This window comes from Vulpes lagopus, chromosome 10 (assembly GCF_018345385.1).
Source record: "Vulpes lagopus strain Blue_001 chromosome 10, ASM1834538v1, whole genome shotgun sequence".
Taxonomy (NCBI): Eukaryota; Metazoa; Chordata; class Mammalia; order Carnivora; family Canidae; genus Vulpes; species Vulpes lagopus.
The window spans coordinates 31,375,438-31,519,616 of record NC_054833.1 but is presented as its reverse complement, the minus strand read 5'-3'; the positions used below and the strand labels follow the sequence as shown (position 1 = coordinate 31,519,616).

The window sequence follows — 144,179 nt, the reverse complement described above, 5'->3', positions numbered from 1 at the left end:
TCATCTGCAAACAAGGACAATTTTAGTTTTTCCTTTCTGATTTGGATACCTTTCATTTCTTTTTCTTGTTAATTGCTCTGGGTAGGACTTTCTAGTAGTATGTTAGATAAAGGGGCAAGAGTGGGCATCTCTGTCCTGTTCCTGACCTTCGAGGAAAAGCTTTCAGCTTTTCATCACTGAATACGATGTTACCTGTGGGCTTGTTATATTTGCCCTTTATTATGTTGAGGTGTATTTGCCACATACCTAGTTTGTTGAGAGTTTTTATTGTGAATATACATTGAATTTTGTCAATGTTTTTTCTGTGTCTATGGAGACGATCATATGATCATTTTTATCTTTTATTTTGTTAATGTGGTGTAGCACATCAATTGATTTGCAGATGTTGAACCATCCTTGCATCCCTGTAGTTAATTCCACTTGATCATGTTGTATGATCCTTTTAATGTGCTATTGAAATTGGTTTGCTAATATTTTGTTGAGGATTTTTACATCTATGCTCATCAGGGATATTGGCCTGTAATTTTTTTTTTCTTGTAGGGTCCTGATCTGGTTTTGGTATCAGGGAAAATCTGGCCTTGTAAAATAAGTTTGATAATATTCTTGCCTCTTTTATTTATTGGAAGAGTTGAGAAGGATTGGTATTAATTCTTTAAGTGTTTGCTAGAGTTCATCAGTGAGGCCATTTGGTTCTGAACTTTGATTTGTTGGGAGGTTTGTGATTACTTACTCAATTTCCTTACTAGTAACTGGTTTGTTCAGATTTCCTATTTGTTCATAATTTAGTCTTGTTAGGTTGCATGTTTCTTGAAATTTATTCATTTTTTTCTAAACTGTCTAATTTGTTGTCATAGTCTCTTACAATCCTTTGTATTTATGTGGTATAGTAGTTATGTCTCCCCTTTTGTTTCTAGTATTATTTATTTGAATCCTCTCTGTTTCTTTCTTGGTAAGTCTTGTTAAAAGTTTGTCCATTTTGTTTATTTTTTAAAAACCAGCTCTTGGGCAGCCCAGGTGGCTCAGCGGTTTAGCTCTGCCTTCAGCCCAGGGCCTGATCCTGGAGACCTGGGATCAAGTCCCATGCCGGGCTCCCTGCATGGAGCCTCCTTCTCCCTCTGCCTGTGTCTCTGCCTCTCTCTCTCTCTCTCTCTGTGTGTGTGTGTGTGTGTCTCTCATGAATAAATAAATAAAATCTTTAAAAAAAGATATTAAAGTCCCCTACATTTATTGTATTGCTGTCAATTTCTCTTTTCATGTCTGTTAATATTTGCTTTATATAAGTATGTGCTCCTATGTTGGGTGCAAAAATGTTTATAAATATTGTATCCTCTCATTTGCTTGACCCCTTTATTATTGTGCAATGACAATTGTGTCTTATTACAGTGTTTGTTTTAAATTCTATTTTATAAACATAGCTACCCCTGCTTTCCTTTGGCTTCCATTTGCATGGAGTATCTTTTTTCATCCCTTCACTTTCAGTCTGTGTGTCCTTAAAGCTGAAAGAAGACTCTGGTAGGCCAGTATATAGATGATCTTGTTCTCTTGTTGTTTTAAAGATTTCATTTATTTGAGAGAAAAAGAAAGAGACAGAGAGAAAGAGAAGCAGGAATGGGGAGGGGGGGCGGCAAGCAGAGGAAGAGCAAGGAGGAGAAGCACACCCCCTACCTAGGAGGGAGCCTGATGAGGGGCAGATTCAGGGACCTTGGAGTCAAGACCTGAGCTGAAGGCAGATGATTAACAGACTGAGTCACTCAGGTACCTTGATGGTCTTGTTTTTTTAATCCATTCACTCTCTCTGTCTTTTGATTGAAGAATTTAGTCTCTTTATATTTAAAGTAATTATTGATGGATATGGACTTACCATTGCCATTGTCTTACTTGTTTGTTGGCTGTTTGGAATTCCTTTGTTCCTTTCCTCTTCTGTTCCTCTGTTGCTTTGTGAGTTGATGATTTTCCAAAGAGGTATGCTTAGATTCCTTTCTCTTTCTCTTTTGTGTATATACCAAGGATTTTGGTTTTTGATTATTATGAGGCTTACATAAAACATCTTATAACAGTTTAAGTTAATAACAACTTTGAATGCATACTAAAGCTCTACGTTTTTACTCTCTTTGACATTATATGGTTTTGATGTCATGATTTACATCTTTTTACCATTCACTGGAGTTATACTTCTGTCTTTTAACCTTCATACTAGATTTATAAATGATATGCCTAATACATTGCACTAATAGAGTATTCTGAATCTACCTATGCTTAACTTGACTAGTGAAATTCATATTTTGAGATATTTTCCTGCTACTAATTAGTATCCTCTTCTGAGAGCTTGAAGGAGTCTAACATTTCTTATAATGCCAATACTGAGTTTCTTTGGTTTTTGCTTGTCTAGAAAAATCTTCAGGGTGCCTGGGTGGCTCAATTGATTGGGACTCCAACCTTGGTTTCAGTTCGGGTCATGATCTTGGGGTCATGTGATTAAGCCCAAGCCCTGCGTTAGGCTCTGCACTCCAGGCTCTGCTCTCAGAGAGAGTCGGCTTTTGTCCCCTCTCCCACTGCCCCTCCCCCCATGCATGCTTTCTCTTTTTCTCTCTCTAAAATAAATAAACACATTCTTTAAAAAACAAAGCAAAACTCTTCATTTCTCTTTCAATTCTGAAGGACAATCTCGCCAGGTAGAGTTCTGGTTGGAAGTTTTTCTCTTTCAGCACTTTTTCAGCATATATCATGACCCTTCAGGTCTCCGAAATTTCTGCTGAAGAATCTGCTGATTGACTCTGTGTTGGTTTCTGTACAGCAGATAATGCAGCCACATCTCTCAATCTGATGGAATGGTCCAGAGTAGGAGATAAACTTTATTATTTAGCTTGGCCTGGGGCATGGTGGGAGGTGCTCTTCATTTTCTCTTAAAGCTTTGTGATTGTCTGAACTGCCCTCTTTGTTCTTCACGGTTTCCAGTTGAGGGTGTGTCAAGACCTGTCAGCATCCCAAAGGGGAGGTTCTCAGTCAGCACTGAGATGTAGGCTGGTTGAAGCCAGACCTTTAGGCAACAGCTCCCACAAGTATGCAAATAGGCCTTTTCTAAGGAAAGTCTAAGAGAGGGCCATTTCTGCTGCTCTATCTGCGCTGGGCAGTGGGGGAGAAAGGAGTTAAGAACTGTTTCATTGCATGATAAAGTCCCATGGAATTTGCAAATACAAACCCTGCTGACCATCAGTGCCAGGGGGTCAAGAAAGGCATACCCTGGGCAGGAACCACGAAGCCAGGGTGCCAGTGCCAGATGTGTGCAGACGCTCTTCCTAGGGAGGCACCTGCATCCTGGAGTAGGACAGAGGGAGAATGTGGTGATGGCACCTACTGCCCTCGACATTCCCTGGGGAGGATCATGGTCAGCCTCTAGATGTCCCCCCCACCCCGCAACCACCAGTTTGTTCTCTGTAATTATGAGTCTGTTTCTGCCTTTTTGTTTGTTTTATTTGATTCCATGTATAAGTAAAATGATATGGCATCTGTCTTTCTTTTACTTATTTCACATATCATAATACTTTCTAGGTCCATCCATGTCACCAATGGCAAGAACTCATTCTCTTTTTATGGCTAGGTAATATTACATTGAATAGATAAACCACATTTTCTATATTCATTCATCTATCTTAACTATTGTAAATAATGCTGCAGTAAATACAGGGCTGCATCTTTTTTTTTTTTTTTTAAGATTTATTTATTTATTTATTTACTTTAGAGAGAGAGAGTGAGCAGAGAGAGGGGCAGGAGAGAGAGAGAATCCTGACAGGCTCCTTGCTGAGTGTGGAGCCCAATTTGGGGCTCAATCCTAGGACCCTGAGTTCATGACTCCAGCTGAAATCAAGAGCCAAGCTCAACAGACCGAGTGACCCAGAGGCATCTATCTTTTCAAATAGGTGTTTTTGTTTCTTTGGGTAAATACCTACTAGTGGAATTACTGGATCACATGCTATTTTTATTTTTAATTTTTTTTTAAAGATTGTATTTACTTATTCATGAGAAGCACACACAGACAGGGAGAGGCAGAGACATAGGCAGAGGGAGAAGCAGGCTCTCTATGGGGAGCCTGATGCAGGACTTGATCTCAGGACCCCGGGATCACAACCTGAGATGAAGGCAGATGCTTAGCCACTGAGCCACCCAGGCATCCCTATTTTTAATTTTTTGAGGAATCTCCATGCTATTTTCCCCAGTGGTGGCACCAGTATTCTGTGTGTTCTTGAGAGTTGATGAGACAAATATCACATATTTATGCTGTGCCCTTCCCATTGCATTCCATTAGGTGTTGGCTTGTTCTATCACTGGTGAGGTTACTTTGGTCACTTAACTAAAGTGCTATTTCTCCACTGTAAAATTATAACTTTTTCCTTTATAACTAATACTTATTTTATGGTGAGATCTTTTGAAAGTATGTAAATATCCCATTACCTATCCAACTTTATTCCAGTAGTTTAGGATATATTAGTATTTTTGCCTGAATTATTATTATGATGGTTCCTAAATAGTGATTTTCTTGTTTCATCGTTTCTTCTATATTTACTACTTAACATTTTACTGCAAGGAAGAGTTTTCTCTCTCTTGATTTGTTTATTCATTTATATTTACTTCACTGTTGACTCATGGGATCCTTTTCTTATTCAGTGGAATAGAATTGTTTACTATCATTATTTGGTTCTTAATTTGTTCCAGGTTTTTCCAGTAGAAGCCCCTTCCTGTGGGTTCTTTTGCCCTTTTGACATGTCCCTATCTTTCTTTCTTTCTTTCTTTCTTTCTTTCTTTCTTTCTTTCTTTCTTTCTTTCTTTCTTTCTTTCTTTCTTTCTTTTTAAGATTTATTTTTTATTTATTTCAGAGAGAAACAGCTCGGGGGAGGAGCAGAGGGAGAAGGAGAGAGAAACTCAAGCAGACTCCATGCTGAGTGCAGAGCCTGATGCAGGGCTTGATTTCATGACCCATGAGATCACAACCTGAGCAGACACCAGGAGTTGAGGGTCTTTACCCAATTGCACCACCGAGGCACTCCCCCTCATCATTCTTTTAACCCTTACTTTTGGTCACAATAAGATGTTCCAGGCTCATTTTTTTTTTCCTGCCCCAGCTCTAAAATTAGCCATTTCTCCTTTCAGTGGAGAATGGTCTTCAGAAACCAAGGTCTGAGTGTATAATGTATGCTTATTGCTCATTGCTATCTGGGCATTGCTGCTACAAAGTAGATTTAGTGGACATAGCTAGGAATTATGTGCATATTTACACAGATACACTGTTATAGATTGAATTGTGTCCATCCCAAATTCACATCCTGAAGCCCTACTCTCCAATAAGTCAGTATTTGAAGATAGAGCCTTTGGAAGGTAGTTTGAGTTAGATGAGGTCATGCGAGGGGGGCCTTCATTATGAGATTAGTGGTTTTATAGGAAGAGGAGGAGAGAGAGGATCTCTTTCTCCACCAAGAAGGCAGTTATTTGCAAGTTAGGAAGAGGCTTCCGACAGGAAATGAATGGCCAGCTTTGAGCTTGGCCTTCTCAGTTCCAAAACTATAAAAAAATAAATATGTGCTGATTAAGACACTTAGTCTGTGGTATTTTGTTATAGCAGCTTGAGCAGGCTGGTACACACACACACACACATCTATATTTAATTATTCTTTTCATATGGAAGACCATAAGTTCCTACCAACATCTCCAGTTTCCTTCCCTGTAGCTTTCCCTCTTTTCAGATTTATGATTCTGACAGTGAAAAACCTGGCTCCTATAGTCTTTAATATTTTTATGTATTTATTCAATCACCCTATACAACCAACCTTTTGACCTCACTGGATCTCAGTTGGCCACCACTCTCCCTCTGTCTACAACCTTCTGCTGAGCCTTTTCTGCTGAGTCACCCTCTTTGCTTGGGCCTGCGTAATGGCTCTGACTGATTATTTCAGAAGGCAGAAAGCTTGTATTGTTTTAAAGATGTGTTTTAACTTATTTGTAAATAGAAGTTCAATTCTCTTCTGTGAATAAGATTTTGACAAGTTTCATACTTCAGTAAAGATGTTATTTTGTTTTGTTTTTAATTTTCTTATTTATTTATTTATGATAGTCACACACAGAGAGAGAGAGAGGCAGAGACACAGGCAGAGGGAGAAGCAGGCTCCATGCACCGGGAGCCCGACGTGGGATTCGATCCCGGGTCTCCAGGATCGCGCCCTGGGCCAAAGGCAGGCACCAAACCGCTGTGCCACCCAGGGATACCCGTAAAGATGTTATTTTGTTCCTTATTCTTTCTTTTCTTGTAAGAATTCCCAGGGGATTTGACCTTGATGTTTCCTTATTGCTAATTTTTATGTGAAATTAGTTTTCCTGAATTTTTAGAAGGAAGCATAATTCAGAAATGTTCTTCTAACTTCACAGTAGCGTTAAAAAATATAGTGGCTTGCTTTCTGAGATTTCCTTTCCCCTTACATTATCTGGACTTTTTCTTCCTTTGTCTTTATTATTCTTGTCCTATGAAATTTTGATTTCACTCTTAGGCCTTTTTCTCCAGTGTGGGTCCTATTCTGGAAGGGAGTATGGAGGGTCAGTTTTAAGAGTTACAGAAACTAGACACTCCAGACCTTTCTGTCTTTACCTTGGACTCCTTGCACTCACTTACCACTCGGTGAGGCAAAACTGCTCAGTTTCAGCTGCTGTTCTTAAGTGGGAGCATCACACTTTCCAGGGAATACCAGTTGCTATTTTGGGGTTCACCTGTTGTTGGCTTGTCAGATAACCCATTGCTTCCATCTGCATTCTCTCACACATATCCCAGTGCCCTGCTGGTCTTGTGCTATTGGTGGGTTGCCCACACTGCTGGCATTTTTACAGTTCATAGGGATACCTTGTCATTTAGTTTTCCCTTAAATATTATACGTGGCTTTTGGTTTTTCTATTAGTTACTTTATTCTATTGGAAAGAGTAAAAAATTGTGCCATCATTCCATAATCTTTTTCAAGTTTCTGTATCCTTTTCAAATTTTCCTATTTAGTTTGTGCAAGAGCCAGATGAATAGTTGCAAATGATTACAGAGTAGGGTAAACCTAATCAGGTAGTGATGCTAATCAGGGCTGCATTTCTGGAGAGAGCATCTTTAACTGGATCATATCAACATGGCCTTTGGCTCATGGTATGCAACTATTGGCCAAATGCATTTCCCTGCCTGCCATTCCTATCAGAGAAGATAATCAGAAGCAGTTTGCCTTCATGTGGCAGGAATGAGAGTATTACCTTTACTTTCTTGTCTCAGAGCCATGTCATGTCTCCTGCTCTCTGGCATCATATGGTCTGGAGGAGCTTGCTCACTCTGCTATCTCACAGAACATCATACTGGCTCTCGACGTTGATGTTGCTTTTCTGTTCGTATCTGGAAGAAGGCATAGAAGGCACTCCGGGTGCCTTGGTACGACACATATATGCTAGAGGGTGAGAGCTTCAACATGCTTGCTACATCAATGAAATTACTAGCTCTTGTGGTCCGAGGCATGTTGGGATATCCACTTCTAAGCGAGACACAAGTTGCTGCACCTTGCACTGCTCACCACAAAGGAAGGGCACAGTCGGTGGGCCTCTTTGGATTTTGGAGTATCATATATGACATTTGGCTGTACTGGTCTGACTCATGCATCGGGTAACCCATAAGGTTATGTATTTTGGGTGAGGCCCAGTACAAGAAGTCTTGGCGGGGGCCCAGGCTTTATTTCAAACTGCTCCACCAATTTCTCTATAAAACCCAGCAGACCTAAAATTATTACAAGTGTCTCCAGCAGATAGAGACACTATGAAACTTCTGGCAAGCTCTAGTAGGAGACCCCAGGGCAGGGCCATGCCCTGTTTTGTGGACAACTATTTTCTATCTGCCTGCATGCTACTGAGCCCTAGCAGATGGAATGTCTGACCATGAGACACCAAGTAATTATGCAACTTGAATCATTCTCCTTGAACTGAATCTTAACTGCTTGCCTAAACTGTAACATTGACTACAGAGCAGTATGTCATCGTAGGATGAAAATAGTATCTGAGGCCAGGCCTCAATATGTCCAGGAGGCACAAGTGTTTTAGTTACGTATTGCTGTGCAACGGACCGCTCCAGAACTTAGTGGTTCAAAACAATCTTATAATTTCTAGTAACTCTGTGGATTGGGAATTCAGGAAGGACTTGGCTGGGCAGTGCATCTACCCCCTGTTGTGTCTCCATGTGGTGAGGTCACCAGCTTGGTGGGCTGAATAGTCCAAAAGGGTCTCACATGCCTGGCTCCATGGCACCCCTCTACATGGTGACTGCCTTGCCACATGGCTGTTCTGAATTTCTTCACAGCACTGTGGTCCCTCAGGGTAGCTAGACTTCTTACATGGCAGCTGACTACCAAGAGAGAGGAAGAGGAAAGTCGAACTGCCAGTTCTCCTAAGTACCAGGCCCGGACGACGTCGCTGCTGCTGCATCCTGTCAAAGTCAGTCAGAATCCCAAGTCAGATTCATGGGAGAAAGGAAATAGTCTCTACCTCTTGAGGAGAGAAACCTCAAGGCCATAGAATTGTGGCCACAACAGTAAGTAAATGATACAAACAGGTGTCTCAGATTCCTGTGTTTTGTTTTGTTTGTTTTTTTTTTATCATCAGCTATTTCCACAATTAGCTTCGAAAAGAACTCTGAAGCTCAAACCAGCGATGGTTTATGCACATGGATTGGCAGGTGGGCTGAGGGCTGACGGATTTGGGTTGAACCTGGTGAGGTTAATTTGGTTCTCCTCCGCATGTCTCTCATCTGCCTTTGGGGAGCAATGACCCAGCCTGGTGACTTCAGAAGTGAAAGAGTTTCAGTACAAAGAGAAAAGATCTTGAGTCCAGACAGACACAGAACAGACACATCACCTCTGCTTCATTCTATTGGCCAAACAAGTCATATCGCTGAGTGAAAAGGTGTGAAAAGTTGCATGATAAATGGATGGATGGACACAGGTGCCCCTGGCTCAGTTTATTTAAAAAAAATTTTTTTAAGTAGTCTCTGCACCCAATATGGGGCTGGAACTCATGATCCCAAGATCAACAGTTGCATGCTGTGCTGACTGCACCAGCCAGGAGCCCCCGTATGGAGGGTTATAAGCAGGGAAGAACTGGACCCTGAGCACCTGATCAATTTATCCTCCACTTTCTCTTTGCAGATGACACTTTTCACCTGATGCTCTTTGAATGTGGGACTTGCAGTTCTGTTTCTCACTGAGAGCTCAGCCTGGGGTAACTTGAATTCACTCATTCATCAATCTCAACTCAGAATCTACTTTAAAAAAATATATTGTATTTATTTATTCATGAGAGACACACACAGAGAGGCAGAGACACAGGCTCCATGCAGGACACCCGATGTGGGACTCGATCCTGGGACACCGGGGTCACACCCTGAGCTGAAGGCAGATGCTCTACCGCTGAGCCACCCAGGCGTCCCGAATCTACTTTTTTTTTTTTTTTTAAAGATTTTAAAAAGTTTATTCATTTGAGAGAGAGAGAATACAAGCAGGGGGAGAGGCGGTGGGAAAGGGAGAAACAGACTCCCTGCTGAGCTGGGAGCCTGAGGTGGCCCCATCCCAGGACCTGTAGATCATGACCTGAGCCAAAGGCAGATGCTCACCCATCTGAGCCACCCAGGCGCTGCTCAGAGTCTACTTCTTCAGGGGGAACTTTTCATGCATCCCTCAGAAAGATTTACGGTACCCTTCTCTCAGCACACCTGGTAGAAACATCTTCATTATAGTCATTATATGTAATTGTTTGTTCACAGGGTAATAACAGCCACCATCGGTTGAGTACCTTCACTGTAGTGACGTTTTATGTATATAATTTCTAAACCTATATGACAGCTTTGGTAATTAGTCTTCTTTTGCTGTGAAACAAATCACCACAAACAGCATTCGTCTGTTAGCGGTTCACAGTTCCGTAGGTCAGAAGGCCATGGTGCCAAGGACGGATCATCCTACCGAAGGCTGAAATCAAGGTGGCAACTGAAATCTTCTCTGGAAGTTCTGGAGAAAGTTTTGCTTCCAAACTCCATCTTGTCACTACCAGGATTGAGTTCCTGGCTGTTTTAGTTCCGGGGTCCCAGACTCTTGGCTGGCTCACAGACAGGGCTGCTCTCGGCCTGCAGAGGTCGCCCCCATTCTTCACCACGTGGTCCTTTCAATCTTCAAGTCAGTGGGGGTGCATTGAATCCTTCTTGTGCTGTAGATCTGCCTCTGACCTCTCTGCCCCAATCCAAAGGCTCAGGTGATTAAGCCAGACCCACCCACATTATCTCCTTATCTTAAGGTCAGCGGATTTGGAACTTAATTTCATGAAGTGGATCATTGGGTTCTTTCATTTCCCCCCAGGCTGTTTTTAGACTTCTCTAAATTGGGAACCCAGCACCACTGCCAAGGACCAAACTGTATTCCCTCCAGATTCATATGTTGAAGCCCTAACCCCTAATGTATTGATATTTGGAGATGGGGCCTTCAGAAAGTGATTAGTTTTAGATGAGATCATTAGGATGGGGTCCTTGTGATGAATTAGTGCCCTTACAAGAAGAGACACCAGAGAGCCTGCTTCCTCTTTCTCTCCAGGTACACACGTTGAGGAAAGGCCACGTGAGGGGATGTAGCATGCAGGCAGCGTCTGCAACCAAAGGCCAGAGCTGTCACCTGCTGACATAGACCCTGCTGGTACCACAACGTTGAACTGCCACTCCCTAGAACTGCGAAAAATAAATTCCTACTGTTTAAGTCATCCAGTCTAGGGTGTTTTGTTAGGCAGCCTGTGCTGACTGAGACAGTTTATAGAGAGCATCAGCAAGGTCAACAGGAGACAAAATTGAAGCTGACTTCCCTTTCTGAGATATTTTGCTTATCCTACATTTATCTAAATAAGCCAGTCGTTAACTTTTAAGGGCATTTAGGAACATTTTTAAAAATTGAGATAAAGCACACATATGGTACACAGCTCTTACGTTTATAGCTCTGGGAATTTTTTAAAAAGATGTTTTATTTTTTAGAGAGAGAGCAAGTGAGCACACGAGTGAGGGGAGGAACAGAGGGAGAAAGAGGGAGAGACCCTCAAGTAGACTCCCTGCTGAGCACAGAGCCCGATGCAGGGCTGGATCCCAGGACCCTGAGGTCATGACTTGAGTCAAAACCAGGATTTGGATGCTAACTGACTGAGCCACCCATGTGCCCCTCCAGGGTTTTTTAAAAAATATTTTATTTATTTATTTATTTATTTATTTATTTATTTATTTATGAGAGAGAGAGAGAGAGAGAGAAGGCGTGGGGGAGGGGCAGCAGGAGAGGGAAACTCCCCACTGAGCAGGAAGCCAGACACGAGGCTCTATCCCAGGACCCCAGGATCACGACCTGAGCCGAAGGCAGTTGCTTAATCAACTGAGCCACCCAGGCGCCTCCAGGATTTTTCAAAAAAAGATTTTATTTATTTATTCATGAGAGACACAGAGAGAGAGAGGCAGAGACACAGGCAGAGGGAGAAGCAGGCTTCATGGAGGGACTTCGATGGGGGACTCCATCCCAGGACCCTGGGGATCATGCCCTGAGCTAAAGGCAGATGCTCAACTGCTGAGCCACCCAGGCAACTCTAGAACTGTTTTCCACAGCAGCCGGACCGTCGTACATTCCCACCAGCGATATACAAAGCTCCAATCTCTCCACCTCTCTGCCAACACTTGTTATTTTCCATTTTCTTTGATTATCGCCATCCTGGTCGGTGTGACGCGGTATCACTCATGGTGGTTTTGATTTGCATTTTCCTAGTGACTAATAATGTTGAACATTTTTGCACATGTGGATTAGCCCTTGTGTATCTTCTTCGGAGAAACATCTACTCATGCCCCTTGCCTAGTTCTTAACTGGGTCCTTTGTGGTTTTGTTGTTGTGAGAATTCTTTCAATCTTGGTAGTAAATGGATCTCACTCTTCACTTTGACTTCCTTATTTTCCCACATCAGAATCATTCTTGAGAGTCTCAGGTTCTATTTTCTGAAAACCACTTCAACCTCTCCTTTTCTCTCACCCTCTTTACTTTGGGAGACCACTGCGTCTCACTTGGGGTAATGTTGTAACTTCTGGGCTGGGTTTCCTGCCTCCAGTTGGAGGCTCCTGCTCTGCTCCGGTCTGTACTCTGCAAGTGTCGTGGCCAGGGCTTTCGGAAGCACAGACGGGCTAATGTCACTCTTCTGCTGTAAACCCTTCAGCGCCTTTCATTGTTTCAGAATAAAATGTGCATCGATAACATGGCCTAAGAGATGCTTTACGATCTGGCCCTACTTTTCTCTTCTCACTTCCTCTTCACACTCTCCCCTCTAAACCTCTGCTTCAGCCACAGTGAGCGCTGCAGATCCCAGGACCACAGGACACTGGCACTTGGCTCCAGGTCTTACATGTGTTTCCTGTCTGTCCCGAATGCTGTCCCCCAGTCCTTTACCCCTTGCTCACTCATGCTCTACCTCCAGGTCTTAGCTGGGATAACAGTTCCTCCGGAAATCCCTCTCTGGTCCTTCTTGACAGCTACCTCTCTCTTGTGCTCCCACAGTTCCCATAACTTAATCTTGGGGATCAGTCTGTCTGTTATGGGCGTATCAGTCTCAGGACCAGCTTTGAACAAATTTGGTGACTGAGGCAAAGTGGATACTTGATAAATATTCATAGGATAGAAGATCTCTATGTTCAATTTGCGTATAGTAGATACATCACAAAACCACAATGCCCTGCCACAACTAAGGCAATGCAACGCAATACAGAGAACATGGTGTTAAATATATTGAAATATAGCAATAGCCTGTCCCCAAACTCAGTTATCTGATTGGCTGAGCAGGCTGAGGAAGGCAGCACGTCGGCTAGCATCTTAGTCACTGTCCGTGGAGACATGGTGGTTTTAGCAAGTCCTGTGAATTGAAGTTTTGCTTTGAAAATTTTGTGGAGGGAGGTGGGGGGAGTTGTTGCAGTTACGTACAAACTTGTGTTTCATACCTGACAAAACTGATCTGTTCAGGATGATCCATTGCAAGGAGAGGGAGGATAAGGAAATTGGGTTTGTTTTTATTTTTTATTTTTATTTTTATTTATTTTTTTAAAAAAGATTTATCTATTTATTTATGATAGACATAGAGAGAGAGAGGCAGAGACACAGGGGGAGGGAGAAGCAGGCTCCATGCCGCGAGCCCGAAGTGGGACTCGATCCCGGGACTCCAGGATCGCGCCCTGGGCCAAAGGCAGGTGCCAAACTGCTGAGCCACCCAGGGATCTCTCTCTCTCTTTTTTAAAATTAATTAATTAATTAATTAATTTATGATAGATATGTATATATAGAGAGAGGCAGAGACACAGGAGGAGGGAGAAGCAGGCTCCATTGTTTTTAGTTTTATGAGAAAAATAGCAAAGTCACTCACTGGCAGCTTTGAATTTCCAATTTGTAGGGTCAGGGTTTTCTCTCCTGGTAGGAAATAATTGAGGTCTCTCTATTTCTCCTCTTTTAGAGTCATCTTGTTATTAATATCTCACCTTTTGCATTCTCCTTTGTTGGATCTTCAACTCTCTTTTTTTTCAAGAGGGTTTATAGCCTGAGAAAGGAGCCCAGGCCTCATCTATGAATTCAGAGTACGGTTAGCGCACCCCATCCATGACTAAAGTGTAAAAGTTTGTACGAACTGCTGAACACACGGGAGGTCTACCAGCATGTGCTCATTAGACCTCTGAGACTAGCTCACTTGGGAGGGAGAGCAAGCCTTTCTGCACGGTGGAGGCCCCCAAACCTGCGTGGGACGAGACCCGCCACCTCTGTCAACCCCAGGTGTGGGGCCCAGTCTGGGGCCGTGTAATGACACAGCTTCTCCTAGTATGGGGCGCTCTTCTCATCTCCTCCCCTGCGAAGTGCCCTTATTAAACAGAAGTAGGATGAAATCCTACGGAACCCTTAGACGGGGAGTTTCAATCCAGATCTTTGGTAATGAAGGGATTAGGGCTGAGACTAGAGTTTAGGAGCAGCAGAGATGAAGAGTGTCCCCTTGATCCGCTTCACCACCACAGGAAAGCACAGCGAGTCCTGACCCCTCCGGCCCGGAGCGGGGCTTAGGGCGCCCCCGGAGCGGGCAAGAGGGGACCCTGGGCGCCAGGCGTGTGGGTCCCTGGAAGCTGCCCGAGGGCCGGGAGCCCGGCGGCCAGAGAGGACGCGGAGACGGGGACCCCGACCCCCGCCCGCCCCCCGCTTCCCCGCTTCCCCGCGCCGCTGCGGTGTCGTGACGTTCTCCGCCGGGAGAGGGAGACGCGTCCCCGCAGCCTGACGCCGTCGAGCTCCTCGTCCGCGAGGGGGCGGTGTCGGCCGCCGCGCAGCCCGCGGGGCCCGGAGGATGCTCCGCGGGTCGGGGGTCTTGGGTCCAGGAGGATGCTCCGCGGGTCGGGGGGCACGGGGAGGGTCGCGGGTCCGGGAGGATGCTCCGCGGGTCGGGGGGCGCGGGGAGGGTCGCGGGTCCGGGAGGATGCTCCGCGGGTCGGGGGGTGCGGGGAGGGTCGCGGGGCCCGGAGGATGCTCCGCGGGTCGTGGGGCGCGGGGAGGGTCGCGGGTCCGGGAGGATGCTCCGCGGGTCGGGGGTCTTGGGTCCGGGAGGATGCTCCGCGGGTCGGGGGGCGCGGGGAGGGTCGCGGGGCCCGGAGGATGCTCCGCGGGTCGTGGGGCGCGGGGAGGGTCGCGGGTCCGGGAGGATGCTCCGCGGGTCGGGGGGCGCGGGGAGGGGCGCGGGGCCCGGAGGATGCTCCGCGGGTCGTGGGGCGCGGGGAGGGTCGCGGGTCCGGGAGGATGCTCCGCGGGTCGGGGGTCTTGGGTCCGGGAGGATGCTCCGCGGGTCGGGGGGTGCGGGGAGGGTCGCGGGGCCCGGAGGATGCTCCGCGGGTCGTGGGGCGCGGGGAGGGTCGCGGGTCCGGGAGGATGCTCCGCGGGTCGGGGGTCTTGGGTCCGGGAGGATGCTCCGCGGGTCGGGGGGTGCGGGGAGGGTCGCGGGGCCCGGAGGATGCTCCGCGGGTCGTGGGGCGCGGGGAGGGTCGCGGGTCCGGGAGGATGCTCCGCGGGTCGGGGGGTGCGGGGAGGGTCGCGGGGCCCGGAGGATGCTCTACGGGTCGGAGGTCTTGGGTCCGGGAGGATGCTCCGCGGGTCGGGGGGTGCGGGGAGGGTCGCGGGGCCCGAAGGATGCTCTACGGGTCGGGGGGCGCGGGTCCGGGAGGATGCTCCGCGGGTCGGGGGGCGCGGGGGGGGGGGCGCTGGAGGGGGGTCGAGAGCTCAGCCGAAGCCCGGGACCGTCCCCAGGCTACCTGCCGCCGCGTCTGCCCCGCTGCTGGCACTGCTGTTAACCTTGAGCCGCCGGCTGGGACCGTCCCTGCTCGGACCGCTGCTTGCCTTCTGACGGTGCGCCGCAGACACCCTCTTTGAGATCTCTCTTTTTTTTAATTTTATTTTTTTATTGGAGTTCAGTTTGCCAACATAAAGCATATCACCCAGCGCTCCTCCCGTCAAGTGCCCCCCTCAGTGCGAGATCTGACTTTAGGATGTGTCCATATTGGACTTGTTAGTATCAAATTTATCTCAGTTTTCTCAAATGCTTAGCTTTTTTTTTTTTTTTAATGCAGAGGATAAGAAAAATACACCATCGTAAAACTGGAATCCAACCTCCCCCCACCACCTTTTTAAAAATTTATTAATTCATGAGACATTGAGACACACACACAGAGAGGCAGAGACACAGGCAGAGGGAGAAGCAGGCTCCATGCAGGGAGCCCTAGTCGTGGGACTGGATCCCGGGATCCCCGGACCCCCGGGTCATGCCCTGGGCGGAAGGCAGACGCTCCACCGCTGAGTCATCGGGCTGCCACCTTTTTAAAAAAGACATGAACTGGGATCAGTGAAGAAACAATGTCCCGTGGAAGGTATGCTGTTGGGCTCAAAAGGACCCGGGTTTTCTGAAACCCTAGGATTTGCAGCGTTAGCAGCATGTGGGTGTCAAGTAAACCACTTACCTTCCATTTCCTCACCTGTAAAATGGGATTAAGTCACCCATTTTCATTCGCAGGAGTGTGTGAGAGCTCACTTGAAGTCACATACTTGGAAATTTTCTGTAAAAGGAAGAGCTATACAGACATAAACTATTATTGAATCACAATTCATTTTTTTGAACTTTGTATAATGTTTTTGGGAGAAAACGATAAATGATCATTGTAAAACAACCCAAACAGTACTCAAAGCTTCAGAAAGAAAAGTAAGTTCCTTGAAATTCCACTATCAAGAAATTATTGCTATTAACATCTGAGCCGACCTTCAGACACCCCCACATGCCCGCATATGCATGTGTATACAGTGCCTCAAAAATGGAATCTTAAAAAAGATTTTATTTATTTATTTATTCACAGAGAGGCAGAGACACAGGCAGAGGGAGAAGCAGGCTCCCTGCAGGGAGCCCAGTGTGGGACTCGATCCTGGGACAAAGCCAGCCGCTCAACCACTGAGCCACCCAGGCATCCCTCAAAAATGGAATTGTATTATACATTCTATTATTTAAATATCTTCCCCCCCCAACATTGCATAATATAGCTAGCATTTGTCTACCTTTAACAGCACATCTAAGGCTTCTATGTGGAATCCTTCCTTAATCTCACAGCAATGACACTGAGTATGAATTTTTATTGTAAAGACAGGGAACTGAGGAGCAGAGATGTGAAAGAGATTTCCCCATTCCTGCAGTTTCATGTAATTTTACAATTAACATATTTGCTTCCACTTACAGCTTTTCCCACTTTTATTATTATCTCTTGGGCGCCTGTTTGTTAGACAGTAGCAAAATTAAGAAGGCTGCTTCTTTAAAAATATCAGTTCTCACACCTACGGATCTCTGGGGAAAGAGACCCAGGAGTTGGGAATTTTTAAACAAGCTCTCCTCCCAGGTTGTTATGTGTACAGTCATGTCTGAGAACCACAACCTTGGTTTAAATTCCTAGGTTGGGCTTACTGGATTGATTCTGAATTTGAGACCTAATGCCGAACTGCCTTCCAGAAATGTCATACCAGTTTACAAGAAGTTTGGCTTCTTTTGTTTGGGTCTCTGTGTTCTACGATATTACCTTGTAAATGACTTCTTATTTGTCATCAGGACAGTAACCTACTTGTAGGCCACTTTGTGCGTGTGTGCGTGCCTGTGTGCGTGTGTGCGCGTGCCTCCCTTAAAGTTTTAACTCAAGGTTGAACACTTTCCTTCAAGCTCATCAATCATTTTGTGGTTCTCAGGACCGTATCCGCATATTCTTTTCCCGGTATCAAGTCTGTGTCTCTCATCTCTTCAGTGCCCTCCCTTATGCCCTGCTCTTTGTCTGGTCATCAGGTCCTCGTCTGTCGTCAGAGCAGTGACACCTACTTTTCCAAAAACTATACCGAATATATGAAGGCATAAATTCTGCATAATTAGCCCTTACAGATGGAAAACAAATTCTGGTTCTTTCCACAAGAAGTCAACTACGATCTACCCTCCGCCCCCTGTTTGATCTTCCTCATTCATCCAGTTCTTAGTTCCAGAATTTTTCTAACTAATTCTCCAAAAAATCTTAACCCTACCAGCCTCCAGCCTCCCCATGTCAGAACTAAAATCCTCCCCCTTGGCCACATGAACATTGTTCCTTTCCTGAACCCTATATTTTATTAAGCAAGATTCTCATCAGATTCAAGTTCTAAATACAACTCTTTTTTTTTTTCTTTTTCAAAAATTATCTTCCTCTTACCTGGGAAACTGGTTTTTTTTTTTTTTCATTTCTTTGGTCTTGAAGTAAAGATCTATTTTCTCTCCTAAAGGAGACAGACTCTTTTTTTTCCCTCTTACTAATTAATTGACAACCCTTAACAGCTAAGCTCTAGACATCTAACAAGTTATACACAAATATCAGCCTAAGAGAATGTGTACTCTGGAATATTCAGTGGGAGAGTGAGTCATCTCAGACAATATAAAGTTTACATTATTCGGTTATAACAATAAGTATTTCTAATTGTCTATGGCTTAAAAAAACCTTCAAATAAATGTACAGAGAATAAAGCCATATAAAATTGGACATGGGTAGATTAGCTGTACTTAATATTGCTCGAAATGCATATGGAAATATTTTCATCTAAGTGCATTTATTCAAGTAAGAGCTCACATTCTAATACAGATTTCTGAACTCAATCGTTCAATAGAACGTTTTGGATCAGAGGATTTTTTTGTCCATGAGTGAGAACCTTCATGTGAAAGGAAAATGGGGTAATATGAGCAGAAAGTTGGACTGGAATCCCAAAACGCTCCCTCCCTTTCTCTGAGTATTTGTTTTTTCTTGGGCCTGTCTCTATGTGCTCCATAAAGATAATGATTCAAAATTCCAAACATCCATTGAAGGTATCATGTAAGAATCTGAAGAAATAAAAGAAGTGCATTATTCCTACTTTCTAGAGAAACACTCTGTGCGACGGTGGTTTAGATGAAAAGCTATACGCACCTACACGTGGTCATTCAAATCATGTGTCAGACTTCCTCAAAGTGGGGTCCCGTGCTCACAGGGACGCTGGTAGGTTTCAGGGGGGAGTAAACGCTATTCTGTGATTTCTAGTTTTGCTACTTTTATTTCTCAACATTTCGCCTGCGCCAGTCTGCCCTCATTCTGGCGTGGTCCCAACCTTGAGAACATTGAATTCAAATGAGCACAGAATTGTCTCAGAAACGTGGCTAAGTCATCTTCAGACCCATAACATTCTGGCCTGAAATTCTATCAGGACACCTCCCAGACCTTAACTTGATAAAAATCACAACCTCCTTCAGGAACTATGGACCGTATTCTGGTTTCAGAAGAGGAAACCAAAACCTTTTGAGCTGTATCCCCTTACTGTCTTCCCTGAGAAAACAATCCAGTGTTCTGCCTACAAAGGACTAATTTGACTATTTTTTTCCCCCTTCCTTGGCAGAACCTTTTATTGAACTGATTGAAATGACCAGATGTTTTGGCAGCTTATGTAGACATAATCTAAGAGGCTCAATAATTGACTTAAGTAAACGTATCAGGATGTGGATTGGCAATAGTATCGGGGATTCTCTGTGCTGTGATGCCTTCAAATCCCCTTTTAAAAGGCAGGCTGCTTATGTAATTGAAATGCACAGAGACTGGCACCACCTCATTCATATACTTCGGTAATTTACAGCCTATGGAGCTCTGAGCATCCCTGTAACTTTTGAAAATAAGCAAGGAAAAGCATTAGAGATCTATGGAGATTGTCCTTGAGCTGTGTCCTCAAAGGGAAATGAAATATTTCTCTGCATTAAAGTCTCCGGATGAAAAAAAAATTGGAAGCAAAATTTCATTTGACTCAGATTATCTAAACAAACAAACAAACAAACCGTGATGTTTGCTTTTTTCCTAGTTTCTGGGCGTTTTAGATGAGAGTGTTGAATCCCAGAACTTTCCACATTTTTTTGTGTGTGATAATTTATTGAAGGGTCTTATTTTTATTATTTATTATGATTTTGCTTGAGCACATTTTGCTGTGCTGTAATCTCTACTGATAATAAAAGTATTCTCTGTGAATAGCTCACAGGGGTCAATTTTCTCTTGAAAGCCAATCATCACAAGAAATATTTCAAATTAGAGTTTATTTATTAGAAAAGGAAATTCTCCTGGGTGGCTCAGTTAGTTGAGCGTCAGACTCTTGGTTTCCACTCAGGTCATGATCTGGGGTCCTGGGATCGAGCCCCACATTGGGCTCTGCGCTTAGCACGGAGTCTGCTTAAGGATTTCTCTCCCTCTCTTCTGCCTCTTGCCCCACTTGTGCGTGTGTGCTCTCTCTTAAATAAATCTGTTGAAAAGAAAAAAGAAGAAAGGTGGGGATAGATTAAAAAAGAAGAGGAAACTGTCTATATGCCTTTCTGTGCACGAAAGCCTGCCAACTGAGGCTGAGCCCAGGACAGAAGGATCCTGCAACTGGCTGGGCCACTTGGCTCCATTTCCCCTCTTCTCCTGAGATGAAGGCTTTCTTTTGAATTTGTTTAGCCAACAAATCCTTTTTATTTTTTTAAAATTTTATTTACTTATTTATTTATTAACAAATCCTTTTTAAAAATTCCTCTTGCCCACCCATCTCTTCAATCCCTCTTAAAAGAAAAAAAAAAAAAAAGAAGTTTGCAGCCTGTGCACCCAGGCAGGTGTGCGGAGGCCACCCTTTCGCTTAGATCTAGGTAGGTGCTTAGCGCCTGGGTGCGGGTTTTCTACAATCTCTTTCTTACGAATCCAGGACGCAGAGAACATCACGTTCCCTGTCGGGCACCCTGCACCCCATGTTCTTAGTAAATGCTGTTCTGTCCCAGCTAATGGCAATCACACGGCGGAGTTCCGCAACCATCTGAGGCTCTCAGGGCTGTTGTTTTACCTTCCTGTGTCCAGAAGGCTGACTGGCTGGCCAAGCCTCTCCCTGTGCCCGCTGACACGGGGGCCTCCTGTCTGTGCTAACAGGCGACCCGAGTGCCCACCTGCTCCGTGCTGGTTCCCCAGAATCCTGCCTCTCTGGCCTGCAGACTGGCCTCTGCGAGAGGAAGATGACAAGTCATGAGAGACCCTGCTGAGGTCCTCCTAAGGTAAAACAGAGAGGAAAATATTTGACAAGATGATTTGAATGAGATGTCACCCAGTGGTTGCGGGATCATGGTATTTACTTATTTATTTAAGCAGAACCCCCCGCCCCCCCCCCATGTAACAAGTGTAACTGAGCCAGCGTCTTGTGATGTGCGGGGGAGAATGATTGACTCCTGCAGATGTGCTGTGGCTGTAGCGGGAGGTGCCAGATGTTAAGCAGCACTTGGGGACTCTTGGTGGCCAGGCCATCTCCTTTGTGGTTCACAGTAGTCACCCGTTCCAGCACCTCCTCCGCTCTGTATTTCTCGCTTGATCTCAGCTTTTGAACGTGGAGCCCGAACCAACCCCAGTCGCATGTGAGACAGCAAAGGCTCTGACGCTTTCTGAAACTGCAGTTTTATTTTGTGATGGGTTTTGGGAGCCAGTTGCTGCTTTTACTGAACTGAAGGTCAAGGTGGTGGGGGGACTGGGGTTGTGGAAGTGAAAGCCTGGCACTCACGCTCATCCGTGGAAGCCTCCAGCAGACCTCGCAGTTGGCTGTCATCACCCACACGTGGCTGTTGGAGACCAGAGGTCAGGGGAGTTACCAAGTGACTGGGTGGGGATGGCACCCCGACTGCTGACCCCCCGATGGCCAGCGCACTGCTCCCCTGTGCATTGAGAAGCGCCTTTTCTCTCTGCTTGTAGCTTCCCCCTTAGTGAAGGGTTAAAAATGTCAAAGCCAGGGATGCTCTAAACTTCCGTGTTTCTTTTCACTGCATCATGACGACGACGGGAGAGGTGACATTTTATTTTCCTGGCTATGTCCATCAGCTGAGAGAATCGAGGTGCACAGGCTGTTGGCAGAAATAGGGCTGTTCAAGGTCAAGGATGACACCAGTAACAGAGGGACTGGATGAGCAAAACAAATGATTTTAATCTGTGTACCAAACTTCTCAAATTTTTGGAAACATTTGGTTGATTAACGGCATTTCCCCTCTGCATATAAATGTTCAGTGCTCTGGACGGCCAGCTATTGTCTTTGTTGATTTGCTTTCCCCCCCCCCCCCCAGTTTAAGCTTCCCCTCCAGAAGGATGTTTTGAGAAAGGACAGAAGGACTTAGACCTTCCCAAACCCATTTGTCAAGTGGATTACATTTGTGCCCTCCCTTAAAAAGATGCTTTACACTGCAAGAGAACAGTTTTTGTAAATTAATATCATCATTACAAATAAGCTAGCCTCCTTGTCCACCCCCTTTGACTTCTTGCTGTTGCAAGGCTGCCCTGCTGGGCTCCACAGACAGCAGTGTGGGCATGGTCCTGGGGCCCGGGGGAATATTAACTTACAGTGCTTTCCCTACATTGCTTTTACATGTCTGAAACTATTTCAAAACGTAGCAACTGAAATACAAGTCATTAAATACACTTTACTAGGATAGAAAAAGTTCTTTTGTCCCTTTCTCCTCTTTGGAGCAAAGACGGTTGGGAACGTACTTGGCAGGGCTGCTTCCGAATATCTGCGTCCACGCATAGCCGGAGATCGTAGAAGGAATAAACTAAACTAAAGAACTAAAGCTGAGGTCACCGAGGGTTAGAGCCTACATGCAATTTAAATGTTGCCCTAGGACTTTAGTGTTTTTAAAATGAAAAAAAAAATTTTTTTTTTATTTCTTAAGATTTTATTTATTTATTTATGAGAGACCCAGAGAGAGAGGCAGAGACACAGGCAGAGGGAGAAACAGGCTCCCTGATGTGGGACTCGATCCCAGGACTCCGGGATCACACCCTGAACTGAAGGCAGATGTTCAACCATTGAGCACCCCCAGGTGCCCTCAAGCTCTAGGAATTTTTTTTTTTTTTTTAAGCTCTAGGAGTTTTAAAAGCCATTTGGGCCGCTCAGTTGGTTAAGCTTTGGACTCCTGGTTTCAGCTCAGGTCATGAAACAGAGCTCCGCATCGGGTTCTGCACCCCGGGGTTGGACACCATGCCCCATATGGGGCTCCAAGCTCAGCTCAGCGTGGAGTCTGCTTGAGATTCTGGATCTCCAACTCTTATGCCCATTCCCCCCACCCCACCGAAATAAATAAATAAATAAATAAATAAATAAATAAATAAATAAATAAATAATTTTTTTAAGACCCCATTTTTATGAGCTCTAGTTGAGTGGAGATACTAGGTATGAGCTGAAGTAGAAAAGAGGGATTCCTTGGTTTCTGACTGTCAGAGCCACCTGAGATTGCAAAGATGTCCTTCTCCCCTTCTTTCTGGCTGGGCTCTGTCCCTGGAATCAGGTGCCAGATGGAACGGGGGAGGGGGGCTGATTTCCTGGAGCCTCTTGGAGGGTATGAATTGCTCTCCCCTTCTGTGACTGCCCAAGTGTGCCCCAGCGCAGACAGGCCTGTTCCGCTCCGTGTGTGTTCCCCTGGCTGGGCACCGGGGGCAGACACTGCCTGGGTGCCGTCACCAGAGGCTGGGAAGTGTCTGTGGGTCTCCAGCAGCTGGAAAAGGTTTGAGTCTCTTTGGCAGATGTTTGCTGTTCCAGCCACTTCATTAATGTTGGAAACTAAACCCCTGACTATTCCTGACCAAAGCCCTACTTTGTGATTGACAGCCGGGGTGTGCTTCCTCCCACAGAAGCCCTTTACAGTCTGAGGGAAGGAGGGAGTGAGTGAAAAGAGAGAAATGGGAGCAAAATGGGAATTGGGCGAGTTGCCATTGCTAGAAACCAAAAATATCAAGAGAGTGGCAAAGACTCATTTAAGGAGAAAGACAGATTCAGTGCAACAAATTAAGATTTGAAGTCCCATCATGTGCTTGGATCTTTTACACACGTGGAATGAGCTCAGCTTCCACGCATTCATTTTTTAAAAAGATTCCATTTGTTTGTTTGTTTGTTTGTTTTAGAGGGAGGAAGGGCAGAGGGAGAGAGAGTCTCGAGAGGACCGGGACCTGAGCCCACTCCAGGCTGGATCTCACCCCTGAGATCATGATCTGAGGCGAAACCAAGAGTCCAACACTTCAGGGACTGCCTCCGCGCACGGTGCCCCTCATGCATTGATTTATTTATGACACACTTATTGTGAACCTACTATGTGCCCCGTGCTATGCTCCAGAACACACCAGGAGCTCATTGTCCCGCGGGTGAAATAAACTTGCAAAAGTTAGTGGAGTAAAGGAACCACTGGGCAGAGGTAGGAATCAGCAGCCTTGGGGAGGGGGCAACCTTTCTGAGCAGAGGTGACATTTGAGATGGGTCTGGAACCAGCTTTTCAGGCTGGGAGGGAGGGAGGGATTGGGCTGTGGAGGGCATTCCCACGCGGGGAACAGCTTGTGTAGAGGCATGGATTACGAAAAGGCCAACCTCGTGAAGCAGTGAGGTATTAGGAGGAGCACTCATCGATGAAAAAAAAAAATGAGGCTCAGCTTTGATTATAAGCGACAGAGAGCTCAGAGCTCCAGACTCCAGATCTGGGATCTCTCTCTCCGCGACACCTGGGGCGTGTGCCCTCAGGCCCCCTCTGAGAAAACTGGAAAAGGTGGAAAATCCCAGGAGTTGAATCGAAATTGCTCAGCTCTTTAAAACACTGCCGATTTCAAACCAAAGGACAGTCGGTCTCCCCGGGAGGGAGCGTGTGGGCCAGCCCAGGCCCGGGCCGAGCGCCCGAGCGAGCCGGGAGCAGCGGGCCGGCAGGTGACCCGGCTCTCGGCGCTGCCCCGCCGCGCGGCCCGCGGCCTCCCTCCCGGTGGCGGCGCCGGGGCGCAGGGACACGCGGGCGCGCCTCGGCTCCGAGTGTGGAGGGAGGCAAGGAGGAGAGGAAGAGGAGAAGGGGCGAGGGAGGGAAGAGGAGGGCGGGGAGGAAGAGGGAAGCTGAGTTGGAAGATGGAGCGAAGAGGAGAAGAGAGAAGGGGCAGGTCGCAGGCGGAGGGGAGGCGGGAGCGCGGGCAGGAGCGGGGGACGCAGGGCGAGGGGAAGGGACGCGCGGGGTCAGGCGCCCCGGGAGCCCCAGCCACCCGGGAGGGAGGCCTGGAAGGAAGCAGAGGCGTGCAGCGGCAAGGGGCGGGCGGAGGCCGGGCCCGGGAGCGCCCGGCGGGACCCGACCCAGTCCACGCGGGGGGGCGGGGGGCCAGCGCCTCGCGGGCATCGCCCCGCGCCGCGGGCCCTCGATGGGTCCTGAGCCCGAGCACCCCGCTTCTCCGCCCCTCCAGCCCCCGACTCTCCGCGCAAAGCGCCGCGCGCCCCTGGGGCCGGTGCCCGGCTCGAGGCGCAGCAGGTCTCCGCCGCGCCCGCGCCCTGGAGACCCCTGGGGGCCCGCACCCGGCGGCGGGGACGGCTGGTCACCCGGGCCTGGGGCGCGCCGGACACCTGGCCGCAGTCTTCGCGGGCCCCGGGGTCGCCCGCGTGGGGTGGTGGTGGGGGGGGACGGAGAATGAACGAAAACAACTGTAAATGGAGAGCAAGGGAGGAGCAGGCGCCCCGGCACACGTGGACGCGTCGCGGAGGGAGATCCGCAAAGTCGCACCGCGAGCCACGGCTGATACTGGGCTCTAACTCGGCTTATTGCTCTGCTTTCTCCAAGTGCCCCCTTATCAGTCCTCCAGGTGCGTCCCTTCCGTCCGTCCGGCTGCAGCCACCCGCGCCCAGGGCCGCGCGGCCTCTTGCCTCCGCGCAGCGAGCCTGCCGCGCCCCGGCCGCCTCCAGGTTCCCAGCCAGACGCCAGCGGCCCCACGGTCGTCCCGACGCTCCCGCTCCCTCCTCTCCAGCGTTTGCCTCCCTGCCTGCCCCGCGCACAGCAGTTGGGAGACAAAGTCGTGGGAGACCGGGGCCGCCGGGCGGGGAGGCAGGGGACTGGGTGGGGGGCCCCGCGCTCACCAATTCCAAGGGAGGGCAGCCCGGGTGCTCAGCGGCTTAGCTCCCGCCTTCAGCCCAGGGCGCCCAGGGCGCGATCCTGGAGACCCGGGATCGAGTCCCACGTCGGGCTCCCTGCACGGAGCCTGCTTCTCCCTCTGCCTGTGTCTCTGCCTCTCTCATGAATAAATAAATAAAATCTAAAGAAAAAAAAGAAAAAAATTCCAATGGAACACACAAGTCCGTAGGGATACTGACTGCAACAGGCTGGCAGGCTGGGGGAGCGCAGGAGGAAGAAGGCAAGGCCCCCACCAAGTCGCGTCTCCGAGCGCGGGCGCGGCCCCGGGAGGCCGGGAGTCGGCGGGACTCCTCCAGCGGGGTGACCGGCTGCGCTCGCCGGTCCTTGCGCGGCGAAAACGGCTTCCACACGTTAAAACCTAAAAAACAAAAAACACACGCACACACAGCAGAGGACGCACGCTCTGGGGGGCTTGCTCTTTCGTTTTTACGATTTTTTATTGGGATAACGGTCAGGGCAGGGGGCATCGAGGGCTCGGGGTCCCGCGGGGGGCGCGGGCAAGTGTGCGGCTCCGCGCGGGCCGGGAGCGCAGTGGGGTCCGGGGGAGGCCGCGCGGGTCGTCGGCACAGCCGGGGAGGGCGCGGGGCGCGGGGCGCGGGGCGCGGGGGGCGGAGACGCACGGGGCCTCGGGGCGCCTGGGCACGGACGCGGCTTCCTTCCAGCCCCCCCGGGCTGCGGGCGCGGCCCCGCCGGGAGGTGCGCGGGGTCGCGTCCCGGGGGAGCGGCGGGGGCGGCGCGCGCTCCCCGCACGGCGCGCACCCCCGAGCGCGCACCCTGGGCGCACACACCTGGAGCGCGTCCCGGGAGGGGGGCGGGGAGGAGAGCCGAAGCGAGCGTCTTAAAATAGAGACGCTGGCAGAGGAGCGCGAGACGCGGCGAGGCGGGAGGCGGGCGAGGCGGCGCGAGGCGCGCAGGTCGGCGGCCGCTGGCACGGGCGGGGTGGGCGCCGCCGCCCCTCGGCGCGGCTCGGCCCGGGCCCCGCGGAAGCGCGCGCCGAGTGACAGCTGCGCTGGCCCCGAAAGGCTCCGCGGGGATGCTGGCCCGCGGGTGGGTGTAGACGCGCGGCCGGCGCGCCCGGTGCCCGCTCCCCTCCGCGCGCCTCGGAGCCCGGCCCTGCCCCCGCGCGCGGCCCACGAGCGGGTCAGGCCCCGGCCGCCGCGCCGCCCGCTCACCATGCACTGCCACGCCGAGCTGCGGCTCAGCTCGCCCGGCCAGCTCAAAGCAGCCAGGCGGCGCTACAAGACCTTCATGATCGACGAGATCCTCTCCAAGGAGACCTGCGACTACTTTGAGAAACTTTCCCTCTACTCCGTGTGCCCGTCGCTGGTCGTGCGCCCCAAGCCCCTGCATTCCTGCACCGGTGAGACGCGCCGTCGGGGTGCGGGGAGGGGAGAGGCTGGGGGGGCGGTCAGCGGGGCGCGGGGCGCGGGGCGCAGGGCTCGCTCCCCGGGGCCGGGGCACTGGAGGCGGCGGCGGGGACCCCGGGGGCGCTCCCGCTCCCCTGCGCAGCCCTGGTTTCCGCGCAGAAAGTTGCAACACTTGCCCCGGTTCGGCGCCCAGCTCGCGGTTGCAGAAAGCGGGGGTGCAGCTCCCCTCGAGCCAGCGCGTCCGACCTGGCCTTGCCCCCTCTGGGGAGCCTGCAGGCCCCTCGGTCGTGTCCCCCAGGTTCTCGACCGAATCCCGAAATCATTGAACTTTTTACTTGAAAGGCTCTGTCCTCTGGGGCGGCAGCTCTGGAATCCGTCGCCTTGCGGTGCGAAGCAGGGGAGGTCACCCCCTTTTGTTTTAAGTGGCTGAAAAAACAACAGTTACAACAATAAAAACATTCTTCCCGTCTGGTTTTCTCTATCCGCGAGGGCCGAAGACGGCTGGGGAAAGATCAACATTTAATAAACACACTGAGAAAGTCCTAGGTTTATGTGGAAAGTAAATCCAGAGGTTTTTTTTTATTATTATTATTTTTTAAGCTTTGAGTGTGTTAAGAGAAGCTCCAAGTTTCAAAGTGCCCTGGCTTTGGAAGGATTTAGGCTATTGAAAAGCAGGTATAGGAAAGAAAAAAAAAAGTTGAAGCAATTTTTATCAAAAATAAGTTATCAGCTGTGCTTTCAACTAAAGGTAAAAATTCAGTATTTCCCAACTAAAAGAAACTTTGAGGTTATGTTTGTTGCACGCGTGCCCTGAAATAAATAATTTTGTTACGACTTAGGTTGAAAAAGTAGAGTGAAGAGCTAGCAGTGTTTTTTTTTTTTTTTTAAAGATATTTTTTGGAAGCTTTCAAGCCAGAAGCTTCTGGTGCACAGTGCTTAGAATCCTCTATTTTCTTTTGGTTTGAGGTTGTCTGTGGAACAATCAGAGAATAATATATGTAAATACAGCAAAGTTCTTTCGAAACCAAGTTGTTTCCACATGTATTTGCTTACAAATTAAATACAATATTCAGTTATGTCTTTGTAAATTAAATTTTATCTGTAAGGTGGAATTAGGCCTGATTCAGCCCATCACAAGATTTGCAATATTGAATTTTAAGAATCAAAAACTATATAAGGCGAGGAACAAATAAGACACTTTAGAAATAAGGTAGATATCCTTAATATTTATATTTTTACATTTGTGTGCTGGCCTTGCATGTATAAACCCTTGAACGAATAGTTTGCACATATATGGGATAGGGGAGGTAGGCTGAGTCTTGTATTGAGCATAAGTCATCATTTGGTATGATAACTCAAACCTCTTGGCGGGGGGGGGGGGGGCGGGGGGGGATTTAATCACAAATTGCAATGTACCCTGCTAAGTACATTGCATTCCTGCAGGACCCTCAGACAAAATAGAACGATTCTGAGCACCCAGGTATAGTGCAGGGCCAGCAAAATTTGTAGGGCCTTTGTGCTACGCGTTGACCTGAAGGCAGATTTTCCTGGCTTTTAGCAGTTATACAATTTGGATCATAGTAAAAACATACTAAAAAAAGAAAAAAAGTAATAAATAACCCCAGAAAACAGTGATCCAGTCATCAATAGGGGCTGAGTAAGTTCTGTTTCACTGAATCTTGTATGGGAAATAAGTCAGAGGAAAATAAGATGATTCATATGTAGTTTTGAGAATGTTAAGGGTGAATTGCACGTGTATCACGAACTAAAAGTTTTGCTTGGTCTTGTGCTTTTGAAGTTCACTGATGGTTTGGGTGAAAGGGTGGTTGTTGGTAATGATTTTCTTGCCCTGTCATTCCGGTGTTTACTTTCTTTAGAGTGTTCTTTGGAAAAAGTCGTGATTTTGTGCTAGTTGAGATTTAAAATATAGAAACTGGGATTTGCCAGCGGAATTAAACCCATAAAAACTGGCTACAATAGTCCATACTTTCAGGTCGTAAGCCTTTAGTGGGTTTACGATTACAGTTAAAGCCTTACATGTATTAGATCATGGGAATCCCATTAGTGACTTCTCAAGGGTTTTGCAAATACCACACTTTCAAAGCATTTTTGCTGTTTTTAACAGTTATGTTCAAGATCAAAAAATCTTAGACTGGATAAACTTAATCTTTTATATTAATTAAAAAATGGCATTAAGTTGCTGGCATTCTACATTCAATACACTGTATGTGTGTTTTTATGTATACATATATATCTTTTTTGTGTGTGGGTTTTTTTGTATATATATATGTATATATATATATTTTTCTGGATAGGGATAAATATTTAGCACTTTTGGTAGAACTGATGTATAAACATTTCAGATCAAGTGAATGGCATACATTGGAATTAAAATTACTAAACTTTCTCTCATCCTTCCGTCTGCTCTTTTTAAAATTTAACTACCAGAAGTGAACTTTGCCAGGTAAAATAATGAAATAAGATTTTTTTAAAAAGTTACGACCTTGCATAATAAGTATATAAAATTGGGGTGGATATAAAGCCACAGCATTTAAAAAGTCTCTATATAATTAAGCAGTCCACAGTGTTTAGCTTTAGTGACCCAAATGTCAGTTTATGGTACTGAATCTCCTCAGAGGGAAGAGCATGTATTCAAGTAAACTGAGAAATGGAAACATTTTTCATTTGGCAGATCATCACCTGACGGTAATTTATTATTAGACACTCTAACCTTGATGGAATACTCACCTTCAAAAAAAATTGTTTGTTTTAACAAGCCCTTTCTTATTACAAATGCAGTAATTTTAGGCTTAGAAGGCTGTCTCTAAATTTATTTAAGTTCCCCAAGAGGTGCGCTTGGGAAACAGTAGACAGCGAGAAAGGGAATCCTAGTCTTTGAAGCCAAACTGAAGGAACATTTGTCATTAGATTGAAAATAAAATTTTAAAAACCCAGCCCAAAGAGAGCCTCCATTTGAAAAAAAAAAAACAAAACTTGTCACTCGGACCACTGATGAGGTGTGAAATATGTATAGAATTTACTTAGCATGTAACACAGTTTTATTTTAAAATCTGGTAATAGCCCTCCCCATTTAGAATGGAAATATATTGCCATTTAGAAATCAGTTAACAGTCTCTCATCAACATTAGAACACTGACAGTGATTAGAGGCCAAAAATGAGGTGCAATTTAGACTATCTTAAATCCGATTTAACTCCCGAGTGCATGATTTCATTTTTCTGGTCGTGATTAGCGTTTCTCAGTGGAAGAGTCGCATGAAGAAGTCTGGCTTCTCGGGATGGAGTACGGTGCAGAGACACCGGCAGAGTCATTTCTGAAGGCTCTCCTTTCAGTTTGATCTTTAGAAACCAAGCAGAGTTTGGAAAAGATGAATAGCCTGCTTCACAAAAACGAGGATAGAACAATTGATCCTAAGAGTTTTCTTGAGGATGGTGACCAGCCAACCTACTGTGCTCAGGACTTACAATTTATTACAGTTATTTATACTTATAACCTAGAATTACCCTAGACTTGCACATGCGTGTTTTGGCCGGGGAACGTGGAGGAGGGGAGGGAGGCAAACGTAGATATTTGGACATTTTATAGCCTGTGACCAACACATGGCTTTTAATTGATCCACTGAAACCTAGAGGCGAATTTCTTTCTCCTGGTCTGGTGGAATGGTTCTCTGGGATCTCCCAGTGATCTTCAGTGGCCAGTCTTCTAGAACCAACGGTGGAGGTACAGAGCTGCAAGGGGTTGCAGAGATCACAGACCCATCTCCCCAAGCAGAATGTACTTTTTTTTTTTTTTGGTGAAGCGCTAGGGTCACATCGTTGCTTAAACGCAGTTTCAGTCCACGCTATACACTTGCCGTCCTTCTTGTTAGGGTACTCGCAAATCAGCAAGGCTTTTCCAACTTGGTTACACACCCGGGATAAATCCGTGCAGTCACACCCAAGGGACAGTCAACCAGCCAATTAAAAGGGGCATTTGGGGAAGAGTGTTTATCTTTAAGAGGTGGCGCTGAGAACATTTTATCCTTTGGTGGGTTCAAGAGAAACACGTTCTTTGGGGTGGTGTCCTTGGGTTCATTTTTATCACAAAGATTGAGTGTCATCCCAGTGAAAAATGAAATGAGGTGGGGACGTGTGTAATGACTTCTTTGGGAGGTAGGCAGCCAGCTATTGCTTCACGGAGTTGGCAGCAGGGATTCCCCAAATCTCAGCAGGGTCTGTCAGTCTGAGACCAAAGCCCACGGGATCTTGGGAACCTGAGGGTCGGGGACTGGAATGTTAATGGAAAAATGTAAACTGGGGTCCGGGAGAATGATCATTATCAACAGGCATTTGTATTGCTGCCAGAGGCAGATGGGCTTTTATTAGCGATCCTTCATAAGTGCTTCTCCTGTTCCCATTCTGAGGGTGAATAAGTCGAGAGATGCACAGCGTACAGGACTCCTCCAGGGTCACAATATATTTGGAGCTGAGCTCTTTTGGCCTTGTCAGCTGTTGTCTCATTTACTCCTTAAATTTTATAACTCCCTTGTGAAACAGAGAGGCTGAGGGGTCCCTTTTAAGTGGTGACTGTAGTTCATCAGCACTTTCTTCTCCGGTTCTGAGTTCCTATTAACCAACGGGAAACTGATAAGAAATTTAGTCCGCAAGTTAAAATGCCTCCCCAAGTGTCTACAGTCTTTAGTATCATTTAATTCAACAATTTCATTCAGCAGATACTCATTCTTGCTTGGTGATGGCACCGAGTTCAGGACATTTAAGTTTATTCTGAATCCTGACTCATGGTTGGGATACTTTAAAAATTCCTCTAAACTTCTCTGTCCAACCACTGCCAAGCCCTTCTTTGTTGTTCTCTAGAACATATTGGGCAGTTCGGAGTTGGGATGGGGGGGGGGCGTTGTGACAATTTAATACTTCTGCTCACCAGATGGAATCTTCTGTTTTAACTCCACCTAAGGGGTGTTATCACCAGCCACGTTGTCCCATCAACCTCATCCAATGGGGCCTGGTACCTGTCTTACGAAGGCCGCCTCTCGTGTCCTTGTGGGCTGTGGCTCGGGATTGCAGGTGCTTTGGGAGGTGAGCGTGGACTGCATAGAGCTGCTCGCTGTACCCACGCCGGGGATCCAAGTGAAAAGATTGTTAGGTTGAAAAAAATCCCACGGATCTATAGGAAAAGAGTAAGGATTATAAAAGGTTGTGTAAATCGTAAGGAGGCATTAAACTGAAAAATAAATACATAAAAATCCCCCAGAAGGAAGGAATAGGGGAAAAAGGAAAAAGCAGGTTTCCCTGCAACTCCCAGGCTGCTGGATCCGAGCCTCGCGTGTCGCCCGGTGTCCTTCAGCCGGGCTGCACGGGCAAGAGTAAAGGTGCTTCTCAAATTCTTGTCACTTTGCGGGTAGTAACTGGCTAAGGTCGATTTTACTGAGATGCACGTGGAGCCCCTTAAAACAAGGGATCCCGGGGCCCAGCATTCAGCGTTCACCGGGGAGGACTGAGTAGACATCAAGCCAGAAGCATTGGTAGGTGTCACTTGCACTTTATTTTGAGGTCTGCGAGGAACCGGGGTGAACAGCTAGGGAGGCCACCCGATCTGCGTGAGGGTCCCTCCTTGGTGGGAGGCCCGTGAACTTGGGTGGGGGTCGCGGCGCCAGCCCCGCCACCCGGGCCCCTCGGGCCGGCTCCAGAGCGCAGGGCACTCAGGTCCTGTGGCTGAACCCGTCAGTGACCTCTTAACTGGAATGCGGGACCAGAGGGCTGGAACAGAGAGGGCCGCAGGGATTGGGATGAGATGGGCAGATTCCAGCCCCCTTCCACATTCTTCCTTGGGGAATGCCGCCGTACATGCCGTCTCGTGCAGCAGGTGTGTTTCTTGTGGCCCCAGAGCCGAACCCCACTCTCCCAGCCTCCTCGCGGAGGGCTCCCCTGGGTGCAGCACACGGAGATCGGAGGGCACTGCGGGATATTCGGGGGGAAGGCTCCCCACCTGCGACAGGCCCTGTGTGCCTGCCTCTGTTCCAGCGGCCTCTCAGATTGGAATGGTTATTTCTTCCGCCACAGCACAGATGACGGGATGAAAATTGCCATCAGGACGTATTCATAACGGGGTTCAGGTCAGAGCCTTGCACAAACTTGGCGATATTACCAAAATAAGTGGTTCCAGAAAGAAGAGGTTTTTGTTTGTTTGTCTTTTACCAGAAAACCTCCGCAACCCCTGAGGATTTAATTTATTTTTATTGCAGCTTAATAGCAGTTAGAAAAAAAAAAAGTCTTGTTAAAATTAATGCTCTAAATAAAAACACAGTTAATTTTCCATTACAGTGTCTAATTACTCATCATCACCGGGGCATTTTTATATGGCAATTTAACTTCTTGAAAGTGGAAACTTGGCACACATTTAAGGAAGAAAGCAGTGCTCCTAGATAGGTATCAGAAGATGGTCTAATTATGTTTGGGCTAGAGTTGACTCTTACACATGATTGCCCTGGAGAAGATAGGGGGGTAGAGGGCCTCCTTCTTCAGTGGCAAAGGAAAGTCTCTGGTTTCTTCAGTGCCAGTTGAAATTGAATCCGGAGGGAGAGAATTCTGAACGTTAGATGATGTGCAAGTACATCTGAAAAGGGACCCTGCCAGTCACAGTTGAAGCTGATGTCAGGACTACTTGATAGGCCTGGAGCACAGCGATCTATGCTTTCTGACTCCACTGGCAGAGTTCATAAAGATGAACATGGCCTTTCTCCAAGGCAAGGTCAAGATACGACTGAATAGAAGCCAATCTGGGAGGATCTCCACACGAAACTAAATATGTTAAGAGTCCAAGCAGACAAGCTTACGTGGCATCCCTCTAGCTTACCGGCATGTCCTTAGGAACATGTTCTTCTGTATATCGGGGTGTGTGGAATTCCCACAGTGTGCGTCAGATGGAATTGCCTGTCACCTCGGGGATGTCAATGTCATTATTATTATTATTATTAAAAAAAAATCTTATAAGCCATGTGATGATTTTCTTTTCGCCTTTTTTTTTTTTTAATTCAAGAATCGCTTATGAAGTGTGGGAAAATGGAGTGGTCTTGGGCTTGGTGGGATCTTTGGAGGCTGTAGCTGTATTTCCACCGCAGGAAGGCTCAGCTGGTCCCTAACACTGATTCACCTGCTGGCCTCCACCACCCACTTCCGTCTCCTCAGAGTTGTTTGCACTCTGTGACTTAACCTTGGTTGAAATTCAGAATTATGGCCATTTCACAGATGAGATCACAGCCACTTGCAGATTGAAGGAAGCATAACGTGGATGTTTAGTTTACGCAATGTCCAGGAGAATCGACTTTGTACAGTTCCCTTGAGGTAGCTTACAAACAGCGGGGTCCTGATATTATGTCTTCGTTGGTGGGGGAGAACCTGGGCCAAGAGAGTTGCTGAGACTCCTCTTCCTGAGTCCTGCTGTATTTATCCCAAAGGCAGCTACAAACTTGGGAGAAATGCTAGAAATACCCTTAACCCTTCTTCACATTCGTAACAGTAACAGGAGTGCTTTTTTTTTTTTTTTGAGTGCCTATTACGTAATAGGCACTGGACTAAGTGCTTTACCATCAGCCAGAGATCATCCCTAGGAGGTAGGTATTATTATTGCCACACCTGGGAAGCCAAGAAATTAAGTAACTTTCCTAAAGTCACAGGACACATGAAGATTGCTTACAAAGCAATAAGAAAGAAGGCAAGTAGAGAAATTTGCAATTCAGAGAAATGAGTATCGAGACAGTAAAGATGAAAGCATGGCCTGCCTCCCTGGGAGTCAGGAAAACACAAATTAAAATGAGATACTATTTCACACCCATCAGATAGGCAAAAATGAAAGAATCTGACAGTATTGATTGATGACAGTGATGTAGAGCGATAGACATTCTCATCCACTGATGGTGGGAATATTTTTTGGGTACATTTGCTTTGGAGGGCAGTGTGGCAACACCCAGGAAAGCTGCAGACTCACACCTACTGCGCAGCTCAGCAGCTCCGGCTCTGGGTTGACGTCTTGAGAGGATGTCGTATGTGTGCAAAGGGACATACGTTTAAGAATGTTCATTTCTGGGATGCCCGGGTGGCTCAGCGGTTTAGCATCGGCCTTTGGCTCAGGGTGTGACCCCGGGGTCCTGGGATCGAGTCCCGCATCAGGCTCCCCACATGGAGCCTGCTTCTCCCTCTCCCTATGTCTCTGCCTCTCTCTGTGTCTCTCATGAATAAATAAAATCTTACCAACAAAAATGGTCACGTCTGTGCTGTTTGCGGTAGGTAGTGACAAATCTAAAACAGTCAAGCCACCCTTCAGAAGGAAGAGGGATACAGCTGCATGTGCTCTTTCATGCAGTGCAATTCTATGTAATGAAAATGAATGAAGCAGCAAATGAATGAGCCAGAACCATATTTTACGTGTGTGTGTGTCTGTGGATAAGTTTCAGAAGTATAGGATTGAGAAAAAAAACACATTTCTAGGCTGATACTTACAGTCTAATACTATTTACATACTGCTTGAAAACATGCAAACTAATATTGCATATTGTTGCGGGAGGCAAGGGTATGGGATGAGGAGGGCTACCCACAGGTTTTTATTTTCCTGTGTAATAAGAGGAAAAGAGGAGGCTTGATGTGAACATGGCCAAGCATTAAGACTTAACAGCACTTGGTCATGAGTGTATCGGTGTTCATGACATTATTCTTTGTAATTTTCTGTATCTTTGAAATTTTTCATGATGTAACGAAAAATGATAGGATGGGAGATCCCACAGAGTCACAAAGCTCTTGATCTTGTGGAACGTTTGGTGGCCTCCTTGATGGCTCTTCTGTCCCGAAACAGAAGCTTTTGGACACGGGGCTTGTTGTACGCAGCCTCACAGTGGGGAAATGGACGGCTTTATAATTAGACGCATGTGTGCAACCCTCTCTAAAACAACCACGGTAGCTGCTGTAATTGGCTTTTGGATCTCACTTACCCCCCTGGCTCGATGGGGACACTATTTATCACCAGCATAGCTGCTGTTCCCTCAAGTAATACTTTGGCATATGAGTAAACGGTCTCTGAGAAGGGGATTGCTCCGTGAAGTGTTTGTTTACTCCAGATCTGCATCAGGAATCATGCACACAAGAGTCATTAGGTTTTTACCCTTTTCATGATGTTTTAAACACACAAGTTGGCTCTTACTGCGTCTTGGCTTTTGTGTATATTTGCTGAGATGAAAAACCACCCCTGGCTTTTGATAATTTAACTTAAAAAAAATTGTCTAGGGACAGCTGGGAATAGGAAAGAATCTACAAATGTTAAAATGCCCCTTATTAGTCGAGAAGAGTCATGTTGGTGTTGACATAGAAACTGGCTGAGATCTCCCTTGTGTGTTGGACCCGTGATTTTGTGGGAAAACTTCGATGTGGGGTAGCAGGGCTTGTTAGGAAGGGATGAGCACCGTTGCCGTGGAAATCCCACAGATAGACAATAACGGGCCATCCTGTGGTTTGGAGAAGTTAACCTAGACCGCGTTCCTCTACCATGACATCGTGGTAGAGATGCTCTGCTCAGTCGATCTTATCAGCCAAAGACCCTTCTCTTCTTGCTGAAAAAGATAGTTCCAATTTAGAAATAATGCTTTAAGGCATTTTGACCCAAAGGTAGCCTTTGGGAGCTTTATCCTTCTGCATCCCTTTAGAGGGCAGGTGCTCGTCCATGTCGGTGAAACTGCAGTGGAGAGCAGGCCAACGTGCTCCCCTCCTAGACCACCCCTCTCAGCCTGAGCACAGCAGAGCCTGGAATAGTACAAATTTGAATTGCACAGGTCCACTTATGCAGGGATTTTTAATTTTTTTTGGATAAATACAGTTCAGCACTCCGTTATTGTTTTCTTCCTTATGATTTTCTTCGTGACATTTTCTTTCCCCTAGCCTGCTTGCTTGCAGAATGCAAAATACGTGTTAACCGTTTATGTCACTGGAGAGGCTTCTGGTCAGCCGTAGCTATTGGTAGTTAAGTTCTGGGGTGGAGGGAGTCAAAAGTTGAACAGTGATTTTTGAGTACACCCCAAGCCCCATATTGTTCAGAAGTCAACTGTACATACAGAAAGCAAATAAATCCAAGCCCGCGTCCCACCCAGACCATCTGCAGCCGGTGTCACAGAGCTTTGTTCAGTGCTCGGCAGTGGCAGCCACGGTCAGCAGGAATTAATGACCACATCTAGAGGATTGTGGCCAAATTGGACATGACTGAAGGGACGGTGGATCTGTCAGATTTGTTGCCAGTGAACAGAGTCTCATGAGTTGCAGGAGCAAGTTTGATATTCATCTGACCCATGTAGATGCACACAGTGGCTGGAGGAAATCGGACGGACTGAAATTCTCACTCTGTCCTGCTCAGTCAACCTTCTGGATCTTTTCAGTGAAATCTTATTCCTCATAAAATGGGCTAGCTGGGCTGGAGGCTGTGAGTGGAGAAAACATTACGAAGAAAAGTTCCAAAGAGCTGCCGTGCAACTCTCTAAGTAAGATAAAATGCAGAAAGACTTGTTCTTGCAACCCATGAAATCTGTTCTCTGGCAACAAATCTGATAGATCCACCTTGGATCTTCTGTTTGGAACGACTTGGGAGAAAACAGGCAGGGACTTAGAAAATTTACGGTCAGTTTTTTTGGTTTTTTTTTGTTTTTGTTTTTTTTTTTTAGCAAGTTTTACCAAAGGACAGAGAGAGGAGAATATATTTCACTTCGTTTCCAGTCCAAGTCCTTTTCTTCTCATGACTGAACATTTTATTAAAATAATTGGTAAATCACCCCAGAGGAGATTGTTTTGGAGGATGTTGTTAATTTTGTTATCCCTGGATATCATGGCAACTCATTATTGCTCTTAGCACGTTAGACAGCTGTGTATCTTGGAAGCATGTTTTCAATCCTCAGTTTAGAAAGCACAGCGTAAAGGAACGTTCTATGGAGGCTGGTTTTGTTTTGTTTTGTTTTTAAACTGGGACATTGAGCCTTGGCACTTGGAACAATTAGCTGCGCAAGCAGAGTGCATTTCACTTTTTAGGTAACCGCAAAAGAAACATAATAATTTTAGATGGCAAGCCTGTGGCCGACTCCAGGTGCTTGCCTACGTGAGGCATGTAAGTTAAGGAAACAGTGGTTGTGATCACGACTCTTTGGGTGAGAAAAGGGAAACTGCTCCCGGGCAAAGAAGTGGCAACAAGGTCGTGTGAGTAGGTGGGAGAGTTGAGGTTGGAACTCAGGTCTGTGTCTTTTAGTATAAAGTTCCGTATAATGTATAATCATATGAAAGTATGCAAATTAGAAGTCAAGTCTGGCCCTTTCCGTGGAGGGTCCATACTGTGTGTCCAGCAGGGTCCGATGAACATGAAGGAACTTAATTTGCACCTGTTAATAAGTCCTTTGCACATATTTACAGTCACTTAGCATGTGCCAGTCAGTCCTTTCCTATGGTTATTTGGGGCTCTGGATGATTCTAGACGAATTCTAAGAAGGGTACACTGTCTTTGGAGGAAGTGAGATCGTGGACCTACTGCCTCCTGGCCATGTGATTCTGAACCCATCTCCTTGCTCCTGGGTGTCAGTGTCCTTATTGGTGTGACAGGCCTAAGGCTGCTTTGGTCACACTGCTTCCATGAGCTGTGGTTCTCTAAATAAAGCTTTTCTCTGAGGGTCAAGGATGGAGTTCCCATCCATCCATCCATCCATCTCCATCCATCCATTATTGTGAACCAGAGAAAATATGCTTAACGATGAAATGGCAGCCAATTGCCTGGAGAGTTAAGACTTGGAATATTTTTCATGAAATACTGTTAAGTTAAAAAAAAAAAAAGCAATACTGTTAAGTTTAGTGGGAGAAAAAAAATCTGTGTACTTGTTTGGCATCATTTAAAAGGTTAAGAGACTGATTTGCTTCCACATTATATGTTGTGGAGCTGGAGTGGGTTCTGGGAATCTCTGTTTTTAGAAAGAGATTGTAATGTTTATAATGCAAAGTCAAGTTTGGGACCCACTGTAGTGTAGATACCAGGTTAATGGTGAGATTGATGTAATTTGAATGGCACGACTCAAATATAGGAACCTGTTTCATGGAATGATCCTAGTGGATGGATTTTGCCTCAGATGGTACTGGGTTTGTGTGCATTTTATTGTTTGTCTGACCTTAGGCAAGTCACTTAACCTCTCTGACACTCAACTTCTTCATCTATAAAAGGAAGATAATATTATCTGCCTAATAGGGTTAGTCATGCAGGTTAAATGAGATAATGCATATAAAGCTCTTAGCATAGTTCCTGGCACGTAAGTACTCAGTAATTGATAGCTTCTATTAAAAATAATAATCTTATAATCATAACCGCATCTTGGTTGACTGGAGCACAGCCTTTTAGAGAAAGGTCACTATTCTTGATAAATTAAACTCAAGAAAAATGAAATATCTTTAAAAAAAAAAAACCCACTTCACTCCAGGGCATTCTTGTGAGTTATGTCATTGCACTAACTGCCTCTGAAGGCCTCTCGCAACCTGGGTGGTCTGTGAGCCAAGTTCAAGTCTTCATGAATAGGTATGTTTGATTCCCCCACTTTCCTGTTTTATGATATGAATTCAGAATTTTGTAAATTCCTAAATGAGCGGTGCAAACAGGTCAACACGACATCGTCACAAAATGTGCTTTGTTACTTTATTTTTTTACGAGAGTTAGCTCGGATTAGTTACCCGTAGGAAATGTTTCATCATGCAGCTGTGTATCCCAAGAACTGTTTCAGAAAAATGGCATAATTTCTCCACAAGTTTAAATTCTTTTCTTCTTTGAAGAGTACAGTTAGGGATGGTCTTTTCTTGTACAAGAGAATATGAATATTCTTCTCTTATTTCAGCGTACTGAGAGAGGAAAATAATTCAGCTGTGATCTTTTTAAATTGGTGATGTGGAAAAGGTAGCAGGTTGGGAAACAGTTGTCCTAGTACATTATCGGGTCTGTGATTCACAGGGAGTTCCAAATAAAGCCCCTGTTTTACAGCTTTTAAATTGCTCACGGGGCTAGTTTAAGGTGGCATTCGAAGTGGTACTGGTGGCTGTGGTGCTGAAGGAGCTGCGTGGACAAGGGTTTTGCGTGGACTTCCCCTGGAATTGTTTCTCAGCTAGGCACTGGTATCTTAGGAGGTCCAAAATCTGCTAATGAAATACTTTCATGGGTGAATCCCCTCCATAGGGCGAGAAAAATTCTCTTGATGAGGAGATTTCCTCTTCCATGGTGTGAAGGAAGGCCCAGTGCACAGGGCAGTACCTCTGTCCCACCATGTACAATGCTGATTCCTACAAGCAATGTCTAGTGACATCATCGAGGTTCGGTGGCGGGTGGGGGGGGGCCAAGTGGAAGCAGGGGAGAATAGGACAGGTTGGTGTGTCATCATGGCCACCGTGGGGGTGGGACAGATGTGCATAGAGAGGGCTCACCTGGTTCCCTAAATTCCTCAGGACCATTGTTGGAATGGGACTCAAGTTTGAGACAGGGATTTTTGGCAGCTTGTTGAGAATATTCTCTTAAAACTATGAATTCAGAGCAGTGTGAATGCATTTGTAACCCTGTAGGAGAGGATTAAGTAGAAATAGGGGAGGGGTGGGAGGCAGGGTGTGGGAAGGAATGTGGGCAAGTGGGGAAAGAAGAGTCAGGGGTCAGGAAACAGGTTATACCCCTGAAGCCTGAAGCTTGGGTCCTCCGACACTCGTGCAGCATGTGCTGTCCCCAGAAGGAAAACAGATTTAAAAACGAGAATGGAATATTTCATTTTGGAAATTGCCCTGTGAGTACCTGCTTATTACCAGAGGCGTTCCTCATCACTGACAGCTGATGATTTCTGGTTGGGCAGTGGTCCACCCAGCCGCACTTGTTGCCTAATTATCATATATATTAATGATGTGTTAAAGAATTTCATCATCCTGGGTCACAAAAGATCACTATTATTATATGATAATACAGTAATCGTATGCGTGCAGCGCCAGGCAGGCAATCGCGTGTCCTTGATGTAAGGAGGCCGCGTGGGAGCCGAGTTCAAAGTGGAAAGAAATCCTGTCAGAGAACCTCTCTTGGGCTCTTCACTGCCTCTCTTTCGGGGTAAGAACGTACACTACTGAGTTTTTCTAGACAGCCAGACCAGAGGCGGGCCAAATCTGGCCTACCACCTGTTTTTCTACTGCTGTGAGCTAAGCATGGTGTTTACATTTGTAAATGGAAGAAAAGAAAACAAAAGAAGAATAATATTTTGTGACCCATGAAAATTGCACGAGGTCCAGATACTGGTGTCCGTGAGGTTGGTTGGGAGTTGCTTATACACCGTGTTTGGTGGCTTTCATAGGGCAACCGCAGAGGGGGGCGGTTCCAGCAGAGACATTGTGGCCCACGAAACCTAAACTACTTAGGGTCTGGCCCTTCACAGGACAAGTCTGCAGGCCCTGGAACTAGACTACTGCAGGCAGGTTCCTCGGTTGGGTAATAAGGTTATTTCTGAGCCACAACAGATGACGTCGTCCTAGTTATTCTAGGCCGCAGAATACCTCCTTTGATTCATCACAGACCAGGGTTCTGTTGTCATCCTGTGATGTCTGTGTGGCCTTGAAAGTAGGAGTTCAGTGGGGAATTTTGCAGGGACTCTCTTAAATCGAAACAAGGCTCTTGGAACTAAGGATGAATTTCTGAACCTTTCTGGGCATAACACAAGATTTTTCTGCACTGAGAGAGGGATTAAAAATATTGACCAAAAAGTGGTTGGTATTCAGCTGAATTTGGGAGACTTTTCTCTTTGCTGTCCCAACCCTCAACTAGTTTTCCCCGAGGAAATCTGAGGGTGACAAGTTAGAAGAGGTTGGGAGCGTCAGAATTAATGACCTTTTTCAGTTTCAGGTTTGGGTGACATTTGATATGCTTATTTGACTTTAGCTTCTGGTCTGTCCCTGGAAATAATAGCAATAATAATACAAGTTATGCAATTATATCAGCACAGCCCCACCCGGGAGGGTTTGCATGGCTGGATAGAGCACTCGGTTGTGGTCACACATTCTGCCGTGGAAATGCACGCACATGTGTATATGCCTTTGGAATTTTCAACTGTTCAGGGTCTGGGGCTACCAGGCCTTTCAAGAAGGACGAAGCTTGATTCTCCTGGTGCCTCCGTGCACTCTTATTTTGTTTTAGGCACTTGGGTTAGGGTGAGGCTTCTGGTGTCCCAGGCAGCCTGGGAGCTGATGAAGCCCATTGGGAAGTGGGACATGTGAAATGAGTCTGACTTGTGATAACTTCCTACCCATTGTTGTGTTTATCCAGCCACTGAGCTGAGAATCCTTCAGATGTTGTCCCGTCACTAGAATGGACTTGGTGAGGGGTGTGTGCACTGGAGAGTACGTTAACTCAAAAGGAAGAAATCATTGATGTTGGTAGGTAAAATTCGACCTCAAAGAGAAGCATGTGTGGTATATGCTACCTTGATTTCTCACTCCAAATGGAGATGAATTTGACAAAAGGGCAAAAATCGCAATAAAAACCAAAATAAATATAAAAACCAAAATAAATTTAACAGCAAACCCTTATTTCATACTTACTGTATACCAGGTACTGCCCTGAATGCCTTACATGAATTTATTTAATTCCTACCACAATCCTATGAGAGACTATTATTCTTTGCACATAAAAAACAGAAGGGGAGAGATAGACCTCATCTTGGGTGGCACAGTATGCAGAGGAGAGGAAATCGCATTTTAGGTGGTATAGAGATTAACTACTTTAGGGGGTTATCTCTGATTTCTGCAATGCTAATATAGAGAGTGACAAAAACCAATCAAATATGAGTGGAGGAGCAGAAGAAAAAATCTCAACTTTGTCACATATAAGGAACTCTTTTGCTTAATTTGGAGCTTAGACTCTTGAAAAATTTATTTTTATTTTTTCTTATTTATTTATTTTTAAAAAGATTTTAATTATTTATTCATGAGAGACCGGGGCGGGCAGAGACACAGGCAGAGGGAGAAGCAGACCCCCTGCGGGGAGCCTGATGTGGGACTCGATCCCAGGACCCCAGGATCATGCCCTGAACTGAAGGCAGATGCTCAACCTCTGAGCCACCTAGGTGCCCCTATTTATTTATTTTTCATTAAAAAATTTTGTTTGTTTTGTTCTTTTTTAAGATTTGTATTTATTTATTAGAGATACAGAGGGAGAGAGAGGCAGAGACACAGGCAGAGGGAGAAGCAGGCTCCATGCAGGGAGCCCGGTGTGGGACTCGATCCCGGGTCTCCAGGATTCCGCCCTGGAGCAAAGGTGGCGCTAAACCGCTGAGCCACCTGGGCTGCCCTTCATTTAAATTTTTTTAAAAAGATTTTATTTTTGAGTAATCTCTACAGCCTGAACTCACAGCCCTGAGACCGAGTCACATGCTCAGAGTGCCTGGCTGCTCAAGTCAGAGGAGTGAGCAACTTTTGATGTCAGGGTTGTGAGTTTGAGCCTCATGTTAGGTGTAGAGATTATTTAAATAAATAAATATTTTTTTAAAAAAAGAGTTATCTACTCCACCAACTGAGCCAGCCAGATGCCCCGAATTTCTTATTTTTAAAAGCAATGCTGGGTACAGAATAGATCGTAAGCAGTATTTTTTTTATTCTGATTTTCTTTTATTATGACTTATTTGGTTTTCCTTACCTAGTTCTTTATTTCCACACTGTCCAACTGTCTGTGGAATGATTAGGCCATATTTCCCCCCAAGGAACGGTGTAACTCTTCCATGGCTGAAGACCTAGGGAATCTGTTAGTGTCCGTATTTGCAAGGTGAGCTCAGGATGGACGCAGTTCAGTACTTGACTCCTTATGCTTTACTGCCTTAGGTACTGTTCCAGGATGGATATAGTTTAACTAAATTTTATCTTATTGTTACTATTGGAAAAAATTAAATGTAAGTAGATGAAACTGTTTATACAATGTGTGTGCAGATATAACGATTAACAGTGCAGGGACGCTGGGGGGCTCAGGGGGTTGAGCATCTGCCTTCAGCTCAGGTCATGATCCTGGGATCCTGGGATCGTGCCCCACGTGGGGCTCTCCGCTTCTCCCTCTCCCTCTGCTGTTCCCTCTGTGTTCTCTCTCTCTCTCTCTCTAAAATAAATAAAATCTTAAAAAAAAAAAAAAAAGAATAGCAGTGCAGGGAACGCCTGTATACCTGCGCCTCAGTTGAAGGAGAGGACCTTTCTTCTGCAGCTACCCGGAGCCCCTCCCTGCACTGCCCCCTTCTTTTCCTCCACCAGGGGTAACCAGCATCTCAATTCCCTGTTCACGCCCTGCTTTTCTCTGTAGTTTGACCATATGTTTGTATCCCTAAATCAGAGATTGCTTAGCTTCGTTCATTTTTGAACTTGATATAAAATGCAAGCGTGCTGTGTGTATTTTTGGTGGCTTGTGTTCTCGTGTAGCCTTGCCTTCCCCGGGGTTCGTGTGTGTTACATGTAGCTGCAGGTTGTTTAGCTTTTCAGGCCTGTATGCTATCTGGTGTATAAATATATTTATCCATTCTATCCATGGATTTTTGGATTGTGTCTAGTTCTCATGAGAGATATTGTTGCCTTTTTTTTTTTTTTTGGAGGATTTAGTTTTAAGTCATCTCTACACCCAGTGTGGTGCTCGAACTCACAGCCCTGAGATCAAGAGTCACATGCTCCACCAACTGAGCCAGCCAGGCCCCCCAGAGGTACTGTTCCTGTGAACATCCGTGTTAAATGCCTTTTCTAAAAACCAGTGGTCAAGAGGACTCACTTGAATAGTTTTCTTATGAAAAAGATAGTCTTATAGTTTAATGACACTGGTCATGTCTAGTTTTTGCACAGGTAGGTGTTTTTAATTTGGGGACATAGGCTGCATATTCAATGGATTTATTATTTTTTTAAAAAATTTTTTTTAATTTTTATTTATTTATGATAGTCACACACAGAGAGAGAGAGGCAGAGACATAGGCAGAGGGAGAAGCAGGCTCCATGCACTGGGAGCCCGATGTGGGATTCGATCCCGGGTCTCCAGGATCGCGCCCTGGGCCAAAGGCAAGCGCCAAACCACTGCGCCACCCAGGGATCCCTCAATGGATTTATTTTTAATTGCTTTTTTGGTTGACTTTATTCCAGAATTGACAGTGACTTGTATAGTTGATTTTCTAAATGAATTGAAGCATTTATTGTAAAAGAAAAAAAATCACTGGAAATTAAGTCTGTCCAATTTTATGGTAGAGGTCTTATATATATTCAAATAAAATTAGTGGTTGAAAATACTCAATAATTTTAACTAGAATGTGAAGTGTTTTTTTCTCTAAATGAAACATTAAATAAGCTTTTGCCATCCAGAGCAATGAACACCAAATAGTGCAGTTAGGGAGGTGAGGTGGCCTTCATCCCAGCCCTGTTTATGTGGAGACTAGAAAAGAGATGTTTGATTTGAACAGTTTTCAACTTAAAAGAGGTAGTCCTTAAGAGTTTTTGAAATTATCTGCAGAATTGGGCAAAGGCACAGAGATTTAGAACAGGTTAAGAATCTACAGTCCAGAGACTCCTGGGTGGCTCAACAGTTGAGCTTCTTCTGCCTTCAGCTCAGGGCGTGATCCTGGGGTCCTGGGATCGAGTCTCACATCAGGCTTCCCGCAGGGAGTAAAATCTTTTTTTTTTTTTTTTAAAGGAATTTATAGTCTACTCCGCTGTTTTTGAGTGGAAAGAGGACCAAGCCCAGAGTAATTAAATTACTTAACCGAGGATCACAGCGGGGCCTGCTGTGCCTCTGAACTCCGGCTTCTCTAGAACAGCTACATGAACCTGTAGTTCCGCTTGCAAATTAGAAACCAGCGACGTCTTGTCGCCGTCCTCTTTTTTGCTCTGGTGCATCTTGACTTATTCAGCATCGTTTAAGAAGTGAAATCGCCAGTGAAGCCATCAGTGACGGTGAGGCTGGGGTTTCCAGTCCCCTGGCCACTGTGCGCCCGGGAGAAGGGGTCCCTGAGCCCGGGGCCTGCTGTCTGTCCCCTACAGTCTTTCTTGATCCCGCGGCTCACACGCCATCCGGGTGCCCGAGGAGGAGCACAGGAGCTTGAAGCAAATCCTGGCACGGCCACCTCATCCTCAGCTCGGCCACCATCCTGGGCCACGATCCTGCCCTGCGCCTTCCCTCCTAGGAGGCGGCAGCCTTGCGAGGCCTCCAGCGGCGGTTGGGTTAGACCCGGCTCAGGGCGCGAGCTGCTGCGTTGGGGCTGGGCCCGAGGCTCATGGTCCTGGAATTTCCTGCGGTCACGGCCCTGCGGTCGCGGCCCTCGGTGCCCTGCGCAGCTCCCTCGGCCCCTTCCTGAAATAGCCACGGGCCAGCGTGGAAGAAATGCGCCCTCTAATCTTCCTGGGTGGCTGAGCCCTGCCTTTGCCAGGGGCTCGGGGGCGGGGTGGGATCTCCCCCGAAAGCTTAAGGTCGGCTTTAGGAAGGGCACAGGAAAGGGGCACCTGGGGGGCCCAGCCGGGGAGCGCCTGCCTTGGGCCCAGGGCGTGATCGATCGACTGGGTCCAGGTCCCCGGATCGAGTCCCGCATCAGGCCTGCTGCATGGAGCCTGCTTCTCCCTCTGCCTGTGTCTGCCTCTCTCTCTCTCTCTCTCTCTCTGTGTGTCTCCTGAATAAATAAATAAAACCTTAAAAAAAAAAAAAAAGCAGGGTGCAGGAAGGCAATGGGACTTGGGGACACACTGTGCAGCCTGAGCTGGTGGCCAGGCAAGCTGCTGTACTTTCCTCATCCTCTCCCTCCTCGGCTGGGAAATGGGTGTGTAATAGCACCAGTGCTCCTGCCTTTGCTCTAGACACTGAGTTAATCTCCTGAATCTTACATGGATGAAGGAATTCACCTCTGAAATAAATTTAAAATACATACACACAAACACACACACACGTATTTTATGTGTATATGTATCATTGAAATAAATATACATATGTATACGCCTCCTACATGTGTCCTGATGTTTCTGCCTCAGAAACCAGGGAATGCATCTGCAGAAAGTCCGAGGTCACGGAGCCTGCTGGATGCACAGCATGCCCATGCCCTCAGCGGTGTCACACACCAGCTGGTTGCTTCCTCCACCCTCCAGCAGCACCTGGCTTAGCCAATATACTGGATTGAAATTTTTGGTTTATTTGACCGTCTCTCCTCTGGGGCTGTGAGCTTCCATTGGGCAAGAATTGGGCCTCATCCATCTTTGTGTCCCTAGCACCTAGCATAGTGTGGGCACTGAGTAGGTCCTGACAACAGTGTGCTTTGAACCTTACTAAAGCTTACTGAACCCATTGAGATTTGTCTGTCTGGAGTTTCCTTCCTGCACTCATCTTATGGGCCATATATTTTTCTCTCGATCACCTTCTCCCTGCCTTCTCCACGCAGTTGCTCTTCCGCCATCTAGAGACCATCCTGATCCTACCTCTGCAGTTTCAGATGAAGCTCCTCCTCCCCAGATCCACTTTTTGGGTGGTGGTCCTAAGAATTTGTAATATGCAGCTTGCCACACCTGGCTAAGGGACTTTAGTATCTGGAGTTGGCTGCTCCAGTGTGCGAATCCTTAAACTAAGCCCTTCTTCTTTATATTAAAGAGTCTGGTGCTGTTTTTTGTTTTTTGTCTTTTTTTTTTTTTAATTCCCTAAGTTCATATTGATTGTACTTCCCCCCCCCACGAGGGATAATGGTTCATTTCAAGTTAATCTACAAGACGAAAGTGTAACCTCCTGGGCCGGGGGCAGAGTTGCTCTGTGGCAGCTGTTAAACAGTGCATAGCAACTCCTCACAACGGCTTAAACATGAAAAGGGAATGGGAGTAATAGAATATGCTGGAATTTGATGAGGACACCACGTGCTACGGGACATGGGATTGGAACTTGCAGTTGTAGACAATGACTACGCCTCATAAGACCACAGCCCCTGAACCTTTAGCCCTGTGACGCCCCAGAAGAAAGGCTGGTGGAATCACCAGTAAGGCTCCAGTGTGGCTCAGGGAGCTTTACAATCTGCTGTTGCACAACATCCATTCCTTTCTTCCTTTTTTTTTTTTTTCATTCCTTTCTTCCTTAACCTCCCATATCATAGAGACTTGCCGTTCTTGCCACCTTCATGTCCCATAAAGTTGATGATCAGAGTAATTGCAAGGCCTTTTAGAAGTTTGAGGGGTGAAAAGCATGAAGAAACTGAAAGAATTAAGTCACCTGAGATATAAAACTGGTATTTTAAAAAATTTATTTATTTATTCATGAGAGACACAGAGAGAGAGGCAGAGGGAGAAGCAGGCTCACTGTAGGGAACCCCACGTGGGACTCGATCCGAGGACCCTGGGATCACGACCTGTGCTGAAGGCAGATGCTCAACCACTGAGCCACCTGGGTCTCCCTAAAACTGGTATTAAACATCTTTGCATGAAAGGATCCGTCCCATACTGGCAGTTATTGGAAGATGCCCTAAAATGTTCACAGCATCATTTCAGAGTGTGACCCGTTTGGAAATAAGATTATTAATGAACTCGCTTGCCTCTTTTTGTGCACAGGAAATGATACAGACGGCTGTGATTTTTTTTTTTCAGATTTTATACAAATCAGATTTTAAGCGAGTTTATAAAAAATATACAATGTCTGCATTAAAAACTAGAGTGAGTTTATACCTCACACCTGTCAGAATGGCTAAAATCAAAGACACTGGAAATACCAGGTGTCGGTGAGGATGTGGAGAAAGAGGAACCCTCGTGTGCCTTGGGTGGGAATGCAAACTGGTGCCATCCCTGTGGAAGACAGTAGGGAGGTTCCTCAAAAAATTAAAAATAGAACTACCATGTGATCCAGTAGTTCCACTAATGGCTATTTTCTTAAAGAGTATAAAAAACCACTAATTCAGAGGGATACACACACCCCTATGTTTATTGCAGCTTTAGTTACAATAGCTAAACTATGCGAGCATCTCAAGTGTCCATCAATAGAGCAGTGGTTAAAGAAGATGTGCAGAGTGTAAACATGCACATGCATGTAAAATGGAGTATTACTTGGCCATAAAAAAGAATGAAATCTTGTCATTTGCAAAAACGTGGATGGATCTAGAGGGTATAATGCCATTTGGGAGGCACCTGGGTGGCTCAGTGGTTGAGCGCTGCCTTCAGCCCAGGGCGTGATCCAGGGGTCCTGGGATGGAGTCCTGCATCGGGCTCCCTGCAGGGAGCCTGCTTCTCTCTCTGCCTGTGTCTCTGCCTCTTTCTCTGTGTCTCATGAATAAATAAATAAAATCTTTAGAAAACAAATAATGTCAGTTGAAATAAGCCAGCCAGAGAAAGACAAATACCATATGATTTCACTCATATGTGGAATTTAAGAAACAAAATGAGTGAACAAATAAAAAAAGAGACAAAGCAGTAGACTTTTTTTTTTTTTAGACTCTTAAATACAGAGAACAAACTGATAGCTGCCAAAGGACAGGTGTTTGGGGGGACAGGTCAAATAGGTGAAGGGAATTAGGAGCACATGTATTGGGATGAGAACTGAGTAATGTATAAAACTGTTGAATCACTATATTGTACCCCTGAAACTAATATAAAACTGTATGGTAATTATACTGGAATTAAAAAAAAAACTAGTGAATTAAATTTAACTCTAAAATGATGGGGTCATCCACCTGGAGCTTTCTGATTAAAACAAAACAAAACAAAACAAAAAGGTGGGGCGCCTGGGTGTCTCAGTCGGTTGAGCGGCCGACTCTTGATTTTGGCTCCGGTCGTGATCTCAGGGTCCTGGGATCGAGCCCACATCCCCTGGGTCATGCTCTGGGCTCAGCAGGGAGTCTGCTTGAGGTTTCTCTCTCCTTCTCCCTTTGCCTCTCCCTCTGCCCACATGTGCGCTGTCTCTCCAATAAACAAATAGATCTTAAAAAAACAAAAACAAAAACAAAGAAAACAGCCTTGTTGTTTCAACTAGAGTTCGTTAATAAAAAATCTCTCAACCCTCGTTCCTGTGGGTCAGCAGAGGAGTACGATATCAAATAGCCAATCTCGTGATGGGGGTAGGTAGGTGTGCTGAGGGGCACCTCACAGGCAAGGACTTGGGGTTGCAGCGAGGGAAGGCCCAGGTAGGCAGCCTCTAAGCTGAGGCCTCCGGGATGAATGGGCAGAGGGCAGACGTTTCTCACAAGAGCTCCTTTTCCTGGATGCTATAGCGGAGAGGATTGAACATTCTTTTGATGGTTGAAGATCTCGTGACCTTCAGGGCAATTATTTTTATCACCAGTCTTTATGTAGTGTTGGAAGTGAGTTGTATAAGGTATTCGTCGAATATTAACAATAACAGTGTCTCATATGCATCTTGGGACCTACAGGGGTGCCTGAGTGGCTTAGTTGGTTAAGGAACTGACTTGATTTGGGCTCAGGTCATAAGCCCAGGGTCGTGGGATCAAGGCCCGTGTTGGGCTCAGCGTAGAGTCTGCTTGTCCCTCTCCCTCCGCTCTTCCTCCTGCAGTCTTTCTTGCTCTCTCAGGTAAACAAAATCTTTTAAAAAATAGATAAATAAAATAAAAATAAACCTACATAAACTCAACACTTGCGTAGCAGAAAGACAATGCAAACCATTAGGGTAAGTTGTGTGTTTCCAAATCATGAGTCACCATGGCATCAGAAATCCCCCTTTTCTTTTTTCTTTTTTTTTTAATCCCCCCCTCTTTTCATCATTACTGTCTTGTGGAGTCAGGACGGTCTCCATATCTCTTGATGACCCTAGGGCTTTGTTTTACCAGGAATGGAGGCTCATTTATTTACCGAGTTTACTTTTAATTTTGTAATGAGCTCCTAGAGTGACTTACACTCCTCGAGTGAGTTGTTTCACTTCTTTCAGACTTTTCTTTTGGACACAGATATCATGTGTTGAACACAGATGATATCATGCTCTTCAATTCAACTGGGAAACTTAGGAAAATGCAAAAACATAATTATGTCTGTACACGTTTGCCTGTTCCAAGCAGATGCTCGATAAATGTTTGCCGAAGTAAATTTAATTGAGAGTTTAACCATTATTCACAGTTCATTGCGGAGCATTAGAATAATCCTAGTTGCAACAGGTGAATTAAAAAAAAAAAATGTGTCGCTGCTGTTCCCGTTGGGATTTCAGAGCTTCACCTGTGAGTATTTTGATTCTGGTTCTTTCATGGTTTTGGTTGGCTACGTTCGTCAGAATCTGTGTGGGACGTCGGGCTCCCTGCATGGAGCCTGCTTCTCCCTCTGCCTGTGTCTCTGACTCTCTGCCTCTCTGTCTCTGTGTCTCTCATGAATAGATAAATAAAATCTTTAAAAAAAAATCTGTGTGGGAGCTCAGGAAATGTGTTGGTTCACCTTGTATGGATTAGGCAGTATTGACAAAATCTGTGTTTGATTTCAGGTCTGAAGAGGTGGCTTATAAAACCTTGAGGGAGCTGAGTGCCCATGATAGGGCCTGTGGGCCTGTGTGGTTCTGAGTTTTCTTGTCCTCAGAAGGGCTGGGATAACGGTGCTGTTCCCTAGTGACAGGCTGGCTCGGAGAAAATCTTCCCAGACCACTTTACCTACTGAAGCCACATTTGGGGAGAAACCAACCGCGTAACCACTTTGGTCAGCAGCTGCTCAGGGAACTTAACGACACACCACCTGCGTGATGGTCCATGCACCTCCCTGGTGGGGTGGGGGTTCCCCGGATCAGCTCCCCTCTGCCCCCGGGGTTAGGCTGTCGGTATTACACCTGCAGCACACCGTCAGCTTTGTAGTCTCTCCAGGAGTGCAGTTAAATCGCCTGCTCCTCATGTGGACCCCTGTCCTCATGGGAAGACTTTCAGATTGACTAAGGGGCATAGTGGGAGGACAAGTGGTCCTGGAGAGCCAAGAGAACAAATTCGATGGGAAGTCAGCTGCTGCTTCGCTTGAACCTAGAGACGCGGCCTTTTATTAGAACCCTGGACCTTTAAATGGCTGCGCATCTGCTAGGCACCTTCATTTGGCACAGGAGCAATAGAAATGCAAGTCAGCTCAGAAAACATTCACTGAACGCCTACTCTTTGCCAGGTTGAGAGAGCAGCTACAAAGATGAATTATCCCCTCAGAGCTTACTGAGTGGTAAAGGGATACAAACATATTATAAGTCAATTAAGTCCTCTCTGAAGAGCACTGTAAAAGGTAAGCATGGAGACACCGTGGGAGCACAAAGGAAAGGATTTAGCTCAGTCTGTGTAGGAGGCAGCAGGAAAGGGCTGGGGAAGGTTTTATGGATGAGAAAGCCCAAGCTGAATCTTAAAGGATGAATAGGAATTAACCAGGGGGATGAGACTACTGGGGGTGAAGCCGTGGGCATTCTGAGAAGAGGGAAAATATGACCCAGGATACTGTGGCTTGAGATGGGGTAGTATGTGTCTGGGAACTGCGGGCAGGTCGGTATTAGTAAAATGTGAAATAGTACCAAGAGGTGAGGTTGGCAAGGAAGGGTCCCATGCCAGTGGGGGGCTTTATTCTGTAGGACCTGGGGAATGGCTTCATGGGTCCAAGCCAGGGACTGAACACTTGGGTTTGGTTTGGGGGAGAGTTCATTTTGGAGGATGGCTTTGACAGGCACAAGACTGAAGACTAGAGAAGAACCAGGTGGGAGGCTCCTGTCGTTATCCAGGCAAGAGATGATGAACTGGGGCAGTGGTAGGAAGGGGCCAAGGAGGGTGCCTTGGGGGAATCCCGGCATTTATTTATTTATTTATTTTTTAATTTTTATTTTTTAATTTATGTATGATAGTCACAGAGAGAGAGACAGAGACACAGGCAGAGGGAGATGCAGGCTCCATGCACCGGGAGCCCGATGTGGGATTCGATCCCGGGTCTCCAGGATCGCGCCCTGGGCCAGAGGCCCAGGCGCTAAACCGCTGTGCCACCCAGGGATCCCGGAATCCCGGCATTTAATGAGCAGGAGAGAACTAGGGGCCTGAGCCAAACCCCAGTCAGAGAGATGAAAGAAAAAATCAGAAAAGAGTGTCAAGAAGAGAATTTCAAAAGGAATAAGTGATCAAGATGTTAGGTGCCACTGAGGGATCCAGTTAGCTCAAGGCTGAGAAGTGTCCGGAGCGGCACCATGCAAAGGGTGGGCCATGGGTCAGGTCAGCAGCACCAGCAGTGTCTGGGGGCTGGTTAGGAACGCAGACTCATGACCCACACCTTCAGAGACAGAGTCCCATGTGGAAATGGCCGTTGGTGACCTTGACATACCATTTTCATCCAAATGGTTGGGACAGACCCAACATGGCAGTGAATTTGGGGCTGAGTATGTAATGAGAAGGCCAAGATAATCCACAGTCTTACAAGAAACTTGCTGGGGATGGGGATACGTCAAGAAACCAGGTTTTTAGCCAGGCAGAGACCTGAGCGCCTGTTTTGTGGCTTAAAGGAAAGTAGAAAGATTGAGGTTTATGATAAGGAAGGTGGATAAAGTAAAAACAAATATGCAGAAGACATAAATACCCTCACACAGAAGCGTGTGAACAAATGTAAGTCATTGTCGCGTGGGACCAGGTGCAGTCTTGCTGCCCCGGAGTCGTGAGGCTTGGCTCTCAGGCCCTGCTCTGGTTTTCCAGGTTTCGTTGAGAAGCATCATCGTGTATGAATAACAGCCTCTGGCTTTTTAGGGAACAGACTTGGTCTGAGTTCTCAGTCCGTCCCCATCAAGGGTGTAAATGTGGGCAAATTATTTAGACACGCCGAGCATGTTTCCTCATCCTTAAAAAAGGCAGACTGATACCCACCACGGAGGATTGTTACGGTGATTAAATGAGAAAGTATGTCCGTCAGCTTTCAGGTGTCACCTACTGGCATAGATCTGATAAGCGCTCGACAACTGTTTGAATGAGTGATTGAGTTAAGTGCGTTGCTGTGGGAATCAGTGCGTGACTAGGCAGGCTGTTTAATAGGGGCGTGTTGCAATTTCCTTATCTGGGAAGAAGGGCGAATAAGAGTGCCTTCATTATGGACAGGGTTTTATAAAGAGAAAAACGAGCTGTTCGTGAAACACGTCCATGGGAGCTTAATGTTGCAGAAGTCAAAGGACTTCACTTACGTTTGTAAATACTGCGACTTCGGGGGCGGCAGGATGAACTGGATGGTTGACTCCTTTTGTGCTGGGCCCCCAGTGGACCCTCTCCTTGGAGAAATCAGTCGGTTAACTGGTCAGGCCACAACTGCTAAGTCAGGATCTGTAATGTGCAAGGGAACATTCTAGAACAACAGACAGTGGCAGGAGGAAACCAGGAGGGGCGTCAGGTCCTTCCAAGGAGAAGCCGGTCAAGGGGGAGTCGTATTGAAAAGCTGGGTGAAAAAATAAATAAATAGAAGCGGGGTGAAATCCGGATGGGCCTCTGGTTCCCCCACGAGGCACCTGTGGGTTCCTCCGGCCCAGCGCCCTGCTGCCTTGGGCCGCGGGGCTGGCTCAGCATCACCGGGATGGTGCAGGGCCTGCCCCTCTGCCACGCACCACTGTCCACCTCCGGGTCGTCGGACGGTGGCCTCGATGGCGAGCTGCAGGCCCTCGACACGGGCGCAGGTCCCCACGCTGCTTCCTTACGGCCTCCACCGCGAGGGGACTGGGGATCCCGGGGCAGCCTGTGCTTTCCTGAAGGCACAGAAAGGTCAGTAGGGGTAAGGGCAGCCCCAGAACAGGGGCTACGGTGCTGACCTGGGCTCCCGTCCTGAATAATGACTTGATCCAGGTTTCCAAGACACATGGACTGGGGCCCGTTGGGCCCTGAGACCTCCCAGGAGAGGTACGGAAGGAAGCCCACGGTCACGCACGCGGCCACGCAGCCGGCTGGGCCACAGTTTTGAAGGGCGTTGCCGCATCCCGAGGTTAGCCCAGTCCGATCGGATCGGAGAGGGCTTCCCGGAGGCCGCGGGCTGCCGTGGCGAACAATGCTCCATTCACAGATTACAAGGCCAGGCCTGTCTCCTGTGCCAACCAAAATGGTGCTGGGAATAGATGTCACTCTATAGTCTTGCTTCGGGTGATTAGAACCAATTAAGAGGGTGACACATCGTAGAGACGGGAAGAGAAAACACAGAGGGTGTTGATCTTTCTTTTTTTCCCCCTTGGCCCAAGAGAGAAAGCAAGTGTCTGCCATCCGCCTGCTTCCCGAGTCCACGTACACATGGCGGGACACCTTTCCTTTGCCAGTTGACCTTTCTAGGCTCTTGTCTTCTCCCCCCACCCCCCTTGGTTCATGAAACAACAGTGATGCTACCTGCTTGGTAAGAGGACTGTCGTCTTAATAAGCCTGGTGGGAAGTGCTTTTCTCTTTGGGGAGCCTGGCTGTTATTGCACGTTTCTCATTCCCAGGAAAACACAAAGCCTGTCCATTTGGTGTGAGCGGTGAAGGGAGGGCTCCGACAGGTGCCATTGGAAGCCGGCCGGTGGAGGAGCCACTCGGAGGGCAGCAGGCTTGTTTTGATCCCCGCTCAGATGGAAGGCTTTAGCGGAATACCCTCTCCGGCCGGGGAAGGGGACTCTTTGATCTCCCTTGGCCTAATAGGCAGCCCCACTGCTCTGTTTCCTCTAAGGACAAAAATAAACAGAGAAGCCGAGTTTGTGAACAGCTGCATAAACAATGCAATTTGGAAGTATGCAAAAAATATGTGGGTTATATATACATTCATACGTATATCCTCTTGATCCATGTTTTGCTTCCTTGTGACCATCGCATGATCTGAGAGAGATTTCCATCGGATGCAGTGAAATCCAGCCCCTTAATGCTCCGAGGGGTTGAAGGCCTCCGAGCATTTGGGCAGAAGCATTTCTTTCCCGTGGACCTGAAGCAGTTCTGAGACATTCCGACAATAGCGTAATAACAGCGAGGGAGTTTGCTGTGCCAAGAGTGGGCCGCTCCCCCTCCACAGGGTAGTGACTCGCGTTGACGGTCTCATGTGGAGGTGAGAATTGACACTCGTACAATGGAGCCTGCAGGTCCGAAGCCAAAGTCATCTTCCTTCCTGTGCCCCTTCCTTCCAAGGAGGTCTTGCTTTTGACATCCATCCTTTATTTAATGGGGTCCCCATTTGCCTGGTCCCAGGCAGCAAGCTCCAGTCTGAGTCTCCCTCATTTCTCTGTTACCCCCCACCCCTGGTCCATCTCCATGAAGTTTCTCTTTCTTGCCTGTCTCTTCGCTGAAACTCATAGCTCAGGCCATTATCACCCAGACTGAAGTCACAGCCTCCTAACTGGTAGCGCGCCTTTACATTGAGAGATGACAAATGAAAACGGGTTTGGTAATGCACGTGGTGGAAGCGAAAGTGCAGACGCACGGTGCTGGCTCCCAGGAGAACTCGGAAGACACAGTGACTTTGAAAAGACAAGAGAGGTTAACCGTGTAGAGACTCCGTTTCACATCCGAATGCTAGTCTCCAGTTCTCTTCCACGACTTCCCCCCCCGTAGCCCACCTTGCACCGTCCTTGTCCTCTTATCTCGGTCGTGGGGTTCCTTCCGTGGGCAGTGCTCGCACCTGTTCCTCCTGGCGACCAGCGTCCCGGTGCTCAGAGTGCAGCTCGCTGCTGCACCTTCCCTTCCCTGAACATCCCGGGCAGAAGGGTCCACTCCCTGTACCGGATTGCTACAGGCCTTCGGTTCTTTGTTCCATATTTAGTTGAACACCTTGCTTAACAGGTGCCTCTGTGTATGACCTGTCCCCGTACTAGAGTACGACTTCCTGGACGGGACACTTCTTTTTTTTCCTTACATGTATTTGTTCCTACAGAGCGAAGCGTGGTGCATTGCATAAGGTACCTCCTAAATAAATACTTTAAAAAAAATAAATGGAACGTACTAAACCATGATAACCGCACACTCACTGAATATCCCTGGTGCCATTGTTTGCTTCCAGCTTTATTGAGTATAATCAACAAATACAGTTTTAAGATTTTTTCAAGTATATGTGATGATATATGTATCCACCGTGAAAGGACACCCTGCTGTGAATTAATACATCCATCGCCTCATATGCTTTCCTCTCTCCTTTCTTTTTTTTTTTTTTTTTTTTTAAGATTTGTTTATTTTTATTCATGAGAGACACGGACTGAGAGAGAGGCAGAGGGAGAAGCAGGCTCCTTGCAGGGAGCCTGATGCAAGACTCGATCCCAGATTCCAGGATCACAGCCTGAGCCAAAGGCAGGTGCCCAAACACTGAGCCACCCAGGTGTCCCTATTTTCTTTTTCTTTTCTTTTCTTCTTCTTCTTTTCTTTTCTTTTCTTTTCTTTTCTTTTCTTTTTTCTTTTCTTTTCTTTCTTTTTCTTTTTTCTTTTCTTTTTTTTTCTTTTTTCTTTTCTTTCTTTTCTTCTTTCTTTCTTCTTTCTTTCTTTCTTTCTTTCTTTCTTTCTTTCTTTCTTTCTTTCTTCTTTCTCTCCTTCCTTCCTTCCTTCCTTCCTTCCTTCCTTCCTTCCTTCCTTCTTCCTTCCTTCCTTCCTTCCTTCTCTTTTTTTGAGAGAGCATTTAAATTCTACTCCTGTAGCAAATTTTAATTATACAACATGGCATTATCTATTATAGTCACCATGTTATATGTTAGATCTCCAGAACTCATTCATCTGATGATAATGCTGCCCTTTTACTAACCTCTCTTACTTGCCCCATCTTCTAGCCCCTGGCAACCACATTTCTACTCTGTTTCTAGGAGTTAGACTTAAAAAAATTTTTTTTTTATATCCCACATTTCAGATACTGAGCAGTGTTTGTCTTTCTCTGTCTTTGTGCCTATTATTTTAAACAAATGTTTAAGGAGCTCTTCATTAATAAAACTCACAGAAAAATGTCATTTCATTCCTGCAACAGTCCTATGGCATAATTATTTCTTCTGTCCTCGTATCACGGTTTAGAAAACTGGGGCTCAAAGAGATTAATGGATTCCTTTGGGACCATGCCACTTGTTAGTGGCAGGATCTGAACTCAAATTCAGGTCTGACTCCCCAAACCCATGTTTATATTTTGGAGCCTTGTTGTCCCTCAGGAGCCTGATGTAGAGACAAGGTGAATAAAGCACAGTCACTGTCACACTGCAGCAAGGTGGCTCCGGGAGGAGAGGTGCCTGTGGTCAGGCTCCATGGGGAGACACTTGTAAGGGCATCACAAGAATCAGAGGACTGTGTCTGAGAGGGGCCTGTGAAGAGGATGGACACATGGGCTTTCTCTGTGCTGGGCTAACCGGTCTCAACAGGGCTTGAATGTAGATCTGTTCCTTATAGGGTTTCCATTCAGCTCAGCATGCATTTCCTGGTAAACAGTGACATTTACCCTCAAGTTTTTGGCTTTTTATGGCTTCTGAGGTAATAGGTAAGTCTGTAAAATGCATAAAATAGAGGAAGAGAGAGGCACAGAGAGACCACTGGAGAGACTACAGGAATTTATTTTAAAAAGCAGGTAAATGGGCAAAAATAGAGGAAAGGGATTGAAAGGTACAGATTTGCAGTCCTAAAATAAAGAAGACATGGGTGTATGATGTATACCATAGGGAATACAGTTAATAATATATAACAGCTTTGTAGGGTGACAGATGGTAGCTAGATTTATCACTTCATACACAAATGTTGAAGCACTATGTTGTACCCCTAAAACTCATATAAAACTGTGTGTCAACTATGCTTAAATTAAAAAAAAAATAAAATATGTGTTTGGTAAAAAATTTTAAAACTCGGTTAAAAAAAAAAGCAACTGTGTTTTCTGTTGTTTTCAAGAATCCACACTGTGGAGAAAAACCAAGGGAGCACTGAGTGGGTATCTAATGAGAAAAACTGACAGCGGTCTGCCAAAAGGATTTTCTAAACAGACACACCTTTCTCACGTTCAAGTGGAGAGTGTCCGAGTCCTGGAGCCCATTGGATGGCACCGGAGAGGCCCCTTGGTTGACCTCCCACGTGCTGTGGGGCCTTCCTCCACAGAACGCACAGGTTGTCATGGGTTCTGCTTGGGTGTCCAGTGGGGAGGTAGGCACCTGCTGCTCTGCTGGGCGGCCCATCCCTCTGTGTTCGTAAAGTTAAAGCCACAGACTCAGACTCCTCATTTCGTGCTCTGGAGCCACACATGAGAAATCTGATTGTCCAGGGGAAGGCCCCTCAAATGTTCGAAGGCAGCTTCTTGTAGTCCTGCTGAATCACATTGGATTAAACTCCCTCCACTTTCATGTAACATAGGCTGGGGGTTGGGGGCACACAGAGGGGAGCCCTTGCTTTGTGTATGATGCTACTTGCTAAGCATTACAAAGTGATAAGACACAGCTTTCCCTCCCCCTAGGAGCTCATCGTCTAGTTCCTCTAGAAATTCCTGGCATGCTATTGTTGCCATCACCCTCTCCTAGACAGTCAAGTTGCATTTAAAGGATGGTTTCAGCAGTTGGACCCAACACTCTCTGCGCAGTCTTTGTACTTCCCTTAGTGAAGCCTTGGCTGGGCCGTTTGAGCTGTGATCAGCTCAGATCCCACTTTGCGCCCATCTGCACTCCGCAAACAACTGTGAAGTCAGATGGTTTCCATGTTGTATTTATTTTTGTAAATAGATTGAATGTTGTATTATTCATTCAGTCATTCAGTCAACTTTGAGAACTAAATATTTGGGGCTCTACTGGGTAGTGCTTCTCAGATGCAGTTCTGGCCAGACGTAGTTTTGGAATCCAGCTCAGTCTGGTAGGAAAGAGACACATAAATAAACGGAAATTACCGATATGGGGGGACCAGTGCTCTGATAGAAATGTACGCGGGATGCTAGGCGATCTCAAGGGAGGGCCATTGAACCCTCCCGGGATAAAAGGTTGTGGGGAGAGGGGCCAGAGGAGGATTCCTGGAGGATCTGGTACCTCTGTCAACTCTTCAAACACAATTAAAAGTTAACCAGGTGAGGGAGAAGCAGGCGGGCAGAGCCAACTTTGCAAGACTAAGGGGCTGAAAAGACCTGAGGGTATTTGGAGGAGAGGCTGAACAATAGGCTCCCTGAGGAGGGCGGAAGCTGCAGAGGTGGGCAGGGCCGGGCGGGGCTTCCCAGGCCTCCCCAAAGAGATTGGGTTTTGTCCTGAAAGCCACTGAAGACCTGTTGATCGTAGCCCCATTCTGAGCTTTAAAAATCCTGGTCATATCGTGTGAGGTACTACTTTTTTGTGCTGGGAGGGGATTTGATAAGCACACCTTTTCTGTTTCTAGACAAATTTTGGATAAAAATAGTGCAAACGGGGGTAATAAAAGAAGGACTGAGCCTCTCAGTATGCCCTGGGAGGGGGCTGTTAGCAGGACCACCAGCGGCCGCGGGGAGGCCTTCCAAAGCTGCTCAGCCTGCCCAATGGGGCCCTCGCCCACTCTGCAGCCTCCTGTTGTGCTTCATCTGCATTTCTGCGCCTATTTCTGGTCCCTGGCTGTGCTCTTCCACTATCTGGTTCTTAACCTTGAGACATCTTCTGAAAGCCCTCAGCCTCCCCTGTCCTTGAACCATTCGCCAACTATGCTCCATCACTCAGCCTGTTTCTCTCTTTCATAGTACTTAGCACGGGTATGAGGCCGTATTTGTTTCCTTGTTTACTGTAGTATCACGTATGCGTGCTCTCTCTCTGGATCGCAGGCTCTACAAGAAGAGAGACTGTCTATTTTGTCTACTACGGGAGCTCAGGAAATATTTAGGTGCTATTAAAAGAGGAAGTTTCTATGGGAATACTACCTGAATGTGGTTGACACGAACCCTAAGGGATGGGCAGTGACCTTTGCTGCCCTTAGCTAATTCTAAAACACTATCCAGGATCCAGAGTAATGGCCTCATGAGAGACCAGCTCCCATCATAGCAGGATTGCTCCTAAGTACGTTCTTGGACTGGCTTGATACATTCTTGGACTGGTCTGTGATACAGCAGACTTCCCGGTCTCTCTGGTTGTGCTCTGGTGACCCTGCATCTTAAGCTGAGAGTCTATAGAGAAAGGCAGAGAATGGATATCAATGAGAATGATATGGACACAATGAGGACAAGCTCAGTAAGCAGCCCTTTAAATCTTTAGGGAGCTGGGCTTATATGGAAATTCTATTTCTGTAACTGATTTTTGGGCTTAATGGGCTTGATGGGATTGGGAGAAAAGCAGGAATTGCGATGAGGCTCAAGGAGGGCAAAAAACACAGAAAATGGGTTTATTAACTTAGAGCTTTGGGAGGTTCATTAGAGTCCAGCAGGCCGGTCAGTCGGTCAATCAACAAGGGTTCGGTCAATCAAAAAGGGTTCGTTGGCTTGTAGTTTGTATTTGGTTGTGAGTTGCTCTCCACCTGGCTGCACAGTAGGATCCCCAGGCCCCACCATAGGCCAGTTACATCAGAACCTCTGGGGCTGGGGCCTGAGAATTAGTATTTTTTAAAAAAGCTCCCAAGGTCATTTTCATTTGCAGTTGGAACAGACACTCCTAGGAATGGAGTCTCTGTGGAAGACAAGTAGGTATGAAATAGGGCTCCTGTCCTTGAGATGCTTGATTGGAGCTTGAAATTTAATGCCAAAAACTTAAAGTGATAATGTAACGTGTGCCCAATAAGTCGTTTATAAAATGGATGTAGGTGAGCTTGGAATAGGGAGATATTTTTGTGCTTGGGATGGCTGGGCACTCTTGATTAAGAGCCAATCATGCGCCGGGCCCTGAAAGAAGTTCTGAAGGAGACTCAGAGGAGACTGTCACACACAAGAAACTTCTGTTTTTGGTGGAGGGAAACAAAAACAACAAGCTCTAAGAAAAACAGAGTTCCGCTGCAACCTGGAAATTTAAGTGCAGTAAGAACTCCAGGAGGCATCCTTAGGGGTATTTGGGACAAGTTTCTCATTGCAGGTGGACTTTGGAGTGTCGCCTCAAATAGGTGCAAAGAATTCATTGAATTTTATAATTTATAAAGCAGACAACAAGGACGTGCTTCTCCCCAGCACCACCACGAGAAGCGGTTTCCACGGAGGGTGTCCTGTCGTTTGCGGGGTGTACTTGGGAGCTGTGTGTTGTTACGCCCTGTTCTTTCGGCTTTGGGGGGTTAAAGAGATGTGTCCAAGGTCACACCAGTTATTAAGCAGGGTCAGCTCTCGAGCTGCACTTGTGACCATCACCTGTAGGACTGACGTGAGCAGGGGAGGGAGACCCGAGTGAGCAAAGTGTGTTTTGGGTACGTGGCCTAGGTAGCAGGTTGGGTTGAGCGTGTGATGATTGGAGCTTAGGGACCAGCTCCACTTGTCAGGGGCTTTGACTGCCGTTTCACGGAATTTACCTCCATCTCCTGGGCATGGAGGAGTCCTGGAAGGTTTTCGAGGTGGGGAGTGCAGTGGTGAAAACAGTTTTTAGGAAACTGGTCAAGCCCAAGACACGGACAGCAGTTAAAAGGAGGTGTCAGTGGTCAGAGCAGGAAGGGTCTAAACAAAGTCAGTGGGACGGAGTGGGGACAGGTGTGTGTGCATGTGTGTGCAGGCACGTGGGGGAGGGACGGCCCTTCTTTATGTCCAGAGGTGGCAGGGCACAGGGGATCAGACCTCAGGAGTCATTTATGTTTGATAGTCGTTTTTGAATTTCCTTGCATGGGTAAGGTTGAGAGATTTTGGAGTTAAGAGGGTACTTTTTTTTTTTTTTTTAAAGATTGTATTATTTATTCATGAGGGACACACAGACAGAGAGGCAGAAACACAGGCAGAGGGAGAAGCAGGTTCCCTGTGGGGAGCCTGATCAATCCTCGAGCCTCTATCCTAGGACCCCGGGGTCATGCCCTGAGCCGAAGGCAGACACTCAACCGCCGAGCCACCCATGAGCCCCAAGAGGGTACATTTTAGAGCCAACGTTCAGAGAACGTGACAACTTTTCTGGAATTAAGTTCTTTGCATCTAAATGGGTGCTAGGCTTGCAAGGAGCACATATGACCTTTGATCCAGTTCAGTTCGGGCTGTTATTTAATTTAGGCCCTGTGACTAAGCTGCCTTCTGTGGCTCCTCAAGAGCCCAGTGACAAAGGAATTACAACCTTTGATTCTAACGTAGGACTCCAGCAACATTTCCCAGCTTGCCAGTAGACCTCCTTGCTCACTGCCTTGCTGTCCTCTCTTTCCTGTGAACGGACCTTCCCCTAACAACCTGAGACCTTTCTCCCCTGAGGGAGATCTTCTCCGAGTTTGGGATGGGAATCTTCCCGAGATCCTTTTCCTAGGCTTCCAGGATGCGCTCTTGATACCTGTTACCTGCAAGTCCTGTGTTAGTGCTATGCTGAACTGCCAGCACCAGGAGGCCGGGAATGAGTTAGTCGGCTCGCAGCTCTCTTGTGACTGTTGTCATGCAGTGGCTTGAGAAAGACCAGTGCCTCCATTGCAAGTGTCCCAGGTATGTGAAAATACTACCTGAGCCAGGTGTGAGAAATTCAGATGCGTTATTACTAATGATTTTCGGAAGGGCTGAACAGTTTAGGCCAAAAATAATTAGGGTGAACAATAGAGCTGTCAATAAAGCTCCCAAATAATGAGATAGCAATTAATGAATGGACTCATTGTTCTCCTTGGCTCCAGGGCATTACGTATTTCATTTTAAGTCATGGTAGGGAGTACAGTTCACGTATACCTTTATTTAAAACTGTTTAATGCCCATGGATTTTACTTTTGTTCACCATTTTAATATTCAGTCTTCATTTAAAAGTGAGATGATTCACCTCGCCTCAACCCAGTTATAAGCCTTATGAGCGAGAGTGGTTTCGGTGCTCTCAGTTTACTCCCTATGATAGGCCTCATAATTAGGCTCTTAATAAAGGTTCTGATGGTATTAATGATGATAGTGATGAGTTTTAAGTGTGCTGGTGTTGCCTACTAAGGCAAACTCTTTGATGTTTTCCATGACTTCCGTGTGGGGCCACGCTGGCCAGTTGTTCTCTCCATGACCCTTTCCCCCTTTCAGACCCAGAAGCATCAGGAAAAACCTTACCTTGTTGTTGTTATCATCATCATCACCATCATTATTTTTTAGCAAAGCCTGCAGAATGTCATGGGAAATGTTCTCACGTAACTATTCCAGGCAGCACGCTTTCCTTCCTACAGCTGGCCAGAGATTTCAGATAAGCAATATTGGTTGCTCTGCTGAGCCCATTTATTACAATAGGTATATTAAATGCATCAGCCATCACCTTTAGCACCTCTCTCTTTTCCTCAAACCATTTCTCAGATCACGAACATTAGATCCTGGGACCTTTTGATTCCTTCTTAAGACTAAATTATTCAGAGTCAGAAGCTGAGGAATGAGCGTATCCTTCATCGCACAAGATATGTTTAGACATTTATCAAGACTTGGTTTAACAAACTTCTCTTAACTTCCCCTTGTACCCTTCCTCCTGAACAAAAGTCATGACCCTTGATGTTTTTGAAGTGGATGGATGGCTTAACATCCTGCCGGTCTCCCTGTATCTCCCGTGGCCTTGTTTCTTGAGACTGCTTATTATGAGGTCTGGCATCGCCTGGGCTTTTAGCTCCCTTCTTAGGCTTTTTAGAGTCCATGTCTAGAAGGACCTATCCAGTTTCAGAGATGCGGACTTCTTAAGAATCTTCTGCCCTTTGCTTTATGTTTTTTCTTTTATGGGAAGGATTGGATTAGACGGGCTGGCTGTTCTCTCTGTGGGTCTTCCCATGGTCTGCAGGTGCCTTCAGGGCCCAAGGCTGGTACAGAAGATGAGGCCGAATGTGGTTTTTGTTTTAAAATTCTCACACTGTGACCCTGTGAGTTCTGCTGCTTCATTTTTCAGTGTTTGGGAACCAGGCCAGTGCCTTGGTCCTATATTGTTTACCCAGCCTTGCAGATGGGTGATGCTCCGTGGTTGTTGTGGAGAGAGTAGGGTGTGGTTAGGGGTGGAGGTGGGAATGTTGGTTAAGAAAGACTAGCAAATGTTAGTGTGTTGAGAAGGAGGAGGAGCAGTGCTGGGGAATGGAGACATTTGGCAGGACAACCTTTTCCTACAGAAACTTTCTCAGAAATGGCTCCGGGAAAATGAGTTGGCTCAGTGTTTTTGATTGATGAGCTTTGAATATAATGTGCAAAGAATTGTGAAGCTAAGGATCGTGTAGAGCCTTGATAGTTAAGAACAAAAAGAAATTGCAGAGTCCATTCAGCTGCTCTTGGAGTTGGTATGTCGGGACCAATAATTTTCCCCTTGAACTATGACCGGCCAGAAGTCTTAACCAGTAGGTGAGTGGGTTAACAGGTTGTCACCACTCGTTTATGGTTAATTACTGCCTTAGAAAAGTGATAACTTGAACCTGACTCTAATACCTTCATTATAGGCCTAAAGATGGAAAAGATCAACTATGCTTCTTCCTCTCCTCTCTGAATGGATGGTTTCCACTGAGATATTGATATGGGATAACTTAGCTGCTGCCTGAGGTTATTTGTGGAGGCTTTTGGAGTGTCCTAGGAGTCTATCTGTCCATGACTTTATTTGTATGTATCCCTCCTGCATCCTGCCAGTCCTTCGCTGAGTTGTGGGGTAATAATGTAGACACAGCTGGACCAGAGAGCAACACTGCCATGTTCTGACTCACTCTCAGCCCCATCCTCCAGGGCAGGGAGGACACTTGCCCCGGAGTAGCCCTCATCTCACGCTGTCAGCTGTGTGATGGGAGAGGGAAGGCAGGGTCTGGCCTGAAAGGACCTGAATGGGCAGCTGGATGGAGAGCCTGGACAGTTGGGCCAGTGGAGGAGAGCTATGGCCCAGTTATAGGAGCGCAAACCCACAGGGCAAATTGCATGTTTAAGCTTTTCTCTTTGGGGGGCCTAAAAGTCGCATTTGTCAAAAATCCCCTTTTCTGGGCTGCATCCGAGTAGCAGAGCTGAATCCACATTGCAGGTGTTGGAGGGACTGGGGCAGGTTGCAGAATCACGTTGTCTCTATGTTGGTGGTTATACTTGGGGTGGGAAGTGGGTTCTGTAGTGTTGACACCAAGAGGGGAGATATTCTGGGAAGGACTACGCTAGCCCAGAGGTCCCTGTTGGATGATAAGTATAGCTCACATTTGTCTTGCCCCTTTCAGCTGATAGATAGTACATAGAAAGTGACATATGCCTACTATGACATTAACGTTTCTGATTACATTTCAAAACCTTGTTCTGACATCCATCTTATTTTAGTAGGCCAAAGAGATCTCAACCTTTAAAAATATATACTTACTTTAAAACTCTGCGCCTTTGATGTAATGTTGGTACAATTCTACACTGCAGTTTATTGACTTTTTTTTTTTTTTTCTGTTGCTAGAATGGCCTTTCTTGAGCCTGTAACCTGGAGCTCAGAATCTAGTGAGGCGAGGGAGCATTTGTTTTTCTCCTTACTTTTCTCCAGCATTTGCTAATTTGTTAGCAGCAGGGGAAATGTATTTGAGTAATTAAGGGAAATCCAAACAACACTGATACGTATCTCCTGGAATAATGATTACAAGTTCTATAAAAGCGCCTCTCTACTTCTCACATGATCAATGGGGAAATGGCTCCTGGAAAATGAGAAAATACCTGGGCATCTGGTTACAAATCCGAGTTCTATGCCCGTGTGTATGGCTTGGCTCACTTCTTTGGTCTTGGTAATAGGGCCATTATTTCTGTGTTAGATGGATTTCAGAAGGTCATGTGTTGTTTCCATCCACGCTGTTCCCCAGGAAACACAACTGTTTGTTCTCTTTTCTGTCCTGGGCTAAAACCTTGGTGCCATCTTTCTTCCATGCAGAGCCTCTCCAAACAGGATCTCCTTTATCTTTCAGAAATCTTTGAATGTTCCTGGTTTTTCTGTATGTGGGAATATACTTTTTTTTTTGGTGTCTATGTTTCTGTAGATTTAAATTTTATACATGGAAACCTGTTGCTTCCTACTGGGAAAAAATTAATGTGATTTGAGAAGAAACAAAAATATATCCTTGCCTGCCTCTTTCTTTTGAGGATTGGGCCCCATGTCATAAAAATTATGGGGCCCTTGAGATAAGGGTTGACTCTTCTCAGGCAGTGTGAGCCAACACCAGGTCATAACTCATTAGCACTCCCTGGAAGAAGCAGAAGGTTTTTTAACCATGTGGGCGTGTACATTGATTACCTGGAACTAGTACTAGGATATCAGAAAGGAAAGTCCCCGGTAAATTGTATTTTAGAAATTTGGAAAGTATTGTGATATAATTAACTGATCATGGCCATGAATTAGACAGATATCTATGTAGATTCCAAATATGTGCCCGAGTCATTGATAATTTTTGCTCAGACTAAGAGATGGGTATGTACGAGGTTTAGCCCATGGTACTGCTCAATAAGCTTTCCTTCTTTTGTCCCCTCTATCTGTCCATTGCCTTCATATATGGGTAGAGTTTAAGAGGCATGAGACTGATTTAGTGACTTGTTGAGTCTTTCCTCTTTTAGACTGACCGTTCTTACAACCCTTAACATAGGGCGAGTTATTATTATTATTATTATTATTATTTGTAGTGAGCAAGTCAATGAAAATGTTGCAGGCCATCAAGCTGTAATACATAAATCAAAGGTCTACCTTTATGTTCCTCCTCTCTTCCTATACATGTATTTGCCCAATTTAGGAGAAATTTCTAAGCAGAAGTCTTTCAAATTGGCTTGTGACATATCACATTATTAGTTGGTAACCTCGAAAACACTCAAGCTTTGGCTCATCACTTTAGCTTCGGCTAAAAATGAGCCACATGATTACAGCTACTGTGGAAAACAGTATGGAGGGTACCTCAAGAAATGAAAAATAGGACTACTTATGATCCAGCAGTCTCACTTCTGGGTGCACATCCAAAGGAAATAAAATCACTTTCTGCAGAGATATTTCTGCATTATTATGTTCGTTGCACCATTATTCACAGCAGCCGTGGCATGGAAACAACTCAAGTGTCCATTGACAGGTGAGTGGATAAAGAAAACATAGAGTACACATGCAGTAGAATATTATTCAGCCTTAAAAAAAGTCCTGCCATTTGTGACAACATGGGTGGATCTGGAAGACATAATGCTGAGTGAAATAAGCCAGACACACAGAGAGAAATACTGCAGGATCCCGCTCAGGTGTACAGTCTAGCAACTCCTAGAAATGGAGAAGAAAAGAGTTACAGAGAGCTGGTGGTTTGGAAAAATAGGAAGATGTTGGTCAAAGGGGACAGACATCCGTTTATGAGACTGATGCATTCTGGAGACCTAACACACAGCAGGTGGTGACCACCATTAAGAATAATGTGTCGTGGGCAGCCCAGGTGGCTCAGCAGTTTAGTGCCACCTTCAGCCCAGGGCGTGATCCTGGAGACCTGGGATCAAGTCCCATGCCCGGCTTCCTGCATGGAGCCTGCTTCTCCCTCTGCCTGTGTGTGTCTCTGCCTCTCTCTCTCCCTCTCGCTCTTGCTCTCTCTCTGTGTGTCTCTCATGAATAAATAAATAAAATCTTAAAAAAAAGAGTAACGTGTCTGTCGTGTACTTGATATTTGCCAAGTGTATTATTGCCACACACACAGAAAGGCAATTATGTGAGGTGATGGCTATGTTAATTAGCTTGATTGTGATAGTCATTTCACAATGTGGACCTATATCAAATCATCACGTCGTATACTTCATATGTATGTAATTTTTATTTCTCAATCACGCTTCAGTATAGCTGAGGGGGGAAAAAGGGGAATTGCAGTGGCCCAGAAATTTCCACAGTTGTATTTACCATGTCCTCTGAGATTATCAAAATCACAGAGCTTTTAATTCTAGGTTGCAGAATGAGTTAACGATAAGAAAAAAAAAAAGTAGACCACATGAAAGAAGGAAATACGTGTCTGTGGACAACCATTACTCAGTTCTTTGGTTAGTTCCTGCCTAGAATGACAATACCGTGACATGAACAGATCATTTGTCCCTACCTCTAGGGGTGTGAGCTCTGGTCCTAGTTCAGACATCGGCTTTCTGGGTGACTCTGTTGAATACCATCTGCCTCATACATCAAAGGCTGGGCTAGAAAAAATTATTCTCTGTGTTCTGTTAGTCATCGTATCATTAACTATAAATCACATGGTCCCAAAGTCTTAATTGTACGTAGTTAGACTTTATGCAAGATAGTTGCAATCTGGATCACCTATGGGGCTAGCAGAGGAGTATACAGTTTATCACTCCACATCCTTGTGAAGTGAGAAGATTGAGTAGTGCTGGAGAAACTTACCTGCGGGCATTAAACCTCGCATTCTCAGCACACTTGTTTAATTCAGCTAATATTTGTTCAGTAGGTATCCTGGCAAAATATGGGAGGCACAGTGTGGAAGATAGAAATGTAAGGTAAGGACTTTACAGTCGGGTTGAGAAATGTAAGAGACACACACTGTCTCCAAGTGTGATAATTGCTGATAAAGTGATTGCTTCTTGGTACTAAAAAGGGACCTTAAGAACCATCTAACACCCCCATTTATGAAGAGGAAGATTCAAAGATCTCATTACGGACTGAAGGCTACGTAAGCTTAATGTTGGCATTGTTGAGGGTAGAATTGGATCTTCACAGACAGGATTTGGCCCAGCGTAGGGAAGGGGAAGCTCTTCTTGCTGTAGGGAGCAACTGTCTTTGGTCCTAGTTGGCCAATGGGGTAACCGTAGTCCACATGATTCATGTTCACTGGTTTGCAGAATCTTATTGCTGTTATTCCTACTCTTACCCTTATTAGTCTTACCTTTTACCATGTGCAAGAGCAAGACTCAAACATGAGTACATATTGATATTTCTGCTATATAATTTTCCAACTGTTTGTCTGCCTTTGATCTTAATGGCCTGAGTAGAAGAGAAAGGGAGAGGAATTTGTCCATTCTACCCAACAAGATCCTTCCACCAAACACAGAGTTTCTCTTTCCTCCTCTCCTTGATAGGGGAGTCTCGGCAAAGGTTGACTCCTTTTTCTGCCACGTAGTTCTGTGTTCCCTGACTTCATTCACTGTATAACCTTTAAGGAGGCACTTTTTCCAGAAAACAAAGGGATTACCAGGAAGAGGAGACTGGACCATAGAAGTGATACGACCGCCCGGGTGATGTTGAGACAACTGGATGAAAATGCCTGTATCTGCCAGTCGTTATGGCAAAAGGGGATGATCTGATCCCCGACTATATCTGGGGGGCCTACCAGCCCCTGGTTTGTTGGAGAGCACTCCAGTTTAGGGACTTGCCTTCTTGTTCCGGCAGAGAACTCTTCCCATGGTCCCCACTCAGCAGAACCAGTCTCCACCTTAGAAGCTCTGTTATCCTCTGGTGAGGCCCAAATGCCGTTTCATGCTGTTTTTGTTTTTCTTAAAAATATATACATATATTTTTTACAGTTAGTATTTGGCAAATTTGAATACTTTTACCTGTTGTCTTTTTTTCTCTATTAGTCTTTGGTTAGAATCTCAGCTAATCTCATCCTTCACATCTCCGTTTAAATAACACCCTTTTGGGGGCATCCTGACTGCCTATATTTGGTTAAATCCTCTTGCTGAATGCTCTTTATAGCACCTTGAATTACTTCTTTCTTAAGTGTCCGCCATCTGGCCAGACCATAAGCTGGGCAAGGACCTGGTCTGTCTTGTGTACTGTTTTATCCTCAGTTCTTGGCACGGCGTCTCCATGAGGTATTCCATAATTTGTTAAATTAAATTGAATTTTATTCTCTTTTATCCCACTTTGTTTCTATTCTTTGCAACCAAAGGCAAGCTATAAAGAATACATTTCAGCCAGGATTAGAATGCATAGGGAGAAGGAGGAAATGAACTTGAATTTGGAAAATTACATTTTGGCACGAGACAGGTTCTAAGTTTGGCAGATGCTTTTCCTTCTGGGTAATCAGGAGCTCGCCTGTGGACCTGTGGGGCCACTTGCAGAAAGGTAACCTCTTGTGGCTTTTTCTAGAAGCTTTGCCCAGTGCCCTGGTGTTAGGCACATGTCCCCAGCTTGCCTGGTAGAGATTCCCATACTATGAAGGTGGGTCTGGACGTATCAGAGAAGGGAGGACAGTTTCAGAACTGAAGTCAAAAAGATTCCCTAGTGAGTAAACTCACTGAACGTTTTTCATTCTTGAAATTCTCTTTGGCCATTTTCATCGAGCCTCTGCTCTTCTACTTGTGCTGCTTCCTCCTTAGGCAAGTCTGTCTTGTTTGTTGCTTCTTTTTCCTTCTCCAGCCCCGTTGATAAAGTCAGACCCCAGGGCCAAGTCCTTGATCCTCTGTTGTTTCTAAGTGTTTATTTCTCGGAGATGGATTTGACTTTCAACCCTTCAACTCTGGAGCACTTCTAGGCACTATGGCCTGTGACTGTCCCTGCCTGTTAGGCATCATCACTTGGGTGCCCGATTGTTACTGTAAACTCAATAAGCCTCTGTAAGCCTGATCTTTTCCACCAGGACATTCTCTCACGGCGGAGGTGCCACAGTTCCGGCCTGGACCGCTAGAGTCTTTGGGTATTCATGTGTCTGCACCTGTCTCCCCCTGAGTCTGGTGGTTTTCCAGATCCTGTTGGTTTTTCCTTGACAGTGGCTCTGGCATCCATGCCTTCATTTCTCCCCCCAACCCAACTCCTCCTCTTTCCACGATGAGGCCCTGTATTCTCTAGAACACAGCCACCTGTCCTGAATTCCTAGGGTTCTTATCCCACCCAGCATTGCCACATGCTTCTTGGTTTTCCTATGTTTTCTTTTTTTAATTTTAATGTCTTATTTTCCCAATGAGATAATTAGCTTTTTGAGGGCAGAGATGGGGAATTGTCTTCCTGTCTCCAGCAGTTAGCACAGAGCTGCAGAGCTGTGGATCAGGTTCACTGATGATAGTGACAGTGAACAAGAAGACTCCTCCTGGTCGGCTTTGTGTGGACTGCATCCGTGGGACACCAGGATCCTCATTAGAAATGGCAAAACGCAAGGTCTGAAGCAAAGGGCTGGATTCGGTCAAGCACAAGAGAGCGGTGTTGTGACTTCTAATGAATAGAGGCATCTCCAAACTACGGAACATTGCTTCCTCCTGAGTGTTACGAAAAAAATCAGTGCCTCTCTTGGTCTGGCTCTTCACTGTTGGAAAATATTTCTCTTCATGCTCATTATCTGACGTCTACCTTCCGCAGGCCCGTGGAGAGGTATTGCTGCCATTTTATAGAAGAGAAAACAGAAGCTTGGGAATCTGGTTTGACCAAGGCCGTAGAGCCCAAAGGTGACAGAAGCTTATCTCCAGCCCCCGTCTTCTGGTTCCAGGCAAAAAATGAATTTACCCAAGACATGGAGTTAGACACTGGGAAGAGGCTCATCCTGCTGTTGTCCTACAGAAGTTTGCAATGGAGAGAGAGAGAGAGAGAGAGAGAGAGAGAGAGGTGTCAACACATTAACTCTTACTCCAAGGTTTGAATTAAGTAAGGGTGAATAAGGACACAAACAAAATGCTGTGGGCGCTGGAAGGTAGGAGTGATTAATTCAGTCTTTGTACTGAGCAACAGCTGCTCTGGGAAGCTTTCCGACAGTGAGTGGTTACGAGGTGTGGAAGAAAGCAGGTGTGGGCGTCTGTAGAAGACAGGATGGCCGGGAGGAGAGAGACCGTGCCATCTCCAGTATGTTCCTTGGCAGAAGGGGCTGGGGAGTAGCGGGGGCTCAGGGTGGGTGGCCCCCACCTCTGGATAGTACGACGTCCAGGGCAGGAGGGGAAGGTCCCTAAACCCATCGGCCCCAGCGAGCTCGGTTGATTTTACCACGGGCTTTCTCGGTGTAGACCCATGTCCCTGTGGGCGGCTGCCGTTTTGATGACACTGCGGGCTCACTGTGAGAGGACTGAGCTTGTCTCTGTGCTAAAATCCAGAATCCGAACAGATGGCGCCATGCCATAGGCCTACCAGGGTCGCTCCGAGGTCCCTGCCTATTTTCCAAACTCCCTACATTTTTCTAAATGCACCCCCCACACACCCTGAAATGTGTTCTCCCTCCTTCCTTGCTTTTTCAACCTTTGTGAACCTTCTGAAGTTTTTATGTAGCTAGATGCCTATTCCAGGGTGGACAGAATGGCAGTCTCATGGGGATTTTGGAATACGTTTATTCCGTGTGTTTTTAATTCGTTTACACTTGACCCATCAAAATGCCTCCTCCTCTTTTTTTTTTTCAATGAAGTAGTTAATGGCTAAGGCATTTTGTCAGCCTTTGAGTTGGCCTCTTAAAAACATTTTCTCTTTTCTTTCATCGTACAAAACCACCCTAGAAACTTGGTGTGCAACAAAGCTGAAGGGCCCCTCGGAGCGTCTTTATATTCACTTTCATCCCTCCTCCCCTTCTTTCTCACGCTTACAGATTATCAATCTAGACACACGGTGACTGAATTTTCAGTCTGATTACACTGACCCTCCGCTCAGCCTTTCCTTCACCCTCTTTCAGCATAAGGCAGGGCATGTGAATTCTAACCTGCTTCCCCTGCCGGTGTTAGAACTTGACTTTGACCCATCTAGTGTCTCCCCAGCTTCATTCTTCTTCTTCGTTTTTTTTTTTTTAAGATTCTATTTATTTATTCATGAGAGACAGAGACAGAGGCAGAGACACAGGCAGAGGGAGAAGCAGGCTCCCTGCAGAGAGCAGGACTCGATCCCAGGACCCCGGGATCATGCCCTGAGCTGAAGGCAGATGCTCAACCACTAAGCCACCCAGGTGCACCTGCGTTCATCCTTCTTGGGAATGACTGTGCTTTGAGCCTCCTAATTAAAAAAAAATTTTTTATAGGTCTATAAAACCGAAGTCATGATTTCTGGAGTCTTGATAGTTCTAGGGGATGTCCGGCCAGGTTAGCCCTCCTGCCCTTTCCTGTTAAATCCCTGCTGCTCTAAGAGCATTTGAAGACCTGTGTGTGGCAAAGAGAACGTGGCAGTTTCTGGCGTGGTGGTCGTGCACTGCATCTGAGGGTGCACCTGACAAGGCCCCCCACGTGCGTGGGGCACGAGTAAGCCTGCCTTCTTGGTAAGGAGACGTGTCTGCTTTCCTTTTGGCTCACTAGCAGAGCATCAGGCCACTCCAGGGAAGGACGAGGAGGGAACAGCAATGCAACGCCCACCGGGCACTTCACATAGGGCAACGCATTTCGTCCTCACTGGGATCTTCCGGGGCGATCTCCCATTAGCCCTCCTTGATGGAAGAGGAAACTAAGAAAGTGTGGGCAACCTGTTCAAGATCCCTCCACAAGTGGGTGGTGGAGACAGATCCGCTTCTTTCCCCTACCCTGGATTACCAGCAAGTTGGTTAGGAATGTGAGCCTACGGGAGTCATGTGGTGTGGGTGATTGTGTGATTTTTCCCAGGAAACTCAGCTAGAGCCACCCGGTATGCCCCATGGAGCCTGTCTGGTTATCCGGGAATTTTTGCACCGTGTCTTTGCGTGTGCTGCTTTCGACCCTCCGAAGCTTTCAGCGGATATATAGGTCACACATTCCTGGAACATAAATCAGTCAAGCAGGCAGCTTAGAGATTCTTATCCACTCAGACCTTTGGCCCTCGCCTGTGTCAACCGGAAATGTGGGTGTGGAGAGGCAATTTGGGGCCTGGTATGTTGGAGGATTGGACGAGGAGCCCACGGGAGGTGCGGAGGAACGAAAACTGTTCTTTGGGGCTTCTGCTGTGAGGGCCGAGTGCAGCTGTGGCTAGGGGGCCAGGTTTCTGCCCTGGAAGATGATTCACACCGAGGGCGTGTGCCTGGGACCGGCAGCCCCCGGATGCCCCTACCTGGCCCCCACAAACTCACATGCGCCAGGTCAGTGTTTCAGAATCAGCACCGTGGGAAGATGTTCTCTTTCGCCTACCCAATGTTCTGCGGCGTCCCAAGCACCCCGGGATGTCCCATGGCTTACCTACCGCTAGTGAAATCGGATTTTCTAATCCAAAACCTGATTCAACACGGTCAGACGTTTGGCAGGGAATGACTCCTAGGTACACACAATCCGCCGAGCCACATGATACCCCATCCTGCAGCAAAAACTTTGGTTAGGGGGTTGGTTGGAGGAAAACAGCGATTAGAAAATGCATTCATTGTGGTCATGTTTACACTCCGTTTGTCAACTAAAAATGTGTTTGTTTAAACAATGTCCTTGGTTTATTACAGTCATTACTCGGTAGCAGATAATGTGCTTGAATTTCACAAGTGTATATAAATGATCCAGCAGCAGGGCAGCTGTCTCCAGTCAACATTTCGACATAGTGATCATTCTCAGGCCGAGAGGAGGCCGTACTTCCTACATAGCACAGCGCATCATCCCCTTCGCAGGGACCGCAGTGCCCCCTAATGTATGCATTAATGGTATGTTCCCCCCCCCCCCCCCGACGATTTTTAGCCACAATGCCAAAATGTGGCTGGACAATCTCACCATCCTTTTGTGGGAATCTGAAATGGGGGTTGCAAGCGCTCTGAGATTATAGCTTGGGGCCAGTGTTGCATTGGAAATCGGGTCGTACAATAAACCAAGAAAAGACAGCAGACAGCTGGCCGAAGTACATGTTGTCTCACTTTAATGCTCCCCATTGGGTTTGCCTTTCGGGACACTCAGCGCTTTGTAGCGCACACATCACCCACGGACTTCTGGTGCCGTCGAGCTTGTTCCTTCCAAGTACCCAAAACTCAACACATGGCCCCACCGCAGTTATATTACTTACAAGGCGGTCCTCCCGAAATCCCCGGTGGCCTTGTCTGTGTGCCTCCAACATCAGGAGTAGACTGCGGCTCTGTCACTGAACGTGCACTGGAATTTCGGATCAAGATTGCTGCAACTGCAGGCTTTGGTGAAGGACGGTGCCTTAGATCACTGTTGTTCATGGGAATTTTTTTTTTCTTTTGCAAGTAAGCTCTACATACAACGTAGGGCTTGAACTCATGACCCCGAGATCAAGAGTTGCTCTACAGACTGAGCCAGCCAGGCGCCCCCGTTTGTTTTGTTTTCAGTGAAGTTTTTTGTTGGGTTTAGGCCTCAGAGAACCAAACTGCATAAATCTCCAAAAGCCACTTATTTGTTGTTTGAGAACAGATGATGAACAATGTTCTGATAGTTTCAGGTGTACAATATTATGATTTGACAAGTTTATGCATTATACTATGTTCACCACGAGTATAACTATCATCTGTCCCCATATGGAGCTATTATGGTCTCATTGATTATATTCCCTATGTTGTGCCCCTTATTCTCAGGACTTATTCATTCTAGAGCTAGACACCTGTATCTCCCCTCCCCTTCACCAATCTTGTCCTTCTCCCAACATTCCACCACTCTGGCCACCATTCGTTTGTTCTTTGTATTTATAAGTCTGATTCTACTTTTTATTTATTAATTTTTTTCTAGATTTCATTCATGAATGAGATCATATGGTTTTTCTCAGTTTGATTTATTTCACTTAGCATAATACCCTCTAGGTTCATCTGTGTTGTCTCAAATAGCATGATCTCATCCTTTTTATACATAATATAAATATCATATTTATACTATATAATATTCCTACATAATATTCCATATATATATATATGTATATATTTAGATACCCTACATCTTCCTTAACCATTCCTCTCTTGATGGACACTTAGGATGCTTCCATATCTTGGCTTTTTTAAAAAAATAATGCTATAGTAAACACATGCGTGTGTATATCTTTTTGAATTGATGTTTTATATCTAATAAGTGTAATTACTAGATCATATGGAATTTCTATTTTTAATTTTTTAAGGGACTTCCATACCATTTTCCACAGAGTGGCTGTGCCAATTTACATTCCCATCAACAGTGTATGAGTGTCCCTCCAAAAGCCATTTTTGAAAAACAGCAATCGCTTTCAACCTACGAGAGGATAGGATCATCAAAAGAACAGTTTTTCCTTAAATTAATCTATAAGGTTAGTGTAACTTGAACCCAATTTTTAGTGAGATTTGCCTTTTTAGAGACTGACAAGTTGATGCTAAAATTTGGATAAATAAATGAATGGCAATGGCCAAGAAAATTTTGTAAGAAGAATAAAGAGGGAGGAGTTAGTCTTCCAGATAACAAAACTCCCTTAAAAAAAACCACAATAATTAAAGTGGTCAGCTTGTATATTAGTTCAGTCAGTCGGAAGAGTCCAGAAATAGACACATGTATACATAATAGGACCTAACTAATTTTAGGGCCCCATATGGCCCAGTGCATATGTACAGAATTATATTCAAGGACAATAGAAATCTGGCCACAGAAGCCTTGAAATGTGAAGATCTTCAGTTTTTCTGAAAGCGCGTATTCACGGATTATACACAGTATACACCTGAAATGTTTTTCAGAAATGTTCTCTAAATAAGTACCCGTTGCTCCCTCCAAAGTTGCAGACTCACCCCGGCTTCTGGCTTCTAGATGCGTATGCTCTTTGGCTTCCTAAGCCTTACCTCTCCCACCTGCCCCCTCCCCTACACCCACTGCCTTCTCGTAGCAGCACCAGCACCGGTGTGTGATCGCCTCCGCAGAAGGCAGCCCTTGGGAAGGGTGGTGCTGCTTTTCTGGGCAGCAGGAGAATCTCAGAGTTCTGGTGACTGGAAACCCCTAGCAGACTCCCAGAATTCCCAGAATGAACAAAAAACTCCCCATTTCGTTTCTCCGGGAATTTAGTGAATCTTAAAGGTAGCACTTTAAGTCACTGGACTGGCCAATAAATGCTGTTGACATTTTTGGCTACCCATTTAGAAAAAATAAAGTGGCATAATTTTACAAAATGAACACTTTTTAACAATTCTGTGTCTCAATAGGTTAGCATACAGGTTACTAGGTTTGGAGCATCTGTACGTTTGTGCTAATACGTAGGGATAATTATGGAAGTTTATCTCTAAGGCTTAGGGTTGACAGTGAGGAGAGGGGACTTGTACTTTATATATTTCTGAATTGTTTTCAAATTTCTTTTTTCCCCCAATCGGGGAGCCCGACACAGGGTTGGATCCCAGGACCTGCGATCATGACCTGAGCCAATCAAAGTCAGACATTTAACCAAATGAGCCACCCAAGCACCCCTTATATTTTTGGGGGGAACAGATTGTATTACTTTTATAATAAAAATGAAAGAACATTTTCATTTTCTTTGGGTAAATATCCAGTAGTGGAATTATTGGATCATATAGGGTAGCTCTATTTTTAATTTTTTGAGGAGCCTCCATACTGTTTTCCACAGTGGCTGCACCAACGTACACATCCACCAACAGTGCACGCGGCTCCTTTTTCTCCACTTTCTCACCACTTGTTACTTCTTGTCTTTTTGATTCTAGCATTTCCTTGTTGAAAGAAAAACAGGCAGACAGACACACACACACGCACAATGGAATATCATTCAGCTTCAAAAAAAGAATGAGACCTTACCATGTGAGACAACGTGGATGGACCTAGAGGATATTCTGCTAAGGGAAAGAAGTCAGAGTGAGGAAAACAAATACCATGCGGTTGCACTTATATGTTGAACCAAAAAAAGCAAACCAAACAAATGAGTAAGCCAACAAACAAAATGCAGAATCAGACCTATAAATACAGAGCACAAACCTTTGGTTGTCAGAGGGGAGGGGTGTGGGGGGATGGGTAAATGATCGAAGGGGAGTGGGAGATGCAGGCTTCCAGCTATGGGATAAGTAAGTCATGGGAGTAAAAGGCAACCACCTAGGGAATATGGTGAATGATTGTAATAGCATTGGATGGTGACAAATAGCAGCTACGCTTGTGGTGAGCGCAGCATAATGTATAAACTTGTTGAATCACTATGTTGTACACCTGGCACTAATGTGTGACATTGGGTGTCAACTATGCTCAAATCTAAAAAAAAAAAAAAAATGCTTTTGAACCCCTCCCCAAAACAAAATAGCAGTTAAAGCGTTTACTGTTTGGGGGTTTAAAATTTTATTTTTAATTTATAAATTAAATATAAATTAATTATAATTATAATTATAATTATATATATATATAATTATAATTATAATATAAATATAAATTAAATATAAAATAAAAATTCACTGTTTTTTTTTTTTTTAAAGATTTTATTTATCCATGAGAGACACACAGGCAGAGGGAGAAGCAGGCTCCCTGTAGGGAGCCCGATGTAATACTTGATCCCTGAACTCTGGGATCATGCCCTGAGTGGAAAGCAGAGCTTAACCACTGAGCCATCCAGGCGTCCCCAAAATTCGCTGTTTTAGTGTATGGTTATGAGTTTTGACAAATGCATAAAATTGTGTAACCCAGAACCACAGTCAAGATACAAAACAGTCCTGTCATCCTGTCACTAGATGGTAGCTACACGTGTGGTGAGCACGGTGTAAGGTATAGAGTAGTCTGATCTCTGTGTTGTACACCTGAAACCAGTGTCAGCTACACATGAATAATAATAATAATAAACCGGCCTTGTCACTTCCCCCCTTCATCAGCAGTTATCCTGTGTTCCCTCTTTATGGTCAGTTTCCTTTTCTACCCTTAATCTCTGGAAACCACTGATTTCTAGATGTCTTTGCCATCTCTAGTTTTGCATTCTCCAGAATGTCATATAAGTGGAATTCTACAGCTTTGAGTCTGGCTTCATTCACTTAGCACAATGTGTTTGAAATTCATTCATGACGCTGCGTGTATCAACACTTTGGTCCCTTATCGTTCTTGAATAGTATTCTCTTATCCCATTGTGTGTATGTGCCACACTTTATTTCTCCATCCTAGTTGAGGGATATTTGGGTTTCCAGTTTTTGATAATTACTAATAATGCCACTATAAACATTTGCATATAGATTTTTATGTTTTCTTTTTTTTTTTTAAGGATTTTGTTTATTCATGAGAGACACACAAAGAGAGGCATGACATAGGTAGAGGGAGAAGCGGGCTCCCTGTGGGAAGCCTGATGCGGGACTTGATCCCAGGATCCTGGGGTCATGCCCTGAGCTGAAGGCAGATGCTCAACCACTGAGCCACCCAGGTGTTCCAGGTTTTTATGTTTTCATTTCACTTGGCTTAATACCTAGGAGGGGAGGATTACTGGGTTATATGGTTATTGTAAGTTTAATTTCATACGAAACTGCCAAACTGCTTTTCAAAGATGGTGTACTGTTTTGCATGTGTTCCCATCAGCGGCATAAGAGAGAGAAGTTGCTCCACATCCTTGTCAACACTTGATATTGTCAGTTTATAAAAATTTTTGGACCATTCTAACAGCTGTGTAGTGGTATCTTGTTGTAGTTTTAATTTTTTTTTATATATTTTATTTATTTACTTAGAGAGCACTATGCAAGTGAGGGGAGGGGCAGAGGAAGGGACAGAGAATCTTGAACAGACTCCAAGCTGGGCACAGAACCCCCACGTGGGGCTTGACCCCAGGCCATGAGATCATGACCTGAGCCAAAATCAAGAGTCCCATGCTCAACAGTCTGAGCCACCCAGGCTCCTCTTGTAGTTTTAATGTGCATTCCCTCAATGGCTGATCATGCTAAGTATCTTTTCCTGTACATATATACTGTCTATGAATCCACTTTGGTGAAGTGTCTGCTCAAAACTTTTGCTCATTTCTTATTGGGTGATTTTTTTTTAATTGTTGAACTTTGAGAATTTTTAAATATATCCTGGATGCAAATCATTTGTCAGGTGTGTGATTTGCAAATATTTTCTCCCAGTGCATAGCTTATGTTTCCATTTTCTTAGTAGTGTCTTTTGCCAAGTAAAAGTTGTTAATTTTTGAAAAACATTTTATTCATTTATTTGACAGAGAGATTGAGAGAGCACAAGTAGGGGAAGCTGCAGAGGGAGAGGGAGAAGCTGGCTTCCCATTGAGCAGGGAACTCGATGTGGGCCTCCATCCCAGGACCCTGGGATCATAACCTGAGCCAAAGGCAGACGCTTAACCAACTGACCACTCAGGCACCCCTAAAAATTAATTTTGATGGAGACCAGTTTTCCCCCTCTTCTTTGACGTTTTATTCTTTGGGTGTCATAGCTAAGAATTCCCTGCCTAACCCAAAGTCTCAAAGATTTTTCTCCTATGTTTTCTTCCAAAAGTTTTATAAGTTTGTGTTTAGTTTTGGATTTATGATCCATTTTCAGTTGATTTTTTAAAATAAGTTACGAGTTCTAGGTTCCGTTTTCTTTTCTTTTCTTTTTTTTTTTTTTGCATATGGGTATTCAGTCATTCCAGGACCGTTTGTTAAAGACTATCACTTCTCCATTTTAAAGTTTTTATTTTAAAAGAAAGAATAGGACTCTGTGTAGCATGAGGACTCAAACACCTTCCATCACAAGAGGAGAAAATTCTTTAGACCCATTGGCTCAGAGAGAGTCCTCTTTGCTCAGAGCTCATTTTACTAGCAGTGTCATAAAACCAAACATTTTATACTCCATTGCTGCGATTTCTAGGTTGTTGAGATTTTTTGTTTTGGGGATTTGGTTTTTCTTTTTTTTGGGGGGGGTCTAGATTTTCAGAAGAAGCTTTAACCACTTATGGGCGTGAAAATTCTTCTTTGACAAATTGGACCTATATTAAAACTTTGCAATGAGAACAAAACTAAAGTTCATTTAGTCTCTTTCTTTTTTAGATTACAAAAATAATATGTCCTGGTAGTAAAACATAAATACAGTTGACCCTTGGATAATACGAGTTTGAACTGCATGGAAAAAAATCTTCGATGCAGATTTTTTTCCCAATAAACACAGTACAGTGTATTTTCTTTTTCTTACAATTTTCTTAATAACATTTCCTTTCTCTAGCTTCATTGTAAGAACACAGTATATAATAAATAAATAATAACACAAGATATGTGTTAATCAACTGTTTATCAGTAAGACTTCTGGTCAAGGGTAGGCTACTAGCAATCACATTTTTGGAGAGTCAGAATTTATACATGGATTTTCAACTGTGGGATCAGTACCCCTAACCCCCATGTTGTTCAAAGGTCAGCTGTATTGCAGAAGTATCATCTAGAGGTTGGGATACCATGAGATAGTGGTTTCCTACTACTTCTGTTGCCTTTCCTTGGTCCCTTTGACGGGCTTTGTTTCCTTTTTATGACCTCAGATGTTGGCCTACCCCCTTGCCCAATCCTTGGATCTTTATATTTATTCCACTCATTCTCTAGGTGGTGTCATTTAATCCTGTGGTTCTAAGTGCCACATGTACTCCCATGAGTCAGGGCTGTGTCTCCAGCCTAACTCCTCTCTGAACTCCAGACTGGTATACGTAGCTCCCTCTTCAACAAGACTACCATGTGCCACGGCAGCTCTTCTAAAACACAGATCCTGGTCTGCTCTTCGCCCAGTCTTTCCCTTCTTGGTAACTGGCACCATCGTGCCTCTGTGTGCTACGGCCAAAAACCCAGACCTGACTTGGCAGCTCTCTGTAGCTCAGACACGACATTCAGCCCTCGCACAGGCTCTTCCACCCTAACTGTAAAGCACATGCAGCTCACTCCTGCAGCTGCTACCTTTCTGGCCCGTGGCATGGTGGTCCCTGGTCTAGAACACTGCCTCTCCTCCTGGCTTAACTTCTCGGCCTCCACGCCCGCCCCCCCAAGTCGGTCCCCTGCACGGCAGCCACAGGGACCTTCAGGATGTGAATCACATCACGTCCTTCTATAGCTCAACTCTCGCCAATGCTTTTATCACATCCTGAAGAAAATCCAAACTCTTTGCCCTGGCCTTCGAGAACTTACGTGATCTGACTATGGCATATTTCTCCAAATTATTATTTCCTATGACACGCCCCCCCCGCCCCCCCACCCACTCTGCTTTTTTGCTACTCTTTGAACACAAGCTCATTCCCACTTTAGGGCTTTGCTTGACCTGGTTCTGTGCCCCTGGGTGCTCTTGCCAAGGTTCTCCTCTCCACAGAGTCACCTGTCTGCCCAACTGTCATCTCTTCCTTGCCTCTTTGAAATGCCTGCCCCCTCCTCACCTGCCCCATCTTCTCAATCTGCTGTGGTTTTCTTCATAGAAGTTATCACACCTGGCATTATATATATTTATTTGTTTGCTGTCTACCTTCCAGACTAAAATGTAAGCTTCCTGCAAGTGGGACTTTATGTTATTTACTGCTCTGTCCCCAACTTTTAGAACAGAGTATAGCCTCATAGTAGATGCTCAATAAACATTCATGGCAAGATTAAATACAGGATTAGAGTAATACATGTAGACTACTTTTCACCCTGTTTCACTCCCACACCTTCTCTAGAGGTAACCACTGGTAATAGTCTGGTGACTAATTTCCTGGGCTTAAAAAAATGCACTTATAAGTACAGACACACATCTAGATTTTCTTTAATAGATTGCAAATTGTCCCATACCTTTATTTTCTCTCAATAATTCATTTTAGAGTTTTTTCCATTTTAATTTATCTATTTTTCCATGTAATCAATCAGTTTATACAGATTTTTTTAGTGGTTACATTGTAGCTCATACTGTAGATGTACCACAATTTAATCATTTTCCTCTTGACATGTGGGTTTTTTTCCTTTTTAACAATTATAATCAAGGCTTCAGTGAATATACTTGTACATAAATCTCTGTGCAAAATTGATCTCAAATTATAGAATTGCTTGGTCAGTAATGTGAGAGGTACTGCTTAGTTTGTCCTTAAAGACTATACCAATTTACACTCTTGCCAATAATCTATGAGAGCCCATTTCCCCATATCCTTGTCAAAGCTAGATACTACCACTCTTCCAAAGTATTTTTTAATGTTAGGGGGAAAAAGTTTGACTTTCTTACAAAAGAGAAAGCTGAAACTCTGGTGATAAAAAGTCTTATGGATGGGTAGATAAGTAGCCACTCCCTGTACTGGTAAGCTCCTAGGTTTCTAGATCATAAGTTAGCCTGTTTAATAAAGGTGGCTCCTTTTTAAAAAATGTCAGAATTAGGGATGCCTGAGTGGGTCAGTGGTTGAGCATCTGCCTTTGGCTCAGGGCGTGACCCCGGGGTCCTGGGATCGAGTCCCACATCAGGTTCCCTGCATGGAGCCTGTTTCTCCCTCCTTCAAAATCTTGAAAAAAAGATTTAAAAATAAAAAAATGTCAGAATTAAAGGAATAAAGTGATTTGAGTTGAGAAACACCTCGCGTCTGCGTCTATAAAGAAGCTTTCAGATACTGTTTTCAAAAAGGGACATTTCATGATGTATCCTGGGAGACCCAAAACCACAGGCCTGGGTATTCTCATCTTCTTGCTATAATTCATTCCCAGATGATTTTTTTTCCCTCAAAAAGAATCCACAACACAAAACCTCCAGTGTTAGCATTGGCTGGAGAGTTAATGGAAGACATAGCCATTGGTGATTTATTATTTAACAACTTTGTGGTTTGTACTGAGCTTTATGAGAAGGAGTCAAAGAACAAGAGAAATTATCTGTTTTAATACCTGTACCTGAGATCCAAGACAGAAGCACGGGGATGAATAAGAAGACAAATGCCAACCCAGAGGAGGGAGATACAACACAAGTAGCACGCAGGGTGTTGCTGTGACATTGGTTGGTTTTAACCCAGAGCCAGTGTGAGCATTGGTTGGCTTGGATGCTTGCCTTTGCCCTTGTAGTGAGCCATCAGGGCTGGGCCGAGTCCTGAAGGGCGGCCCCTGGGTCTTCTCTATTTTCATCAGATATCAAGATGGGCTTGGGATGAGAGGTACTCTTATGGCATCGGTATATTAGAGTTTGAAGAATTCCTTGAAATTATCTATTTTTACTCACTACATGGTTGGCAAGGCTGCGACCCAGAGAGACAAAGTGACTTACATGGGTCCCGATCATGACATTTTAAACATGATACTATTGAATGATGGAAAGGAAGAGCTCTTTTACTTGAACTTCAAAGACATAACAGATTCTTGGACAGAAAAGTACTTCTGCCTTGAAATTCCTAAGGCAGGAGTGGCACATAACTAGCATATATGCCACCATACACCCCCGCAAATGCCCACGGCAGACTCGGGCAGGCAGCCTCAGCTCTGGTTTCTCAGCCAAGCTCTGACCCAGCCCGGCAATCCTGCCTCACACGGCGCTGTAGGCCGTGAGCGGGTCCTACTGGAGCTGAGTTTTCCCGTGAATTAAAATCTGTTTCTGTTTGCCCCCCTCTTCTGAATGATGTGCCCCTGTGATTCATGATGTGATAAGAGCCCTAGACTTCGAGCCAGAAGAACGTGGTTTGACTCCTGGATCTTCTTGCTCCCTGGCTCCGTGATATTAGGCAAGTCCCTTAGCCGTTCACTCAGGCTTGTCTCTGAAATGAAGGAGTTGAGTTAAATCATGTTTAAGCATCCTTCCAGCTCTGAAAAATGTTAGGATTCAAGTTAGGAGACCTCTCAGTAGGAATTCATAGTTGCAATTATGTTTTTTTTTTTTTAAGATGTATTTATTCATGAGAGACACCAAGAGAGGCAGAGACACAGGCAGAGGGAGAAGCAGGCTCCATGCAGGAAGCCTGATGTGGGACTCGATCCCAGGACCCTGGGGTCACGACCTGAGCTGAAGGCAGAGGCTCAACCCACTGAGCCTCCCAGGCGTCCCAGCAACTATGTATTTTTATAAAGAGCAGAGGTGGCTCTCAGGCAGTTTGTATGTCACAAATCTATTCTGTATTCTTCAGTACATGTTTCTAGCTTTTTCTGGCTTTTTGAAGTTTCTAGCTTTTTCTACAACTTCTGCTCAGACTATTGACCCATATCCATAAAATCAGAATTTAGAGGTTTAAAAGGGGGGCAATGCCCTCTTAATACCAGATGAGTTGCAGGAGCCTCTTCTTGGCCATGGGGAGCTTGGGTGTTCTCACCTGTGCACCCAGGACTTCTAGGTCTTGAGGTTCTTCTTCTTCCCTTTCTCCCATTAGAGAGAGACCCTCCTTAGGATCAGAGGCCCGCCCCCACTTCATCAAATGGGTCTGGGCGAGTGGTCCTCTGAGGGCCCCTGGCTTCCTTCCACCCTGGCTCCTCTCATGACCTGCCCCCCTCTGTGTCTTCTAGGCCCCGCTTCTCTTCGGGCATACCCTCTCCTCTCAGTGATCACCCGACAGCCTACGGTCATCTCCCACCTGGTCCCCGCCACCCCGGGAGCCGCCCAGGCACTGTCCTGCCACCCGGCCTCCGAGGCCGCCTCTGCTGAGGCCCCAGGGGGTGAGGCCCTAGGCAGCAGCGAGTCGGAGACAGAGCAGCCCACGCCACGCCAGAAGAAGCCCCGCCGGAGTCGTACCATCTTCACCGAGCTGCAGCTCATGGGCCTGGAGAAGAAATTCCAGAAGCAGAAGTACTTGTCCACCCCCGACAGGTGAGAACCTGGAGAGGACTTTCTGCAGGGGAGGCCCTGGGGAGGGGGAGATGCCCTTGGCTCCCGTTGTGGGGCAGGTGGCCTTGGGACGGTTTTAGGAGGCCCCACAGTGCGGTGGGGGTGTCGTCCTGGCTCTGGGCCCGGCCTGCTCAGCAGAACCCAGCCCGCCAGCACTGGGCGCTGCAGCCCTGGAGTCTGCCCGGTGCTGGACATCCTGCCCCTACCCCATCCCCGTGTTGAGCTCCTCCAGTGGGAGAGGCACAGTCGGGTTTAGAGAACGGTTGCCTAGGCTGTGAGCTGGAAAACAGGTTGTTTGTGGGTTTTTTTAAGATTTTATTTATTAATGGCGGGGGAGGGTGGGCAGAGACAGAGGCAGAGGGAGAAGCAGGCTCCACGCAGGGAGCCCGATGCAGGACTCGACCCTGGGACTCCAGGATCACGCCCTGGGCCAAAGGCAGATGCTTAACCGTGAAGCCACCCAGGTGTCCCAGGTTTGGTTTTTAAAGCCACTTACACATAGGATCAGGTGCAGTGGGTTCGATGTGGGACTGGGGCCCGTGAGCCTCAGAGGCTTCCTCCCACCCTCCAGCTCCCCAGCTGGCCAGGCTCTTGACCTCGGTTGAGGAGCTGTTCGAAGAAATTCGATGGATAGCAAGTCAGAACCCCTTGGCTGAGAGATGAGGAGGACCTGGGTGAAAGTCCCTTCTTTAAACCCCTTTGAGATCCAGGTGAGGGGACTGTGACCCCAGCTTTACTCAGAGGCTTTAATATCTCACCTTATTTTTTTTTTAAAAAAGATTTTATTTATTTATTCATGAGAGACACCGAGAGAGAGAGGCAGAGACCCAGACAGAGGGAGAAGCAGGCGCCATGCAGGGAGCCCGATGTGGGACTCGATCCTGGGACCCCAGGATCATGCCCTGGGCCGAAGGTGGCACTAAACCACTGAGCCACCCAGCGGTCCACTCTCACCATATTTCTTTAATTTAGTGTCTTTGCTGCAAAATATGCAAGAATGTATGTCTTACCTTGTTCCTTCAAACTCCGGGGATCTGGAGATGGCTGAGCTAATATGTGATCCTATTTATCGGGAGGGTTTTCTAGGCCCTTTTCCTGTTCTTTTGCTCACTTGTTGTCCCTATCAGGTTTGACCCTAGTCCCATTAAGGGGAAAGGGAAGAAAACTCAGATGCGTCTCCTAAGCTAGTTAGTAGCTGTTTGACCCAAATTTAAATGGGAGAGGAGTGTACAAATCACTGACCAAAGGGCACTCGCTTACTGATTCAGTTCCTCGAGCGCTCATCAGCTGTGTGGTGGGGACTTTACTGTGTGCAGGGCGCTGTGGCAGAGGCTGTGAGTCCAGAAAGCAGGAGACAAGAGGCCTACTCTGGAGGAGATCGTAGGGAAGGACAACAGGTAGCTATGACACAGGGCACGGGTCCCGGGGCCAGGATGTTACCAAGGCCTGGAGGAGTATAGAGACAGTGCTGACTGTGTCAGGCCGGGGTTGGGAAGGCCTCTCAGAGGAGGCAGAGGAGCTCCGGTTCCACGGGGAATGGCACACACAGGCACGGAGGCCGTCTCACCGGGCCTGTGGAGGGAACTGCAAGTGGTCAGGATGTCTACAGACCGGGGCGCACACGGGAGCGTGGCAGGAGACGAGGCTGGAGGTGGGAAGGCTCGGATACCTGGCCAAAGAACCCAGACTTGGTCTTCACTGGCAGCCACTGAGAGCTGGAAGGGACATGGCCAGGTTTACACTTTAGACTCGCCACCTTGGTGGCACCTTAAGTGGTTGATCTCAGGGGGAGAGGATGGAGCAGGGGACTGGGAGGGAGTCTGGGGATCGTCACTGAAGGTGGTGAGAGTGGGAACAGGGAAGGGGGGATAGGTTGGAGAACAGTTTTGAAGATGGAATGGACAGAGTTGACGTTGGCTTGAAGAGGCTTGAGGAAGAGAGGAGACAGCTGGGAAGGCTGCGTCTCCTGGATGGGCCACTGCGTGGACAGGGATAGCGTGACCGAAGTTGCAAGGCCAAGGCCGGGTGGGTTTGGTGGAGGAAAGAGGGAGTTCTGTTTGGACTTGAGCAGCTGGGGAGCCTTTGGCCAGATGGTGGAGATGCGGCTGGAAGCTGGGGATTAACAGAGGGCTCCCCGGGTATCAGCAGCTCTTCTGACCCCCTCAGCGGCTAGCGGGGAGCCTCAGAGAGGTGGGCGGCCAGGTGAGGTGGGTGCCTTGTTTAGGACTTGCCTGGGGGCCCACCAAAAGGGCTTCCACAGCCTGGGGAACATTCTAGGCTTACTTTCTAGAAGCCAGGGAACATTCTAACAGAAATGCTAATTCCTCCTCAAGCTCCTGGGACTTCCTGCTACCTGCCCAGGCACCTCTCAGGTGACCTACGCAGGATTGATTCACTTGCCTGGGGAGAAGGACACCATCTGGCTGGTGTGGAAGCTGCCGCCTTCACCCTCCCTCTCCCATGTTTCTCACCTCCCTACGTGACCAGGGCCATGAGCACGGCCTCCTCCCACAGCTTCCTCTCCCACCACCCCCCCCCCGCCCTGTTTGTTTCTCCAGTTCCCTAGGTGACCCCATTTAAGCGAATATGCAGGGAAGTGAGAATTTGTAACGGTGGCAGGTAATGAGAGAAAGCTGATGACAGTGAAGCCAGAGTGAGTCAGGGGTGCATTTTTCCCAAGTGAGCTAACCCCATTTGCTAAGGCAGAGCTGTGCACGGAGCCTGCCCTTGACTAATGCACCTGATGGCCTCAGGTGAACCGGGCTGGGAGGTGCAGTGGGCGCCCGGGAGGCCAGAAGCCTGGGGGACAGCCCCTGGGTGTTTGGTTCCTAATGAACGGCTGCCTGGGAAGCAGGCTTCGTCGGTGGGTAGAGCTCAGTGCTGTTGGCGCTGGGAGTTCGCCTTCCGTCTGCTAATCCCCTTCACTGAAACTGCTGGCTCCCAGTAGTCCTTGCCCTGGGACAGCCGGATCCGTGTGAATGCACGTGTGACACAGGTTCCGAAGGGTTCTGAAGAAAGTTTGTGTTACTGGGGATTTAAATCGTGGGCTCTGGTTGGAGCAGGGGACCCTGCACCTGGCAGTGCCAGCAGGTAGCACCTGGAACCTTCACTGCTGATGCCCGTTGGTCCTCCTCATGGTGTGACACTGCTCAGTGCTCCCTGGGGAGAGAAAGTTGCCACCAAGAACTGGCACCTGGGAGTCCCCATGCCTCAGGCTTAGTGGCTGCAGAGATTTGTGTGACATAAGGGACCTCAGAGCCACAAATTATAATCCTCAGAAGCCTCAGAATTGTAATCCTCAGAAATCCAGGAGTTGGGAAGTGGTGGTGAGCACCGCTCCCTGTGTCTAGGGAGCCCATCCCAAGCTGCCGCTCTGGAAGTCCAGACTGCTGCATTGAGCAGGGTTAGAGCCACAGGGTGACAGCTAATGTTGGCTCGAGGAGGTGGTCCTTCCGGCTGGTGCTCAGGTAGGTCTGGGGTTCTTCTCAAGATCGGCCCACAGTAGTAGTCTTGAGGACTGAGTTCTCTGTCTCATTTAATGTGCTCCGGTCGGGTTGTTTGCTAACACCTTGTGATGTGACATCCGTGCATTAGCCCCACAAAAACCAGAGCAAGAGCTTCCCCTGGACAGATCTAACTTGTACAAAAAATATGGTGGGTGGAGGGGAGCCCCGTCCAGGAGGAGGCAGGCAATTCGGACGGAAGTAGGTGAGAGGCTCTGCCTCTCATGCTAGGATCATCGACCAGGGGTCAGCAAAATTTTCCTTGTATAGGACCAGAGAGAAAATAATTTCAGCTTTGTGAGCCGTTACAGTCTCTGTCACAACCACTCTACTCTGAGGCCGTAGCCTGAAAGCAGCCCCAGACAGTACACAGACCACTGGGTGTCTGTGTTCCGATAAAAACATTCTTCACAAAAATAGGCAGCAGACAGGATTTGGCCATGGTCACCGAGGGATCCTAATCTCTCCAAGCTTCAGGTCTCTCATGCATAACATGGGAATAATTATACCCACCTCACAGTGTTGTGAAAAGAACAAATAAGACAGTGTGCGTCAGGGGCTGAGCATCGGGCCTGAGATGCCGTGGTACTGGGGAATTGGTTGCTGTGTTACTGGAGTAGCTCCAGCCTCACACTTCCCAGGAATGGCTTTGACATTCAGGACTTTCCAGAAGGCTACAGAGAAATGCAGAACCATGGTTAAACCAGCAGGAGAATGGGGAACAGGAGGGGGCACCGATTTAAGGTTTCTTTTGGAACCCAACAATTTGACAGGTTAGGGCAGCTACAATGAATGAGCCCATCCATCAGAAAGTATATTTGAGCCCTTGGTCTGGATTTAGAGCATGATAGGCACTTTTGTGGACAGAAAGGAAGCCCTTGCAGTCGAGTCAGGGAGGCAGAAATGGCTCATGGGAAGCAGTTAGAGAACATTTGAGAACATGGAGCCACCCAGGTGCTGGCTGACCAGTGGGAAGGTCCAGAGGGCATAACCTGGGGAGGTGTCATGGGAGTAGGGAGGCTTGCCTGCAAGATAGGGGGGCTTGTGCTGGATCTGGGGTGATGAGCAGGATTTTGACAAGGATGATAGGTCTTTACTTTTCCTTTCCAGTTTGGATTTGGGGTCAGAGTCCTCATTTTGTACAGGATCCCAGTAAAGACTCTTGTCAGGTCAGAAAGGGGACTTTGCAATCATGGCTGAGAAATCCTTTTTGGGTCCAGGGTAGACAGTGAATGTTTCCAGGATGACAGCCCCAGGAGTCGGGTGTCATTGGGTTGTAGGCACCTGTTTCTTAGGTTCCCAGAGTTTCATCCATGAGATTCTTGGAAGGAAAGTAAAGCTCTTTGGGGAAGAACCAGTTTAATGGGGGAAGTCCACGCTTTGATAGCAGTGCATGGAGCTAGTCCACAGGACCGCATCTCTACTCATCCTTCCTTTGTATCTCACACCTTCTAGGTTGGACTTGGCCCAGTCTCTGGGCCTCACTCAACTGCAAGTGAAGACTTGGTATCAGAACCGTAGGATGAAGTGGAAGAAAATGGTAAGAAGGGAGAGAGGGAGGGTCCCCGTGCACCCATCATGACGGGGAAAAGTCTCACTACAGGGCTGGGAAGAAGGCAGGAGGGACCATTTGGTGGTTTGGGTTCCAGAGAGTGGAAGACCTTTCATGCTGCTGGCTGGGAGGCAGGCAGTTGGAACGGTCAGATAAGCCATTCCTGCTGACCTGCATTTCCTGACCAGAAGGATATTCTTTTTCAGAGTTTCCTTAGAAATAAAAGAAAGCCCACAAGCTTCTCAGTTGCTAGTTTTAACCCCACCTGCTAGCCTTTTCAAAGAACTTCCTTCCCCCCTCCCACCAGTAGCTAAGAATAGAAGTCGGTGCTCTTTGTGTATAATGACATATAGGGCACATCTGTCCCTGCGGCTCTGCGTGCTGTAATGCAGGCATTCTCAAGCTTTAGTGGGTGTCAGAGTAACCTGGATTGCAGGTAAAAATGCAGAACTCTAGGCCTTCCCAAGATCCTGAGTGCAGAGGACGGTGACAGGGCTGGGAAGACGTGTGTTAACGAGCTCCCGGGTTCCTCTGATGCTCGGGTATAATGGCTACGGCTTCCCTAACACTGCTTCCCTGCCCAGCTAATGAATCATTCCATCTTTGGTTTCTAAACGGACCTATTAGCATAAACATCTCTCTAACCAAAAAACCCCAAATATATGTCTCCAAATTTGACAGACTCTGCTTCATCATCATTCTTTTTTTTTTAAAAGAGCAAATCTGAAAAATCTGTTAAATCCAAATTTCCCAAAGTAGCTGAGTGTTTCATTGACAGTTTTGTAAACCACAGGGGAAAAGGTCAAAGCCCAGAGAAAAGGGGTGAGCTGGGAGAAGAGGGTGGAAAGCGGCCTGTTCTCTTGAGAGACCAGGTATCCTGTGAACCTGTGCCTCACTGGTGCGGACCAGGCGGGCCAGGCCTGCTTGGGTGACAGTCTCATTGGCAGACCCATCTGGTCACCCAAGCCGTTTTTTCCTGGTGTTCAGGGGCTGGAATATGATGGGGTTTTTTGGTTTCGTTTTGTTTTTTTTAAACAATGACTAAAACTGAGGTTCATCTCCCGCCCCTAGTTGTTTAGGGAAAGTGGTAAGTTAATAGATATTTGTAATAACTAGTAGATACTGAGCCATTTTCTCAACTTTGTGCTTTTGTCCAATAATTTTTTTTCTGAAAACTTTCGTTTTTGCTGTTGTCTGCTAACGATGAGAAAAATAAATATATTGTAAATTAATATTACTGGGGAACATTTTTTTTTTTTTTTTAGAAAGCCAACAGGGCAGCATTTATTATGTTCCTGGAAGGGAATTCCTGGGAAAATCTCATCATTTCCTCTTTGGGGACCTGGGCCTGCGCGGGAAGGATGTTCAGGTGCAGGCGGCGTGGCTCCTGGAGGGCGCGCAGAGTGGGGCCGAGATGTCAGTACAAACACACATATGCTGGATGAATCCACAGATGTGTGTTAGTGTCTCTTGCGAACTGTGCCTCATCCCAGGCACAGTAGGAAGTGATGAAATAAGATACAAACCTGCGTCCACGGCTTTTGTGATCTCATTGGAGGATCAAGGTCCAGAAAGCAGTCAGGAAGCACTTGATGGTGAATTATGATTATTGGGTATTTGAGAAGGGTGCAGGGAGAAATTGAGGGATAAATGGGATTCGATTAAATACGTAGTCATTCCAACACCTCGAGGATTGCTGAGACGCATAAACACGATGGCAGAAACCTCCCGGGGAGCTGATCTCGGAAAGAACCAGATCTGGGAGTCAGAAGCTCTGGGCCGAGTTCCCATGCCTGTCCCTCCCTGGCTGATTTTGGGCAAGTCCGCCACCCACCTCCTTCCTCGTCAATCATCATCATCGAAATCAGTGTCTCCTGAGTGGCAGAGGCATTGTTGAAATCGGTTATCAGCAATCTCTTCGTGAGTCAGATGATTAACGAACTGAAGGTTTGCCATCCCTGCCAGCACCGCCCGATGCCTGTGGGACGAGCGTGTGCCTTGGCCTCTGACGTCACTTGTTGTTCACCAGCCGCCGCGCGGCTGGCATAGGCGTGAGCTGGTTGTGGAGGGTCATCCATGTCACGTAAAGCAAAATGGGAGCAACTTAGCAGATTTACGCCCAGAGAGCATGCCACAGGCCGGCCACATTCAGCCCCCTTCGGAGGCAGGAGCGCCGAGCTCTGCGTTCACTCCAGCAGTTGCATCTTGAGCTTATGAATGGAGCACCAGGCAGCAGAGATGCCACAATAAGTCACGAGTCCGTCCACTACAAAATAAAATTAGAAAAAAGTACTCCCGTCAAGTGGGAGGAGGCCGACCTGTGGCCCAGAGCGATCTGGGCCATGGTGGGGTTTCCTGGGTTCAGAACCAGGGTAGAGAAAGGGAGGGCTTCCTGGAAGAGGTGCCGTCGGAACTGGTTTTGGTGGACCGAATAGGAGTGTGGTGAGCACAGGTGGCAAGGGTGCAAGGGTGTCCCGGGCGGGAGCATCCGGGGCACTGGAACTACTTCCGAAGGGCCGGAGCTCAGGGGTGCTTCCGTTGTGGACCCCCTTCTGACTCCCCCAGAACAGCGGGGCATTGTTGGGATCCCGATTGCCTCATATGTTTTCCTGCTAGAACTCTTTCAAGGCTATCTCTTCAAGTACTGGGAGGAAAAGAAAAAGCTAATTGGGTAATAAAGATGTCTCAAGGCTAGTAACCTAATTGGAACTGGAAAAAGATTAGCACTTGATTCTCAAGAGTTCCTCCCACGGCGGCCAAGGAGAGCGCTGCCAGCAGCCAGATAGCATCTCTGACTAGTTTTTACCGGTCAGCGTGTGTAACCTATAGCGGGTTGGGTAAATTTCGTCTTGCACATGAGGTGGGACGCTCACCCCCTGTTCCATTTCTGTTCGGCCTGGGGTTCCAGGAGGACCCAGGGTGTTTCGCAACAGGCTGAACGCGCCTCAGCATTCAGGGATCTCTTTCAGCTCTCAGACACGACTCTGCGAGAGGATCCCCGTGGGTCCCCGCTTCCCCGTCACAGACTCGGGTGGGCCGCAGACCACACACCACCATCCTCTTCTGCTGCGAGTCTCCAGACAGTCGACAGTTCCATGAAGCGGCTGCTGGTTACTTTCTGTGTGATCTGGAGCAGGTTACTTAACCTCTGTGGGCCTGTTTCCTCATGAGTAAGATGCCCAGGACCTCTGTTCCTTGTAGGGTCGTGGTCCTGCGTGAGCTCATCCCTGTAAAAGCCTGACAGCAGTGCTCGCTGCACAGTGTGCAGCTGAGAAACGTTAGCTGCCATCCTCTCTTCCTCCTCCTCCTCCTCCTCCTTCTTTATTATTATTATTATTATTATTATTATTATTATTATTGACCTAGCCATGTAACCCATGTCCCCAGAGAACCCACACTTTTGGAGGCCAGAAAACATAGGCCGAAAATGAATTCTGCGGGCTGCTGGGGCCCTGAACCTTTCTTCTGGATGCGAGGGACCCTGGCTGTTTGCTTTTTCTTGTTCCGCACCTGCCGGGCCTGCTCCCACCCAAAGCCGTAGCACGGGGTCCCCTCTGAGGTCGTGTTGCATCTTCAGGCTGGACGGGAAGGGGTCTGTGCTGGAGAATCCGCACTTGCTTTTCAGCTTCATGGAAACGGTCATCAGTGTGTCGGAGTCTCCCTGCTGCAAAGAGCTGCTGGTGAAGGCAGAGGCAAAGGGGCAGGAAGCCCCGCAGTTCAGGAGGCTGTGACACAGGGTCATGGGGTCACAGGGTCTGCAGGGAGACCAGGTTGCTGCAGATACATGTCAAAGTCAGGAACTACAGTAGCACATCTTACGTCCCCCTTGCTCATGATGCACCATGAGCTATTGGTAAGAGCTTTGGACTCGGGTGGGCAGGGTTTTGTGTTCAAACTCAGCCCTGACTTTGGCCTCCTCTTTGGCCATGACAGACCACCTACCTGCGCCTGCTCGGTTTCCAGTCTGAGCAATGAGGGGAGGCAGGAGGTCCCTCCCTGCACTGCCTTTCCGTGCTCTGCTCTCAAACTGCCCGTCGCCCACCCGAGCACCTTGGGAAGGAAGCAGGCCTGTCCTGACATCTTCAGCAGCAGAGCATTTGAATATCTAGTGTAAGTGTTTTGGGGGGAGGAGGGGAGCTGCGGCTGGCAGCCAGCACAGCTAGTGTAAGCAGGTGGTGTCGAGCTGTTTTTCCGAGAGGTGGGTGACCTCGGGTGCGGTGGGATGTCTGGACTCCCTCGACCAAGGGGGCCTAAATTGGCTTTAGGAATAATTTGGAAGGAGGGATCCTGGGGGGTGGGGGCACGGGGTGCATGAGAATGCGCAGCTCCTGGCATGGGACGGTGTGAGATAATTGCACGTCTCAGGTGTGCTGGGAGGCAAAGGGCCAGAGGTCCAGTGCGGGAAACAGCCAAGAGCGTAGTTATCTCCTAATTATTGCTCGCGCTGGAATGTTTTATTCCATTTAGAAAATGGTCTGATTGTTTTTCTTTTTTATTTTTTTTTTTCATGCGGTAGGAAAACAGCCAGGTGGGGTCTATCCAAGCTGTGTGGGTGGTGTTCTCTAATTGCTGGGCTGGACTTTCTTTTGCCAATTAGGTGGCTTCCTTAGACCTGCCCTTTTTTAACTTGATTACTATATGGGGCAACTTAATTTTGTATAACCTCTTTCATACCAAGTGGAGCGGCTTTCAACACGTAAACTCCGTCTTGGCACATCTGGGCACTTTCAACAGCCTGCACTCAGAGTGGAATAAAAATCAGATGCTGACTTATGTGAAAAGGAATACAGGGACGCCTTCTCCCCAGAGGTGGATCCTGTCAGTATCCGTACCTCGTTAGAGGTCCCCTTCGTATTTGTGCATTAGCTGTGTGCATGGAAAGTGCAGTGGCTGAGTAGATTCCCAGCTAAAAGGAGGTGTTTATTGAGAACTTATGGGTTTCCTCACACCTTATACAAAAAAATAACTTAAAGTGAACCATGGACCTAAATGTAAAAGCTAAAATTGTAAAAGCCTTAGAAGAAAATTCAAGAGTAAATATTCACGGCCTTGGATTTGGCAAGATCCTTTAAGCACACCAAAAGCGGGGGCAAGGAAAGAGAAAATAAAGTGGACTTCCTCACACCTGAGAAGCTTTGTGCTGTGAAGGACATCACCAAGAAGGTGCACAGACAATGCACAGAATGGGAGAACACCTTGGCTAATCTTGCATCTGACAGTGGACTTGTATCCAGAACGTGTATAAAAAGCACTTACAGCTCGGTAATTAAAAAACAACCAAATTTTCAAATGGGTGAAGGATTTGAATAGGCATCTGTCTAAAGAAGATGTATGGCTGGCCCATAAACACAGGAAAAGATGCCCATCTCCCTTAGTCATCAGGGAAATGCAACTCACAGACGTGGGATAGCACGGTCTACCCACTAGCATGGCTGTAGTCAGCGAGGCAAGCCATCAGGTATTGCTGAGGGTCCGGAGAACTGGAACCCTCATAAACTGCTCATTGGAACGTGGTGAAATCACCTTGGAAAACAGTCTGGAAGTTCCTCAAGAAAAACATAGAGTTACCATACGGCCCAGTAACTCCACTTGTAGGGATCCACCCCAAAGAAGTGAACAGATGCTTCTATATTTGTCTTCACAGCAGCACTATTCACAAAAGCCACGAGGTAGAAGCAACCCAAGTATCTATCGACTGATGAATGGGTGAATGGCATGCGGTATATTCCTATAAAGGATATTAGTTGGCCATAAAAGGGAATTGAAATATTGATAAAGGCTATGGCATGGATGACCCTTGAAAGCATTATGCTGAGTGAAAAGAAGCCAGTCTCAGAGAATGATGTACTGTGTGACTCAAGTCATATGAAATGTCCTGAGTAGGCAAATTTGTAGAGACAGAAGGCAGGTTCGTGGTTGCCTAGGGTTGGGGAGCAGGGGCTGGGGAGAAATACGGGGCAGCTGTTAATGGGTGTGGGGTTTCTTTTCAGGGGTGATGTTCTAAAGTTGGAATCTGGTGATGGTCGTACGATTCTGACTGTTCTAAAAATCACCAGATTGTCACTCTGAATGGATGCCGTGTATGGCGTGTGAATTGTATCTCAATAAAGCTGTTTGATAAAAGGAACTTACAGCTTATTGAGTCACTACATTCATTCTTACAATTCAACACCTGGAGGTCCTGTGCTTCTCTCAAAGGAAAGAGAATAGTATTGAGTGCCTGCGTCGAGTTGGTCGTAAGTTATTTGTCTGGAGCACGAAGCAAGGGATAGATGCAGGGTTTATCCTCAAGGAACCTGTGTTCGACTACGGACGAGAAGACTCAGCTAGTTGTGTAACTAGCAAAAAATATGTTTTGCTCCCAATGATCTGTGCCAATCCAGGTTCTCCTGAGGCTCTTCTTACGAGCTGCCTGGAAAATCAGCAGCTACACCAGCCCAGAGTTCAGAGCCAGTGGAAGAAGGGCCTGTCCGTTACATTCTAAAGCAATACATAATGCACATTTTTAAAGTTCTCCCTTTGTATGTCATGGTATTCCTGTGGATGTCACACACTGGGGTAATCAATGTGCAAGTCCTTTGAGATCTGCAAAGGCTATTTGGGGCACTGTTATTTCTCTTGCTTTATATCCTTCTGGAGGGAAAGGCTCATTGTTCAACACCAGTTATTGGATGCCTGCTGTGTGCAGGGGCTGAGTGGGAAGGACAGGCCAGTAAACAGGCGGTGACTGTGGTTTATGAAAAGTGTGTCGATGGGGGAAGTGTAAGAGCTCACAGCCTATCCGGTGGAGGGCCTTTGACTGTAGTCTTGGGAGGTCAAGGAAGGCTCCCAGGAGAAGAAGCATTCGCTAAGCTGAGTTAACCAGGCGAGGAAGGTGGGAGGCCTGTTCTGGGCTGTGAGATGAGGTATTATTATCTCTGTTTTGTAGATGAGGAAACTGAGGCTCAGCCTTTAAAGAACTCTCCCAGAGACAATGCTGATTAAGTAGCAGAGTGAGAATTTAATTGAGTTATTCTCCTGTCAAAACTAGCTGGAACGTTCTATGTCTCTACTACGGCTTTGAGCAATTCACTTGTATATTTCTTGTAACATTTTTTTTTTCTGATTCTGGAAATAACGTACATGTGATCATTGTACCAAAAAATTAGAGAATGCGAAAATGCATGAAGAAAAGAAATGTAAGGGCAGCCCAGGTGGCTCAGCTGTTTAGTGCCGCCTGCAGCCTGGGGCTTGATCCTGGAGACCCGGGATAGAGTTCCACGTTGGGCTCCCTGAGAGGAGCCTGCTTCTTCCTCTGCCTGTGTCTCTGCCTCTCTCACTCTCTGCGTCTCTCCTGAATAAATAAATAAAATATTTTAAAAAAAGAAAGAAAAAAATGTAAAAATCATTCATGATCCTGACACGGCCAACAGGGTTGTCTGAGCTGAATTCTCAGATTGCCTTTTCAGAAGGTTGTACCAATTACACGTCCACACTAGAGTATGTATTTTCCTGCTTGCTGCAAATATGGTCTCTTTAACTTGTCAACTTGATAGATACTACATTCATATTTTTTTACTTCCTTCCTTACTGTTGAAGTTGGATTTTTAAAAATATGTTTGTGGTCATCTTATTTAAAGCCAAAATATGTGATGCTTACTGAAAGTGCATTGAATATTTAAAGAATAAAGATGTCTTGGGGCGCCTGGGTGGCTCCGTCAGTGAAGCGTCTGCCTTCGGCTCAGGTCATGATCCTGGGCTCGAGGCCCGTGGAAGGCTCCCTGCTCGGCAGGGGGGTCTGTTTCTCCCTCTGTCCCTCCCCCCACTCATGCTCACTCACTCTCTTTCTTTCCCTTACAGAAATAGTGAATAAAATCCTAAAAAAAATGTCGCTCTAAAATCATAATCATAATAAAGAATGACAATGTCTTTATACTCTAGAAGTGCTGGGTTGAAAGTACTTCTTGCAGACCCTCACTGCTGGGAAGGAATGGCCTAGACGCTGTTGCGTGGGAAAGTAGAGGGAGGATGGTATTTCTTGCATTTAAGGATGCTTTTTCCTCCCACACAGGTTCTGAAAGGTGGACAGGAAGCACCCACAAAACCCAAAGGTCGCCCCAAGAAGAACTCCATCCCCACATCGGAAGAGATTGAGGCTGAGGAGAAGATGAACAGCCAGGCCCAGAGCCAGGAGCACCTCGCACCCTCCCAGGGACAGGAGGAGCTCTGTGACGCCCAGGAACCAAAAGCATGCGATGTCCCCGTGGACGGAGCAGAGCCCCCCGGCCAGCCCCAGGAGTTGCCAGTAGCCTCTTCGGAACCCCCACCATCAAGCTAAAATAAAAACTCTTTGTGGGGGAGGGAAGGGGGAGATGGGGAGGAAATGGAAAGAGGGGAGTCAGGGAGGCTAGAAAGAGATCCGCTTCCCAAAGCCTGGCAAACTCGGGGAGAAGAGACGAGCATCTTCCTGGGTGCTCAGTGGTTTCATCCCAAGCGTTTGACGAAGACTTTTGCTTGCCTTACAGGCCTTTCTCTTCCCAAAAGGCTGCTTTAGCCACGAGATGCCCTTGATGAAGGGAGACAGTGCCTTGGAACTGCCTGCTCCCCCTCTACCCCCAGGTGAGGGCTGTGGGGCTGGGTACCAGCACCCGGCCGTGTGGCCAGCCCCACCCTGGCTCTGGGGTGGCGGAGGACTGCCAGGCCCTCTCCCTGCCAGCCTCTGGGCAGCCAGGCATCGCAGCAGAGAGATCGTGGAGGAGCTTGGGCAGCGGGCCTGGCTTCCTTGCTGACTCAGCACTTATTTAGTAGTTTTAAAAGAGAATTTAATGTTTTTTGGTTGTTTTTTTTTTTTTTTTTTGCTGGGGGTGGGAGGGTGGGGAGGTTGGGGCCGGTGAGGGTGGGCAAAGAAGAGTTGAGGGAAGGGCGTTCTGAGTTACTAGAATTGTTCCTGAATAAAGTTTGTTTGAAGACACGTGTGCCTTTGTACCCACTATAAGACAGTCAGGTGACCCGAGAACTGAGAAGCCTGGTTTTTCTTGCTTTATTGAGTTGCCATCTCTGAAGCTGCAAAGCAGACATGTTAAGATAACTTTTATTTTTTAATTAAAAATAAATCTTTCAAAAGGATTGGCTGTTTCATTTCTTCAGGGGAGTATATTTAGCCCTTTCTGAATACGTCTTATGGAAAGAAAGGGCCGGAGAGGTAGCCGGGCTCCCTGGGCTTACACCCCCCCCCCCCCCCCCCCCCGCTATAAAATAAGAGCTTTGGTCTCTGCCCACCACCCCTCCCACCGCCTTCTGCCAAAGCAGCTCTGCTCTCAGCCACTTTACATCGTGGGCTTCCAGCCTGAAAAACTGCTTTACTTTTTTGAAGACATAATAGATGTTATGTGCTTCCAAAGTCGAAAACAAAAAGAAGTCTTGCATCCACCACCCCCCCCCCCCCGCCTCGTGCCTTCCCTCCCCCTCCTCTCCCCCATCCCGCAGGACTACCAATTTTTATGGGTTTCTTGTTTTTTTTTTCTTTGTTAAGTATGCATTTGGATGATGGGCTCTGCAACTCTGAACAAAAGATTTGAGAGCCGCTTGGCTAGATGTGCTCTGCGATTTTATTTATTCATGACAGAGGTAGAGAGAAGCAGAGACATAGGCAGAGGGAGAAGCAGGCTCCCTGCAGGGAGCCTGATGCGGGACTCGATCCCGGGACCCCGGGGATCACACCCTGGACTGAAGGCAGGTGCTCAACTCCTGACCGCCCAGTGCCCCTGCGATTTTAAATTTAAAACCATGTCCTGCTTTCAGTAAGACCAGGAAAGAGGTGGGCTCCAGACTCGCCGAAGCAAGAACTCTGACTGTGCCGTGTCGTGCCCGCTGGCCCAGGGCCCGGGTCCCACCGAGGCCCCCTTTGCCAGCATCCCCGCGATGTCCTGCAGGGCACAGCGCCCACCTGCTGACTGAGCAATCACCCAGCAAACTACCTGGTTGTGGGCTCGGGGGCCACCGACCGGCTCCCGCCGTGGCCTGGACCCCGGGGCAAAGCCGGTTGCTAGCCCTGGAGAACAGACTAAGTCATGCCCTGGACGCTCACCCGGGGTGGCTGCAGCAGTGGTGCGCCTCGCACGGCCTCCCCGTCGCTGCTGAGCTCAGCGGAAAGCAAGCGTCGTCCCGCCACTCAGGAGCATGCAAGGCCGCGGGTGAGGCTCCGGTGCGGCGCCTCGAGCCCCCCCGCCCCCCGGGGACAGCCCTACAGGGGGGTCCCAGGAGCCAGAGCCCACCCCCGGCTACAGGCGGGTGACCGACTGGTCTCGCTCCTGGGCGACTGCTGTGTCCCGTTGAGCCCGGCCCGGAGGGACTCGGCCTGTGGATGCTGCTTCCCCGGGTGGTTTTCTCGTCTTGTCATGGGCTCTGCTGTCCTTCCTGGAGGTGTCCCCAACGGTGACTGTTGTCACTCGGACACACGTGCGCACAGGGTGTTCCTGAGCCTGACTCCGGCCCGGTGTTGTGGCCTGTCATCGCTGTTGTTTCTAGGGGACGGAGGTATTTCGGTGGACGGTCTCTCCTGCGTCGGGAACTCTGAGCCCGAGGTCACCTCCGCTCGGGAGCCCTGGGCTTGGCCTCCGGCCTCAGCTCTGTGGGGCCTTGGCCTGCTCTTCCTCCACCTTCCCCTTTGCCCTCCGCTTCCCAGGGCGCCTGATGGCACCCGGACACCCAGCTCCTCGAGGTGTCTGGGGTGTGAACAGGAGGCCGTGCTCGGTGCAGCCTGGAGCGGGGCTGTCCAGCAACCTCTGACCTCCAGCTTTCCCTGCACAGAGCCCGGCCTGCTCGCTTTCGGTGGCTTCCCAGGAGGCCTGCCTCTGGACCGTGGCCCCCCCAGAGTCCTCCACCTCGTGGGCCTTGCTACTCAAAGGCATCCTCTCCCTTGCCTGGCCTCCAGGGTGGCGAGCCCGTGAGGGTTCGGGGTCCTCTTGGAGGGTCTGGTCACCTGACGCTTTCTGCAGTTTTCCCGGGGAAGGGAGAGAGCCGAAGCCACCTGCCTGCTCAAGGAAGCTGGGAGACCTCGGCTTGTTTTTTGTTTTGTTTTGTTTTTCTGCAGCGTCTCTGCTCTGGGCCTGGGGAATGAGTTTACAAGCACTTTGAGCAGATGCCGCCCCCTCGGGCTGCGAAGTGGACTGTTTCTTCCAGTTTTATAGGATGCCTGTTAACCAGGGAGAGGTTAAGCTGTCTGTCCCCGGGTCAGGAGCCTTGCCGGGAACCAAGCTGGGGGCCAGATTCCCAGCTGGGACCTTCAGGGTTAGCAGTAGCACATTGTTCCCCTCAAGGAGCTGAGGTGCTGGGGGTGGGGGGCTTGCAGCATCAGGGTGCCCCACAGGTCAGCTGTGTCCTATGCTGGGACTGGGATGGGGTAGGGTGTTCCTGGCTGCAGAAGGTGAGGCCACTGTGAGCCACCGCCTCTGCTCCCACCCCCTGCATTGTCCACGTTAGAGAGCAAGGATCTCTGGAGCAGGTTCTCGACTCAGGACGGGTCCAAGTGTGCGAGCCTAACCCTGGGCTTGTGTTCCGGGTCGCCGGGCCCTCCGATTTGCTGAGGGTTGGTTGAGACACAACACTCAGCCCTCGCTTGACTCAGACAATAACCAGACGGGGCTGCGGCTGTGAGCCTGTAGTCCTCAGACCAGTCTCAACAGATCCATCAGCCACCAGCCCTCACTAGGCCGGTTCGAAGTTTTTCTCGGACTCGTGCGTTCCAGAGCTGTCCTAGCGAAGGGGTCTGGGGCCCTCTGTGAGCCCATGTCCCCTTCCTCAGAAGCTTCCAGTTCCCTGCCCTCTGCATGACCTTTCAACTCCCTGCCACCCGGCCTTGCCCCACGGCCTGGGCCGGGCCTACAGCGCGCTGCGGGGTAGGAGGCGCTTTCCTCAGTGGGCTGTGCTGCGTCAGCCGGGTCACGGGCTGTCCACTCAGCAGAAATCGCGCAGGGCCCTTGCAGGACCAGATTGCAGCGCGTCCCAAGGGGGTCCCCCGCCCCCGTCCCTGTCCTGCCCGGGCCAGCCCCCGGGTCACCGGCTGACCCTCAGGCCATCTTCTGTAGGTGCCGCCAGAATCGGACCCCCTATCACGTCCAAAGGATCTCTGAGTGGCAGGAACGACTGGGTTCCAGGGTCGAAATGTGCTTTGCAACTAGAAACGAACAAACAGAAAAAGCAAACTTGTTTCTCAGGATTTCTGTGCGCTGAGTTTTAGCTCCTGTTTGCCTGAAGCCCTGAGGAGCTGCTGAGGCTCTGCGCGTGGATCGGCCCCCCGCCGTCACCCGCTCACCCCCTTCCCCGCGCTCTTCTGCACCGCGTGGCCTCGTGTCGCATCCCCCACGGGGGCCTGAGCCTCCCCTCTGCCTCTCAGATCTGCTCTGAGGGGCCGCAGCCCCAGCCGGGCCCGCACCCCACTGACAAGGTCCTGCCCCCGACCCGCCTGGGCTCCTCTCCCCTTCACCTCCTCCTGTTCCTTAGTAACCTCACCTCCTCTCCAGTCCAACCTGTTCATTCTTCTCCACCTCTTCCTCTTAATGCTCCCTTTGTCATGAACACCGTGGACTCGTTCTGTTTTCCTATTAAGAGCCTAAAGGCCTCGAGGCTGTTTTTCGGTTTCTGTGTTCCGAGCTCCTTTTCCTGCGCTCAGGGCTCCAAAGGCCCATCCATCGGCGGGTACACGAGAGGATCTGGATGCGCCTGGGCCCTGTGGACATCTGTCCTGGGGGCTCAAGGGTCTTGGGTTCTCAGCAGGTTGGTGGGTACAGCCCACCCTCGTTGAAGCCTTGAGGCCCCAGATCTTGAAGCAGCTCTCCTGGTGGTCGGCCCCTGTTAGAGCCCCGCTCCTTGGCTCCGGGGCCTGGGGCTGCCGGCGCTTTGCAGGCAAGACGGAGGGCAGAGCCAGAGGCCCTTGCTGCTGGGGAGACATCCCTTCACCCAGGGGAAGCAATACTGGGCTCATTTCCCCGGGAGCCCAGACCCAGGATCAAGCCCCCCTCTCGCTCCAGTTTGCTGATTCCTTTTGGAAAAAGTATTGACGGGGCTCCAAAGAGGATGCCCCCGGGAGATTTCTCCTGGAGGAGCTCACAGGCAGTGTCGCAGGGGGCAGTTGGGGAGGAAGATGGGGCCTAAACACATTAGTCTAAAGCAAAAATTAACATCCGAAATGTCCAGACCGAAATCACAGCCGGCAGCTGGCGGTGGGTTGGTGAAGCTGTGTGACCTAATTCACAAGGTGACATGAAGTGGCCGAGGGAGGTGAACGCATCCTAAAGGAACGGCTCGGGGGGCTGCGGCCCGGACGTCGTGGCATACTGCGGGACCCAGCTTTGAGGACCGCGGCCAGCTCGGAAACCTTGGGATGGGCAGGAGCTATAGACGTCCTTTCTACCCACAGAGGGGGAGACTGGGAAGACGGCAGGGACCTCAGATGGGACCCCAGCTGGCCAGGGGGCAGCCCCTGGGCTGGTCCTCTGCCCTCAGGAAGCCCTCCAGGCCTCTACCTCCAGAAGCAGCATGAGCCCCAATTCAGACCCACAGGTGCTTCCTGAGCACCTGTCCTGTGCCTAGAACTGTGCTGCTGGGGGGGGGGCTGGGGGTAGGGAGGGGGCAGGTAGCTCTGCCCCACCCGCAAGTCAGCTACAATCTTGCTAGAGAAACTACTCTAGTGAGTGTGGAGGAGCCACAGGGACCCCAGCTCGGTTGGTTCTTTCTTTTAAAGATTGTATTTATTCATGAGAGACACACAGAGAGAGGCAGAGACACAGGCAGAGGGAGAAGCAGGCTCCCTGCAGGGAGCCCGATGCAGGACTCGATCCCGAGACCCTGAGGTCATGGCCTAGGCCAAAGGCAGACGCTCAACTGCTGAGCAGCCCCCCTCCCGGCAACACCCCCCCCCCCACTCCAGCTAGGTTTCTGAGGTATTTCCAGCTGGCCTTCCCTGCGAGAAGGTTCTTTTCAGGGCGAGGAAGGTGACCTGTGGACGATGCCTCCTTCAGCGTCTCACCAGGCTTGACCCACTGAGGCAGGGTTAATATCTTAAGAAGGCCCCTTGTTCACCTGGGAGGGGGGGTTGGCCCTGGAACAACAGGTGTTCACGAGTTCTCCCTGCCTATGCCCCTAATCCCCGATTGTCACCTAAATCCTGGGTGGGATGGGACAGACCGAAAGTGCCGGCCGTGCCCTCTGGGATCTGGGCTCAGCCGCCCCGGTCCCCCCCAACCCCCCGCCCCCCACCCAGGGACGCGGTGGCCTCCCGCGGCCTCTCCCCCCAGGCCCTACCCACCGCCCAGCTCTGTCAGCCTGTCGCCGAGAGAGGCAGGTCGACGGGCCAGGAGGGACCAGGCGGCCGCTGCCCGCTCAGGGGGTGGTGGTAAATCACCGTGACAGGCTCCTTTCATACCTGACCTCCTTTCTTTCCCAAACCCGCTTCCCTTCTGTTTATTTTTGTTGCAGATTTATTAGACACGCAGCTAAGTGCCCATTTAGCTCTGCAAACTGTCATCACGCCTGCTTTATGAATAAGATCATTCACTGACAAAACCCTTTAAACTTTTTTTTTTTAAAAGCAGGTGGGGAGGCCTGGGGTAGAGGAGGAAATAGTGCCCTAGGTCAGCGGGGAGGCCAAGAACAACCGAAACCCAAGCCGCAGCCTCTCCAGAGCTCAAGAATGTAACCTGGGCGCTCAGGTTTGCCTTGAATTCACCCCGTCCGTCAAGACGGGCGTCATCTGCCCCGCAGGACTCCGGGGTCTGGGGTTCTTCCCTTTGTCTTGGCTGCCTGAGAGCAGAGCACTCGGGCCATGCACCTGCTCAAGGTGGTTGCCAAGGACCTCAAGATGCATCTGGCTGTGTGCTCGCCATTTTGGGATCTGTAGACAATGGCCTTGACCCGAGCCCTCCTGGTCCGTGAGGCCTTCCCTCCAGGTGGCATGTCTTCCCAAACCCCTGGATCCTCTCTCTCTCTCTCACACCCAGAGCTCTGCTGGAAGTAGTAGGGCTATGTGTGGTGTCCTCACACGCCCTGGCGTATAGTCACAAGGACTGTCCACACAGTCACATGGCATCATCTCCTTACCCTGTGAAATAGGCACTATCACCAGCCCCATGTCAGACAAGGAGAGGCTGACACAATGTGGGGAGGTAAGTCCCCACACAAAGTTGGCCAACAGAGCTGGGAGGACTTGTCATCCCTGACCTGGGCCTGTCTCAGTTCTGTCAAGGCTGAGTTGACTGAGCCTGATCTAAGGGCAGAGCAAGGAGGTAGGCCAACCCCTCCGCCCCTCGGCTTCCCCCACAGGTACCTCTCCCCCGCCACCCTATTCTCCTGCTGTTGTAACCTGGGGTACCTTCCACAGCATGACCTCACGTGCAGACAGTAGACGTCAGTCTGCCTCTTGGATGTGAATGACCAAGCCCTCCATCTCCCCTCTCGTACCAGCAATGGGGCCAGGCCCCCTCCCACCCTCCCACCCTTTCTATCGTGGATCCAGAGGCTTGGAGATAGTTGTCCTTCATGTCCTTCCGTGTTGGCCTTCGCAGTGACTGTGGGGCAGAATGCTAGAGCCAGGAGGAAGCCCAGAGGATGGAAGGGGCGCGTCTGAAGCACACTCACAGGACAGCATCTTCACTGCCGGATGACACGCAGTGCTAGAGGCTACTGGCCCCCAGCCCAGAACGGGAGCGGCACAAGTAGAAGCTGGAGGGTGCTTGGTAGTAGCTGCTCAGAGTGCTGAGTCCTCTGTTCTAGCTCTGAGTGCGGACGCTGCTCTTTCTCAGCAGCTCTCCCAGTGACCTCGGAGGTCACAGCCAGATCATCACGCTTCCACCCCAAGAGACCCTAGAGCCAGCCAGCCTTCCTCTTCCTGCTCCTCGCCGTCCTCCTCTTCTTTGTCTTGGCTTCTCTCTAAGCCAATTATTACTTTTTTTAATTTGAAGTTTGTGCGCAACGCAAAGAAATTCCATATAACCAAGTCACCATGAGTCACAGCATGGTTGCACGGATACGACGCACAATCAAAGCAGATGTTCAGCGTGCAAATATGAAGCAAGAAGTGGTGTTCATTTACACATACAAAAGCTTGAGATGTGTTGGAGCTGGTTGTTTTGTGTTGCTTTCTAAGGATGGCAAACATGTGCTATTATTAAATAACGAGGCTGTTGTGCCTGTTTGGACGCTGGAACACGTGTGTGGTCATGGCAATCAATTCAATGAGTGCATATTTCTAAAAAACACATCTGCACGTAGATGCAGCTCTACAAGACTTACTTGCCAGAATCAGGCTGGTCTTATTTATTTATTTATTTTTATTTTTTTAATATTTATTTATTTATTTATGATAGTCACACACACACACACACACACACACACACACACAGAGAGAGAGAGAGAGAGCGGCAGAGACACAGGCAGAGGGAGAAGCAGGCTCCATGCACCGGGAGCCCGACGTGGGATTCGATCCCGGGGCTCCAGGATCGCGCCCTGGGCCAAAGGCAGGTGCCAAACCGCTGCGCCACCCAGGGATCCCTGGTCTTATTTATTTTTAAAAAGATTTTATTTATTTATTCATGAGAGACACAGAGGGGAGCAGAGACACAGGCAGAGGGAGAAGTAGGCTCCCCGTGGGGAATCTGATATGGGACTCGATCCCAGGACCCCGGGATCACGCCCTGAGCCAAAGGCCCTGAGCTCAACCACTGAGCCACCCAGGCATCCCTCAAACTGGTTTTAGGCTGTTAGGTTCTAACTATTTAAAAACACTGGCTGATACAGAACGTGCTCCACAAGCAGCTAGTTGTAATTCATAATGGTGGGGAAAAAAGTATTTACAGAAATAGCAGAAGAGAATTTTTGTGAGTTTAAGTCACCTGAGTCTCCAGTGGTCTATTTGCCTTATATTTTATATCTTTCAAGATTTATAAATATGTGCTCAAAATGGATCTTTTCAATTTTTACATATTACTTTACATCTGCTGAAAAAAATACTAATTTGAAGTTATATGGGGTCATCTTGTAGCTCAAGGAATCTGATTCTTGGGGCCCCTGGGTGGTTCAGCAGTTGAGTGTCTGTCTTCAGCTCAGGGCGTGATCCTGGGGTCCTGGGATCGAGTCCTGCATCGGGCTCCCCACAGGGAGCCTGCTTCTCCCTCTGCCTGTGTCTCTGCGTATCTGTGTGTGTGTCTCTCATGAATAAATAAATAAAATCTTAAAGAAAAAAAAGAATCTGACTCCCTTTTGGTGAATGGGACTATACAAAGGGAAATGCCCAGCTCTTCACCTTTCTAGCGTAATAAGCAGGAGTCTGAACTTAAGAGCTAGGGTGGCCCTAAGTCTCTTTTTTATCTATAGGTCTCCCTCTCTTTTTTCCTCACATCCAATTTATTAGCTAATTGGACATACTGTTTCCATGAATGTTAAAGATATTGCCATCAGTATGAACTCATGATGTATATTATCTTAAAAGAAAAAAAAAAAAAGAGTGTTTCCTAGCTAGCTCTACTTTTCAAAAAGACCAAGAACAATGGTTAGACCAGTGCCAGTGGAAGCTTTTGGCTCCTAGATGGTGATCTCAAAATTTTATTTTCCGTTAAAAGGAACTGGGACACCTTAAAAATGATTCATTCCATTTCAGGGGCAGCGATTACGTAAGATTGATTTGGAATGTCTTGCGCTAGAAGGCAGTGAAGCTACCAAACATTGCTGGGTCATGTCAAAAGGATTGAGAGGCTGTAGGAGCTAACTTGAAGAAGCTTCCATTGACTACACCCGGGGCCATGCAAATGTCAGTATGAACAATAATTGCAATGGATTGAAGTACGACAAATATGTATAAATCCATGTGTTCAGAATTTTAAAAATAAAACAAATTCATCGCCTTTGAAAAGGGGTGTTCGGGGATCCCTGGGTGGCGCAGCGGTTTGGCGCCTGCCTTTGGCCCAGGGCGCGATCCTGGAGATCCGGGATCGAATCCCACGTCGGGCTCCCGGTGCATGGAGCCTGCTTCTCCCTCTGCCTGTGTCTCTGCCTCTCTCTCTCTCTCTCTCTGTGACTATCATAAATAAATAAAAATTAAAAAAAAAAAAAAAAAAAGAAAAGGGGTGTTCGGAAACCAACTCACGATTTTGAAAACGGGTAAATAAAGAGAAAGCATCAAGCATTTACCAAATATGAACTGTGCTTCCAGGTAATGAAGTAATTGATGAGGGAAATTTCTCTGGAAAAAAAAAAGCGAGCAGGAAATTATTGGTTTCAAATGTCACTATTCAGAACCTGGTGGAATGAATGAATCTGAGCGAAGATTGCCAACACATGCTGTATTACCGAAAGAGACACAAGTGGACAGCGTGCGTAACCTGATTAAAGTGCACACCACTACCTATGAGGGAATCTTGCAAAAGGAAAAAAATTGAATCTGAACCTGATTGAGCTCCTCTTAACGGTATCAATTTATAGGGAATAAAGGGACAATGGACATGGTAAATGATGCCCCAGTGATGGAATCAGAAAAATCCAGAGAATTTCCCCAAAAACACTTCTAAATGGGCTTTCTTAACTTCCCCCACCAAGTCACCCTCACTGTCTTACCTCAACAGTCACATCATGAACCTTGTCGCCATCCCAATCTGACCTACCTTGAAAGTGACTAACTGAAATAGTGTACTCTCTGCTCTCTGATCACGATTTTTAGTGTTTCCCACTTAGTTCAGCCATTTCCCCTACAACCATTCCCAGATGCCGACTTCCATTCTTCTTTCCTAAAGATGTATTTATTTGTTATTTTAAAGAGAGAGAGAGCATGAGCGGGAGGGGCAGAGGGAAGGAGGCTCTGAAGCAGCTCCACGATGAGTAAGGAGCCAGATGTGAGGCTCGATCTCATGAACCTGAGATCATGGCCTGAGTTGAAATCATGAGTTCGGTGCTCAACCGACTGAGCCCCTCAGGTGCCCCCCATTCTTCTTTTTACTAGACATATAGTGTTGCATCTGCAGTGATGCCTCCAACTTTCCACTAAAAAAGGAAGCCATTAGAAGGGACTCCCTCAACACCCTACTACCAAAGCCACGAACCTATACCTCTGTCTCCAGCCTCTCTTTTCTTCCTCTTGTCACTGAAGAAATGTCCCTCCACTTATGCACAATTACATCTCGGACCTGTGTTTGGGATGCCCACCTCCAACTTTTGGAACTTTACTACACTGATTATACCTTCTCATTCTCGACTCTCTTCAACCTCTGTATCTATCATGTAAGCATTATTTTAAATAGCTTTATGGAGGCCCAGTTGACGTACAATATGCTTCGCATGAAGTGTGTAATTTGACAAGTCTGATGTATGTATATACATGCAAAACCATTTACCGCAATCAAGATAGTAACCATATCCACCACCCAAAAAATTTCTACATGCCCCTTGCTAATCTCCTCCTGCCCCACTTCCCCAGGCAACCCCTGACCTGCCTTCTGTCACTGGAGATTAGTTTGTTTCTTCTGAAGATTTAGGTAGATGGTATCATCCATCTGGCTTTCAGTCAGCATAACTTGTTTTGAGATTCATTCATGTTGTGTATAAATAATTTGTTCTTTTTTGTTGCTAAGCAGTATTCCAAAGTATATATCACCCCAAAACTGTTTATCCATTCACTAATTGATGGACTTTGGGGCTGTTCTGAGTTTTTGGCTACTACAAATACAGCTGATAAGAATATTAATGCACAAGTCTTTGGACATCTGCTTCCGCATGAGTAAGTACCTAGGAAAGGCTGGATCATAAGGGAGACTTATGTTTAATTTTTTTTACTTTTATTTATTTATTCATGATAGACAGAGAGAGGCAGAGACACAGGCAGAGGGAGAAGCAGGCTCCATGCAGGGAGCCCAGTGTGGGACTTGATCCCGGGTCTTCAGAATCACGCCCTGGGCTGAAGGCAGGCGCTAAACCACTGAGCCACCCAGGGATCCCCCTTTATGTTTAATTTTTATTTTATTTTATTTTATGTTTAATTTTTAAAGGAACTGCCGAACTATTTTCCAAAGTGGTTGTACCATTTTACATTCCGACCGGCAATGAGGAAGAGTTCCAATTCCTCTATACCCTCACCAGCACTTAAGATGGTCACTCTTGGGACAACTGGGTGGCTCAACAGTTGAGCGTCTGTCTTCAGCTCAGGGCGTTCCCGGGGCCTGGGATCGAGTGCTGCATCGGGCTCCTTGCGGGGAACCTGCTTCTTCTCCTATGTCCTGCCTCTCTCTGTGTGTCTCTCATGAATGAATGAATGAATGAATGAATGAATAAATAAATAAATAAATAATTTTTTTAAATAAATATTTTTTTTAAAAAGATGGTCACTCTTTTTACTTATAGTCATTCTAATAGATATGTTGTGGTTTCTCACCATGGTTTTAATATGTATTTCCCTAATAGGCAATGATGCTGATGAGCATCTTTTCCTGTGCTTGTGGTCCGCGTATTTCCTTATGTGGAATGTCTACACAAACATTTTACCCATTTGAATTGGATTATTTCCTCCTCCTCCTCTTCTTCTTCTTCTTCTTCTTCTTCTTCTTCTTCTTCTTCTCCTTCTTCTTCTTCTTCTTCTTCTTCTTCTTCTTCTTCTTCTTCTTCTTCTTCTTCTTCTTCTTCTTCTTCTTCTTCTTCTTCTTCTTCTTCTTCTTCTTCTTCTTCTTTTCTTCTTCTTCTTTTAATCTCATTTATGTTCTGCATACAAGTCCGTTATCAGGTGTATCCTTTGCAAGTATTTTTTTTTTTTTGCAAGTATTTTTTCTCCACTTTTTGCCTTGTCTTTTCATTATTCTCTGACAATATTTGGATAACCAGAAACTTTTAATTTTGATATCAAATTTGTCAATTTGTTCTTTTTGAATTTTTCTTTTTGTGTCTTATATAAGATATTTCTGTCTAACTCAAGGTCACAGAGATTTTATCCTATGTTTTCCTATCTTATGTTTTATCCTATGTTCTTCTAGAGAAGTTTTATCATTTTAGATTTTTACCTTCAGATTTATAATCCATTATAGGTCAATTTTTGTGTGAAATGTGAAGAATGGACCAAAGTTCTTTGTCATTTCTTTAATCTTTCTTTCTCTTTTGCATATGGATAGCCAATATTTTCACAGCCATATTAAAAAAAATTATACTGAAGTGGAATAAGTGAGATAGATTTCTGATTTTTTTTGTGAAAAACAGTTGTCTACATATGTCTGGTCTCACTCACATACATCTGGACTCACTATTCTGTTGTGTTGATGTATTTTCTATCTTTATACCAATACCAAACTATATTAACTACTGTAGCTTCATAATAAGTCTTGAAATCAGTTAGCATTCACCTTCCAACTTTTTTCTTCTATCGCAAAATTTGTTTTGCTGTTTTAGGTCCTCTGCATTTCTGTATGAATGTTAGAGTCACTTTATTAATTTCTACAGAAAAGCCTGTTGAGATTTTGATCAGAAATGCATTTAACTTGGGTAGAACCAACAATTTAACAATATTTACTATCCCCACCCATGACCAAGGCATACTTCTCCATTTATTTAGGTCTTCTTTAATTTCTTTCAGCAATGTTTTCTCATTTTTAGTGGGCAAGTCTGTCCTATTGTTAGTCGGATTTCTCCCTAAGTATTTTATAATCTGATACTATGGTAAAAAGTCAGCATTCTGCTAAACACCGAAGGGAATAATCTTCAACTTCCCAGGATTCTCCCTGTGGGCAGTGTTCTCCTTTTTTGGTACTCTGTCCTGCAAAGTGGCCTTGGTCTCCCTGAACCTTTGGCTTTGTCTGTTCAAAGGGAGACAGGAAGTCTACCAAGTGTTGCCTGAATTCCCTGTCCATGAGCCACAGCCTGGAAACTCTCTCAAGGCAGTAAACTGGGGCAACCTTATGGCTTGGTTCATTTATTTCCCATCTCTCAGGGCAATCTCTGTCTTTGTTTCCTATAATTTGTTTCAAGTATTTTATCCGGTGGTTGTTGTTTCAGGCAGAGGGTCAATCTGGTCACTGTGACTCCATCTTGGGCAGAAGCAGAAATCTATCTCATAAATATTTAAATATAAACTCTCCCATTTTAAGAAACAATCAACATTTAAAAATATTTCTTTATCCTCAGCTACTGCCTTTTTTCCTCCTCCAGCCATGTTTCCTAGAAAAGTTGTCTGTATTCCATTTCTTTACTCAGTTGACTCCAATCTAGCTTTTGTTCTCCCTTCACTAAAGCAAATGTTTGTTTTGTTTTGTTTTTAAGTTTATTTAAGTAATCTCGACACCCAATGTGGGACTCCAACTCAGCCCCGAGATCAGGAGCAGCATGGTCTTCCCACTAAGGTAGCCAGGTGCCCCGAAGCAGTTTTTAAATTAAGAAGAGCTAAGACTTTTATGTCTCTAAAGCTGGTGGACAAGTCAGGATTCATCTTACTTGGCCTTTCCATCTATTTGACCATTCCCTCATCCTTGGATCCTCTCTGTCTGGATTTGATAACACCATGCTCTTCCACTCTCCCTCTTTTGACATCTCTTTCATGGGCTCCTTTGTAGGTTCATCCTCATCTATCAAGGCCAGTAAATTCTTGCATCTCTCTAGGTTCTACATAGACCTCCTATTTTCTCTATGATCTATATTGCCTCCCTGGTCCTTAAAGACTTTGGCTGTCTCTCTTTTGACCTTAAACTTTCTAGTTGGGTTCTACTTTCCAGAGGGTCTCTTGGCTCAGGTGTAAGACCCTGCGGGAAAAGCATCCCATGATGGGAACCAAAACTAACCCCTCAAGCATAAGGATTGCCCTGAGCCAGTAAGACACAATATTCTGTGTGACTGACCCCAAGGCAATGATTGACCTGACCTTTCTTGCTCACTTGTGCATACCCAGCCAACTTTGACCCATATTTCCCTGTAAACCTGGAACTGTTTTTGGCATTTTGGAGACAGTCATTGAGATGCTCCATCAGCTATCTTTCCCCCATGTTGGACTCAGTGAAATAAATTCCTATCTTGTTTCATTGTCACTCATTTCTCTGACTGTAGATTTTGTCAGCAGCAAGTGGCTGAACCTGGTCTGTTTGGGACCCCTGGAACCGGGTGTCCTTGTACCCCTGCACCTGGCTACAGTTCATCTCATGAAAATTCACAACTTCAAATATAATTCAGTTGCCTACTCAACATCTACACATAGTTGCTGAAAAATGCGTCATAAACTCAACATATTAAAATTAAACTCACGATATTCTCCCAAATGTCGTCTTCCTTTCTTCTTGAAAAAAAAAAAAAAAAGACAGTAAAGGTAGATTATGCTGTGTTTCTGTGAGTGGCATTATCATCCATCTAGTTATATAGGTCAGAAGCCCAGAGAGCATTCTTGGTCCTTTCTACCACCTCAAGCTCCTTATTTCATATATTACCTCTATCCTACCACTTTGTGGCAAACTATCATTTCCTATTAGTGAATTGTACTGACTCATTACTGAAGAGGTTCATTTTGCTATCTCTCCTAGGGGTGTTTGCTTCAATATAGTTTATTTTTATTTTTTTTTCAATATGGTTTAAAAATTAAAACAATGATACAATATTTGGAGGGAAAGAAAGAAACCACATTTATATCATTTTTCTTACAGTATATTGTTTTAATTATTATTTTTCTTATTTATTGTTGTTAATCTCTTACTGTATCTAATTGTAAATTGCATTTTACCATAGGTATGTATGCTTTAAAAAAATCTAGTATATATAGGGTTTGATACTATCATGGTTTCAGGAATCCACCAGAAGTCTTGAAATATATCTCCTGCAGAAAAGCGGGGGGCGGGGGGGCGATGGCTACTATACAGAACTCAAATTTTAATATTCCTGGGACGGGGGTAAGGGAAGGAGATAAGTGGGAGGCAAATAATTCCTTTTATTCAAGTGACAAAGAAGTTGTGACTTCACTTCCTGTATAGCCTTGGTACCTCATTCTTGCTTGTGTAAGTTTTGAGTCCCAAGGATTGTTTTGATCTGGAACAGTTAAAAATTTTTTGTACGGTTTTGTGGCTTCTTTGCTAATATGATAACTTTACAAGTTTCCTGGCCTTCATTCTGTTTCTTCTAGTCAGTGTTATATGCCAGTAACTATATGTAAATCTCTTCAGTAAGAGTAATTCTCTACCTTGATTACTTACTGTGCTTCCTCACCAAGTTTATGAGTTCCTTTGAAGTGAGCTGTGCTAATAGGCTTGGGTGAAAAGGCCACAACCCTTCATCCCATCTTTCCTAAAGGTCAATTTCTTTCCTGAGCTTCTCTCTTTCTTACAATATTTGCTGAAGGCAGCCCACAGTAACCAGCACACACTAACATCCGGGGCTCTTTCTGGGCCTCACCCCTCGAGCTGTACTCTCGGTCTTCATGGGGCTGCCTTCTGAGTTAGCACAGGCAAGTGTGTGCCAAGTACTTTGCCTTTGGATTACTCCAAATAATCCAAATGTAATCCAAATCCAAATGTAAATACCTTTCCCAGCCTTCATTACCAGTTCTCTTGTCATTGCACTGCTAAGCCAATATCATGTATCCTAGCAGGGTTATTATTTTTTTTTGAGATGGCAACACTCTATTTCAAGGTCCAAAATCTTGTGCAAGTCAAGGTATGCTAATTGCTCTATAAGACAGTCCCCAAAATTTCTGTCTCATAGCACAGTGAAATTCACTTGTTGCTCCTGTAGTGGCCCAACGTGAATAGTCCTAGTCCTGTGCTTCTCCTGCATGGCCTTCCTCCAAACTGAGCATTAGGGACCTCATTCTAGAGGCTCTACCAATTCTCACTTTCTCTCTCTCTCTCTCTTGATTTTTCACATGGTTTTATTATCTTATTCAAATAAATTAAAAATTTTGTTTCATCATGGTAAGTATACTCTTTAATCCCCATCACCTATCCCCCTCTCCCCCCGCCTCACCTCCTCTCTGAAAACCATCAGTTTATTCTCTAAGAGTCTGTTCCTTGGTTTCTTTTTTTTTCTTTGCTCCGTTGTTTTACTTCTTAAATTCCAATGAGTGAGAACATATATTTGTCTTTCTCTGACTGACTTATTTCATTTAGCATTATACCCTCTAGCTCCATCCATGTCGTTGCAATTGGCAACAACACTCTTTTAGTCACTGTTATATGCCAGTTCTGAAACGACATTTCATTCTTTTTTATTGCTGAGTAATATTTCATTGTATGTATACACACTACACTGTCTTTATCCATTCATGTATCCATTCATCTATCAATAGATGACACTTGGGCTGCTTCCATAGTTTGATTATTGTAAATAATGTTGCAATAAACATAGGGATGCATGTATCTCTTGGAATTAGTGTTTTTTTTATTTTGGGGGTAAATACCTAGTACTGCAATTACTGGATCATAGAGTAGTTCTATTTTTAAGCTCTTGAGAAAGCTTCATACTGTTTTCCAAGAGTGGCTGCACCGGTTTGCATTATCCCCAACAGTGCACGAGGGTTCCTTTTTCTCCACATCCTGGCCAATACCTGTTGTTTCTTATGTTGTTGATTTTAGCCATTCTGACAGGAGTGAGGTGATATCTCATTGTAGTTTGGGTTTGCATTCCCCTAGTGATTAGTGATGTTGAGCGTCTTTCCATGTATCTGTTGGCCATCTGGATGTCTTCTTTGGAGAACTGTCTGCTCATGTCTCTTGGGGCCCTGCTATCTCTTAATGTCTCTCTGAATCTTCTGCATCCACCTGGCAAGGAATACAGTAAAGGTTTCAGTGGCCCAGGCTCAGAGGTGGGATACATGCTTCTGTCAAGAGTAGCTGGGACTTATTTACATGCTGCATCTCGTTGGAGTAAATCGAGCAGATATAGTCTTGCTGTGTTCCTAGGAAGAAGAAATGGGTTTGCTGAACATCTAGCCAGAATCTACCAAATCAAGAACAATTTCCTTTTTTTAAAAAAGATTTATTTATTTATTTATTTATTTATTTATTTATTTATTTCAAAGAGAGATCAAGAGAGAGAGCATGAGTAGTGGGGAGCTACAGAGGAAGAGGGAGAAGTAGATTGAGTAGGGATCCCGGGATCATGACCTGAGCTGAAGGCAGATGCTTAGTTGACTGAGCCACCCATGTGCCCCTCAAGAACAATTTTCATTATTATTACAAATACCTGAAAATGAGAGCACATTGTCCCTGAAAGTTCTTGGTGGTGGATAACCATCTATCCAATAGACCAAAGGCAGTTACGTGTTGGGAGCAAGTTGGACTAGATGATCTTGGAGGTCTCTACCAGCTTCCTGATCAGAGAAGACAAAAAGTCAACTAATAGCCACAGCAACAAAAGATAATTAATATGTTCACAAATCATGGTCCCATTTGACCTTATATTCTTAAAGCCAATTAGCTGTTTACATAAGGTTCTCACTGTGATGAGAGGTAATAACAAATGTCTAGTGATCCTGGCTAGATTTCTGAATTTCAGACATACTTGAGGAAATGTGAGTGCACTTTGGTTTATTATTATCTATAAGCAGGCCAAAATATTTACTTAATAATTGCCTCTGGGAATTAAAATATAAACCAAACCACAGTGAATACATTTACTAATTGCCAGCCTCTGTTGAACCCTTAGCTATGGAGTTAACACCATCCTATGAGTGGGAGCTGCCTTAATAAAGCAGTCTTTGACCTATGATCACAAAATATCAAGGGGTCTCATAAAAAGATTTCACCAGTCTAAGAATTCGGGGAGCAATTTTCTTTAAAGGGAGGCTTTATTGTTCTGAATTCTTTTCTAGCCAACTACCTCTGTCATATGAAAACTTGGTCATTATAAGCACAAGAAAATATGGCAAATGCAGGAAGTTCCTAAAAGGAATAGAAGGAGTTGCTACCTTCTATAGTGTTTTACACTACACATTTAAAAATATATTTTATATTTATATATTTTATATTTATCTATTTATATTATAAAGCACACTTGTTTTTTTCCCATCATCAAAAGACTATTGACTGAGTTTTTAGTTGTACTAAGTGTATAGGGCACTGGAACTTAACAAGAGTAAGAATTAGTTCTTTTCACCAGGAGCTCTTAGTCTAGTAGAGGGATCTAAGCATGGGGGAAAATGTGTTGGAAATCTCTACAAAGTACAACAGGGCATAAAACATGAAGTGATTATTTCCAACTATGGGATCAGGAGGCTAAGAACAGAGAAATTTCATAGAGAGGGTAATGATTGAGCTGAATCACTCCTCTTACCTAATGACAACTTCCCAGGCAGGTAGATACTATTCCCTTCATTCAGATGAAGAGACTGAGGCTCTGTGTAGTCATATGACTTGTCTAAGCAGAGTTGGGAGTTGAATCTAGGTCCCTTGCCCTTTTTGCCCCATCACACTTATACAAACTATATGTAGTTTGCTAAATTATAGAGACACAGCAGAGTTATAGGGCCCAGTTTTAAAGCTCAGCTGATAACACTAATATCTGCCTTTATTTCCCCCCTCATTAGGTTAAGTTCTCTTTTTGGGACAAGGCTAGTGAAGTTCTGTTTTGAGGAGACAAATCCTTTGTGGCTGGAAATTCTCATGCAGGCCTCCCCATCACCATCATATCCCTGCCCTTGCCCACCCCCCCCACCCCTCAGGTTCCCATTCATGGGACTTCAGCTGTATTTCACCATTTTACCCTGGCTCTGAAGTCCTACCCTGGCCCCAAGGAGTCAGCTCCTGCTCTGACCTTCTCTAGTACTGATTGACATGGACTTGAATTGTTCTTCAGCTGATGAGTCTTACCCTGTGCCCTCCCCCCCTGCCGTGCCTCCCAGGCTGTAGGCCCCTCAGGCCAGGACCTACAGTGTCTCCAGCCTCCTAGTATTTGGGCAAGGGCTGATGGTTTTATTAGGGAGACATAAAAAGCAATGTGCTTTTCTCCTGATGTTTTAGAATATCCTTATTGGGTAAAATAAAAAGTTGGCAGCCTACATTGAGTCCTTCAATTGCATCTGTGTCTGCATGTACATGTGCACGTGTAAATCCTATTGCTCTGTGAAATCCAAAAGTTTAGGATCCTTTGCCCTAGTGGGTGGTTCCTAAATCTGAGGGATGTAAGAATCGTTTGGGACAATAAAAAATAGATTCTTGGTCTTTGTCCCAGAACTAAGGAACTAGAAAATGAGGGCCTTGGGGACTCCATGTTTTTTAAATTTTTAAAAAGACCTGCAGATTATTCTGATGGTGGGTGGCATTCAAATTATGCCTCAAACAATTGAGACCATTTGGGCAGATGATGATGGAGGGAAACAGCCTTCAGAGCAAGAAAAAAGTGTGAGCAAAGGTGTGGAAGTGGAGAAGCAAGTGCGGATGTTGTTTGGACTGATAAAATATAGCTTAATACGAAAGATTTCCTGAATACTAAGTAGCTTTTGGCTGTTTTAGGCAGATCATACAGTACAATTTCCATGTTGTGGAAAGCTGTAAATTTTTTTGACAGAATGATTGAGAAGGGCTTGTGGGAGCAGGGGCAGGCCCTGGAGGTTTTCGAGAAGAGCTACAGGAGCTCAGAGTGTGATGGGGAAGGGAGCTGTTGAAGGTAGAGAAATCAGTGAGGAGGCTGCTCACAGAGCTCCAGAGGGGGCTAATGAGGACCTGCATGGAGGTGAACACCAGTGGCTTTGACGTCAGCTCCTTATTTTGTGGTCTGGCTGTGAGTCATTTGCTCCCTGCTCTTTGTTGTTGCATGTTTGTCCTTTACCAAGCCGACTGAGCACCCATATCTAGGCTGAGTTACATGCCCCCCAGAAGCAGGGGAGGTGCCTCTTCACTTTCTACAGAGTCCAGGCAGAGCAGCTGGAAATAAGGTATTTGATGAATGTGTCCACTTATAATGATCTTCCCACATAGCCCTTCTGGCCTGAAAAGATCCCCCTGAACCCAGAGATCTATTTCTCTGGACCAAATTATTGTTCTAAATGAATGATGATAGAGAAATGGGGCCAAAGAAGAGCCTACTAATAATTCTGAGAGAGATCAGATTTAAAGAGGAGGCAATCCTTTAATTCCAGGTGATATTGCTTCTGCTGCAAACCCTGGTGTTCACACCACCATACAGAAGAGCCCTGGCTGCGCTCCCCAGCCACCTGATCCGCAGAAGAGGCAGGGAACATTAGCCGTTCCAAAAGTGGGCATGATGGGCTGGCTACTGGGGGTCAGGTGGGGCTGAACACTTAATTTTAGCCACAGCCTGCCTCTGTCTTTTCTGGGAGCGATTGGTGTGACCAAGATGCAGAGAACCCTAATCCTATCTTGGCACAGAGGCAACCTGACATTCGCCAAGGCTCTTCCACCCAGAAATTCTGCTTTATAAATAGAGGAACTAGTCTGCAGGATTGTAGCGAGGGTCACTGAAGCATATTGCATGGTGATAGAGTGATGGGATTTCCAGGACAGAGGGACATTCTTGGCACTAGATTGAGCTTTCTTGTCTTAGGCAAGACTGCACTGTGGGCTGATTGGGCTTTTTTCTGTATCACCTGCACTTCCGTTTTAGTGGAGGAAAGCAGTATATGGATACAAAATCTAGACTGAGGCTTTCATTGATCCCTAAATCTCAGAGATCTTTGGGCAACGGAAATTGTGTATCTGTGTATATTAACCCATAATTGTGCACTATGGGTACAAATGGTTATAAATCACAATATTGTATAGTGGACATTAATTATTTGTGATCGTCCTACAACTCTCCATTCCTCCTTACATTTTGGCAACTTACCATATTATGAATCCCCTCTTCCCAAGGCAGAAGCCAGAAAATCCATACAATTACAGACCTCACCCAACTATGGTACAGTCACATGATCTAGGTTCTGGCAATCAGGCATGCCCTCACGAGGCCTGGATTCAGAAGTAAGAAATATGAGAAGATAGCCACACACGAGTGAGCAATCCTCAAGCACGTATAGTAGCAGAAGTCTCTGGATCTTCGGGAGTGGTAGAGTTTCTGGTTATAAACTATTGTGAGACTAAGTAGATGGACATTTTTTGGCTGCTTACTTTCAGGGTCTAGCTCTCTTGGCCTCCAGGAGATTCGATGAATTACCTAATATTCTTAAACCTTTTTTTCCCTTTAACTTAAAGAGCCAGAATAACTTCTACTCTTTGCATCTAAAGACCTGACAGATGCACTGATTGGTACTTGGAATGGTTACTGGCAATGAATGCTCAAGGAAATGGGAACCCACTGGTTGGTTATCCGAAGTGCTTGGATTTGAAGGCAAGGCAATGCTTGTTTAGCTGGGGTTAGAGGAGGGGATGCTGGTAGCCCACAAGGGACAGTGATGAAACAATTACATATATTATCATATGACCTACCTACCCAAGGCGTTGGTGGCCTCCGTGTTGGAGGGCCTGAGGAATGTGAGTCCTGTGGGCTGATCTTTGGTGCTTTTAATTCTGTTGGAAGTTTTAAAGAAAAGAAATGTTTAGTCAAGAGTTAATTTTTTTAGCACATGAGACTATCCTGTAACCAGGTAGCTTCTACACTATCTCTTACAGCCATAGGGCTAAAGGAACTGAAAATAAAATTCACAATGGGACACCAAATTCTAATAATAGGTTGAACTCATTGCTCTAAGAGAATTCTTATATGGAAGTTAGGACACTGTCTGGGAAGGAGTCAGGCATGAAGAATTGGTATGAGGACATTTGATACATCTCAATTCTCACAGTCTCATCAGGAGAGGATTGTCTCCCTTCCTCATTGTCTATTGTTTCTGCATAATGCTATCGTAGAGGTAACATTTGGTCCTTATGGGCTATGCTAACCACTTCGTACTGCCTTCAGATCTATAACTAAAGTCAAGTCCTTGGATATACCAGGGAGGCGATTACAAAGTCAATTTGTGGAAGTTACAAAAATGATTAGATTTTCCTAATTTCTATGGTTAAAAACTGGGAAGTACACATGGCAATAGATGATAAGAGGCTGGATGAGATAAGAGTAGAAATGTAATCTTAGATAGGGATAAGCTGATTAATATAGGTTCATTTAGTGGAGATTTTGAATTGAATGTGTCAGCTCAAATAGTTGAGAGCAACTTTAATGGTTTCTCATTCACTTGGTTAAAACTTAGACTCACCAAAGATTTATGCCAAATAAAACTTGAGATGTTAGACATTGTTAGGGAAAATGTGGAGAGAAAGAAATCCCAAGACTACCAAAAGAAAAGGAATCTTGGAGTCGATTTATCATTGTGACCCACTCATTAACACATAACTATGTTTTTGAAATAACCCAGAAGACACTCTATTCTCTAAGACCTTGAGATATAACCTTAGTGAAGAGAACACCAATGGATCAGTGTTGTATTGTGGCTGTGGTTTTCTGCAGTCTGGGGTTATATATGGAAGATATTTCTGTTGAAATCAGCTCTTTGAATGAAGATTACAGAGTAGTATAGTAGCAGAGGTAGCAGCATTTATCCAACAAGAGGCAAGGCAAGATTGGTGCATATAATATATAAGTCAAGGTTCAATGGGAAATAACAAGGACTTTGGCTCCTGGCCAAGATGAAAGAGCCAGAACCAGATTTGCCCTTCTTCTGAAATATTTAAAAATGAGAGAAAAAAATAAAAGACCATGGTTTTAAAAATTGAAAATCAGGTAATAAAGGAAAATTATCTCCGAGACATAAGAAACAAGGGAACTCTTATGATGATACCAACTTACATTCAGGAGGCAGTTTCTGAGGAACTCTCCTTTAATGCAAGGAAGCAGACCCAGGCAGAATTTTGTAACACCTCTGAACTGAGAAGACAAAGCTGGGACTGTAAGAAGAACAAAATGATTAGAGTTTGCAGAGCAAAGTACCAAGAGGAAACACTTGCATCAAAAGAGAGCTCTGCAGGGCTATAGAAGATCCCCCCCTCGAGTGTAAATAAGAATAAAGATTAGCAAATATATGTGAGGAGACTATCCTAGGCCAGGGAAAGGACCACATTAAAGAATTAGAATGAAGAATGTTTGGAACTCACACAGAGCTCAGGATAGTTCCTGTTCTCACCTGTCAGGGTGCCAAACTTCATAATTCATGAAGCATCAGATATAGTCTTCAGAAGGTTTTTGCTTGAGTAGTGGGGAAGTATTAGTCTTAAATGTTGCTCTGACACCAACAAAATAAACACAAACACAACACTAGAGAGGATCAGATTATTTCCAAGCAATTTAACTGGATTGCAAAAAAAGATACAGCATATTTACAGAAAAATAAAATATTCAACAGCAAACATAGTAAAATATACAATACCTAACATCCAATCAAAACGTATAGATATACCGATCAGCTGGAAAACATAGCCTGTAATGAGGAAAGCAGAGTTAATTAAATGAAACTGACTCAGAAATGATACAGATGATGGAATTAGAAAATAAGATTTTTTTTAAAAAAAGATTTTATTTATTTTGCAGAGAGAGAGAGCATAAATGGGAGGGAGGGCAGAGAGAAGGAGAGAATGTCAAGCAGATTCTGCACTGAGCATGGACCTCAACATGGGGTTTGATCTCCCAACCCTTAGATCATGACCTAGCTGAAATCAAGAGTCAGACCCTTAACAAATTGAGCCACCCAGGCACCCTTAGAAAACAAGATCATTATAATAGTTATAATGCCTGAGATGAAAAATTTGCTGGATCAGATTAACAGCAGATTAGGTATTACAGAAGAAAAGGTTAGTAAACATTTAGAATAGAAACTATCCAAAATGAAACATTTAGAGCAAACCCATAGAATGTCAGTGAGCTGTAGGAAAATTTTAAGCAGCACAATATACGTGTAATTAGAGCCCCAAAAGGAAAGAAAAGGTGAATGGCAGAAAAAAATATTTGAAGAAATAATGGCTGGACATTTTCCAAATTTGATGAAAACTTTAAGTTCCCAGATCCAGAAAGTTCAATAATTCTTTTTTTTTTTTATTTGAGAGAGAGATGGGGAAGGGGCATAAGGAGAGGGAGAAAGAGATCCCCAAGCAGGCTCCATGCCCAGGGTAGAACCTGACTCAGGGTCCCTTGACCCTGAGATCATGACCTGAGCTGAAATCAAGAGTCAGACACCCAAACTATTGACCCACCCAGTTGCTCCAAGTTCAATAAATCTTAAACACAAGATACATAAAGAAAACTACACCAAGGCATATCATAATCACTTACTTAAAACATGATAGAAAGGAAAACAAAAGTAGCCAGAAAAAATAAAAACAAAACCATGTACAGAAGAACAAAATAACATTGACTGCAAATTCCTTGCTGTAAACCATACAAGCCAAAGATAGTGGAGTAACATTATTGAAATAAAGGGGGAAAAATCAGCCTATATACCTAGCAGTTCTCCAAAAATGAAAGTAAAATAGACTTTTTCAGACATCCAGAATCTGAAAGCATTTATCATAATTTATCATTGTAAGATAGAGGCCTATCTTACAATAAATGTTAAAGAAAGTCCTCCAGGCAGAAAGAAAATTAAACCTGTTGGAAATTAATATCCAGACAAAAGAATGAAAAAGGGCACTGGAAATGATAACTACATGGATCAATAACATATATCTTTGTCTATTATTTAACTTTCCAAAAAGATAACTGACAGTGCCAATAAGACTAATCACAATTATTATGGGGTTTATTATATGTGTTTACTTTATTTTTTTTATTATATGTGTTTAAATAAAAATACAAATACCAGCTGAAAATTTGAATCTCTACATATGCTTCAAGAGGACTGGAAATGGTAACCATGTGGATAAACATACAAGACTTTTTTCTTTTTTTAAGAAAACCTTTTTTAAAAGTAACTAAGTGGAGTGTGTGGGTGGCTCAGTTGGTTAAGTGTCCAATTGTTGATTTTGGCTCAGGTCATCATTTCAAGATCATAAGATTGAGCCCTTTGTGGGGCTCTGCACTTGTGGAGTCTGCTTGAGATTCTCTCCCTCCACCTCTCCCCCCACTTTCTCTCTCTCTCTCTCTCACACACACACACACACACACACACACATACATACACATGCTCTCTCTCTCAAGATAAATAAATAAAATATTTTTGAAAAATTAAAAAATAAATAAAAGCGACTAAGCAAAAATAACAACACATTGTGGAATTTACAAGATACAGAAAGGAAAAATGTATGACAATAGTACAAAAGCCAAGAGGAGAGAAATAGAAGTATATTGTAGTAAGGCTCCTATACTTTATGTGGAGTAGTATGATTTTATTTGAAGATAAACTGTGATAACTTAAAGACGTATACTATAAACCTGAAAGCAACCTCTAAGGTAGTCAATAAATTGTTATAGACCAATATCTATTACCTAAGTATCTATATAGCTATCTCTTTCTATCTGTGTACATTATTTTATATATCTATATCTATCTACATAGACAGAAAGAGAGAAAATGAGTGAGAGAGAGAGATCAGTTATGTTACTAGGCACATGAACGTATAGCATTCTCATGTCCTCTGATGAATTGACCCTTTTAATCCTTATGAGATGACTCTCAAGTGAATTTATAAAGATAATCTAAAATTGGGATCCAACTGAGCATCAAAAGAGGAAAAATGAACCAAAAAACAGGTGGAACAAATAGAAAACAAATAGTAAGATGACTCAATTGAATATAAATGGTCACAGCACCCCAATGAGAAAGCAGAGATTGTGAGTTGGATAAAATGCCAAGATCCCACTATGTTCTGCCTTTAAGAAACCCCCTTCAAATATAGACACAACTAAGTTAAAAGTAAAAAGAGGGTGACTGTGTGGATCAGTTGGTTAAGCCACTGCCTCTGGCTCAGGTCATGATCTTAGGGTCCTGGAATTGAGCCCTGCATTGGGCTCTCTGCTCAGTGGGGAGTCTGCTTCTCCCTCTCCCTCTACCCCTACCCTCCCTGTTCATACTCTCATACTCTTTCTCAAATAAATAAAATCTTTAAAGAAAAAAAAGAGCAAAAGGGTGGATAAAGATACATCGTGCTAACACTAGCTAAAAGAGAGAATGGGTATTTTAATATCAGATGAGGTAGATTTCAGAACAAAGAATAGTACCAGGGATAAAAAGAAAGTATGCTCATAGTGGTAAAGGGGTCATTGTATCAGAGGATGTGCCAATCCTTAAGGTTAATGCAGTTAATAACATGGGTTTAAAATATATGAAGCAGGGGCACCTGTGTGTCTCAATCAGTTAAGCATCTGCTTTTGGCTCAGATCATGATCTCAGGGTCTTGGGATCAAGCCCTACATCGGGCTTCCTGCTCAGCAGGGAGTCTGCTTTTCCCTCTCTCTCTGTCTCTCTCACCCTCTCATGCACATGCACACATGGTCTCTCAAATTAATAAATAAAATCTTTATAAATATATGAAACAAAAACTGATAGAACTGTAAGGGGAGATAGACAAATCCATAATTATGGTTGGGGATGCTTCCTTCAATAATTGATAGAACAAGTAGACATAAAATCAGTAAAAACATACAACAACTTCCTTTACCTAGATAAAGTATATTTTAGGCAATAAAACAAGTCTCAATAAATTTTAAAGGATTGAGATCAAATTTGTTTTCTCTCTACAATGGGATTAAATTAGATATCAAAAACAAAAAGACTACTAGGAGAATTTCCAAGTATTTAGAAACTAAATAACACATAACTAACCCATGGGCTTAAAAAAAAAAAAAAGTCCAAGTTAGAAAGTATTTTGAACTGGATAAAAATACAATGTGTCTAAATTTGATCCAAACGTATCCCTTTACGCAGCTAAAGCAGGATGTAAAGGGAACTTTATCTAGCATCTGTATTAGAAAAGGCTTAGTGACAAATAACAGAAACCTCTCTACCAGAAAGAGGTTGAACACAGTGATTTAGTGCTCACAAAAATCCCTGGAAGAGCTGAGGGATTGACTTTTAGGGCAAGCAGTTGAGCTTCTGCACTTTCAACAATCAGGAAGATAGGGAATCAGGAATCAGCTCTATAAATGATAGCTCTAGAAACATACCACCAATATCCACCACCCATGGAACAACAAGCCACCATCATGTAGCAGCTAACTCCAGAATCAAATTATGTGCACTAAACCCATACTAGCAAAACACAAATGCTCCCCCAATCCTGCCTCTTAATGACCATAAATTCAAGGATTGGATATTGGGAATCCAGTCAACCCTGACAAAGAAAAATTCAATACAGCCATACAAATGCTATGTAGCTATGCTTGCTAGGGGAATCAATGGAAGAAGCACATGCATGGTTTCTACCTCAATTTAGCCTTCCAAATCTTATGCAAAAACATCAGGTTGGTGGAACCCAAATTACATCTAGAGTCACAGCTTCAAAGGTATCCAAGAAATGTGGCTTTCCATTTTCCAGCCTCTGTTGTACGAGAAAGAGGGTGAAAGGATGGCCACCATAATAACTACCATGATCACATAGGTCTGAAGTGGTAACTAGAATGATCGTTAGTGTTAGTAGTTGCTCCTAAGGACTCAAGGACTGAAATAGTTGGTCAACTCATTAGTGTTTTATTTCAACTCTAAAAGAGAGAAGAAGAAATCCTGGTCTGATGAGCAGAGGTGTGTCTCTAGCAACTACAATAGAGTGTCTGGGCGCTCACCGAATTCCCAGTTCTTACAGTTTGGAACACAGACGATTCTACAACCTCAAGGACATTACAGATGTAATGATTTTAAAGACTTAAAAGATGCAGTTGTAGTGAATCCTATCATGTCCCTCATTTAACTCACCTGGTTGGTTGGTATGCGTAGAAAGATTATCTTGGTAGTCAGCATTTTTGAGTATCCTTTTGTTTTGCTAATTTCCTATATTTTATGTATGTATGTATTTAAAGTAGGTTCCAGGCCCAATGTGGGGCTTGAACTTACAATCCCTAGATCAAGAGTTGCATGTTCTTCTGACTGAGCCAGCCAGGCATCCCCTAATTTCCTATATTCTAAGACCTCATATTCTAAAAAGCCCACTAAAATGCAAAAATGTGATCTAGGTTCTACCCATCAGATAGATTCTACTGGGACTTGAATTTAGAAGTAGGCCATGGGAGGAGGTAGCTCGAAGTGGGGGAATGATGTCTGCAGAGCATGCTTGGTGAGGCTAGCTGAGTCTTTCACGGGTAGGATGGTAGATCCTATCACCATGATGAATGATTTAAATTTCTTATAATTTTGGTAGAATCTCTGACATCTGGTTCCAGGCATTATTGGTACCAAACAGCATTTTGTGGAGATGTTTCTACTAGGGAAGCCATTGAGTATGGTTGCTGACCAGACTAGGATTCTGGCTCTCTGGCTCCCCTGGAAGTTCAGCTAGCTCATAATATCCCTTAACAATTCCACACTTTTTTTTTTTAATAAACTAGCCAGGCCAGACCCTGTTGTTTGCAAACACAAATCTGACTGGTGCAACAACAAACCTTCTGGTATGCATTTTAATCAGGCATCTCAGTGGAGGGGTGTGGAGTTTATGGCTTTCCTAGTAAGGAAAAAGAGAGAGAGAGAGAGAGAGAGAGAGAATTAATCTCAGAAAATAAATACACAGTAGGGATTAGGCAAGAAGGAGTTTTCAGGATATGTTCTGGGTTCTGTAGACGCTTCACATAATTTTTCAGGCCATCTATACCAACTGGGCTTACAGTGAAAACAGACATTCACTGAGTCTCTGAAAGCTCCTCCACCATTAAAGAAATCCCAGCTATAATTCTTTAGTCAGATACATGTCCCTTGCAAACATTTCCTCCTGGCCTGTGGCTTGCTTATTCATTTTCTACATGGTATTTTTTGTCGAGGGAAGTGTTTAATTTTGGTCAAGTCTAATTTATCAAGTATTTCTTTTTTTTTTTTTTTTTAAAGATTTTATTTATTTATTCATGATAGTCACACACAGAGAGAGAGAGAGGCAGAGACACAGGCAGAGGGAGAAGCAGGCTCCATGCACCAGGAGCCCGACGTGGGACTCGATCCCGGGTCTCCAGGATCGCGCCCCGGGCCAAAGGCAGGCGCCAAACTGCAGCGCCACCCAGGGATCCCTCAAGTATTTCTTTTATGACCATTCTTCCGGAATTTTGCTGAAGTCTTCCCCTACCTTTTGGTCGTAGAGATATTCTCTTAAGTTTTCTTCTACATGTTTCATAGTTTTACCTTTTTATGTTTAGATCTCTAGTTGATTTAGAATTAATCACTGTGTAGAAAATGCAGTGGGAGTTCATCATTTTCCACATGGATATGTATTTGTTCCAGCATCATTTGTTGAAAGACTTTTTTCTCCCATTGGCTTGACTTAGCGTCTTTTTGAAAATCAAACTGCCATATAAATGTGGGTCTCCAGCAGACTTGTCTAAATAATTTTATTGACCTATTTGTTTATCCTCGTGCCAATAACATTAGTCTTGATTATAATTATAATACATTCTGAAGTCAGATATTTTGTCCTTCAACTTTGTTCCCTTTTTAAAATTTGATTTTTAAGATGAACATTCTAGTAAAAGCAAATTTTAAGACGTATCGTTCTATTAATTTTAACACATGTATACATTTATATAACCATCACCACACTCAGAATACAGAACACTTGCACCTTTTCCCCACTCCTGAAATCTGATAACCACTGATCTGTTCTTTGTCATTATAGCTTTGTCTTTTAGAATATGTCATATAAACAGGATCATATCGTATGTGTAAATGTTTGAGACTCAATCTCAAATTGAGTCATTTAGAAGTGACTTTTTTCATTTTAGAAGCAGCTGCTCAGTTTATACAAAAGCCCTAGATCAATTTAGGCTGAGATTGCATTAAATTTACGGATCAATCTAGAGTATTGCTATTTCAACAATACTGAGTCTTCCAAGTCTATAAACATGGTATATCTCTCCATTTATATAGGTCTTTTAAAATTGCTCTCAGCAGTGTTATGTAATTCTCATTAATAGGTTTTGAATGCTCTTTGTTACATATATGCCTAAATATTTATGATTTTCACATTATTATTAATGGTATTTCAAAAAATTCATTGCCAGATTTTGCAGTAATGTATAAAAACACAACTGCTCTTTATGTTTTTCTTGTATCCTGCAAATTTAAAAAATTTACTTGTTAGTTCTACTAAGGTTTTTTTTTACTAGATTTTTTTACTAGATTTTTAAAGAATTTTATATATAAACAATTATCATTTGCAAATGGAGACCATTCTATTTCTTATTTCCTAACCTATGCCTGGTTTTTTTTTCCTCACCTTATTACATTGGATAGGATTCCTATACAATGTTGAATAGAAGTGGTACAAGTAGACATCCTCCCCTTGTTTGATCTTAAGGGCAATGTGTTCAATACTTCACCATTAAGTGTAATATTAGTAGTAGGTCAACATCAATGAAATGAATAGGCAATTTACTAAATGGGAGAAATACTTGCAAATCATATATCTGATAAGGGGTTAATATCTAAAATGTATAAGGAACTCCAGCAATTCAATAGCAAGCAAACAATCTGTTGAAAAGTGGGCACAGGATCTGCATAGACATTTTTCCAAAGAAGACATATAGATGGCCAACAGCTACACAAAAAGTTGCTTAACATCACTAATCATCAGGGAAATGCAAATCAAAACCACAATGCGATATCACCTCACACCTATTAGAATGGCTGTCATCAAAAAGACAAGAGCTAACAAGTGTTGGCAAGGATGTGAAGAAAAGGTAACACTTGTGCATTGTTGGTGGGAATGTAAATCGGTGCAACCACTACGGAAAATAGGATAACAGTTCCTGAAAACATAAAAAATGGAACTACCAAATGATTCAACAAGCCATTTCTGGGTATCCACCTAAAAGAAATTACAACAATATATCAAAGAGATAGTTGCACGCCTGTGTTTATTGAAATATTATTTACATTTACATTAGCTAAGTATCTCTTGATGGATGCATGGAAAAACAAGCGGGATATATATACACATGGAATATTATTCAGGCACAGGAAAGAAGGAAATCTCGACATTTTTTACAACATGGATGGAACTTCAGGGCATTTTGCTAAGTGAGATAAGCCAGGGAGAGAAGGACAAGTACTTCCTAGCATCACTTAAATGTGAAATTTTAAAAAATCAAACTTGTAGAAACAGAGAAGAAAAGTGGTTTTCAGGGGCTGAGAGATGGTGGAGTGGGGAAAGGTTAGTAAAACGGAGGGTACAAACTTTCATTTCTAAGATAAATAAAGTCTGAAGATCTAATGTAAAACATGTTGACTGTAGTTAATAACACTGCATTTTAATTATAATTTGTTGAGAAAGTAGAACATAAGTGTTCTCACGAAAAAGAAAAAGATAAAATATGTGAGGTGATGGATGTAGGATGGTGGGAATTCTCTCACCATGTATATGTAGATTCTATCTATCACCATGATGTATGTTTTAAACTTCTTATAATTTTGTCAATTACACTTCAATAAACCTGGAAAAATGGAGTATCAGAGTAATGGGGAAGGTGGCAATAGTGACACTATAGTTTGAATACCTTTGAATCTGCCCCCCAAAGTAGACAAAACTATAGAACACAAATTAAAAACCCAGGGACAACATTTAACTGCAGAGCGAAGTATACATCATTCAACAAACCACAAAAATACAGGCAGGTGAGGATAAACCACCGATAGCTATAAGTAAAAAAATACTGAAATTAGTGAATTACATTTAACACTTGATAGATCACTTTAAAAAAATATGTTCACATTTGGCATTTTAATTGCACTGTAATTGATGAGGAACTGAAGCTCAGAGAAGGTAACTCATAAATAGCAATCATATGAATTTGTGCCAACACTGAGCATACAACATCTCATATAATCTTTAAAATAATACCATGAAGGAAGGGTTATTATCCTCATTTTTCAGATGAGAAAGTGAAGCTTCCAGAGCTTATAACCAGCTATTTCACATAGCTAGTCAACAGAAGAACTGAGATGTGAACGTGGGATTCTCCAATTCTAAGCCTCAACCCTTTCCAAGAATTCTGGAGCAGGAGGGGAAGGAGGAAAGAGGACGTTCTTCATGTAAATGCTATACAGACTGAGTTTTGAGATTTCAGTAAGATTTAGTCAACTAGAGTCATGGATAGTTAGCTGGGAGATGAGTTGGAACAAAACAGTATCAGCAAAAGATCAAGACACAACAACTGGCTTATTTAAGGAATTGGAAAAAGAACCAAGTGGCTGGATTCTGGGGTGTAAAGGAGGTGGTGCTGGGGGTAAGGTCAATCATTAGATTTGGGATATCCTTGAAAAATAATGGTTGCCGGATTAGAAGTAAATCATTCTGGAAGCAGCGTGGAGGGTGTGCTAGAAGAAAGAGAGACTGGGTAACCACGAGGCTTTGGTAATCAATAATTCAAGCAGAAGATACTGGTGGTTCGAAAGGGACATCTTTGCTTGGCCACGGTGGACTTAGATGCTTCTGAGAAAGGAAATTAGGCCTCTCCTCCTTACTCTTAAGTTCTTGACCGAATGTGCCAATGTGCATAGGGCTCTTTCCTCCTTAAGAGAAAGCAGTTTAGCACCTGCCTTCGACTTAGGCATGATCCTGGGGTCCCGGGATTGAGTCCCATGTCGGGCTCCTTGCATGGAGCCTGCTTCTCCCTCTGCCTGTGTCTCTGCCTCTCTCTCTCTCTCTCTCTCTATATATATATATATATAATGAATAAATAAAATCTTTAAAATAAATAAATAAAAATAAACAATGCTGATTCTTACAGTTCTTGAAAAAAAAAAAAAAAAGAAAGAAAAATAATCCAGAAGTTTGGGGAAAGAAGAGAGAACCTTGAGGAGGATGGTTGAGTGGCCTGACAGCTGCCTGTTGACTGGTTCGGAGACGCTAGAGAGAAAGTTGCAGAGCTAAAAAGTAAAGGAGCCATTTCCACAAGGGTCTTTGTGGACCTTCAGGTACAAGCTGTGACCAAGTAGAGCACAATGGGCAGAGGCACTTCTCTCTGATTGGTCTAGAACTCAGTCAAGATCAAATATGGCCATCCTATAAAAAGTGTTAGTAACAGAGCTGGTGGTGATGGACCTGTGTGGGGTGTGTGTGTGTGTGTGTGTGTGTGTGTGTGTGTATGTAGATATTAATCAGAAGATTGTATTTGTTATGAGTATCCATGAGAGACCTGAAGCATCCCAGACACCCAGGAAGACTTCAAGAAGGGCTGGATTTTCTTGTGGCAGGTAAGCGTTCAGATCTGAGAAGAGCAGTGTGTATGTATATGTGTTCCCACTTGCATTCATAGGCCTGTGAAATTGGGGCAGGTCACTGGGGAGTGGCAGTAAGGAATGGAAAGTGGGGAGTGAACCATGAAGTATTTTAAAGGTGGAGCCCACAAGGCTTAGTGACCAGTCAAATGTACCTATTGTCTAGACAAAGCTGAAGATCTCAAAGCTGTGTCTACAGTGTACACACATGCATGTGTCCCATGATTAGTGGTCATGGCTGTCAGTGCTTCAGGCTGTTATGCTTCTAGGGTTGTCACTTGTTGTCCCTTTTTTGTATTGAGTGGGCCTCATTTCCAGAACCAAGCCCCCTTGCGGGCTTCTGCTATAATCTACTGATTCCACCTCTGCAAACTCATCTTCCCCAAGGAGAGGTAGTCAGGAATCAAACTGAAGATAAATCTTTTCTTCTCCAGCCAACAGAGATAGTCTAACTAAAATTTTTATCAGGGACTGAAAAAGAAAGAAGGAGGAATTATAATTCCAGTAGATCTGAATTTGGAAGAGTTTCTGGGTTTTGTTTGAGGAGAGAGCACAGGATGAGCATTTAACTATTTCATGCCATCCACCTGGCAGAGTTAAGTTGGTCAAAGATCTGTCATGCTTAGCCCTGCCTGGAAAGTAAAGGGAGGAGGAGCAGACCCCATGATGTTCCCAGTACAACATGAGCTTGTGTTCCTTCACTCTGGCTAGAATCAATCCCAGTTAGATGAGATTGGGCCCTCCAGGCACCAAGTCACCTGCCCTCAGCCAGCCTTTCTACTCACATGTTTGATGCTTTCGCCTTGACAGGATGCCTCTGTGGCCTTAAGCTCAGGATAGCTGACAAGCCTCCCTCAGCTGATCCAAGCTTACTCTTGGTCCCTAAGGCACCAAGAGAGATAATCCCAACTCCTAGCACTAGGGTTTTTCCTACGAGAAAAAAACAAAACAAAACAAAACAAAAAAACAAATATCCAGTAAGGCTTGCTTTGGCTCTTGGCTCTAGGGTTAAAAGTGAAATGGTCCCTGTCATTGGGAGGCTTATGGGTGAGTTGGAGTCAGACATGGAGATGAGGCAGGTAGACATACAGAATCAAAGAATTTTACAGCTGGGAGGGACTTGGGAGTCATCAGTCCAATCTCTCACTAAAGGAGAGGATACTGAGTCCCAAAGAGGTTAAGTGACTTGCTCGAGGTCACAGATCCAAAAGAGACAGAATTCAGATTTAGCTCTGGGCTGGTGAGTACAGACTTCTTTCACTATACCACCTTCCACTTATTTAAGAAGTACCGTGTGCTAAGTACTTTCTAATTACCTTACTGCATTTAACCCTCATGACAGCTTACTTAGGTAGATATTACAAATCTCATTTTAAGGAGGAAGAAATAAAGTTTAGAGAGAGAGAGAGAGAGAAGTAAATTTTTCTAAGTCCATCCAATGAATGTATAGTCCCAGTATTTGGGCCAGTTGGGCCATCTGGTTTCAAGTTCACGCTCTGAAATGCCCCTCTGTGTGGCCTCTCCAACATTAGTGGCCTCTCTCTTTACTGCTGTCAGTGAGAACTCACTAAAGATGGAGAATATTATACAAGCTGTGGAAGCTTCCTGTCCCATTGTCTTTCTTAGGGCCATTTATTTTGTACCCTCAACCCAATATTGCCTCATCAGGAGTCCTTGAATGGGCCTGCTTGGAAAAGAGGAGTGCTATGGCCTAAAGTGGTAGTGAGGGTCTCCTTTTAAATACCCCTAAAATGCCCAGGCTTCCAGAAAGACAGAGTCCACTGTATTTGAGCAACTTCAGGCCATGAGTGAGCACTGACCAGTGCAAGGGAGTAGTAGAAGTCCTACAAAAGGACTCAAGGTCTCCACTGGGCACCTGAAACTAACCTAATTGATTCTAGATATTGAATGGACCAGAGAAGTTAGTGTGGTAGAAAGAGCACAGAATTTTGATTGAGTCTTGGCTCTGAATTTGTCTCTGACCCAAGCATGTACCTTTTTTGTGTATATTCAGCGGCCTGTGAAATACCTCACTCAGGAAGAGGTATTACACGCATACCAGCCTGAGAGAATGCCCAACAAAGACCAACTGGAGCAGGAATGGGAATAATTAAGAGGGCTTCCTTTAATAGTTGAGACTTATGGAAGACTTTGAAAGTCCTAGACCACTTTGACCCTGGAAAACATGCAGATGCCAAGGTTATCCCAGAGGCAACAAGCAAATCCCCATCCTGCTGGCACCCCTCACCGAAGCCTCCACCTCATCTGGGCTCAGCCTCCTTGGCTCCCACTTCAGGCCTTTGGGGAAAGGTTGACATTAACCAACAAAGAGATTCTTTGAAAAGCCTGGGAGCCCAGAAAGAAAAGCACAAACTGGACTCTCCATCTGCCTGCTTGGCTGTTGTGTAAGAGCTGGAAGGGGAAGAGGAGTGGCAGGGGCAGGGTGGCTCACAGGGGCCACAGTTAGTCCCCTGCTGCAGGAGAGCCAACTCTGCTGACAGGCTGGGCCTCTCCCACAGGTTTTCCCTGGGACTAGACAAAAGAGGAATAGAGAGCAGGAAAAGGGTGGAGGCCTCAAATAAAAATTAATTAACACTATCTATTTTTCTTTCTTTTTCTAAGGTAATCTCTTAATCCTAAGAACTGGGATTCATGTGTGCCCTTTGGTCTATAACCAAAAGGGAAGGGAAGGAAGAATCCATCATGTTCAAGGTTTCACCTGTTAGATTTCCTTTTCTCAATGGCTCTTTGTGTGGCAGTCTCCTGAGGTGAAATAGACCTTCTAGACTCTGAGTAAGACAGGGCAACCTTAGCCAAGGTTAGCCATCACCAGGAAAGCTTTGACATGGAGAGATTGGGAACTGCAGGGAAATTGGTATCCCAGAACTTGAGTTACTAAGGGAAAGGGAAGGACTACAATTGTCTCCCAACTGCCATCCAAATCGCTCTTTACCCCGTGGATAGATCTTACTCCATATCCCATTTTCTCTGTTTCCATCCAGTCATCATTTAAGGACTAAGAAATCAGAAATCTTGAAGTTAGAAGGTTTTTTCTAAAGTCTTTTTGTTTAGACTCCTACACAATGAAGATAGGAAAGCCCTTGCTATCCAGGTCTTCACTGTCTGGAAGGAAGAAAAGAGATAACTGGATAGGAAATGTGAAAAGCAATTTAAAGCCAATTGGAAAACAAGAAGATACTCTTATTATTCTTTAAGCAAACTGCACCACCATCCACTTAGTTGTTATAGTTGTTAAAGCCAGACACTTTGGAAAGCATTACCAATTCCTTTCTCCTATACCTCCACAGCCAACGGTCTAGGCCCCTATCATCTTTTGCCTTCATTATTGGAATGTTCTAAGTTGAGCTGCTGTTCTAATACATTGTTGTTTTTCACTCTCACTTGCAAAGCACAATCAGAATTTTCTTTGTACTATGCAATTTGACCATATTTCTCTTCTGCTTCAATGGCTTTCTACTGTTTTCAGAATAATTTCCAAACTCCCTAGTACAGTATTCAAGGCTCTCCTTGGTCCTCAAGATCTGCTTCTCCTGTCCTATATCCACAGTATTCAAAGCCTACCCTGAATTAGTATGATATGCTCTACTTGCCTCCCTAAACCTGGTACATTCTGCCTGGATCATCTTTTTCCTCACACTGGCTAACTCTTATCTGTTCTTCATGTCTTGAGTTGGTTGTCCTGTCTTGTGGGCAGCTTTCCTGACCCCTTCTGTACTGGATTAGGTATTTCTTCAATGGATTCCCATGACTTTTTACTTGCCTCTATTGTGGCAGCTATCCTCTTTGCCAATTACCTGTTTGTCCTTCAGATTAAGCTGTAAGGTTTTTAAAGGGGATTGTAGAAATAGGGTGGAAAGGGCATCTCCATGGTTTTAATTCACATGAACTCACCTGTATGACTGTATTAAAAAAAGAGAGAAAGAATGATGGAGGGAGTAAGCAACTGCTATTTCAAAAGTACTCAAGCAATCCTGAGTAATTTCCACTCAGCACCAAACAGCACTCATGGGCCCCCACATAATAAATCTTAGGGGGATGAATGTAATGTCTGCTCAAAGGTTTTGTTTATTTGTATTTGTTTTGTTTTGTATCACATAGCGACTAAACATAATCCACAGGGATCCTCTAGTGAGGGAGCAACAATATGTTCCAACACTGGAAGAGACACTGGTGACTTTGGACTTACTGAGACATTGCATTTCAGTCCCTAATACAGTGCATCCCTAAGGGACTTTCAAGGGTGATACATGCTACATTTAATTTTTGCTTTTTGTATGCTTTTAGAACAACACCCTATATAATATAACTCTGCTCTATCAGCTAAGCTTGTCTCCTTGCCCCATTTATATGGCTGTTATAGGAGTTATTGTGCTTTCATCTGACCTGAGATAGGCCAACAAATATCTTCTCCAAGATGAGTATATTTGAGATCCAGATAATTAAAGCCTTGTTCTCTCTTGTGAGTGAAGTGATAAGATGAAAAGCAAAAGGGTCCTATTTTTCAGCACATGGAAAAAGCTAGTCTGTTGAAAGAATAGATGGGATGGAGAGAGAGGTAACCTAAAATTGCAAAGGCTGATTCAGCAGGTGTGTGCTCCTTATTGCTGGAGAGTCATAAGCAAGTGCTAGGTGGTAGTAGTGGTAGTGGAGACAGGGAGAATATTAACCGGGTATATGCTTCCTGGGTGCTGATCTTAGGCATATGAGGAAAGATGGAAAACCCTGATGAATTTTAACCATGAGTCTGGTGATTCTAAGGGGTATGAGAATAGGTAGTGGCCTATAAATGTGAAGAATGACAGCTGCCTTGGGAGGGAGAAAAAGGTTAAAGGAAGAACAGTGAGTGAGGATGGGAGATAACTGAGCTAGTTCAGACAGGAAATGAAGTAGAGTGAATTAAGATAGAAATATTGACCTTAATAGCAACCTAGACTGAATAATTAGGGTATGGAGATAATTGTGCCTCAGAGAGCTTAATGACCTCAAAGCCATACAGCTGCTAAAGCAGCAGAGCCCAGATTTGAATTGCGATCTATGTGACTTTAAGGTCCATGCTTACCAATCATCTGGTCTAATCCTGTCTTATGACAGGTGAAGACAATGAGACTTTGAGAGGTGAAGTAACTTGCCTTAGGACACCAAGATATTCCAGTAAAACCAATCCTAGGATGGCCAAACCTGTTATATTCTCCTTGTAGATCATTCATTGCTATCATAATCAGAGAGGAAGTGGGGAGTTACTGAATCCCTACAAGGCTCTGAAAGAAACTCTTTCTTCATTTGTGCCACTGTCATCTCCTTGGTAAATGAGGGAGGATATTGACAAGGTGTCATGGGAGTGAGACACTTGGAAAATACAAATCCTTCTATTAGGAGATTCCAAGCAATTATTTACTTGTCAATTTAGGAAGGTAAGGCAGGATTAATTTGAGCTCGAAGGATCAGGGTAAAAATATAGTGTAATTATTATTATAATAATGATAATCATTATTAATCTATAGATTTATACAGATATTACTCCACCTTCAAGTAGCTTACCTGTTATAATTGGGGATAAGCCAGTAATGAAGTTATGGATTGGAAGGAGGAAGCAACTGGCACAGTGAACGACAGAGGTAGACAAGCAAGCTGGAGAAAGAAAGCATCCTGCTTTTGTAGTGATGGAAGGTTGAAGATAGTCTGACAGGCAAGCAATTTTGTAGTAAGTCATAAACTATTCATAGTAAGGAAGATTTATCAGTGGAGCCCACATTTTTAGTTGTCCTTATTAGGAACAAAAATGAGAATGTTGAGTGAACTGCCTAAGATCATATAGGTTGTCAGTGACAGACTTTGGATAGAACTTTGGTCTTCTTCTGCTTAATTCTGTGCTAGTCCAATAAGAGCCTACCTGGGTGCTGGAGAATGCAGCAGATTGAAGAGAAAAACCAGAAGAAAATATGTAGCCGAGTAGGATCAAATGCCCATCTCTGTTTTCCATCCATACCTTTCCCACAATGCATTTCAAAAAATATAAGTAAACCCAAGTGTGAGGAGGAGCCTTTAAACCTCCATATCAGGGGCTGTTTCAAATCAAACAGGCTAATGAGAATGGTAGGGAAATTGTAGGCTCACAATAAGATAATGTGGCCCCATCAATGCTTTTTATTTTTTTCAGAATTGAAAATCCATATAAATGAAGAAGAAAAGAAAAGACACCATGAACAAATGCCTTCTAGTAATTGTGCACCTACTTATTTTATGTTAACTCCATACCATTTCTCATTTAAGTCTCAAAGCAACTCCATCCATTCCACACACATTTGTTTGTGACCTACTATGTATCGAGCACTGGGTGGGGCCCTGAGATTTACTGTTAAGCAAAATATGCATAATCCTTGCCTTTAAGGAGTTCCTGATCCAGTGGGTAGCATAAATACAAAATTAAAATTATGTGATTGGTTAATTAATTAACGATAATAGAGTTGGGGCCATTAAAGAGAAATATTCAACAAAATATAGCAAACATCCTTTCTTTTCTTTTTTTAAAAGGTTTATTTATTTATTTATTTATTTATTTATTTATCTATTTAACAGAGACATAGAGAAAACCAGAGGACACAAGTGAGGGGAATGAATGGCAGAGGGAGAGGGAGAGGGAGAAGCAGGCTCCCTACTGAGCAGGGAGTTAAGTGTAGGGCTTGATCTCAGGTCGCTGGGATCATGGCCTGAGACAAAGGCAGATACTTAGCTAACTGAACCACTCAGGGGCCTTACAAACATCCTTTTAAATGTATAGTTGAGCTTGCATAGAGTTAGAGAAATCCCCAGGCCCTCAAAGCAAAGAATAAAATATAAACAAAATTGGAAAGTATAAACTAACAGTTGGTGGGGCATGTGGCATGAGTAAGGTACAGAGGGTAGAAAGAACACAGGTTATTATCTTAGTAACTATGGAGCTTAGATAAAAATACTTATATTCATTCAAGAAAGAAGACCTTTGGCACTTCCCTAAAGATGAGTAGATAAAACTGAGACCCTGAGACCCTCAATGCAATCTACGACACCCACAGTATTAGTGAAAGGATAGACTTAAAACAAACAAACAAACAAACACACAAAAACAACTGCCAGCAGGCAAAGGGAGATGAAAATGTGTATTGTCTTAGTCTGGAGTCTGATAGAGGAAAGTAAGTTCCCCTAAAACCTTATAATTTTAGAACTTCAAAGAATTGGGGGTTTAAATGTACATGACCTTGGGGAGGAAGTAGCATAAAAGGTGGTCCTATGCTGATATCTTAGGCAAAAGCAAAAACAGAAATTCCCTGAAGAGACAGAGACCCCTCCTTTCATATCTACATAAATACAGATGTAATGCGGCCTCACAAATAAAGCCACAAATAAACCACTATCAAACCACTATCTTGTCATTATCAGACAAAGAAAGAACCAAGTCATCAGGAGCATTCAAAAAACAAAATCATACTAACAAAATTAGACCCCTAAGAACTTCAGTAATGTAATGAGATGAAAAAGCCCCTAAGATAAATATATTTAAAAATCATTAAAGACACAAAATTAGGATTGAAAAAATGGACCAAAAATGCTTTAAAAAACTAGATAATTGTAAAAAAAAACTAAATAAAGTTTTTAGAAGAAAAAAAATACAGTTACTCAGATTAAAATGAATTAAGTAGATTAGAGGCTGCTGAAGAGAGAATTAATAAACTGGAAGTTAAGGTAAAAAATTAAAGAAAACAAAGCTCAGAAAGATAAAAATGGAAAATGGGAAGTGAGATCAACAGACAGAGAATAGACTAAGATGCCAAGTTATATCTATTACAAGTTTTAAAATGAGAGAATTGAGAAAATAAGAAAGAGAGAATGTTCAAAGACAATTTCCTAGAATCAATAGAGAAATGAATCCTCAGATACAGGGAACATACTGAATATTTAGCATGATAAAGAAAACCCATACCCAGATGCAATGTAACTAAACTACAAAGAAAAAATCTTTTTAAGATGAAGAAAAATATTTTTTAACCAAAGAGAAAGACATAAAGAAATGTTTATTTATTTATTTATTTTTATTTTTATCTTTTTAAAAATTATTTATTTATTTATTCAGAGAGAGAGAGAGAGAGAGAGAGGCAGAGGGAGAAGCAGGCTCCATGCAGGGAGCCCAATGTGGGACTCAATCCGAGGTCTCCAGGATCACACCCCAGGCTACAGGCGGCCCTAAACTGCTGTGCCACTGGGGCTGCCCAAGAAATGTTTTTAAACAGAGAAAGGTAAGATACCTTCAGAGAAAAAGCATGCAGATTGACAGCTGACTTACAGCACTAACCATTGGCAATAGAATACTATCTTCAAAGTGATAAGAGAATAACATCATAAACCTAGAATCCTATACTCAGTTAAAGTATCATGCAATAATGACAGTGAAATTAAGACATCTGTGGATAAATGAAAACTGAGAATTTTCATGAACAGAGACTCACTGGAAGAACTATTAAATTGTGTATATATTTTAAAAGAAACTAAATCAAAAAGTATCAGAAGGAAAATTGAGCCAAGAAATTGATAAATCTGTAGGTAAATACATGAATTGACCACTAAACAGGAAAAATAATGATGGTTCATTAGGTGGGATGTAAAAACAGTGAAACTAAAACACTAGGCAATACTGGGCATTATATATTTCATATGTAGTATGAAAAGTGCTAATGGTAGCTAAAACATATTCACATAAAATGCTAATGGAATTAGAGCATATAATTTATAAATCAACAGAGTGATAGGGAGAAAATAAAGAAACTTGAAGCAATCCAATAGATGGCAGGAAATGAGGACACAGATGAAGGGTGAGTAGGAGTCAGTTTAGGGTGTAGGGGTATGGGGAAGAAAGATAAGGTGAGGTTGGAGAGACAGGCATAGCCCAGATCTTGTACAGTAGATTAAGAATTTTGATTTTGATTTTGATTTTAGAAGGAGATAGTCTTCTTTTTAAGATTTTAATTTTTATTTATTTATTTTATATGGAGAGAAAGCATGAGTGGGGGAAGGGGCAAAGGAGGAAAGAGGGAGGGAAGAGAGAATCCTAAGCAGACTCTTTGCTGAGCCCAGAGCCTGACATGAGGCTCAGTCCCCTAACCTGAAGACCACGACCAGAACCAAATCCAAGAGTTGGACGCTTGGCTTAGTTGGACTAAGCCACCCAGGTGCTCCAAATGAAATATTCCTTTCTAAAAATTGTGGAAATTGAGCCTCAGAAGTTAACTAACTCATTTACATTTATTCTGCTAAATCAGAGATAGAACTATAAGGTATGTTCAGTTCCAAAGCTTTTCCTCATTCCACTGTGCCATGCTGTAATTGCTATGAAGACATCTGAAGACAGAGTGTCTGACTCAGAACATTGGCGGAGCTAATAACAACAATGATAATAATCAGTAACATTTACTAAGCACTTACTATATACCACAGACCATAAGGACATGCTTTGTCTCTTTAATCTTCACTATTATGAAAGAAGAGTTATTATTATCTCCATTTTACATATTTGAGAAAAACAAGGCTTAGATGCTTTAAATGTTTAACAGAGAAAGCAAGTGGCAAAGCAAGCTATGAACCCAGATTCATCTGTCTCCACATTATAGGGCTAGAATTCCTGGCCTTGAATACCCAGCCTTGAATCTACTCCATTAACATAAGAACTCCTTAATTTTCTTTGTCCCTGTCCAAACTTTATGCAAATGGACGCCCTGTTTACAGACTTGTAATAATATAGCATAACAACTTCATGTGTCTCCCTTCTGTATGTGTAAAATACTCCACTGAGTTGAGGTCCATTATTTGCTTCATTATTCCTTTCTTGTTGGCCATTTAGTTGCAATCACTCCCTCTCCCATAACCTCAACCTCTCCCTCTTAATTAGCCCTTTCCTCTGAGCATATAATACACTCTCATCTCTCCTATCCTACAATTAAAGTACTAAACCTACTCCCCTATCTTTCTCCTTCCCTTTTCTGTCAGGTTTTCTGAATAAATATTCCTGCTTAGAGTCTCCATTAGTCATTCATGCCTCGATCTGCTTCAATCTAGTTCCTTCGATCCTGTTTCTCACTTAGCTTGGGCAGCCTCATCCATGTACATGTCACAAGTACCATATTTGCTGAAGCCCCATACCCAGACTTCTCCAAAGAATAGTCCGGGGGTCTGAGGGCTAGGCTGAGGTTGGAGACCAGTCTATACAACCTAATAACTTTTTCCAGCAGTGTGAGCAGCTTGAGAAAAGTAGAGGAACAGTTAGGATTCATCTTGGTTTGGACTTTGCCTAATATAAGGAGGGACAAACCCAGAGGGGAACTGAGAGTATTGGTGAAGGTGGAAATGAAGACACAAAATTCAAGGTCATGCTCAGACGGGGTAGTGCAATGTGGAGATACTCCAAGCTGGAAAGGAAGGAGTGGGGACGGGGTGGCTCACCAGGAGAAAAGGAAGGGACCGAGAACAGCAGTTATGGGAGTAAACAGTTATCCTTCCAAGCAAGCTGGAAGGATAGAAGATTGTACTCAGATAGTGGGATATG

The 144,179-nt window shown here is 45.3% G+C and overlaps 1 protein-coding gene across 1 annotated transcript; it reads left to right on the top strand.

Moving 5' to 3' along the window:
- The first annotated feature begins 26,419 nt into the window (after window positions 1–26,419).
- BARX2 (BARX homeobox 2) lies at window positions 26,420–100,150 on the top strand. Its single transcript, XM_041771780.1, has 4 exons — window positions 26,420–26,950; window positions 85,959–86,259; window positions 91,236–91,320; window positions 99,383–100,150. Exons 1-4 carry the CDS (start codon window positions 26,764–26,766, stop codon window positions 99,647–99,649), a joined length of 840 nt encoding a protein of 279 aa, XP_041627714.1. The 5' UTR covers window positions 26,420–26,763; the 3' UTR covers window positions 99,650–100,150.
- The last annotated feature ends 44,029 nt before the right edge of the window (window positions 100,151–144,179 follow it).

What these genes read in the sequence shown, in the direction of transcription:
- BARX2 (XM_041771780.1), top strand. Translation starts at nt 26,764, where the DNA reads ATGCACTGCCACGCCGAGCTGCGGCTCAGCTCGCCCGGCCAGCTCAAA. An exon ending in TACTTGTCCACCCCCGACAG is followed by an intron (nt 86,260 to 91,235) that starts GTGAGAACCTGG and finishes CACACCTTCTAG; the next exon opens with GTTGGACTTGGCCCAGTCTC. An exon ending in GGATGAAGTGGAAGAAAATG is followed by an intron (nt 91,321 to 99,382) that starts GTAAGAAGGGAG and finishes CCTCCCACACAG; the next exon opens with GTTCTGAAAGGTGGACAGGA.